Genomic DNA, 115,930 nt, shown 5'->3' with positions numbered 1-115,930 from the left:
GTCATGTCCTGGGCCGAACGCAGATGCTCAACCACTGAGTCACCCAGGGATCCCAGCCACCCAAGGCGTCTCTCAATGAGATTTTTTAAAAGTCTTTGTGAAAATCGTCCGGATTTACAGTGATTTAACAAGTGCACATTTTTAAAATAAATTAATGGAGTATTACAGGTATTTTTACACCAAAATTAGAATAAGTGACTATGGATCTATGAAATCAAACTACATGAAAATTTCTGCCTCCATGCTGACAAAGTTTGCAAACATTTGAATGAAAATCGGAGCAAAATGCAAATTTAAAATGATTAAGAAGACCTTCCAGTCCCTGATGATCTATAGAAATAGCAACAGCCAGAATCCATGAGTCATAGTTTTTTTTTTTTTTTCTAATCCTACAAAACTATTTCAGAGAATTGCAGCATGAAATTTTTCAGAAGTTTGGAGGGAGAAGTCCCTCTGAGGACTGAAAATAAGTCAATTATACTTTCATAACAAGGGCCAGCGCCAGGGTCATCCCACGAGGACTACACCACAAGCAAACACTCCCTCTTATTTCTTCCCTCGTCAATACTCTAAGGACAATTACAAACTTATTTTGCGTAAGACTTTTTGTTAGAAGGTATAATTTTGCTGAGGAACACAGCATTTACTCCAACTTCCTAGATATTCATTTAAATGAACAAACAGGTAAACAAAATGCTTACTATACTTGAAGCAGCCTCAGCCCCTCCCTTTCACATAATAGTCTTTACATTTTATATGTTTAGATCACGCATTCTTTCCTAGAAAGAACAGAGCACTTCTGCACATTATGAAACAGGAATCAAGTCCATTTGCACAACCTCCAAACACTGAGATAATGTCTATGGCTGACACCATCGAGTCTGCATGTAATCGAGAAATGTTATGGACCCGCATTCCTTTAACTGCCTTAAACCCCTATAAAAATGCCTGTGCCAGGCAGACACTTTGGGTTTGGCCTTTTGACAAGAGTCTACCTTCCTCCGAGGTGGCTGGTCTCTGGAATAAAGCTCATGTTCTTTTCCAGTCAATGCTCATCTCTTGAGTATTGGCCTTTCATGTGATGAAAAGAACTTGGATTTCTGTAACATTCTTTTGGGTAAGTGGTAGTGACTAGCAAAAGATCTTAATAGAAATGAGAAGGAGAAAGGTAGGGCAGTAACCCAGGGAATTTTCCAGGATGCCTCCTAATACTACTATGACTGATGGCAAATATTCAAGAACAAGTAGAGCAGTTCAACATGGCAGGACAACGTGAGCTTAGATCCTTCAACAATGAAGGTTTATGTCATCCCACCCGGTGAATAGCTTCTGGACACTGAGGTTGTTGTTGAGACCAAGATACACATGGAATGGAAATATCAACTATTGCCTTTGACCAGTTGCGTATGTGAGGACTTTATGAGCTACCATTATTTTCTTCCTTTTTATCCATTCTTCTTTCCTTACTATTTTACATAAGGTATATTTATGGCAGTTAGCTTAATAATTTAATTTTTTCAGGATGCCTGGGTGGCTCAGCGGTTGAGCATCTGCCTTTGGCTAGGGGCATGACCTCGGAGTCTGGGGATCGAGTCCCACATCGGGTTCCCTGCAGGGAGCCTGCTTCTTCCTCTGCCTGTGTCTCTGCCTCTCACTGTGTCTCTCATTAATAAATAAATAAAATCTTTAAAAAATACTTTAATTTCTTCATGTAAAAATTGAGATTTTTTGAAACAGAACTATTTTTAAATTATCTAAAGTGTGTACAGTGATTGTGACTGTGGGGAAATACATTTTTTAAAGATTTTATTTATCTGGGATCCCTGGGTGGCGCAGCGGTTTGGCGCCTGCCTTTGGCCCAGGGCGCGATCCTGGAGACCCGGGATCGAATCCCACATCGGGCTCCCGGTGCATGGAGCCTGCTTCTCCCTCTGCCTGTCTCTCTTTCTCTCCCTCTCTCTGTGACTATCATAAAAAAAAAAAAAAAAAAAAAAATTGTTAAAAAAAAAAAAGATTTTATTTACCTATTTGAGAAAGCAGGTGCAGAGTGGAGGGAGAGACAAGCACACTGCACGCTGAGCATGGAGCACAGCAAAGGGCTTGTTCCCAAGACCCTGAGATAATGACCTGAGCCAAAATCAAAAGTCAGATGTCCAACTGACTGAGACACTCCGTCATGCCAGAGAAATTGTTTACTTAATGTAGAGCCCCTGAGTAAACAACTTTCAAGCAAGTAAAGTTACTAAGTAAAACTAACTTTAGATCTGGTTGATCATCATTTAACCTTTACTTAAAGAATTAGAGGATATTCGTTGGACTTTACCCCACACCATCGTCATGTTATTGTACTTATTATTATCATTGACAATATACAGTTAAAGAGTAAATGCAGACAGTTCGGGGTGAGAATTAAACTAACTTTATTTCCCCATAAAATATGTTTCATAACATAATATTTCCTTTCATATGTATTTCTGGTTGCCTATCCAAAACTTTGCTGCAAGGATAAATTGAAATACTTCTTTCCTGCTGAAGAAATTAAGATCAGAAAATTTTAGTCTCTCCTAAAGGAGTCACAAAACAAGAAAAGAAAGAAAATGAAAAAACGCATTCAACGCATATTGAATCCTTTGATTTACTCCCTGAGAAACAAAGATGTCAAAGAGGCTCTAAGAAAACTTCTAGAGATGAAAAATACTATTCTTTGATTATTATTTCTCATCCATCAAAGGTGTTGTGGCTATTTCTTTCATATTCCTTATGACCATTAATGAAAGTTATTCTCCTGAACATCCTAAAAATATTAACAGATGCTTTTTCAAGGTGTCACATGTCCCACATATTACTATTTTTCCTCAGTGGCATTGTTAATCCAAAACAGCCTCGATTTAGAGATGCCATGGATATTAAGGAAACATCCTTCAAACTGAACGCTGCCACTGGTCTAAAATAACATTTTATATTATTGAACTGACCTCTATATCTTGATGGCTTGTTGCTAGACATGATTTTTATCTAACTATAGTGTATAAACAGTGCATATTAAACAGTTGTTGAATTTTCACTTTCAATCAAGTATTTTATTTTTCATATATTGAGAAGTATAATAAGAAGAAACAAAGAATAAGCAATCTTAATATACATTAACTTGAAAAGTTGTTTATGATATGAGTGCTCTGATGCTCTCCAGTTGCTAGATCCTAGCTAATATGAGGAGCCAAGTGGGAGATAGAGAACTGCAAACATTTTTGAGCAACCATTCCCTCAATTTCCATCTTCATAATTTTTATCTTTGTTTATTATCCTAAAGAATGTTTTTAAATGTATAGCAGAGAGCTACCTCTCTCATCAAATAGTGTGTGACCCAAAATTTACTCTTTCATGCTTTTGAATATTCATTTATTTGATCAATTTTACTGACTACCTGTGTAATATATTCTGGTCCTGGGATAAGCTAGGGTATAAATAAGGTCATTCTTTAGGGAGCTTACAACTTAGTGTGAGTAACATCCTTGCACAGACAATTATAATCCAGGTATATGTTTGCCAAAAATACACAGAGATGATAAAGTAGGGTACCTGAAGGTGATGGTTGGTAATAAGGGCAAATCTTCAGGGCTGTGTGGAGGATATATTTAAAGAGAAGATTGGAGCCAAGGAAACTGCTGTATCAGTTCATATTATTGATGAGGCTTGAAGTATGACAATGTAAAATTTAAAAGTCTTGATTTCAAAAATTGCACATAAAATACACAGTACTGATTAACTGACTAGTATGAATAGAGTACACCAAAGGAGGTGTGTTTCACACCTTTGAACTCACATGATGTGCCTGGTGATGGTAAAAAGTAAAAGAGCTCATATCAAACTGGAAGGGAATTTCCTAAACTTGAAAATGAACATTTAAAAGTTCTATAGTTAAGAGAGTATATGTAATGGTGCAAAGTAGAACTTTCCTGCTAAAACAGGAACAAGGCAAGGATTTCTCCCCTCACCTCACCTTTCCAACATCCTTTTGAAAGTCTTAGGTAATGCAAAAGACAAAAAAGCAAATAAAAGTGTTACAGGCTGAATTATGTCTTCTCAAATGCTATTTTGAAGCCCTAATTCCTATTGCCAAATATATGACTATATTTGGAGATAGAGCTTTCAAATATATAATTAAAATAAGGCTCTTATGGTGGATTTAATTTAATCGGACTGGTGTCTATAAGAAGAAATTTGGGGAATATAAGAAATAGTGAAAGGGAATAAAGGGAAAGGAAAGAAAATGAGTGGGGAATATCAGACAGCACATGATAGACTCCTAACTCTGGGAAACGAACGAGGGGTGGTGGAAAGGGAGGTGGGCGGGGGGTTGGGGTGACTGGGTATTGGGCACTGAGAGGGGCACTTGATGGGACGAGCACTGGGTGATATGCTATATGTTGGCAAATTTAACTCCAAAGAAAAAGAAAAGAAGAAAGAAAAGAAAAGAAAAAGAAGAAAAGAAAAGAAGAAAAGAAAAGAAAAAAAAGAAGAAAAGAAAAGAAGAAAAGAAGAAAAGAAAAGAAAAGAAAAAAAGAAAAGAAAAGAAAAGAGAATACACAGAGACATCAAGGCACCCATGCACTAGGGGTAGCTATGTGAAGAGAGAGCAAGGGGCAGACCGCTGCCGGCCAAGGAGAGAGATCTCGGAGGAAACCAAATCTTCTGGCATCTTGTTCCTGGATGGTCAGTCTCCATAATTGTAAGAAAATAAATTTGTTGTTTAAGCCATTCAGTCTATGGTATTTTTGCTTTGGGAGCCTTGGAAGACTAGTCCAAAAATGTACACAGAATGGAAAAAAAGGAAAGCAATAGAGGTTTTTTTCACATGATATCTATGCTGAAAATCTGAAATAATTGACAAAAAAATGTCTTGAAACTGAGAGATAATAGAAAGGCTGCTGGATACATGGTTAATATACAAAAGTTAATTGTTTTCCATAACTAGCAATGAGCAATATAAATGATATTATACCTTATATATTATTACCCTCTGAAATACAATACTCACATATAAGTCTCACAAAATACGTACAAGAATAATAGGGGAAAATTATAAACCCCTAATGGGAAAATACTTTAAAAGAACTAAGTGAATGGAGAGACATTCTATATTTCTGGAAAGGAAGACTCAATTTTTTTAAGATGTGGGTTTTCCCCAACTTGTCAACACATTCAATGCAGTCCCAATCAGAATTCCAACAAATAATATGGATATTGACAAACCTTAGAAATTGAATCTAAAGTTTATATAGAGAGCCAAAAGACCAGAATAGCCAACACAGTATTGAAGGAGAATAGAATCAGAAACTGACACTATACAACTTCAACTATACACAACTGTACAACTAAAATAATCAAGACAGTTTGGTATTGGTGAAAGAATAAAAAAGATCAGTGGAAGCAAATGGTGGGCATTCATCATTTCTAATGGTTGAGTAATATTCCATTGTATACATAGACCACAGCTTCTTTATCCATTCATCTTTCCATGGACACCAAGGCTCCTTCCACAGTTGGGCTATTGTGGACATTGCTGCTATAAACATCGGGGTGCAGGTGTCCCAGCATTTCACTGCATCTGGATCTTTGGGGTAAATCCCCAACAGTGCAATTGCTGGGTTGTAGGGCAGGTCTATTTTTAACTCTTTGAGGAACCTCCACACAGTTTTCCAGAGTGGCTGCACCAGGTCACATTCCCACTAACAGTGCAGGAGTCTTCCCCTTTCTCCACATCCTCTCCAACATTTGTTGTTTCCTGCCTTGTTAATTTTCCCCATTCTCACTGGTGTGAGGTGGGATCTCATTGTGGTTTTGATTTGTATTTCCCTGATGGCAAGTGATGTGGAGCATTTCCTCATGTGCATGTTGGCCATGTCTAGGTCTTCCTCTGTGAGATTTCTCTTCATGTCTTTTGCCCTTTTCATGATTGGATTGTTTGTTTCTTTGCTGTTGAGTTTAATAAGTTCTTTATAGATCTTGGGAACTAGCCCTTTATTTGATACATCATTTGCAAATATCTTTTCCCAATCTGTAGGTTGTCTCTTAGTTTTGTTGACTGTTTCTTTCATTGCATGCAGTTTCTGACAAGCTTCTAACATAAGAGAGTTAGAATCTATGTCAAGAGTTGGTGTGGTGGCCAATGGGAATGCACTATACATAACTTCAAGGAACAAGGGTTCCTTGAAGGCAGCTTTCAACTTGCCTCTAAGAAAAAGAAGCCTGGGGATGTCTGGGTGGCTCAGCGGTTGGGTGGCTAATTTCAGCTCAGGTTGTGATCCAGGGATCTGGGATTGAGTCCCACATCCTGTTCTTGTGAAAAACCTGCTTCTCCCTCTGCATACGTCTCTGCCTATCTCTCTCTGTGTCTCTCATGAATATAAAAACAAATCTTTAAAAAATGTATAAAACAAACAAGAAAATAAAAAGAAGCCTGATTCTATCTCGAGAGTAGGAGGTGCAGGAGCACTAGAAGTGAGCTGTACTTAAGTCTGAGAAAGAAGCATTCTCTGAATGCAGCTTTCAATTAGCTTTTCACATAAGGGAATTAGGAAGTATCTTAACAAGGGGCGCAATGGAAAGACCCTGCTTTAGCTCAGAGAATCGGTCGTTCTTGTAGGCGATGTCCCCCTAGACTCATACATATTGCTTAAGACTCCTAACTGTGGGAAACGAACAATGGGTGGTAGAAAGGGAGGTGGGAGGGGGGTGGGGTGACTGGGTGATGGGCATTGAGGAGGGCACTTGATGGGATGAGCACTGGGTGTTATTCTATATGTTGGCAAATTGAACACCAATAAAAAATAAAAAATAAAAATAAAAAAAGATCAGTGGAATAGAATAGAGAGACTAGAAATGGAGTGAAATTAATAGAGTCAACTGTTCTTTGACAAAGGAACAAAAATAATAAGTCGGTAAAAAACAGACTTTTTAACAAAGAGTGCTGGAACACCTGGACATCCATGCAAAAATGTGAATGTAGATATAAACCTAACACTATTCACAAAAATTAACTCAAATGGATGATAGACCTAAATGTAAAATAGAAAACTATAACTTTTCCTAGAAGATAACATAAGGGTGACTTAGATGATGTTGGGTATGGTGATGCCTTTTTAGATACAACACCAAGTCATGATCCATGGCTAAATTGATTAGCTGGACTTCACTAAAATGAAAAAAAAAAATTTCTGCCCTACGAAAGACGTTATCAAAAAAATAACTTTGAAGAAATGAAATAGGTTGGGGGAACATATTTGCAAAAAGACATATCCGATAAAGGATATCCAAAATATGAGAAGCATTCTTAATATTCAACTATAAACAGCAACAATAACAACAATATGATTGGTCCACAGATACCTCACCAAAGAAGATGTACAGATGACAAATAAATATATGAAGAGATGTTCCACAACATATGCCATCAGAGAATACAAATTAGAACAAAATACACAGCAGTCCTATCAAAGTCACCCAAATCCAGAACGCTGACAACATCAAACACTAGTGAGCATGTGGAGTGACAAGAACTCTGTACGTTTCTGGTGGAAAGACAAAATATTACAAGTACTTTGAAAGGCAATTTGGCAATTTCTTACAGAACCAAGATGCTCTAACTGACCTGCAGTGCAGAAATTATGCTGCTTTTTATTTATTCCACAGAGTTGAAAATTTATGTCCACACAAAAACCTATAGCAGTTTTATTCAGAATTGCCAAAATTAGAAAAGAATCAATATTTTCTTCAGTACGTGAATGAATAAATAAAGTATGGTACATCCAGAGAATGGAACATTATTCAATATTAAAAAAGAAATGAGCTAACAGCTGTGAAGAGACAATGAAGAAGTTTTATTGGATACTACTAAGTGCAAGAAGCCCACCTGAAAAGGCCACCTATGCATGATTCCCACTACATGACATTCTGGTGACAGAAGAAAGATTGGCCATTGCCAGGGCTCGTGGTATAAAAGAGAGGATGAAAAGATGGAGCAGAGAGTGTTTAGGGCAGTGAAAATACTCCACATGGTATCAAAATCATAGATACATGTCATCATGTTTTACTTAAACCCATAGAATATATAGTATTAAGAATGTATCCTAAAGCAGACTACGGATTTTTGGATGATTAAATAAATCAATGTAGGTTAATCAATTGTAATAAATATGCCGAGCCGGTGAGAGATGTTGATAATGGGCTATTAAGCTGTGGAAGGACATGAAGGAATCATAAGTGCACATACTCTGGAAAGAAGCCAGTCCAGAAAGGGTATATACTGTGTGGTTGTCACTATCTAACATTTTAAGTTATTGTATTTTTAACAGCAGAATATATGTTTGAAATAATTTCTATATATTTGTTGTTGTTGTTTTTAATAAGTTTATTTTTTATTGGTGTTCAATTTGTCAACATACAGAATAACCCCCAGTGCTCATCCCGTCAAGTGCCACCCTCAGTGCCCGCCACCCAGTCACCCCCACACCCCGCCCTGTTTATTTTTCTTGGCTATTTTATTGGATTCTGTTTGTTCTGAGAAGCCTTTCATGTGACTTCTCAGAGGTACAGCCTTCGGCTTGTGCATACTCATAGATGACAGTGGCTTTATCAGGCTGGCTTTGGCTGCGTCTTCCGCTGATTGTTTTATTGGGTGTGCCTCTGTAGATTTTTCATCCAGTAGGGAGGTTCCATTAATTCTTCTTTTGTTCTATCACTTTGAAGATGTTGTGGGACATATATTTCTCAACAGTCTGATCGACTTTTTTGGTCTCCTCTGCAAGGATAGTGTATTTTTTTTCTAAAGATTTTATTTATTCATGAGAGACACAGAGAGAGAGGCAGAGACACAGGCAAAGGGAGAAGTAAGCTCCCTGCAGGGAGCCCCATGAGGACTCGATCCCGGGACCCATGGATCACAACCTGAGCCAAAGGCAGATACTCAACCACTGAGCCATCCAGGGGCCCAGCAAGAAGACTCTTTCAGGCCAGTCTGAGGTTTGCTCCAACACTTGGAGGCCTTCCTTCACTGTCTCCTTCCTTCCCTGGTTCTCTCTGGTAGACTTCTAGTTGGTCTATAGTTAGCTTTTTATTCTCATGGAGTTTCTGGCCTCTCTAACTGCTTATCACCAAATGTGTGTTAAGCTTGAGAGTCCCTTATGCTTATACTTGAACTTCCCAAACTTCATTCCAAATAAAGTCAGTTCACTTGAGGACAGCTTTGGAGCCCTCTATTATTATGGCCTGCCTTTCACTCTACGTAAAGCCTGTGTTCCACTGTTCTTGAACAGGAGCAGTGGCCCAGTTCTCTGAGTGACACCCTGACTTTATGAGCAGGTTACTGGGTGACGTCAGTAGCCTATAGTCTTCTAAGCTCGTCTCTCTTGGCAAAAAAACTCTATATTTTGGACTGGGGTAACTGAAAGTGGGGATCCATTATTCTTGACCTATCATGTCTAAGCTAGAGCTTCTACCTTATGAACGGTCCTTGGGTAGAGGGCAAGATCTCCAGACATTATAACCACTCTTGCCTTAAATAGAGCTTCTGCAACATGGAGCTCTCATGGAAAGAAGAAATGTTTTCAGCCTGCCACTCTCAAGGGGATATGGTAGCCCATGATTGGGATCTAGAGGAAGAGGATCCCCTAGGTTCTCGTCTGCATTTGCCTATGTGCTTCCCGTCATGCTGAGCTGGGACAAGAGAGGGAGGGAGTAGCCCTGGTTCAAAAACATGCATTTGAATGTTCCCATTGGCTTTATTCACAATATTTAAAAGGGGGAAAACACCTCAATTGCCCATCGGTTTAAGAATGCACAAACAAAATTTGGCCATATGTGTATAATGGAAAATGGAATATGACTGAGCAATAAAAAGAATGAATTACTTAAAGAGATAACAAAATAAATAAATGTCTAATTCAATACAATTCAAATACAATAAAGAAACCTACCAAAAAGAGCACATACTGTATGCAGATTATATAGGGGGATATGCAAAACAAATCAGATCACTGATGATGGGGAAATGGAGTTGGACGGAGGCCTGGACTAACCAGAGGCATGATAAATCTTTCAGAAGTGTTGGAAGTGTTCTGTATCTTATTGTGGTGATGGTTTCATTGATGAAAAGTTTATAAACTTTTGAGACTCACAGAATTGTACACTGTGAATAAACAGAGTTCATTTCACACAATCATCTCTCAATAAAATATGTGAGAAAAAAATAATGGCCAGACTTGTTTTTTGTTTTGTTTTCTGTTTGTTTTTAGGAACCAATGACTTCATTTTACAGTGATGGTGCAGAAATGTCTTTCTTTCTTTCTTTCTTTCTTTCTTTCTTTCTTTCTTTCTTTCTTTCTTTCTTTCTTTTTTTCTTTCTTTCTTCTTTCTTTCTTCTTTCTTTCTTTCTTTATTTCTTTCTTCTTTCTTTTTTCTTTCTTCTTTCATTTTTTTGACAGGAGATTTAATTTGGGCCTAAAACACAGTAATCTATTCAAAGCAATAGAAGATATTAACTATATTACAAAAATCTCAATGCATAAAATCGGCTAAAACCTTTTAACATAATTGTTAGCGTAGCAGTTGAACAATGATTTACCACCATTAACATTATCATTTAAATTAAGAAAACTTTCTAGTTATTGACCCTACAGCTAGCTATAATTATACATTTTTTGAGAAGTCATTAGATGAACTTGAGGAAGTTCCTTATGTGCATAATATTTTAGAGAAAGGGTGTTTTTTAGGTACTAACAATGATGTTCTTCAAAAGCCTAGCAATTCCCAAATCAAAATATTAGCTATACAGTAATAAAATGACTTTTTACATGACTTCCCTTACAACTTTGATTATTTTATGAGCAGCCTTATGATGTATAGATCATATTTAGAGAATTACCTATATATACATTATTGTGTATGTATGCATTTATGCATATATTTTCTGTTAATCTATATTAACAGGCTATTTATTATTTTTCCATCAAATCAAAGTTTTCAGCACTACTGAATAGCACATGAATCTTACTGGAATCTAAAAGTAAAATGAGAAGAAAGAATTCCAAACAGGAGTGAGAACAGAATAACCTGAATGTAACTCTTGTAGCAATGACAAAAATTACTTGACATCAATAAAATAAGGGAAAAAGGTCAACACTGAAAAATTACTGTGCATATCTTCTCATGGTGAGGTCTGTTCGCTTCTACCTTAGCCTGACAATGCTTTTCTGAGTCAGCTGGATGTCACCTGGACATGTATTGCCCTGGGGAGTGAAATAACCAGTGATCATTCTTGATGTTCTTCTCAAAGGTATCCTGGGGTGTGCGTGCATGTGTGTGTTTGTGTGTCTGTGTGTGTGTCGTGAGAGAGAGACAGATACAGAGAGATGGAGACCATGATTATGTTTTTATTTACATGTATATGTGTGTCTGATGGTGGTTGTTGGGAGGTGAGGTACGTGGTACATATACAGACACATTGTTATCCTAACAGTCAACACTATTGTGAGGGTCTTTTTCTTCAGTTTGATAAAGGATTACTAATATTCAGTGGATGATGATTTAAAGGATGAGGGGCTTCTTTCATTGCAGGCTCATTCCATTATAGGACTCAAGAAGGGTTCTGCATTTTACTCATGTGGGAGTGTTTGTAAAATATGCTTCTTTCAACCTAAAACCTTTCTGCTTGATCTGAGGAGAGAGACAAGATACAACCTTAGCATAGTTAGCATTTACATAAAAATTCTCCTGAAGTTTTCCTACTTAGTGAGTCCCCTGTTTCCCCCAGTAATCTATGCTTTAAAAAATGTGGGTGAAAGAGGTATAATTTGTTGAATTATAAGAGAGTATTCTTAGAGAAAGACATGAGTAGAGATGAACTGATACCACATTTGATGATGTGCATTTAATTGGGGGCCCTCTTCTTTTTGTTTTGAATATTTTTTAGTAGTTTTCAGCAAAAAAGAAAAAAAGACTGAAATAGCAAAGTAAGGTAACTCAAGCTCTATGGAAATGAAAACATAGGTACTCTTGGAGGCTTGGGAATGCTTCATAGCTGAGACTGAAGGGAAAGAGTCAGAGAAAGTCACTGTTTTCCTCTTTAAGACTTAAAATGAATAGTATTAAAGGCATGAAGAAATAACAAACTTGGAAGCCAATAAATATATAGATTTAACAACTTTGTATGAAATGTATGTAATTTAATCATTCAAGTAACTCTGAGATTTAGATACTATTATGCACCTTATTTAACAGGAGGACATTACAATGCAGAGATACTATGTAATTTGCCCAAAGCTACATTGGCAAACATAGAATATGAAAGTTCAGTTTGACATCTGGGCTCATTTTTTAAACTCTTAAGTTAACAATGAACTCTTATTACTCATATTTTCTTCCTTGTTTTATGAGGTGGCATTTCTCCAGCAGAGATGCTCAAAACTAAAGTCATTATTCACTTCTATCTTATTCTCATTTTATCAATCATCTGTCAGTATTTAGCTAACTTTACCTGCCATTCTAAAGATAGTCTGTCTTCACTGTTTATAAGAAGACAGTCTTTGATAAAGCCATCATAACCTCTTACTTGGATGATCACACACTTTCTAAGACTACTATTTCCTCCTTGTGAATATTTATCTTTCATAAAGCTGTCGGTATGATTTTTGTGAAACGCCAAGTGGAACAGAATACTGTCTTTCTTAAAAACCCCCAATGAATACCGTACCTCTTGTCTCCAGAATAAAGGTCTTCCTTGGCTTGACATAGAGGTCGGCATGATTCCCATGAATTTCCTTTAAAGGCTGATCACTAATTCCTTGTCTTGTGCATTACAAATAACTTATCAAACGTCATGTACTTCACCATACAGCGCACAGTAACTTGTCTATGTCATCTTGCTAAATTTACCTATCTTTAAAAATGTACAGAATATTTTCCTGATCATCAGGATCATTCATCTCAACACAAAAGTTCAGGACCAGGTGGCTTCTCAGGGGAATTCTATCAAACTTTTAAAGAAGAAATATCCATTCTACTAAAGCTGTTTTGAAGGATAGAAAGGGATGGAATGCTTCCAAACTTGCTTTATGAGGCAGCATCACCTTGATTCCAAAACCAGACAAAGATCCCACTAAAAAGAATTATAGACCAATATCCCTGATGAACACAGATGCAAAAATTCTCAAAAGATACTAACCAATAGGATCCAGCAGTACATTAAGAAGATTATTCACTATGACCAAGTGGGATTCATCCCCGGATGCAAGGCTGGTTCAACCCTCATAAAATAATCAACGTGATAGATCACATTAACAAGAGAAAAAACAAGAACCACAGGATCCTCTCAATAGATGCAGAGAAAGCATGTGACAAAACACAGCATCCATTCCTGATCAAAACCCTTCAGACTGTAGGGAGAAAGGGAACATTCCTCAGCACCTCAAACACCATTTAAGAAAAGCCCACACAAATCTCATTCTCAATGGGGAAACACTGGGACTCTTTCTCCTAAGATCAGGAACGCGAAGGGATGTCCACTCTCACCACTGCTATTCAACATAGGACTAGAAGTCCTAGCCTCAGCAATCAGGCAACAAAAAGAAATAAAAGGCATTCAAACCCAGAAGACTCCACCCCAAGACTGCTAGAACTCATACAGCAATTCGGCAGTGCGGCAGGATATAAAATCAATGTCCAGAAATCAGTGGCATTTCTAGACACTAACAATGAGACTGCAGAAAGAGAAATTAAGGAGTCAATCCCATTGACAATTGTACCCAAAAGCATGAGATACCTAGGAATAAACATAACCAAAGAGGTAAAGGATCTATACCCTAAAAACTACGGAACACTTCTGAAAGAAATTGAGGAAGACACAAAGAGTGGAAAAAATATTCCATGCTCATGGATTGGAAGAATTAATATTGTGAAAATATCAATGGTACCCAGGGCAATTTATACGTTCAATGCAGTCCCTATCAAAATACCATGGACTTTTTTCAGAGAGTTGGAACAAATCATCTTAAGATTTGTGTGGAATCAGAAAAAACCCTGAATAGCCAGGGGAATATTGAAAAAGAAAACCATCGGCAGCTCGGGTGGCTCAGAGGTTTAGGGCCGCCTTCACCCCAGGGCGTGATCTTGGAGATCCAGGATCAAATCCCACGTCGGGCTCCCTGCGAGGAGCCTGCTTCTCGCACTGCCTGTGTCTCTGCCTCTGTGTGTGTCTCTCATGAATAAACAAATAGAATCTCAAAAGAAAGAAAGAAAGAAAGAAAGAAAGAAAGAAAGAAAGAAAGAAAGAAAGAAAGAAAGAAAGAAAGAAAACCAGAGCCGGGGCACCACAATGCCAGATTTCAGGTTGTACTACAAAGTTGTGGTCATCAAGACAGTGTGGTACTGGCACAAAAACAGACACATAGATCAATGGAACAGAATAGAGAACCCAGAAGTAGACCCTCAACTCTATTGTCAACTAATATTCGACAAAGCAGGAAAGACTAGCCACTGGAAGAAAGATAGTCTCTTCAATAAATGGTGCTGGGAAAATTGGACATCCACATGCAGAAGAATGAAACTAGACCATTCTCTTTCACCATACACAAAGATAAACTCAAAATGGATGACAGATATAACTGTGAGATGAGAATCCATCAAAATCCTAGAGGAGAACACAGGCAAAACCCTTTTTGAACTTGGCCACAGTAACTTCTTACAAGATACATCCATGAAGGCAAAAGAAACAAAAGCAAAAATGAACTATTGGGACTTCATCAAGATGAGAACTTTTGCACAGAAAATGAAACAGTCCACAACACTAAAAGACAACCTACAGGATGGGAGAAGATATTTGCAAATGACACATCAGATCAAGGGCCAGTTTCCAAGATCTATAAAGAACTTATTAAACTCAACAGCAAAGAAACAAACCATCCAATCGTGAAATGGGCAAAAGACATGAACAGAAATCTCACAGAGGAAGACATAGACATGGCCAACAAGCACATGAGGAAATGCTCTGCATCACTGGCCATCAGGGAAATACAAATCAAAACCACAATGAGATCCCACCTCACACCAGTGAGAATGGGGAAAATTAACAAGGCAGGAAACCACAAATGTTGGAGAGGATGTGGAGAAAGGGGAAGCCTCCTGCACTGTTAGTGGGAATGTGAACTGGTGCAGCCACTCTGGAAAACTGTGTGGAGGTTCCTCAAAGAGTTAAAAATAGAACTTTCCTATGACCCAGCAACTGCAATGTTGGGGATTTACCCCAAAGATACAGATGCAGTGAAATGGCAGGACACCTGCACCCCTGCCAGGTGTTTATAGCAGCAATGTCCACAATAGCCAAACTGTGGAAGGAACCTCGGTGTCCATCAAAAGATGATGCATAAATAAGCTGTGGTTTATGTATAGAGTGGAATATTCCTCAGCCATTAGAAACCCACCATTTGCTTCAATGTGGATCGAACTGGAGGGTATTATGCTGAGTGAAATAAGTCAATCAGAGAAGGAAAAACATTATATGGTCTCACTCATACAGGGAACATATAAAACAGTGAAAAGGATTTTAAGGGAAAGGAGGGGAACTGAGTGGGAAAAATTAGAGATGGAGACAAACATGAGGGACTCCTAACTCTGGGAAATGAACAAGGAATAGTGGAAGGGGAGGTGGGCAGTGGGTTGGGGTGACTTGGTGCCAGGCACTGAGGTGAGCACTTAATGGGATGAGCACTGGGTATTATACTATATGTTGGCAAATTGAACTTCAATAAAAAACAAATGAAAAGAAAAAAAAGACTATTCACCTCCAAAGACTGCACTCTTTTCATATATTCTATAAATGTCTCTTTTTACTGGGTTTCCCTGTAGCATTTTTAGTTCTCTAGCCAGCTATAGTCTCCATATCTGATTGTGTGAGCTTAACTACAGAAATTAATTATACCTAGGGATCTTCATAAAGCAAAATGTACATCAAAATTCAATAAATATCATTTGATGAATTAATTTTAAGACATAAACCATAGAAATGAATTATCCTTATTTTTGTTTCATTTTCATTATAGTTTTCTTTTCAAAAAGAATTTTCAGGAATTATTTAAGCCATGGAAAACTGTGAAATATGTGTGTCATTCATTGAGTCTCTAGATAATTAAGAGTGACTCGAATGTCACCCTTAGGACTGTGTGCACTGCCAAGTACCTGATTCTCTCACACAGGACTCAATGAGATTTCTTCAGTAAATCTGATATTTTATTCTTTCTTCTTATCGTATCAGACTTTGTTACTTCTACCAATTATATACATATTATATAACACTGGTCACTGGCTCAAGATAAACAATACAAACCAAACATCATCCTCAGAGTACCAGCAACAAACCTGGAATATATTTTCCCTAAACTTGAAATGCACAGAAACCATGATCATTACCCAATGAAGATGAAGTACAGAGAAAGCCATTTCACTTCAAAATCCACAGGCAGGCGAATATCATCCAAATGTATTCTTCAGCTGTAAGGCTATGGGATTCAATAAATAAACTTTTTGAGATTGAATATTTCAAACTCATTGGGTGCATTCTTTGGATTGATGCCTTCCCAAATTGTCATAATATCCAGATCTTTCAGTTATATCACTGTTAAGATAGAATTAAATAAAAATATTTTTTTCCCCAGGATCTTTCTCAGAGCCTCTTTGACATCTTTGTTTCTCAGGGAGTAAATCAAAGGATTCAACATGGGAGTGACTAACGTATAACATAAGGAAGCCACTTTACTCAGCTCAGGGAATCTGTCAGGGATGAAATACATAAAAATGATGGCACCGTACAGGACGCTCACGACCCCTAGGTGAGAGCTGCAAGTGGAGAAGGCTTTCTTACGTCCCTCAGTGGATCTTATCTTTAGAACTGTGGACACAATATACATATAGGACACGAGAATGACAATGATGGTGGGCAAAATAATAATGCTGCATAAGAGAAAGGAAACTATCTTATGAAAGTAGAGATCAGAGCAAGAAATCCTTTGAAGTGGACGGTCATCACAGTAAAAGTGGTCAATGGCCCGGGAAGCACAAAAGGACATACTAAATGTCATACTCGTCTGAAGAACCGAGCTGATGCAGCCACAAAAATAGGAACCAGCCACCAACTGGATGCAGAGGCGTGTTGACATCTGGACGGAGTAGAGGAGTGGGTTGCAGATGGCAATGAAGCGGTCATAAGCCATGGCAGCCAGGAGAAACCCCTCAGCCACAATGAAGAGGGCAAAGAGAAAGAGCTGGGTCACACAGCCTGCAAAGGAGATGGACTTGCTCTCAGACCAGAAGTTGATCATAGCCTTGGGGGCAATTACGGAGGAGTAGAAGAGGTCAATGAAGGAGAGGTTGCCCAGGAGGAAGTACATCGGTGTGTTCAGCCTGGGATCAGTCAGGATAACGGCCACCATCCCAACATTCCCCAGCAGGATCATGGCATACACAAGCAGGAAGAGCAGGAAGAGGAGAATGTAGAGCTCGGGGCGGACCCTGAAGCCTACAAGAATGAAGTCAGTCACTTCTGAGCGATTGCTGGTTCCCCTGTCTCCCATGGCAGAAACCTGAGAGAGGCACAGGGATCAATAAACCAATGCAATCCTGGCTTTTTTTCTTGTGACATAACTATTTTCTTAAATATGGAATAAGTTAATTGCATCTTAATTAAATATTGCATATAAAACAATTTTAATGTCACGAAGTTTCAAGAATTTGCACTAGATACTCCGAGGCTTGTGAAACTATTATTCAGTTAGTAAGCAGTGAAAGAAATTTAAATCATATTTAAATTTAAATTTAAATCATAATTTCGCTGAGAATTAGGCCAATAAGTAGCATATGATATAGTCTAATTTGGATCACATATGAAATTTCTTTCCCTAACATTTTTGTAACTAAATAATTTTCGTTATAAAACAGGAGTGTTGCTAGAATCTAGAATAGAGATATTACATGAATTCTCTAGACATTGTTTGTAGCCTTTGATAGCTGAGTACTTGAATCATTACATGACATTAAAAGTATATTTTAAAATATTATTACCTTATTTACCTCAATTTCTTTAGTTTTCATTACTACTTTATCCATCTTTGAAAGTAGATTAAATATAAGTAGGTTATTTGTATGTTAAATTAATGAAATTTAAAACCCTCTAATTTTAGATTAAATATAATGCTCTACAGGGCTTTCTTAATAAATGGTCATTTCCTCAGATCAAGTCCTCCATGTTCATTGCCTTATTATAAATATTTTACTTCTTCTAGTAGTTGTTTAATTAAAATCTGCCATACTCAGTTAGCTCTTTTCCTGAAGGAGGGAGACACTGATGAACATTCCGGTCCTCACACTGCAATGATGTCTTGCTACTAAAGCTACACGAATTCATGGGATCTTGCTCTTTAAGCAGGGCAAGCGCATTTAAGGAATATATATAAAGGAAAGTTCCTTTCATAAATTCTAGTAGGCTTTAAGCATCTTAAGGCTAATGAGATAACCATGAGTATTAAGGGACCATACAGCTCTGTGTCATCCAGGGTCCATCATCATTTGTTGGAGTATCAACAGCGGTTGCTTATGATGGTCTTACTTATTTTCAGTCTTGCAAAAACTTTCTTCAGGATATTTCAACATTAGGGTTTTGCTCATCTTCTGATGGATTCCCCTGGGAGAGGAGTAATCATGCGGACAATTACGGAGACGTAAGTGTAGGCTCCAGGGCGGTTGTCCATGAGGACTACAGTAACAAACAAATAAGTAATAATAGTCCAAAAACAAGGAACTTTTGCTTTCTGGTTGTACATATCCTTTGGGAAATTTCTTTGGACTTAGTTTTCTTCATTGACAAAGCAAAACTTTCCGGTAATTGTCACAGCTTACCTATTGACAGACACAAGAGAAACAGGTTTAAAAGTTTATACTGTATGAGAAAAGTGTTAGATAAGTGAATATTTTAAATTATGTTGTAAATTACACTCATCATGTTTCAAAAAAGACAAAAATTCACTCCAAATTATATCTTACCTGTATTTCTTAATGTAGACATATTTCATGATATGAAATATACCCTGAAAATCACAAACTTACAGTCAGATAATGTCTTGTGATTTCTATGCTTTCCTATGTTCAAATACTAAGCAATTAGAAAAAAAATAAAATAAATAATAGCATCCAATAATATTATTTTAAAATTCCTTATTGTATGGGCAACCCGGGTGGCTCAGTGGTTTAGCGTGACCTTCAGCCAAGGGCCTGATACTGAAGACCTGGGATCAAGTCCCTGCATCGGGCTCCCTGCATGGAGCCTGCTTGTCCCTCTGCCTGTCTCTGCTTCTATCTCTCTGTGTCTCTCATGAATAAATAAATAAAATATTTTAAAATAAATAAGTTAAATTAAAAATTCCTCAGTGAAACATTTTAAAAGACCTTAATGACTATTTTGTGCCTAAAGGCTACATTAAAACCATAGACATAACACTCTACTTAATGTGCTTAATATTTTGAAGATGCCATTTTTGTCCCAAATATTTCCATAAATTAATTGTAATCCTACATTTTAAACCCCTTTTAACGAAGAATTATTTCTAGAATTTATCTAGAATTTTTCAGAGTACAGAATACAAAATGATATAGGGCAAGAGCTTCCCATTATCATACTGGATTAGCGGAAGTTTGATCAGTGTAGTAAAAATAAACAGGTTAGGTACTTAAAATAGGAAGATATTAAGGTGAATTGAGGCCTACAGATTTGGAAAGGCTGGAGAAACTTCAGGGTGACACTCTTCTTTTTAAAGATTTATTTATTTATTTTAGAGAAAGAGAGCTTGCACATGTGTGCACAGGCATGTGTGAGCAGGGGGCAGGACAAAGGGAGATGGAGAGAACCTCAAGCGGATACCTCCTACCGAATCCTTCACAGGGCTTGATCTCACCACCCTGAGATCATGACCTGAGCCAAAAATCAAGACTCTGACGCTTAATGGACTGAGCCACCCAAGTGCCCCTGAGTGACACACTTATTATGACCCTTGGGGCAATTTAGGATTAACTCACAGAGAGAAGCCACCATTGGAGGTACAATTAAAAAAAAAAAAAGGAATAGATCTTAAAAGTTCTCACCACACACACACACACACACATACAAATTGCAATTGCAACTGTATGTGCTGAAGGATGTTAAGACTCATTGTGATCATCTTACTAATTTTTTACCATTTATTTTTTTATAAATTTATTTTTTATTGGTGTTCAATTTGCCAACATATAGAATAACACCCAGGGCTCGTCCCGTCAAGTGCTCCCCTCAGTGCCCATCACCCAGTCACCCCCACCCCCTGCCCTCCACCCCTTCCCCCACCCTGAGTTCGTACCCCAGAGTTAGGAGTCTCTCACGTTCTGTCTCCCTCTCTGATATTTCCCACTCATTTTTTCTCCTTTCCCCTTTATTCCCTTTCACTACTTTTTATATTCCCCAAATGAATGAGACCATAAAATGTTTGTCTTTCTCCAATTGACTTACTTCACTCAGCATCATACCCTCCAGTTCCATCCATGTCGAAGCAAATGGTGGGTTTTGTCATTTCTAATGGCTGAGGAATATTCCATTGAATACATAGACCACAGCTTCTTTATCCATCATCTGTCAATGAACACCAAGGCTCCTTCCACAGTGTGGCTATTGTGGACATTGCTGCTATGAACATCGGGGTGCAGGTGTCCCGGTGTTTCACTGCATCTGGATCTTTGGGTAAAACCCCAGCAGTGCAATTGCTGGGTCATAGGGCAGGTCTATTTTTACCTCTTTGAGGAACCTCCACACAGTTTTCCAGAGTGGCTGCACCAGTTCACATTCCCACCAACAGTGCAGGAGGGTTCCCTTTTCTCCGCATCCTCTCCAACATTTGTGGTTTCCTGCCTTAACTTTCCCCATTCTCACTGGTGTGAGGTGGGATCTCATTGTGGTTTTGATTGTATTTCCCTGATGGCAAGTGATGCGGAGCATTTCCTCATGTGCGTGTTGGCCATGTCTATGTCTTCCTCTGTGAGATTTCTGTTCATGTCTTTTGTCCATTTCATGATTGGATTGTTTTTTGCTGTTGAGTTTAATAAGTTCTTTATAGATCTTGGATACTAGCCCTTTATCTGATACGTGTTTTGCAAATATCTTCTCCCATCCTGTAGGTTGTCTTTGAGTTTTGTTGACGGTATTTTTTGCTGTGCAAAAGCTTCTTATCTTGATGAAGTCTCAGTAGTTAATTCTTGCTTTTTTTTCTTTTGCCTTCGTGGATGTATCTTGCAAGAAGTTACTGTGGCCAAGTTCAAAAAGGGTGTTGCCTGTGTTCTTCTCTAGGATTTTGATGGAATCTTGTCTCACATTTAGATCTTTCATCCATTTTGAGTTTATCTTTGTGTCTGGTGCAAGAGAGTGGTCTAGTTTCATTCTTCTGCATGTGGATGTCCAATTTTCCCAGCACCATTTATTGAAGAGACTGTCTTTTCTCCAGTGGATAGTCTTTCCTCCTTTGTTGAATATTAGTTGACCATAAAGTTGACAGTCCACTTCTGGATTCTCTATTCTGTTCCATTGATCTATGTGTCTGTTTTTATGCCAGGACCACACTGTCTTGATGACCACAGCTTTGTAGTACAACCTGAAATCTAGCATTGTGATGCCCCCAGCTGTGGTTTTCTTTTCAATATTCCCCTGGCTTTTCTGATTCCACACAAACCTTAAGATAATTTGTTCTAACTCTGAAAAAAGTCCATGATCTTTAATAGGGATTGCATTGAATGTGTAAGATGCCCTGCATAACATTGACAGTTTTACATTATTAATTCTTCCAATCCATGAGCATGGAGTGTTTTTCCATCTCTTTGTGCCTTCCTCAATTTCTTTCAGAAGTGTTCTGTAGTTTTTAGAGTATAGATCCTTTACCTCCTTGGTTAGGTTTATTCCTAGGTATCTTATGCTTTTGGGTGCAATTGTAAATTCGATTGACTCTTTAATTTCTCTTTCTACAGTCTCATTGTTAGTGTCTAGAAATGCCACTGATTTCTGGGCATTGATTTTGTATCCTGCCACACTGCCGAATTGCTGTGTGAGTTCTAGCAATCTTGGGGTGGAGTCTTTTGGGTTTTCTATGTAGAGTATCATGTCATTAGCAAAAAGAAAAGTTTGACTTCTTTACCAATTTGAATGCCTTTTATTTCTTTTTGTTGCCTGATTGCTGAGGCTAGGACTTTTAGTACTATGTTGAATAGCAGTGGTGAGAGTGGACATCCCTGTCTTGTTCCTGATCTTAGGGGAAAGGCTCCCAGTGCTTCCCCATTGAGAATGATTTTGCTGTGGGCTTTTCATAGATGGCTTTGAAGATGCTGAGGAATGTTCCCTCTATCTCTACACTCTGAAGAGTTTTGATCAGGAATGGAGGCTGTATTTTGTCAAATTCTTTCTCTGCATCTATTGAGAGGATCCTATGGTTCTTGTTTTTTCTCTTCCTGATATAATCTATCACGCTGATTGTTTTATGAGTGTTGAACCAGCCTTGCATCCCAGGGATAAATCCCACTTGGTCATGGTGAATAATCTCCTTAATGTCCTGTTGTATCCTATTGACTAGTATCTTGTTAATTTTTACATCTGTGTCCATCAGGGATATTGGTCCATAATTTTTTTTTTTGTGGAGTCTTTGTCTGGTTTTGGAATTAAGGTGATGCTGGCCTCATAAAACAAATTTGGAAGTATTCCATCTCTTTCTATCTTTTGGAACAGCTTCAATTGAATAGGTATTGTTTCTTCTTTAAAAGTTTGATAGAATTCCCCTGGGAAGCCCTCTGGCCCTGGACTTTTGTGTCTTGGGAGGGTTTTGATGACTGTTTCAATTTCCTCCGTGGTTATTGACCTATTTAGGTTTTCTGTTCCAGTTTTTGTATTTTGTGGTTTTCCAGAAATGCATCCATTTCTTCTAGATTGCCTAATTTATTGTCATATAGCTGCTCATAATTCTTTTTAAAAATCATTTGAATTTCCTTGTTATTGGTTGTGATCTCTTCTCTTTAATTTATGGTTTTATTAATTTGAGTCCTTTTTTCTTTTCAATAAGGCTGACTAATGGTTTATCTATCTTATTAATTCTTTCAAAGAACCAACTCCTGGTTTTGTTCATCTGGATGAGATACTACCTCACACCAGTGAGAATGGTGAAAATCAACAAGATAGGAAACAACAAATGTTGGAGAGGATGTGGAGAAGGGGGAACCATCCTGCACTCTTGTTGGGAATGTGAACTGGTACAGCCACTCTGGAAAACTGTGTGGAGGTTCCTCAAAGAGGTAAAAATAGACCTGCCCTACGACCCAGCAATTTCACTGCTGGGGATTTACCCCAGAGATACAGAGGCAGTGAATCAGCAGGACACCTGCACCCCAATGTTCACAGCATCAATGTCCACAACAGCCAAACTGTGGAAGGAGCCTCGGTGTCCATCACAAGATGAAGGATAAGGAAGCTGTGGTCTATGTATTCAATGGAATATTCCTCAGCCATTAGAAATGACAAATACCCACCATTTGCTTCGACATGGATGGAACTGGAGGGTATGATGCTGAGTGAAGTAAGTCAATTGGAGAAAGACAAACATTATATGGTCTCATTCATTTGGGGAATATAAAAAATAGTGAAAGGGAATAAAGGGGAAAGGAGAAAAAATGAGTGGGAAATATCAGAGAGGGAGACAGAACATGAGAGACTCCTAACTCTGGGAAACGAACTAGGGGTGGAAAGGGAGGTGGGTGGGGGGTGGGGGTGATTGGGTGACAGGCACTAGGGGGGCACTTGGCGGGATGAGCACTGGGTGATATGCTATATGTTGGCAAATCAAACTCCAATAAGAAAAAAAACTCCAATAAGAAATATACAAAAATAAATGAAATAGTTAAATAATAAAAAAATTAATAAATTAGGAATTATCTTCTCATTTTAAATTCCCTGGGAAAGTTTGCATAGAATTGTTACTAAGTTTTTACTTAAATGTTTGGTAGAATTCACCAATGAGCTAACCCAGAGTTTTTCTTTGTGGGATCATTTTTAAGTACACTATTAATTTTTTGAAGTGCTCTCAGTGAAATAAACTGGGGTGATCACTGGGCTTACCACATTTCTTTCCCACTTTTCAGGAATCACTGTTCCTCGTTGCCTCCAGTGCCATGAATGTGTATGTACATATTTGTATGTATATGTGTGTCTGTGTGTGTGTGTGTATCTCTGTGGACAGAGAAAGTGAGAGCCAGAGTGAGAGGGAGCGAGAGATGTTCTCTTCTTGTTGACTTAATAAGAGAGTGAATCTGGCTCCTCCAACTTCTTCTTGACCAGAATCAGAGGTCTAGGCATTTCTCTTTTATTTTCCAAGTAGGTTAAACTTCTTTGTCAACCGTCAACATGAGTAGCAGGAATACTGTAGTTTTCGTTAGTATTTTTTTTTTTAATTATCAGTTTAACCAGGGGCTCCCAAAGGTATGGGCAATGTACCCATTGCTTCTCATTGAACATTGAAGAGTCCTGTGGATTAAAATCAAATTTCCTGTGGATAAAACTATTCTACTCTTGATGAAGCTGCCTGCACAGGCTGCATGATGTTCAGGGAAGAAAGTTCTATAATTCTGTTCTTTTTTAAAAAGTATAGTCTCAAAAAAATAAAAAATAAGTAAAATAAATAAAAATAAAAGAATAGTCTCCCTTTCTGAAGGCCACACTCTTTTGGAGATGACACTTTGAATTCTTAAGACCACTTCTCTTAGTTCTCAAAATTTTGTATTCCAAACTCAAGAATTCTCTTTGATTCTATGTCACAAATGATTTGGGTGTCCATCATTCATAGACCAAGAATGATTCCTTGTTTCCTTTCAAGGAACCACTGCAGCAGGAGTCAGTCACGTGCTTTAAAAAAAAAAAAAAAAAACGTAAATCTCCATGTTCGAGTTCATGCATTGCAACTTTTTACCCCATCAGTGCTGTTATCCTGTTTTCTGGACAGTAAAACTACATTTACTATCCCACTCTGCCACTCCTATACTTTAGGAAGACAGACATCTTCAGGCCTCAATAATAGTTTACTTTCTTCAAACCAACAGAGTTTCTTTTAAAATTTGTTTTGCTGCAAAGGATTACAGCTTTCCTCTTTCATGGGCAGGCTCTTTTATGTTCTTTATTTTTTTCTTGCTACTGAATATTCTTAGTGTAATATCATGTTGCTGTTGCTATTGAAATTTTACCTTAATATTTTATAGTATATGTGAGATTTAATAATAATGATACCTTGCATATATATATGGCTGTGTTTTACATATTTTAATTTATTTAATCCACACAGCAACTCTATGAGAAGATACTATTGTTATTTCTAGTTTCCAAATGAGGAACATATGTGATTGGAAAAAATTTTTAAACGTGGAGATTGTGAACAGTATATGCAAATATAAGAAATTTAAATATATTTGATACCTGGCATTGAGGAGAGATTATGAGTACTAGTAGAGTTGACTATACGAGCACTGCAAAATTAATAGATTTAAGTAAAAAGTCAAAATGAGAACAGTTTGAGATAATGAATATATTATGCAAGAATACTCAAGTATAACTACATCAGTATAGTAGGAGTGTTATAGAATTTTAAAATAGTTAGTAGCTATTACAAGGTATTTTATAAAATATGATTTTATATACACAACAAAAGTATAAAAAGGAAAAATAAATTTAATATGACATTTGCCATGTATTGATATTAATTAACTGAATAATGCATATTAAAAGTTAATTTGCAACTATGTAGAGTAAAAAAAGTTACACGTGTTCTTTGCTTTCATTGTCCTATTATTCTTGACCTGTAGGTGTACCACTTGTAACATTTATTTATTTATTTATTTATTTATTTATTTATTTGACTTTATTTATTCATGAGAGACACCAAGAGAGGCAGAGACACAGGCAGAGGAAGAAGCAGGCTCCCTCTGGGGAGCCTGATGTGGGACTCCATCCCAGGAATCCAGGATCAGGACCTGAGCCAAAGGCAGGCACTCAACCACTGAGCCACCCAGGTGCCCCTCACTTGTAACTTTTATTGTTAATAATTTTAGATTTGGAGTTGTTTTTAGAATTTGATATAAATCATTAAACTTATGTCATTTAAATTGTAGAATCTTATTTAAAATTATTGAAGTTTCATAAAATCTCAGAGCTTCTTCAAATATTCCAGACCAAGACATTTTACTATATATAAAATATACTTTCCACTTTATGGCATTATTTAAATGGTCTTTTAGAACCCAAAATAAAAGTAGATGTATATATAGAGTAGAAATGTAAAGAAAGTAAAGGAATACCTTCGAAGTGAACTTGGTTTAAATAAACCTATAGTAATCTACTTTAAATATCCATTGCATCAGAAAAGCAAGAAATGGGTTGTATTTATTACATATTTGTTTTGGTTAAAGATAGAAGTTCTTGGGGGTAGTATTTGTAAAACAATGCAAGGAAGGGTCAAAAGTGTACTTTTAGAAGAAACATTATAATTAATCATAATTTCGATTGACTTTGATGGAGAAAATCACTATTCTTCCAGGAAGTAAGAAGAAGACCAAATTCACTGATTCTCAAACTTCTACATGGGGACTGATTCTTTTTTTTAGTCAGATGGAAATCTTAAAATATAAACAACTGTTTCTCCACACTCATCTCACTACTAGATAATTTTCAATATTCAGCTGAATTAAGAATGAGATGTGGTCCAAGAGTCAGCATTAAAAGCAGAGCAAAACAAAGCCTCCCCAGCTGACTCTGAGGTAGGGGGAAGTTTGGCAAAACCTGACCTAATTGACCTCCTGGGCCTTCTTACTTTTCATAAACATTATGCATTTACATATATGTATTTCTAATCTCCCATCTTGGGTTTAAGAATAAACTATATGGCTGGATGAAACTTATGGCAGAAAACGTTTTTTGTTTTCTGTTTTGTTTTGTTTTTGTATTCAGTCTTTGCAGACCATAAAGAGTAAGATATTTCTTGAGTTTCCAACTGAAGACCCAAACTAAGATTCTCTTTTGGTTCAAATAAGTAAAAATGAGGTACATGAGACTTAGAAATAAAAAAGTCTACTGATTGAGTGTACTCAGTAGAACAAGTCTAACATAGACTATGAAGCGTTTTTATAATTAACTACACTTTCCTCCAAGCTTCCTTTAAAGGAACAATCGGCTTTTTTTTTTTTTTTTTTGGAACAATCAGCTATTAACATTCTTCAGTGATGCTTTGGAATCTGCTGGATCTCAAGTAAGGTACATGGTTTTTGAAAATCAACTTTTTTTGAAGACCATTTTTCTCAATTTAGCAAACATTCTTTTTTCTGTTCAATCTTTCATAGATCCATTGGTTATTGAGCACTTTTTTCTTCTCAGATGTTACATATTTCATTTAATTTATACATGTCATTTAATTTAATCCTTATAACAACAATCCAGTGGGGGTAAATGTCCTAAGACACAGTTTGCTAATGAGAAACCTGAGGATTGTGGAATTTGAGCAATTTACCCAAGATTAGTCAGTCAGTGAGTGGCAGGACATGAATAAAACTCAGATTTATATGAATTGAAATGTCACACTTTTAACTAAAAAAACATTTTGACTTCACATACACAAAAAAGACAGAAGCTGAATCAGTTTCACCTCTGACTCTAATTTTATGAAAATTTCTAAATAAAAATGTGACTTCAATAAGTTCCTTGAAAGGAAAACAAAATTTTGTCAGTTCAGAAATTAAGTAAAGTAATGGAACTACATAATTTTAACATGAAATTTCTTTTATGGATTTAATTTTTCTGATAATAAATATTATTTATACTTAGAATTATTAATATTTTATCCATGTGCTCCTTTGTCTTTTTGTTGTTATTAAGATGGATAGTCATTTAAGAAAGGAAAAAAGCCAAACCTATGTAATATTGATATTTTTTGCTCTATTTGTAACATCTTCTATTTAATTAGCAATATATGTAGGAAGAGAAACCACTTCTTTGTTGTTAGAGAAGTTAATCCTGTACTTCAACCATTATATGTCTCTCTATGCAAACAGAATAATTTCCATAACTAAGATCTTAGTTAGCATTTGACAGGAAAAGAAAAAAAAGACTTGCTGGAGTTTGGCTGCAGCAAGGGCTTGGAGGTACCAGAATCAGAAAGCAGAGATTCAAAGTAGATGAAGTAGGAAGTAGAGTTTGAACAGAGCATGTTCATGTAGGAGTCTGATTGATCATTTCACATGACTTTGATGCTTCATTCTCCTTCATGAAGCAGTGACCTCATGTTTCTTAATGCCTTTTATTATTATTTTTATGTTTTATGTTTTAAATTTATTTTATTTATTCATGAGAGACACACAGAGAGAGGCAGAGACACAGGCAGAGGGAGAAGCAGGCTCCATGCAGGGAGCCTGACGTGGGACTCGATCCCAGGTCCCAGGATCATGACCCAAGCCAAAGGCAAATGCTCAACCACGGAGCCACCCAGGCATCCCTCTTAATGTCTTTTAAATAGTGAAATGTTTTGAGAACCAAATTAACTGCCTTTGTGGTGGGGAAGGAAATGACCTGTGTTTTCACCCAGGTTTCCATTCCGAATGCAAACATAATTTTTAGGTGCCTATTTGCTGATTTATTTATTTGGCTAATATTTATTATGCTTTTAAGGTGTGCTAGTAACTGAAATGTTTCTTTTTCTACTCTCTCATGTTATCCTCACAGTGGTCCTCTAATGTAGGTATTATCAGTATCTTCCCTCTGAGAGATTTCAAGGCATTGGAAGTGCAGGTAGTTATCTTAGATTTATTGGATTGAAAGAAGTAAAGTTTAGACTCAGTGCACCTGACTCCATAGCTTGGAGCAAAGGGCATAGGGTGGCTGATGTCATCACTGTCCCAGACATCCCTGCCTGTCTACATTCCCCACAGCATGAGGACACTAAATATATTAGAAAAATAAGGTTCTTCTGTCAGATACGTTGCCAAGGACACCTCTTAGCACTTTTTCTCTCACTGAAAACTTCAGCAGTCGAAAGTTAACAAGGCATTCCACAGGCTTCATGGTCATCCCCTCATCTTCTCAGATAGATCTCAGCCATGAAGAGCGAGCTGAGCCGGAATTCCTCAGGAGTGACTGAGTTCATTCTGCTGGGCTTCAGAACAGCTCCAGACATACAGATCCTCTTATTCCTATTCTTCTTGCTGGTCTACGTGGTCATCGTGGTGGGAAATAGCAGCATGATAATTGTCATCAGGATGGACTCGAGGCTTCACACACCTATGTATTTCTTCCTTAGAAACTTGTCCTATTTAGATCTCTGCTACTCCACAGTCATTGCTCCCAAAGCTCTGGCTACTTTCTTGTCCAAGGACAAGAAAATTTCCTACAATGGCTGCGCAGCACAGTTCTTTTTCTTTGCTCTCTGTGTTGGGACTGAGGGCTTTCTTCTGGCCGTGATGGCCTATGATCGTTTCTCAGCCATTTGCTCGCCATTCCTCTATCCTGTCCGTATGTCTCAACAGGTTTGTGTTCACTTAGTAATTGGCTCCTACATCTGTGGAGGCCTCAACTCCATGGTCCAGACAGGATTCACCTTCAGCTTGCGTTTCTGTGGAGAAAACCGCCTGGACCACTTCTTCTGTGACGTCCCAGCCCTGATCAAGATCTCATGTGTTGACACGTCTGTGAACGAGATGGTGCTGTTCATCCTCTCCTCCCTCATCATTGTCACCACCACGACTGTCATCCTGGTTTCCTATGCTTACATACTCTCCACTGTCCTGAAGATCCCCTCCACCCACGGCAGGGGTAAGACCTTCTCCACCTGTAGCTCTCACATCACTGTGGTGAGTTTGTTCTATGGGACCGTGTTCTTCATGTACGCCCAGCCCGGGGCCATCTCCTCCCCAGAGAAAAGCAAGATTATAGCTGTGTTCTACACTCTTATCATCCCTATGTTGAATCCACTGATTTATAGTCTAAGGAATAAGGAGGTGAAAAATGCTGTAAAAAGGGTATTGTTGAGAAGATTATCTTTCCATTGATGCCAGCCATGTATAAAACTATGTTCAACTAAAAGCAATATTTTCAATAATTTGTTATAGTTTCAAGTAAAGCCATCTAAAAGTTTTGAAGATCAAAGTTTATTTTATCTTTATAACATCAATAGATTCTTTAGGAATGAATTTAAAAATCAACAGATTTTTCATAATCCTACATAATTATTTCATGGTGTGATATCTAGCTACCATGTAGGTTTGCTGTTTATGTTTTATTTTTCTTAGGTGTATGCAAAGTTGCAACTTACAAATACAGTATACTAAATTAATACACACCTGCAGTTTATTATATCTATAAATTGTTTATATTTACAAATGTATATATGTAAATATTTACATATCCATCTATATGTCTGGGGAGGGAGAAACGTGAGAGAGACATTACTGAATGTTCTATGCTCTTTGTTTTCTCCAAATCATAATCCAATCTGTCACAAATGCGTACTCACAGTGATATGGCAATGTCAATTATTGGCATTGTCTAAATTATACAAATTGATACAAAGTATTACTCCAATAATATCCTTAATAATATCCTTCTATCATCCAAAAACTAATGATTCCTAAATAAAAAACAAATAAATGTGATGTGGTTGCTGTAAAACTATCTTGTCATGGGGGTCTTAGTTATAAATGTTTGGTAATCTTTCCAGTATCACTCATGCTTACTTGCTTGTTGGTCTCATTACTGTCTACTTATATTCTGGGGTCATTTCCCAACCTGTATACTGATTGAAAAATCCTTATTCTTCTCTAGATTTGAAAAATTATTGCTGTAGAGTGACACAAAATCACATCTTACAATAATTTAATTCTTTCAGTGTCTGTGGTTAGCTATGCTTTGTATTATTAATCTTTAGAACTTTATCCTATTTATATTCTTTAATTAAATTTGCCATGTGTTTGACTACATGCCATTAGAATTTTGAATTTCTGGTTGTTATTTTTAAGATAGTTTATAGTGTGGGATCCCTGGGTGGCGCAGCGGTTTAGCGCCTGCCTTTGGCCCAGAGCGCAATCCTGGAGACCTGGGATCAAATCCCACATCGGGCTCCCGGTGCATGGAGCCTGCTTCTCTCTCTGCCTCCCTTTCTCTCTCTCTCTCTCTGTGACTATCATAAATAAAAAAAAAAAAAAAAAAACTTTAAAAAAAAAAAGATAGTTTATAGTGTGATATCTAATTGTTGCATAGGTTTATTTTCCTAGTTTTATTTTGCTTAGATGTATCTAAAATTGCAACTCATAAATTTGATACATACTCATTAATTAGATTCATTAATATAACATCTGTATATACGTTTGCATGTATGCATAATTATTTTAACTCATTTACTTAAGATCTTCTGGTTGTATTACATTTTTGTTTCTGATCTCATATGTTGAATGTTTGATTAAATAATTTTTTGTTTTTACTTTAATGACATATTTAAAACTTTTACACAGTTTTCCATGTGATTTGTGTTTTCATTATTATAAAAATAATTTTTCTGTTTACTTTAATGTTAAGGATTCTTCAGATGATTTTTCTTATTCCAGTATACTTGACTTACTTAGATGATAACTTTTTATTGTTGATTAAATATAAAAACAATATTGTCTCATAGGTAAAAGAATATTTGATAGTTTTTACTCTATTTTATGATTTTAAAAACAGTGAAATCAGAAAACTTCATCAATCTGTCAAATTACAGTTATAAAAACTGAATGAACACACATTCTAAAGTGGAATATGTAGACGTATTTTCTTTAAAATTAGGAAAAATACTAAAATAAAATAAAATAAAATTAGGAAAAAGACAAAATGTCCATTATCCCCAATGCAGTTCACCATTTTATTATACCTAGTAAGAGCAACGTGATAATAAATTTAAAGTTAAGGGATTAAGTGTAGGATTAAACTGTTTATTAAACATGATTATTTCCAAAGAAAAAATGAAAGAAGTGTTTATATAGATGTCTGGACTAACATAAAAAATCAATTTCATATCTCTAGACCAGTCATGAACAACTAAAATATTTAATTAAAAGCCTGCACCATTATATGTGTATCCAAGATTCTCAAGGGTTTAGCTAATTCAGCAAAAGATGTATAAGATCTCAATGTGGAAAATTATAAAATTCTTTGGATTATGCAATAGAAAAGCATCATTCAAAAATTACGAAGAAGAAAGAAAGGAAGAGTGATGTCAGAAGATGATGAAATAAGCCATCCCCTTTCCATATTCCTGAATGATAATTTGGCATCCATCCGTAGACAAAACTGCCTCCCTCATGGGAGGTTGGGATCCAGGTAGGAGACTGTGCAACCCTGGTGCAGCAGCCCAAGACCACAGAGAACTGTTTTGAGATCACAGGCCTATACCCAAGCAGCTTGACTTGACGAAGGGGTCCCAGCTACAGTGCTGGAATCAGATCCATACCCCTGAGGACTCAAATACAGCCCCTTTGACTTGGCCCTGTGACCAGTACCATATGGCAGGGCACTCAGAGGGAATCATGTCCATCCACGGGTTGATTAAGAGGCATGCAGACCGCCACTTGGCTGTGGACCCAAAGGAGCTGCCAAACCAGCTCAAGTCCCTCCCTGCCAGAGTCTGAGAGCCCCTGGAGATGAGCCCACCAAACTGGGTCAGACTGTAGATTCTGAGTAGTTCTGCAATAGGGTTCCAGCCTGCCCCAGGAGCAGTTCATCAATTGTCTTGCTGACACAGGGACTAAGCAGGAAACACTCCGTCTGCACCCTCAAAGATCCTGAAAGGGCCATATACTTGACTTAGCCCCTACAGCCACAGTGGCCAGCAGTCCTGCGGGTCCAGAAGACACTCCCCATTTAATCAGAAAGAAATGAAAACGTTAACCTTTGTCACCTGGCTAAGGTAGTGCTTATCAGGGTTTTCCTCTCTAGAGTGACTTTTTCTCTCTTTTCATACTGTTCTCTTGGAAAGCAAATCACTAAGTGTAGCTTCCTCTTAAGGAATGAGGAGTTAAGCTTTACCTCCTTGTGGGGGTGTGGACATAAATTATTTGGATTCTATATGTGATCCTCTTTGATAAAGTAAAGGCAACTGAAATAAAAATAATTATGAAGACCTTGGGATGGGAGGACACAGCTATGAGAGTTGATGTGATTCTAAGGCCACCTTAGGTTCAAAATAGGGAGACGTGACCTTCAGCTCTTTGTAGGAAGGAGCTGGAAAATATCACAGTGTTATTTGTCATTAACTACAAAGTGGAAGGTGGAGAGCAACGAGTTACAGCAAATCCCCCTGATGCATGTCCAAGTTATACGCAATTCCTGCGTTGTTTATCTCAGGACATGGCTTCTTGAAAGAGAAATTAATTTATAGTTTATTTAAGCCACATTAATTTTGTGATTAATGAGCTAACAACTTCCAAGAATTGCTTGCAAAGATGCAATTTCAGCCTGGAACCTTCTGTAGGGAAGTCAAAGCTTTACTTCCCCCCATCTCTGGTTTTCATCTGGGACTCAAACAAAAAGACAGATTGACCAGAGAAAAAAAAACATTTTATTAATGTGTGCAGTGCGCAACACATGGAAGAAACCTAAAATAAAAGAAACTTGAAAAAGCCGTTTGGAATTCCAGCTTATATAGCATCCTCAGAAACAACAGTAAATTTACAGAGAAATGGGCAGACAGAGGAAAGCAGTTTTGGGCTCCCACATGGCAAACTGAGAGAAGGTAAATATATGTCGTGAAACACTAATGGAGTAAGCTGTATTTGCAGATTTTTCTAGTGCCATCCCTGGGCTAATAAGAATCTATCTCCAGGGGGATCCCTGGGTGGCCCAGCAGTTCAGCGACGCCTTTGGCCCAGGGCATGACCCCGGGGTCCCGGGATCGAGTCCCACGTCGGGCTCCCTGCAGGGAGCCTGCTTCTCCCTCTGCCTGGGTCTCGGCCTCTCTCTGTGTGTCTCTCATGAATAAATAAATAAAATCTTTAAAAAATATCTGTCTCCAGGAAAAGAATTAATTTCTTTAGGCAAAAAGAGAGAGCTTTTGCTGTGTTTGTTATTTCTTAATTGCCTTTACCTCAAAATACTTTTTGTGTGAAGGAGGCATATTTTGGGATGACATTCTGCTTCCCTTCCTTCCCCCACATGGTAATGCTTGACGATTGCTTCTCCCACACCACAGATTTGAAATTTATTTCCCAGGAAGTGTAAAGCAAAGGACTTCTAGATTTGAAGACAGCACAGAAAATGAGTGGGCTTCATACCCAAAGATCAAGCAATTTAAACTATATTCTAAACAAATGTGAGGTGTTTCAGGATTCCTCCCTCACTCGCATACCAGAATACTGGCCATCACACTGCTATCCATCCCTCAGCAATTCATATTTCCCAAAAGAGGGACTCAAATATACTGAAACTGAGAATTCACCAATAAATGATCTAGCCAGATTACAGTAAATTCTCAAAGCGATAAAAGAATCATGTTATCTAAAGAAAGGAAATGTGCATTTTAGACATTTTGCCTTTATCAAAGGTCTTCAATAAGCAATGTGCTGAATAAATGTGGAAAGATAAAGACACAAATGTATCAGATAAAAATATATGGAGGAAATGTACATGTAGCAGGGTCTCTTTTGCAACTTCTTTTTTTAAAGATTTATTTATTTATTCACGAGAGACAGAGACACAGGCAGAGGGAGAAGCAGGCTTCATGCAGGGATCCCGACATGGGACTCAAACCCGGGACCCCAGGGTCACACCCTGGGCCGAAGGCAGACGCTCAACCGCAGAGCCCCCAGGTGTCCCTCTTTTGCAACTTCTGAACTCTGTAACAAGAAAACAACCATAGATAAACGTGAATGAATCAGCTTGGCAGAGTTCCCACAAAACTTTATTGACACTGAAATGTGAGACATATGATTTTCTTATGTCGTAAAATATTCTTCTTTTGATTTTCTCCAATCATTCAAAATTATATATTTAAAAGTGAAAAATGTTGTTAGCTCACAGACATATAAAAACTTGTGGCTGGTCAGATTTGACCCAAGAGCTGTGTAGTCTGCTAAACAGTTATCTTTAGGGAAATTTAAAATGAGAAAATCAGATTTTATCGTACCTTCGCTTAGTACATTTTGAAACTTTTTCCAATTTAAATTCAACTTTCCAAAATGTAGTATAACACCCAGTGCTCATCCCATCCATGCCCTCAATGCCTGTCACCCAGTTACCCATCCTCCTGTTTTGAAACTTTTAATTTCTTTCTGTAGATTCAAGTTTTGGGTCTGTGTTATATTACCTCCATATGAAATACTTCCTTACACATTTTTTTAAAACTGGGAAATGGATTTTTAAGTTTTTATCTTAAACAGTCTTTCCCTTTATATCTGAAGGATGTTCTCATTGGATATAGAATTCTAAGTCTCTAGTTTCTTTTTCTTTTTTTTTTCTCAGCAAATTAAAGATATTATTCTATTATTTCCTTGCTTGCATGGTTTCTTATGAGCACTTTTCTGTTTTCCTATTCTTCTTATCCTTATTTCTTTTATAGGTGCCCTCCCTTCACTTTTCTGGCTGCCTTCAAGCTTTTCTCTTTGTCTTTGGTCTTAAGTACTTTGAATATGGTATGTCCATGTGCAGTATTTTTTGGTATTTGTCCTGGTTGGTGTTCTCAAAACTTAGTGGATCTCTGGTTTGGTGTTTGTCACTTATTTTGGAAAACTTTTTGTGACCCAGGAGCCTTATTTATCAAAGTTACCTGCAAACCTATCTGTAACTCATCTGAGACTTCAATTACACGTGTGTTGTACTGTTTGATATTGTCCCACAGTTCTTGGATGTTCTGCTCTCTCTCTTTAAAAAATGTCTCTTTGCACTTCATTTTCAATAGTTTATATTGATTTATCTTCATGTTCATTCATGCCTGTAGTTTCGGGGAGATGTGTGAAGTATGCTAATGAGAATATCAAAGGCATTCTTCATCTAGGCTACTGTATTGAATTCTAGCATTTCCATTTTTTTTCTTAGAGTTCCCATTTTACCCCTAAAATTAAATTTGTGATCTTCCATGTTGTTTTTTTTTTAATTTCCATTACAGCCATTGACATATTATTCAAAGTTACTTTAAAGTCCCTGCCAAAGAGGGGTGCCTGGGAGCACAGTTGGTTAGGCCTCCAACTCTTAGTTTCAGATCAGGTCCTGATATCAGGGTTGGGAGATGGAGCCTTGTGTCAGGCTCAGAGTGGAGCCTGCTTAAGATGCTCTCTTTCCTTTTGCCTTTCCCCTGCTATGTGCTTTCTCTAAAATAAGTAAAATCTTTTAAATAAATAAACAACAAATAAATGCTCTGCTAGAAAGTTACAGATAAGTTGAAAAAATAGTAAAAAAAAGAGTTTCCTTAAAAATCCCTGCTTTCCATAATGTTAATGTTTTACATAATCATGGAACAATTATCAAGAATAGAAAATTAAATAGTATCTTGACTAACCCCTATGACTAAAAGCAAAAGGTCATAAAAAGTGTTGTAATCCAGTAGGGAAAAGTGTTCTTCACAATTTCGTTTTTAATTCAAAAATATTTGACTCATACTATTTTCATTATTGTGGAGCTCTAAACACGTTTAATAGTTTTTGACCAGTGGTTTACTTGGTAACAGATAAAACATTTTATAAGTACGAAGGAACTGTTGTCCATGGCTTAGAAGCTCAAGGGGACGCTATCCATCACCAACAGTGATGAACAGTAGACTCCTGAGAAGCCAGATTTCATGCTGCACTTAAGCTGTACCTGGTACTTGGTCTCAATGCTCTGCTACAGTGAGACCTTTGCCAAGTTGCTGCAGTCTGAAGACCTGAGTGAGCATAAGCTCAATCAAGGTTGATGGCATTAGTATGTCCTTCTAGAATCTTCTTGCAAAGGTCTGTTTTCATCTCCATTTTTTTGTGGTGGAGTAGATTTCTGCATCTGCATGTACAGCTGCTCCACCCAGGGCCACCGTGCCTGCCTCCTGGTGAAGGGGAGAAGCCCCTATCTGTTGATGGGAATGCAGTGACCAGACATGGCTAAGAAACTTTCTGGAGGAGATGAAAGCAAGGCTGGCCAAGTGCTGAGCCTGGCCTACAACCTCTTGGGGACAGGGCGCATGACCTGGGCCCACCATGGCCCACCATTCAGAAGGCAAAGTGAAACTTTGCATTGGTTTTTCTTTTCATTTTTACTTTTTTTTATAAATTTATTTTTTATTGGTGTTCAATTTGTCAACATATAGAATAACACCCTGTGCTCATCCCATCAAGTGCCCACCTTAAAACTAAAAGACAACCTACAGGATGGGAGAAGATATTTGCAAATGACATATCTGATAAAGGGCTAGTTTCCAAGATCTATAAAGAACTTATTAAACTCAACAGCAAAGAGACAAACACTCCAATCATGAAATGGGCAAAAGACATGAACAGAAATCTCACAGAGGAAGACACAGACATGGCCAACAAGCACAGGAGAAAATGCTCCACATCACTGGCCATCAGGGAAATACAAATCAAAACCACAATGAGAGCCCACCTCACACCAGTGAGAATGAGGAAAATTAACAAGACAGGAAACCACAAATGTTGGGGAGGATGTGGAGAAAGGGGAACTGTCTTGCACTGTTGGTGGGAATGTGACCTGGTGCAGCCACTCCTGGAAAACTGTGTGGAGGTTCCTCAAAGAGTTAAAAATAGATCTGCCCTACGACCCAGAAATTGAACTGCTAGGGATTCACCCCAAAGATACAGATGCAGTGAAATGCCGGGACACTGCACCCAGATGTTCATTTTTTTAAAATTTTTATTTATTTATGATAGTCACAGAGAGAGAGAGAGAGAGAGGCAGAGACATAGGCAGAGGGAGAAGCAGGCTCCATGCATCGGGAGCCCGACGTGGGATTCGATCCCGGGTCTCCAGGATCGCGCCCTGGGCCAAAGGCAGGCGCCAAACCGCTGCACCACCCAGGGATCCCCAGATGTTCATTTTTACTTTGACTCTTTCCACCTGCTTTGGCAAGAAGCCCTGATGCAGCCCCCAACCAGCAGGGGCTCTGGTACTAGGCCGGCTGCCTGAGGAGCAAGCATAACCAGTGTCCAGGCTGAGGGCACTTAGTGGACAGCACAGGGTGGTGTGTCCATCTTCTGTAAGGCCACCCGAGTCCCACAGGTACCCCAGATACCCTGTCTGTGGGGACCTGCTCATCGCAGAGACACTCCCCTTTACTCTCACAGCCGTGGGTCAGGACACCTGATGGCCAAAGGGTAATGCAGGATGCTGTCCATTATGTTCCCTGCATCCCACCTGTGTGTTCATGCGCTGGGTGAAGGCTGCCACCCAGGGTGGGGGTCCAGTCAGGATCCCTAATGGAGCAGGACCTGGGCCTTATTGGTTTACATTTTCTCTCCTATTCAGTGAAATGGGTCTTGATTAGCATTGTTTGGTGAGTGGTGAGACCGTTTGGGATTCCAGGTCCCTCTTATGGCTGATTGCTCCATGGGGTTTGTCCCACGCTGCGCCCACAGCTGCCAGGTAGGCCCAGCCCAGGGGTGACCCTCGACCCTGGAAGGCACCTCACGTGCTGGGCAAGGGGACTCCAGACCATTCCCATAAGATGCTCTTCCTCAGAGATGATGGTCCTCAATAACGCGGTAATTTCTTTTTGATGAACCCTGTCTCTTTAGCATGTAATCTATTAGAGAATCCTGTGCTTGACAGGATGAGCACTGGGTGTTATTCTGTATGTTGGCAAATTGAACACCAATAAAAAATAAATTTATTATTAAAATGAAGAAGAAAGAAGAAAGAGAAAAGAAAGAAAGAAGAAAGAAAGAAAAGAAAGAAAGAAAGAAAGAAAGAAAGAAAGAAAGAAAAGAAAGAAAGAAGAAAGAGAGAAATAAAGAAAGAAAGAAAGAAAGAAAGAAAGAAAGAAAGAAAGAAAGAAGAAAGAAAGAAAGAAATAAAGAAAGAAGAAAGAAAGAGAAAGAAGAAAGAAGAAAGAAAGAAAGAGAAAGAAAGAAGAAAGAAAGAAAGAAAGAAAGAAAGAAAGGAAAGGAAGAAAGGAAGAAAGAAAAGAAAGAAGAAAGAAAGAAAGAAAGAAAGAAAGAAAGAAAGAAAGAAAGAAAGAAAGAAAGAATCCTGTGCAGTGATTCCAGAACCTCAAAAATGTACGATGTTATATAAGGATTGATTTGCTATCGACAATTCTGGATAAAAGAGAGAGAGAGACATGTTACACTGTTCTAATGATTTTATGTCAAGATGCTTGTAATAAGCTTGTAAAACAAACAAATATGAGGGAACTGTCAAGGAGCTTTTCTAGTTTTTGGCTATTTTCAGAGAATGTTATCTGCATGATATGTATTTCTAATTGTGATGAATCTAACTTGATTGCCTAATTTATGTTTGTTTGTTTTGTAATCATTCCTCATGTGCTGAAGAAGAAACTATTCTTTTTGTTTTGGGGATACACACACATTATACATGTGCTATTTATATATGTCTAATTATATATCTTGTTACTTGCACTTTTTACATTTTTTCTCATTTCTTGTCTGCTTTATTTTTTTTAATATTTAGTGAGATATGTGATCATCTATTATGATAGTGAACTTGGCAATTTGTTCCTGTAATATGTTTTCTATATAGAAGCTATTTTATTAATTAATTACAGTTTAAGAATAGTTTCATTTAGTTCTAAATTTCATTTTTATCAAGATAAGAATATTTCTATCTAATAATGTTCTTATTACACTGGCATCTTTATGCATTTTATTTTTTATTTAATTTTTAGATTAAAAAATTAGTTATTTAAGAGAGAGAAAATGCACTGGCAGGAGTGAGGGGAGGGGCAGAGGGAGAAGCAGAATCCCTGCTGAACAGGGAGCCCCATATGGTGCTCAATCCCAGGGCCTCTGAGATCGTGACACCAGCCGAAGGCAGACGCTTCACCAACTGAGCCACCCAGGTGCCCCCTTATCTATGCATTTTAAATAAATCTGAAGTTGACAAAATGTTTTATACAGCCCCCAGAAAGGTCGGAGAATTCCATAGCTCTTCATCTTTGCCAATGCTTATTTATCATCTTGCTATTAGCCAGTCTACTCTGTGGAAAGTGAGATTACAGAATGATTTTAACTTTAATTTCCATACTAATAATGTCAAATTAATGTGTTTCCACGAACTCATTGGCCATTAGTAGTCAAATAAATGTATGTTCTTTCGTTCATTTTTATGGTGATATGTTTGTCTTTTAATTTTTAAGTTATAGTCAGGATAAAAGTCTCGTGTCAAGATGCATGAATCATAGACATTTTCTCTTAACCCATATTTTGCCTTTTCATATCAAACATGATGTCCTTTAAAGGACACATATTTTAGATTTTGATGAAGTCAAATTTATCATTTAAAAAAATAATTAGTGTTTCTTTTGTCCTTTCCCAGGGATCCTTGACTTCTCCATGTTTTCAAAGATATGCTGTATTTTCTTCTATAAGTTTAATAGTTTTGGTTTTATGGTTAGGTCTGTGATCCTCTTGAAGTCAATTAGGGTGCATAGCATATGGTGGGATCCAGGACATTTTATTTGTTTTTTTTTATGGCTAATTGTTCCTGCACCAGTTGTTAAAAAGAATTCTCTTTGTCCAGTGAATTCTTCCTTGTCAAAAATCAATAAATCATACATGTACAGTCTTTCTGAACTCTCTTTTCTGCTGTTCTTATATACTCTTATGCCAATACAACAGTTTTCTGATTGCTATAGTGTTATACTAAGTCTTGAAACCAGTGTAATTCCTCCAACTTTTTCTTTAAAATAATTATTTTGACTATTCTGTATTCTTTGGCTTTTCATGAAAATAATAGAATCAGCTTTTCAACTTTTACAAGATATGACTGGAATTTTAATTCAAATGGTATTAACTTTATAGTTCATTTTGGGGGAACTCAATATCTTAATAATCTTAATTCATTAGCATAGTAAATCTATTTATTATTATTATTATTATAATTTAATAATAATTTAATATTATTATAATTTCAAAAAGGAGATTTCAGTGCATGTTTCGGTAAATTTACTGTAGGCTTTTAAAAAAGATAAATAAATCTTTCAATGCTCTCTACTAGATAGTGTTTTTAGTGCTGTTATTCAGTTGTTCATTGCTTATAGTAAAAATGCATGCTCTAAAAAAATTAAATGAGTGTCTTGCAATCTTGGTAACTTAGAAATTTTCTTTTTTGTATACACCTTGAAATTCTAAAACATTTTGTGTTGAGATAGAATATACATATAATAAAATTCACCAATTTTAAGCATACAATTTAATGGGTTATATATATGTATACATTCATTAAACCATCATTAAATCAATGTGGGGGGCACCTGGGTGGCTCGGTCAGTTGAGCGTCGGACCCTTGGTTTCAGCTGAGGTTATGTCTCAGGATGCTGGGATCAAACCCCATGTTGGGCTCTGCACTCAGTGGGGAGTCTGCTTAAAGGTCTGCCCCTGTCCCTCTGTCCCTACCTCCCTCTCAAACAAATAAATAAATCATTAAATCATGACATAAGAGTGCCTGGGTGGCTCAGTTAAGCATCCACCTTTGACTCGGGTCATAATCTTTGGATCCCTGCTTAGAGGGAGGGGGGGATCTCCTTCTCCCTCTCCCTCTACCCTCCTCCCTGCTCATGCTCCCTCTCCCTCTTTCTCTCTCTCTCCCAAATAAAAATCTTAAAAAAAATAAAAAACCAAATCATGATAGAGAATACTTCCATATTCCAAAAAAATTTTCATACACCTTCACAATCAATCCCCTTATTTCATCCTTCGCCTCTACAAACCACTGACAGCTCTGTCATTATATTTATACATTTTCTAGAACTGCATACAAATGGAATCATGTGATACTTTTTGTAATAACATCTTTCTCTTAGCATAATGCTTTGGAGATTTTTGTATGTTAATAAAATGTTAATATCAGCAGCTTGCTTTTTTCATTGCTAAGTAGTATTTTATTACATAGATGTACTGTGATTTGTTTACCCACTTACTGAATTATTGAATCTGAATTTGATTTACTTTCTTTAGCATTTATGGAAAAAGCTGCTATGAACAATTGTATGCATAACTTTGCGGTGGCATATATTTTCATTTCCCTTAATAAAATATTTGGGATGAGATTACTGATTTAGTATGTTTTTTTAATGATACTCCACACTGGCTATATATTTGCATTACCACCAGCAATATGTGAAAATTCAAGTGGCTCCAAATCCTTAACAACACTTGGTATTCTCAGTGTTTTTAACTTTAGTCATTCTAGTGGATATGTATGGACTTAACTAACATTACCCTGGTGATTCGTGATATTAGGGATCTTTTCATTTGATTGCTTAACATTCATATATCTTGTCTGGCAATGTTTCTGTTAAAGTTTTTGTCTATGGGGTTCTTTGTTTTTTTGGTTTCGGTTTTGGTTTTGATTTTGGTTTTTTGTTTTGTTTTGCTTTGCTTTGTCTTTTTTTTTTTTTTTGCCTTTATTCGTTGAATTGTAAAAGTTCTTTTTAATATGTTGTAGATCACTTTTAATAGATAAATGTTTTTCAAGTATTTTCTCCCAACCCATAGCTAGCCTTCTTCTCCTACCCCCCAGCTTTTGGCCTTTACCAAAAGATACTTTCTATCTCTATGGTTTTAGTTTTTTAGTTTTTTTTTTAAAGATTTTATTTATTTACTCATGATAGATGCAGAGAGAAGTAGAGACACAGGCAGAGGGAGAAGCAGGCTCCATGCAGGGAACCAGATGTGGGACTCGGTCTGAGACTCTGGGATCACGCCCTGGGCCTAAGGCAGATGCTCAACTGCTGAGCCACCCGGGCGTCCCTATATTTATGGTTGTGACAATTTTAACTACTTAATGTGAGTGGAATCATACAGGATTTGTCTTTTTGTCTGGTGACTGCTTATGTCACTTAGCAAAATGCCTTCCAAGTTAATGTATGTTGTAACATGTCAAAATTTCCTTCCTTTGTGGGACTGAATAATATTCCTCTGTATGTATGTATCATATCTTGCTTATCCATTCCTCCAGTGATATGCACTTTGATAGCTTCCATGTTTTAACTATTGTGAATTATGTTGCTAAGAACGTAGATGTACAAATATCACCTTGAGATCCTGCTTTTAATTCTTTTGAGGATATACCTAGAAGTGAAATTGCTGGATCATATGGTAGTTCTATTTTTGATTTTTTTTTAAGAACCCACTATGCAGATCTTCCTCCACTATGTTGGGGTTACATTCTGATAAACCCGTCATAAGTTGAAAATAATAGAAGTTGAAAATGCATTTAATATACTTAATCTACTGAACATCATAGCTTAGCCCAGCCTACCTTAAGTGTGCTCAAAAGACTTAGCCTCTGATTGGTCATAATAATAGAACACAGAGCCTATTTTATAATAAAGTGTTGAATATCTCATGTAATTTATTGAATATTGTACTGAAAGTGAAAAACAGAATGTTTGTCTGGGTGCAGCACTTATTGATGGATTACCTTCAGGATCATGTGGCTGACTGGGGGCAGCAGCTCCCTGCTGTTGCCCAGCGTCAGGAGAGAGGATCATACCACGTCACCCTCACCTGGGAAAAGATGAACATTTAGAGTGCAGTTTTTACTGAATGCATATTGTTGTTGCATGATGGCAAACTCAAAACATAGTAAGTTGAACCATCATAAATTGGGGAACATCTGTGTATACTGTTTTCACAGCTGTACCGCCTTACATTCCCATCAAAAGTGTACAAGGTTCCAATTTCTCCACATCCTCAACCAACACTTCCTTTCTTCTAAAATAATAACCATCATAATGGCTGTGATGGGATATCTCAGTAGGGTTGATATATTTTTCTCTAAAGATTAGTGCTACTAGGGGCAAGATGGCTGAAGAGTAGGGTCCCCAAATCACCTGTCTCCACCAAATTACCTAGAAAACCTTCAAATCATCCTGAAAATCTATGAATTCGGCCTGAGAATTAAAGAGAGAACACCTGGAATGCTACAGTGAGACGAGTTCACGCTTCTATCAAGGTAGGAAGACGGGGAAAAAGAAATAAAGAAACAAAAGGCCTCCAAGGGGGAGGGGCCCCTCGAGGAGCCGGGCTGAGGTCGGAGCTAGTGTCCCCAGGACAGGAGAGCCCCGTCCCGGAGGAGCAGGAGCTGCACCAACCTTCCCAGTGGAAAGAGGCTCACAGGGAGTTGGAGCAGGACCCAGGAGGGCGGGGATGCCCTCGGGCTCCGGGGACACTAACAGACACCTGCGCCCAGGGAGAGTGCGCCGAGCTCCCTAAGGGCTGCAGCGCGCACGGCGGGACCTGGAGCAGCTCGGGTGGGGCTCAGGGGCGGCTCCGCGGAGGGGGCTGCGGGGCGGGAGCAGCTCGGAGGGCTCGGGGGAGGCTCCGCGGAGGGGGCTGCAGGGCGGGAGCGTGAATCCAACAGCGCAGGCCCCGGAGCACAGGGCGCCGGGACACAGCCCAGGATCTGGCCTCCCCCGGGACAGGCAGAGGCCGGGAGGGCCCAGGACAGCAAGGACGCTCCTGCCCCGAGCTGAGCAGATCAGCGGCCCCGCCCCGGAGCCTCCAGGCCCTGCAGACGGAGAGCTCTGGTGCTACTGCTGGAGCTGACTCCAGGGCTGCAGAGCTGGCCACCGCCACTGCGGTTGTTCCTCCTGGGGCCTCACGGGGTAAACAACCCCCACTGAGCCCTGCACCAGTCAGGGGGCAGAGTAGCTCCCCCAAGTGGTAACACCTGAAAATCAGCACAACAAGCCCCTCCCCCAGAGACCAGCTAGACGGACCAGTTCCAGGGGAAGTCAAGGGACTTCAACTATACAGAATCAGAAGATACTCCGCAGTGTTTTTTTTTTCTTCTTCTTTTTTTTTCTCTTTCTTTTTGATTTCTGATGCTTCCCCCACCCTTTTTTCACCTTTCATTCTTTTTCTTTCTCTTTTTCTTCACTTTTTCCCTTTTTTCTTCCTTTTTTCTTTTTTCTTTTTCTCTTTACTTTCCTTCTCTCTCTCTCTTTTTCTCCTTTTCCCAATACAACTTGTTTTTGGCCACTCTGCACTGAGCAAAATGACTAGAAGGAAAACCTCACCTCAAAAGAAAGAATCAGAAACAGTCCACCCTCCCACAGAATTACAAAATCTGGATTACAATTCAATGTCAGAAAGCCAGTTCAGAAGCACTATTATACAGCTACTGGTGGCTCTAGAAAAAAGCATAAAGGACTCAAGAGACTTCATGACTGCAGAATTTAGATCCAATCAGGCAGAAATTAAAAATCAATTGAATGAGATGCAATCCAAACTAGAAGTCCTAACGTCGAGGGTTAACGAGGTGGAAGAATGAGTGAGTGACATAGAAGACAAGTTGATGCCAAAGAGGGAAACTGAGGAAAAAAAGAGACAGAAAATTAAAAGACCATGAAGACAGATTAAGGGAAATAAACGACGGCCTGAGGAAGAAAAACCTACGTTTAATTGGGGTTCCCAAGGGTGCCGAAAGAGACAGAGGGCCAGAATACATATTTGAACAAATCCTAGCTGAAAACTTTCCTAATCTGGGAAGGGAAACAGGCATTCAGATCCAGGAAATAGAGAGATCCCCCCTAAAATCAATAAAAACCCTTCAACACCTCGACATTTAATAGTGAAACTTGCAAATTCCAAAGATAAAGAGAAGATCCTTAAAGCAGCAAGAGACAAGACATCACTAACATTTATGGAGAGAAGTATTAGGGTAACAGCAGACCTCTCCACAGAGACCTGGCAGGCCAGAAAGGGCTGGCAGGATATATTCAGGGTCCTAAATGAGAAGAACATGCAACCAAGAATACTTTATCCAGCAAGGCTCTCATTCAAAATGGAAGGAGAGATAAAGAGCTTCCAAGACAGGCAGGAACTGAAAGAATATGTGACCTCCAAACCAGCTCTGCAAGAAATTTTAAGGGGGACTCTTAAAATTCCCCTTTAAGAAGAAGTTCAGTGGAACAATCCACAAAAACAAGGACTGAATAGATATCATGATGACACTAAACTCATATCTCATAATAGTAACTCTGAACGTGAACGGACTTAATGACCCCATCAAAAGGCGCAGGGTTTCAGACTGGATAAAAAAGCAGGACCCATCTATTTGCTGTCTACAAGAGACGCATTTTAGACAGAAGGACACCTACAGCCTGAAAATAAAAGGTTGTAGAACCATTTACCATTCAAATGGTCCTCAAAAGAAAGCAGGGGTAGCCATCCTTATATCAGATAAACTAAAATTTACCCCGAAAACTGTAGTGAGAGATGAAGAGGGACACTATATCATACTTAAAGGATCTATCCAGCAAGAGGACTTAACAATCCTCAATATATATGCCCCGAATGTGGGAGCTGCCAAATATATAAATCAATTAATAACCAAAGTGAAGAAATACTTAGATAATAATACACTTATACTTGGTGACTTCAATCTAGCTCTTTCTATACTCGATAGGTCTTCTAAGCACAACATCTCCAAAGAAACGAGAGCTTTAAATGATACACTGGACCAGATGGATTTCACAGATATCTACAGAACTTTACATCCAAACTCTACTGTATACACATTCTTCTAAAGTGCACATGGAACTTTCTCCAGAATAGACCACATACTGGGTCACAAATCGGGTCTGAACTGATACCAAAAGATTGGGATCGTCCCCTGCATATTCTCAGACCATAATGCCTTGAAATTAGAACTAAATCACAACAAGAAGCTTGGAAGGACCTCAAACACGTGGAGGTTAAGGACCATCCTGCTAAAAGATGAAAGGGTCAACCAGGAAATTAAGGAAGAATTAAAGAGATTCATGGAAACTAATGAGAATGAAGATACAAACGTTCAAAATCTTTGGCATGCAGCAAAAGCAGTCCTAAGGGGGAAATACATCGCAATACATGCATCCATTCAAAAACTGGAAAGAACTCAAATACAAAAACTAACCTTACACATAAAGGAGCTAGAGAAAAAACAGCAAATAGATCCTACACCCAGGAGAAGAAGAGAGTTAATAAAGATTCGAGCAGAACTCAATGAAATCGAGACCAGAAGAACTGTGGAACAGATCAACAGAACCAGGAGTTGGTTCTTACAAAGAATTAATAAGATAGATAAACCATTAGCCAGCCTTATTAAAAAGAAGAGAGAGAAGACTCAAATTAATAAAATCATGAATGAGAAAGGAGAGCTCACTACCAACAACAAGGAAATACAAACGATTTTAAAAACACGTTATGAACAGCTATACGCCAATAAATTAGGCAATCTAGAAGAAATGGACGCATTCCTGGAAAGCCACAAACTACCAAAACTGGAACTAGAAAATAAATAGAAAAGAAAGAAATAGAAAACCTGAACAGGCCAATAACCAGGGAGGAAATTGAAGCAGTCATCAAAAACCTCCCAAGACACAAGAGTCCAGGGCCAGATGGCTTCCCAGGGGAATTCTATCAAACGTTTAAAGAGGAAACCATACCTATTCTCCTAAAGCTGTTTGGAAAGATAGAAAGAGATGGAGTACTTCCAAATTCGTTCTATGAGGCCAGCATTACCTTAATTCCAAAACCAGACAAAGACCCAACTAAAAAGGAGAATTACAGACCAATATCCCTGATGAACATGGATGCAAAAATTCTCAACAAGATACTGGCCAATAGGATCCAACAATACATTAAGAAAATTATTCACCATGACCAAGTAGGATTTATCCCCGGGACACAAGGCTGGTTCAACACCCATAAAACAATCAATGTGATTCATCATATCAGCAAGAGAAAAACCAAGAACCATATGATCCTCTCATTAGATGCAGAGAAAGCATTTGACAAAATACAGCATCCATTTCTTATCAAAACTCTTCAGAGTGTAGGGATAGAGGGAACATTCCTCGACATCTTAAAAGCCATTTACGAAAAGCCCACAGCAAATATCATTCTCAATGGGGAAGCACTTGGAGCCTTTCCCCTAAGATCAGGAACACGACAGGGATGTCCACTCTCACCACTGCTATTCAACGTAGTACTGGAAGTCCTAGCCTCAGCAATCAGGCAACAAAAAGACATTAAAGGCATTCAAATTGGCAAAGAAGAAGTCAAACTCTCCCTCTTCGCCGATGACATGATACTCTACATAGAAAACCCAAAGTCCCCTCCCCAAGATTGCTAGAACTCATACGGCAATTTGGTAGCATGGCAGGATATAAAATCAATGCCCAGAAATCAGTGGCATTTCTATATACTAACAATGAGACTGAAGAAAGAGAAATTAAGGAGTCAATCCCATTTACAATTGCACCCAAAAGCATAAGATACCTAGGAATAAACCTAACCAAGGAGGTAAAGGATCTATACTCTAAAAACTACAGAACACTTCTGAAAGAAATTGAGGAAGACACAAAGAGATGGAAAAATATTCCATGCTCATGGATTGGCAGAATTAATATTGTGAAAATGTCAATGTTACCCAGGGCAATGTACACGTTTAATGCAATCCCTATCAAAATACCATGGACTTTCTTCAGAGAGTTAGAACAAATTATTTTAAGATTTGTGTGGAATCAGAAAAGACCCTGAATAGCCAGGGGAATTTTAAAAAAGAAAACCATATCTGGGGGCATCACAATGCCAGATTTCAGGATGTACTACAAAGCTGTGGTCATCAAGACAGTGTGGTACTGGCACAAAAACAGACACATAGATCAATGGAACAGAATAGAGAACCCAGAAGTGGACCCTGAACTTTATGGCCAACAAATATTCAATAAAGGAGGAAAGACTATCCACTGGAAGAAAGACAGTCTCTTCAATAAATGGTGCTGGGAAAATTGGGCATCCACATGCAGAAGAATGAAACTAGACCACTCTCTTTCACCATACACAAAGATAAACTCAAAATGGATGAAAGATCTAAATGTGAGACAAGATTCCATCAAAATCCTAGAGAAGAATACAGGCAACACCTTTTTGAACTCAGCCACAGTAACTTCTTGCAAGATACATCCATGAAGGCAAAAGAAACAAAAGCAAAAATGAACTATTGGGACTTCATCAAGATAAGAAGCTTTTGCACAGCAAAGGATACAGTCAACAAAACTAAAAGACAACCTACAGAATGGGAGAAGATATTTGCAAATGATGTATCAAATAAAGGGCTAGTTTCCAAGATCTATAAAGAACTTCTTAAACTCAACACCAAAGAGACAAACACTCCAATCATGAAATGGGCAAAAGACATGAAGAGAAATCTCACAGAGGAAGACATAGACATGGCCAACAAGCACATGAGAAAATGCTCCACATCACTTGCCATCAGGGAAATACAAATCAAAACCACGATGAGATCCCACCTCACACCAGTGAGAATGGGGAAAATTAACAAGGCAGGAAACCACAAATGTTGGAGAGGATGTGGAGAAAGGGGAACCCTCTTAAACTGTCGGTGGGAATGTGAACTGGTGCAGCCACTCTGGAAAACTGTGTGGAGGTTCCTCAAAGAGTTAAAAATAGACCTGCCCTACGACCCAGCAATTGCACTGTTGGGGATTTACCCCAAAGATACAGATGCAGTGAAACGCAAGGACACCTGCATCCTGAAGTTTCTAGCAGCAATGTCCACAATAGCCAAACTGTGGAAGGAGCCTCGGTGTCCATCGAAAGATGATGGATAGAGAAGCTGTGGTCTACGTATACAATGGAATATTCCTCAGCCATTAGAAACGACAAATACCCACCATTTGCTTCAACGTGGATGGAACTGGAGGGTATTATGCTGAGTGAAGTATGTCAATCGGAGAAGGAAACATTATATGTTCTCATTCATTTGGGGAATATAAATAATAGTGAAAGGGAATATAAGGGAAGGGAGAAGAAATGTGTGGGAAATATCAGAAAGGGAGACAGAACATAATGACTCCTAACTCTGGGAAACGAACTAGGGGTGGTAGAAGGGGAGGAGGGCGGGGGGTGGGAGTGAATGGGTGATGGGCACTGGGGGTTATTTTGTATGTTGTTAAATTGAACACCAGTAAAAAATAAATTTTAAAAAAATAGAAAAAAAATGTTAAAAGTGGCAAAAAAAAAAGATTAGCGCTACTGAGCATCTATTCATGTGATTCTCATTTGCATATTATCATTTGTATATGTCTTTGAACTCTTTGCCCATTTTTGAGGCATGTTTTTTGCTTTTGTTGTTGAATTTTAGGAGTTCTCTTTATAATCTGAGTACTAATCACTTATCAGATATGTAATTGGGTTTTTTTAATATTTTATTTATTTCTTCATGAGAGACACACAGAGAGAGACAGAGGCAGAGACATAGGCTGAGGGAGAAGCAGACTCCATGCAGGGAGCCCGATGCGGGACTTGATCCCGGGACCCCAGGATCAGGCCCTGGGCTGAAGGCAGCGCTAAACCACTGAGCCACCGGGCTGCCCTGTAATTTGAAAATTTATTCAGCCACTTGGGGAACTGCCTTTTTATTCTGCTGATAATGTTTTTTGAAGCAAAAGATTTAAAAATTTTTATAAAGGTCATTTTGCCTATATTTACTTTTGCTCTCTATGCTTTTGGTATCATATCAATAAATATCAATAAATCATTGACAAATTCAATATACCTTTAGCTTCATCTCTGTTATCTTGAAGTTTTTTTCCCCAGTATCATTTAGTGTAAAAACATTCAGTTAATTTTTTTCTTTTTTTAAATTCTCACATTGATTCATGGATTTTTAGATGTTATTAACTCCGACTATTTGGAGATTTTCTAGATGTATTATTGTTGTGGATTTCTAACTGAATTACTACTTTCCTATTGTGAATTGAATCAAGAAATAGTGTGAAGAAGTAAACTATGGCAATTATTGAAGATTCACTTAAAATAATATGCCTTAGCATTATGCAGTAATGCTAACTTAGAAAATAGGATTGTGAAATTAAAATGAATAATTTAAAAGAATTAATGAATCTCTTATTTTAGATGTTTGTTTTATTTCCTCTAAAATATGATAGGTATCTGATGTTTTAAGTTGAATATAGTTCATCCTGGTAACAGGAAATGATGTATGCATTGTTTGCCTGAAGTTTTTAAATCAGTCTTTAAAAGAATCTGTGACAAAAAAAATAAATAAAATATAAAATAAAATAAAATAAATAAAATAAATAAAATAAAATAAAATTAGTCTGTGACATAAGGCTGGAATTCTTATGGATTTTAACTAAGAAATATCCACAATGTAAAATGATAAGCCCATGTGCACACTTCTTTTTTGTCCCAATTACTACTAGAATCCAATTCCGTTTATTCCAAATTCTCAATTTTTTCCACAATACTTTACCTACATTTAGATTAGCTATTAGATAAGAGAAAAATAATTCTGGATACTAGATTCCCATCCTCCTGAGGGGGGAATTTCCTCGGGAAATTGGGGAATTGATGGGGAAATTTCCTGTTTGTTTGTTTATTTATTGCCCCATCTTAATTATGAGAGAAGACAAAATCCCTTTAAGGTACCCTTTTCACCTGAAGTGTTGAATGCACCTTCTGGGGTTTATAGTCAAAAGAAATTTACATCTTTGGAGCAGCAAACCCCAGAGACCAATCAGAAACTCACATAGCACTCCTCTATTGTTGCCATTAATCATCTTTGTCCTTGGTGAATATTTACGTAAATATTTTAAATTCAAGATGAAGTCATCCTCAGGATAGCGTGTTTGAAGCCAGCTCTGACGGTTTCTGAACAGCGTGATTCCCACTGGATGTCTAAAATAATACTCCATTTTCACAGTTAAGTGTACCAGTTAGAGGGATACCTATGAGAGGAAGATTGATGCCTTTAAGTTTAATGAGAAGATGGGACCCCACTGGTCTCAAGATACAATCGCGGTGTAGAGTAGATAATTCCTCAAACTTCCTCATACAAACTGATCTTGTTTTGGCATAATTAGCTATAGGTTACACCAGGGCAACCAGATGATTCCCACTGGTGGAATGAAGCTTTTATATCCTGCTATGAATTATTTTAACTAAAGTCCAGGCAAAATAACTCTTGATTTTAATCAGTCTCATTGGGCCCCATTAAAAAGTGCACTTAGTCAAAGAGCTAAATTAGAAAGAACCTTAGGAAATCCCTGAGTAGGTGATTACAGAGTAAGTCAAGCTTGAAATAGTTTTAAGTGATACATTAAATGTCAAAAAAATAGAGCCAGAGACAAGTGTTTCCTTAAATGTTCATACTTGTCACACACACAGACACGACACACACAGGCATCGCAAGAATCTCTTGAGGAGATGCTGATGTTATTAGAGTAGTTCCCAAATAGTCTACATGTTAAAAATGACATATATATGTAAGCACTATTTTCCGACTCTTTCCATGAAAAATTACCTCTGCCCTTGACCACATATCTTTTTTTAAAGAAATCTATTTGAAGATCCAATTTATAGCGTTCGGTTTAAAATTATTTTACATTCTAAAAAAAAATTATTTTACATTCTTTAATCCCTGGAAGTCAGTTTAGAATTTTATATTTATTATCCCTTCAGTGGAAATATTGATCTTACGTTATTCATAATGTTTAATAAACATAACCTAGATAAATGTGAAAAAAAGAAATCTTTTTCTAAAACTGTTTCCTTTATTTATACACAAATTTGAACGTATTTCTCTCACTTCTAGTACACACATGTAAAATGATATTTTACTTAATTTTCCAAGAGTTAAAATATATTTTTCTTCTTTTAAGATCAGTTTGAATGACAAGATACAATTAAACAATTTCTCTTTAGATGCTGCAAAATTTTATGGGAGAGTTCAAAGAAGATATTTCTATTAGTCAAACATGTTACAATCTTTACTTTCCTTAATTAATATACTATTATTATTTGTAATTCCTCTAAGCTTTTATATACATATATCATATATATAACCTTTATATAATGTATAGATTCTTTATCTATATATTTCATATATATGATATATACTATATATATAACACCTCAGGGCTGTTGTTTGATTGATTAGATTGAATAGTTGTTTTGACCTACATTAGAAACTATGTGAGAATGATGCATTATTTTAACCTAACCCCTTTAACCAGAGCAGCCACAAAACAGAATGATGTTGAATTGATTTCCACATTAATGCTCCTAAGACTTGATATTACTTAAATATCAAAACCACATCACAAACAACCTGTAATAACATGTATACACGGAATTTTGAGGAATGGTATCAAAAACATCCTTATTCAAGTCTTCTCAAAGAGGTCTTATTATACTTGGTCATCTTAAAAGAGTTTTCCATTTGCCCCCGACCAGGAGTCGGGGATAACGCTGGGAAGATAATTATATGGAGGAATTCCATGACGGTAGTGACTGAAATTGGTAGATATGAAAGAAGAGAATGAAATGATGAGAATGATGAGTCTGTAATTTACCTAAAACAATGCAAAATGGACTGTCTCCAAAAATACAAAATTATCATTTGTTGAAACCGATCAAGTGTATCCTAACTGGCTATTGATTTAGGAAGTAACAACACACTCTGTTAACTGGTGGTGAAAAACAAAATATTTTATACCTTCTTTTTTAAAAAATTTATTATTTTTTTATTTTATACCTTCTGATTGACGCTAATCCCAGACACTAAATAATTAAGCTATAATTTAAATGTTTCTTTTACATTTCCTAGAATGTTCTATTACATAGAGACAGGAGATTTCTTATTCTACATAAGAGATATAGTTTCTAAAGCCTTAAAAACTTAGAGCTTTTGGGGCAGCTGGGTGGCACAGTCAGTTAGTGTGGGACTCTTGGATTCAGCGTGGCTCATGATCTCAGGGTCCTGAGATCGAGCCCTGCCACCAGCTTGTGGTGGATGCCCAGGCATCCCTTTAAAAAAAAAAAAATTAAAGCTTTTCTCTAAAAGTGGATAGATATTCTTGTTATTGTTTTTAGTTAAATAAGAATTTGATGATAAGTTATCAGATGATTGTAGAACAAGAATTATTCTTAAAGAAACGTTTAATTTTAGGGACACCTGGGTGGCTCAGTGGTTGAGCATCTGCTTTCTGCTCAGGTGGTGACCCCAGGGTCCTTGGATCGAGACCCACATCGGGCTCCCCCGCAGTGAGCCTGCTTCTCCCTCTGCTTGGGTCTCTGGCTCTCTGTGTCTCTCATGAATAAATAAAATCTTTTAAAAAAAAGTAATTTTTAATTTTACTTGTCTATCTTATAGTATTCATGCATATAAATAATTCTTCAAAAGATTAGAAACCATCTTCTACCTAAAGATAGAGGATAGAGGTCAGGAAGGAGGAAGACAATGGAGATTTAAATTTTAGGCACCCTCTTTTAGTATTTAATACTTTTAAATGCAAAATGTGTTATGCTTTGTTATGTCATAGTAGTGCCTTAAATAATTTAAACAGAATTCAAAGCAATTTTTTTCTATGCACTTCCTAAACCAATTACAAATTAAGATACACTTGAATATTTTTGTCGAGAATTTCACATTTTTGAAGGCAATCAATTTCATGTTCAAAAAGCTCTGCTTCTTGGAAAGATTTTCTTTATACTGAGCGGAAAGGTGCTTTCCTACAACTTCTTCCTATTGTTTTAAATTCTATGTTTTCTATCTTTAAGAATAAATCAAACCTCTTGTAAAAGTCCTTTAAATGTGTAGCAATGACTTTGTCTTGTTTAATATTCAGCTTCCCTAACGACTTCCAAAAGACCTTGTCATGGCAAAATGTGACATTTCTGTCCACCCCTAGGAACTTGCTCTATTACTTCATCTGGGTCTTTCAAATGTGAGAACAGTTAGAATTGAATAAAACACTCAATCATTTATTTATTTAAAATATTTATTTAGTGCTTTCCAGGTCCTCCTTGAAGGATGGAGATATAATCTTTGAACTTCTTGGATTGAAAATTATGAAAATAATTGCCATGACAATAGTCATCTCTCCTCTCAAGCAGCTTATAAGTTACTGTGGAGAGAGATGCCAGGGAAACAAATGCTTTTGAGAATAATAAGATTAGGTAACAAAAAAATGAGTCATTTGTGACAGGTTCTTTGGTATATACAAAAAACAGAGTGAAGGAACAAAAGATCAATGATCATATTTCTGTGGGTAAATTTTAAATAATTGTAATCAACCTAATAATTTTAATAAAATTGCATATATCTTGAGCTAAAATGTCACAAAGTATCAGATTTTTTTAAGTGTAAAAATGTTCAGGCAGGACATACATTCAGACACAATCAGTACAAATTATGGCCATCAGATGGCACTACTTGGGAGCTTTTCAAATGGCAGTCACTGTCCAAGTCCTACACCGGAAGGTAAACTGCCTCTGAGTGGATTCCTTTAACTTGTAGAGTGTGATAAAGTTATATGTAATTTCTTTTTGAATAGGAATTTATTCAACCGTTGTACCTTGAATTGATTGTATTGTTTATACTGAAGATGTATAACTTGATGAAAATTTATAAGTATATAAAATCGTATTCTGGGTTATTATTCTTGTTATCAGATTAATCAATGTTGTCAAATCAATCAATAATTATTAACAAATACTTGGCATCTGCTTCTCCCTAGTGGCAACCGTATATAGAAATTGAGAAGACATTTTTTTGTCTTACTCAAGCGTTATTTTTAAAAATTCAAAAATTAAAACATAATCACAATGGTGTGTATTTTTATTTTTGGAAAAAGCCAAAATTCTCTTGAGTCAGTTGATTTGGTCACAAAGATTACGTGTACATTATCTAATTTGTTCAGCCCTTTCCTTTGAGGAAAATTGAAAAACCTCATAAAATTAAAATCCTCAGGATTCCTGCCAAACAAATGGCTAACTCTGAATTATTTATTCCATAATATTTGAATGATATTTATTGAATAAAATTGCACCATTCTGGAATTACTCAAAGGATATGTGAGTGCTAGATTTGTTTGAATAAATAATGGAATTATTAAAGGTATTTTAATTCATGAAATTTGTAGGGAAAACCATTGGACATTTTAACCACATAAAGAAATGCCAACCTAGAATGGATAGCAATAACTAATCTTTTCTAGAAGAATGAAAAGATGGATTTAAAAAAATGGCTGTGTCTTAAGTTTCTAGAACATGAGTTAAAAAGGTTTTTGACTTGTTGAGGATTTTTCAGTTGCTAGTAAGGAAATACCTGATCTCAGAATAATGTAAGAAATGATTTTTTAAAAAGGAGGAGGGCATTATTGTCTCATGCAACAGAAAAGTGCATTATTAAAACTGGCCTTGTAAGTGGTCCTGACTCAAGATTTATGCAGCTCTAGGCAGTGCTTTCCTTTCATTGACATTACAATCAAGTTCTCTTTCCTTGTGCTACAATCCCCAGAAGTCCCAGAGGTTTGTATTTCCAAGCTCAAGTCCAATAGGAAAGATAGCACTTTCTTGTTTGCTTAAGTAAAACCTCAAAAGTCGGTTTGGATGGACCTTCCTGAGACCTCAGACTTGGAGCCACCGTCTTCCGTGAGGCTTGGGTCACAGGCCCACCCGTGTTCTGTGGTGCTGACGTGTAGTTTGAGAGTTGGGAAGACACGTTTCTGCAAAGAGAAACAAGGCAAAGGGACAATGGTTGCTAAGGAGGTGAAAAATTTAAAAAACATCACCTACGCATTAGGATTAATAAAAGATGTAAGAACAAAAGCATAAGGAAATGTATTTAGAATAGATTCCTTTCCTCCCACCACATTTTCGCAGAGTGTGCCCGCCTGTTTTGCCTTTCTACCCATTTTCCATTGCTTTGAAATGGCAGATTCTTCCAACAGAGATGTTTCCTGACCCATGCTCCCAGCATGACAAACACCTCCTTCTAAAAAGTGACGTTCGGGTTTAATATTTCTTTTTTTGGGGGGGGGGTTAATATTTCTTGTATGCATTTGAGACTTTCCTACTAAAAGACTTTCTTACAAAAATTGTAAAAGAGTAGTGAAAGAGGAAGAACTCAAAGTGAATAAGTTCTATGTACCTTTTATTTGATTACTTTGTAGATCAGCATATTAGCTACCAAAGAGATGATCAATTTAATATTCACAAGGCGTTCATTGCTTTTGGTAAGTTCTCCCGCTTGGGAAATGGTGGGAGGATGGATGGTTCCAGTCATTCCACTCCACTTAGGCCGGAGCACCACATGCCTACCATGTGCCACTGACCTTCAGGCCATGAAATAAAACATCCGCAGCAGAAAGCTCGAGTCTCTAGGACACCACTGGCCATACCTTTGCCCAATGGCTCTTTGATCTTGCTGTTTTGACTTCCTCTTTTGTGATCCTGAAGTATCTCTGTCGGTTTCTACAACTTTCAGAGGTTGCCTTTCTTGTTATCAACGTTCAGTTAATTGGAATTCTCAATCTTTCATCTCCTGTCATTCCAAATCCAGCCAAAGCCTAACAGCGTGGAGATCCTGGGTTGACAAGACCCTGGGAGGAGAGAGAAGAAAAGGGCAGACGCCGTCACTGGGTGAGGCCCACTCAGGGATCCGAGGCAGTTGACAAGGTGGTTCTGTTGCTGATGCATACAAGGCAATTATCTTTCCATTTTTTTTTTAGTTCTTCTTTGATTTCTTCCATCAGGGTCTCGTCGTTGTCTTCACACAGACCTTACACACTTTCTGTTAGGTTGGTACCTGAGCTCTTTATTTTTTTTTTCCAACAAACTTCATTCCTGTCAAACCCTGCCTTGAAAGATTCCTATGGTGAACCTGCAAATTACACTATTGATTGGACACGAATGGTTCTCACCTTTATGAGCCCACCATCCCCCAAACTCCAGCAAATATAAACAGAATTTATGCATTTAGTCTGAAATATTTCATCAATTGAGGCTTCACTCGGATGCACAGGTGCCGCATTTCAGCAAGCGTCCAAACAGGGAACTATAGTCCGATTTCACCTTTTAAGAGGCATGCTGTTTTCTACAAATAATTCTCTATGAGGCCCCCAAATATAATTAGGGATACTTGCTGTTCCCCACGTCCCATGTGATATGTAGAGTAGAAGAAAAATCTCATGAACCTGACAGTTTTGCAAGTATAATAGTTCCAACTGCCTCATGTCCTCCTCTGCCTTCCTTACACACAGGGAGGTGGCTGGGGTGACTTTCTACCTTTTTATTAAACCCAATTATTATTGTTTCATTGGTACTTTATTTTTTTTTCTCATTAAACTTTTGTTTTAATGGGTCTCAACATTCTGTGACAGATTTTTGGTCAAGTTGTTTCCATTAAAAAGTGCTGATTTTAAAAACTCATAACTTAAAACTTTAGAATTTAAAGTTCCTCTTGCCTTCAGTTTTGTCTCCATCTGAAATTGCTAAACAGATGGAAAAATCTCCACTCATGTCAATCACATATTGAAAACAATAGTTCCAGTGAATATAATATGAAGTCTCTCACATGGTTTTAAAAATGCTTTAATATCTTAAAGACACAGAATAATAATTGTAGTGTCAGCTTTTATCATTTTGGACATCTCTTTACTACTGACTAAAGATCTTTGGTACTTAAAATCAGTTTGGGCTGCGGAAGCGACATCAGGCTGTCTTTACATGGGGGAGCTGGGTGTTGGGCAAGTCTCAGTGAAGAAGGCATGTGCGGGAAAGCATCGCTTTTATGTCCATAGCTTTTTATTACTTAAATTCAGAATCTATACATTTTACAATACGGTAATTTGTGAGGTTGTTTTTAGAATGTCTCCTCATTTTTCTTTCTTTTTTTTTAAATTTATTTATTCATGAGAGACAGAGAGAGGCAGAGACCCAGGCAGAGGGAGAAGCAGGCTCCCTGCAGGGAGCCCGACGCAGGACTCGATCCCAGGACCCCGGGATCATGCCCTGGACCCAAGGCACATGCTCAACCGCCGAGCCACCCAGGCGCCCCTCATTTTTCTAGACCAACAGTCAGTATTGATTTATCTTTCGTGGTATGCATGAAATACATTCTTTAAACTTTCAACTTGAGGATAAGCTGCTTTGCATTCAAGAAATAGAATGCCGCACAAGTTTACTAAAGAAATTTCTTTCACCTCTTTTTTTTCTGCAAGTTCAGCATCATTCTGAAATTCTAGGAAACTGGAGGTTGGGATATATCACTTCCAGGGAAAACATGGATGGATTTCCTAATAGTTTGGGAATCGGCAGCAAGAGCAATGCCTCTGTAAGTGGCCCTGCAGGGCAGGGAGTATTTGAAAATGAGAGATCAGAGCCGGGGCTGGGGGATGCACCTGTCAGGTACAGGTGAGCGCCTCGGGCACAACTAGGAGGCTGCTGGGAAGGGGGAGGCTCTGCTGCTGCGGGTCCGCTCGGCCTCCAGGCTCACCCCTCTTCTGACCCTTCCCTCCGGCTCACCACGGCATCCCTTGCACAACCACGACCACCCGCCACAGGGCAGAGCACACGTTCACGCTGTTCACACACGGGCCACACGTAGGTCTGGTCAGCTTCTACTTGCAGTCATGTCTCATTTCTGGCTGAAAATACCCCGCCGAATCCTTTCCAGTTGTAATTCGATTGATAAACCTCCAGGCTCTGATCATCATTATTCTAAAACTTAGGACCTGGGTGATAAAGTGACTACGGTGACAAGTCTGAGCAAGAGTGTATTGTGTGTTCAGTACAAAGGAAGACAGGAAAATGGGGGAGAAAGACGTTCACAATTTAAAAAAAAGTAGGAAACAGCTGGCCTGACAGTGCCACATTTTTATCATCCGCCCAACAAACACACACACGCACACACGCATTATATAATCTTTTTTTCCCAAAATAGTGAATGGAAGGTAACTGGGAGGACCAGTGACTGATGATGTAAGTGTCAGTTTTTCTCACATCCTGCAACGTGAAGTGAATTCTTGGTGGCTAAATATAGAGGCTTCGCTTTCTGTCCCCTCAACGTATTTCCTTACTGCTTGGCCTTTCTTGAACTCTTAATGGTAAGAGTAACGGAGAATTGCTCTTAAAAAAGAGTAGGATTGAATAATCAAAATAACTATTAAAACAAGAAAACACCATTGCTCAGTATGTGAAAGCCGAAACTAAGTATTTATGTCCACAGGACCTAACTTACTTCACAATGTTATTTTAATTAATTGATTTACCGGAGCTTGAGAAGCCAGAGCATGTGGAACAGTAAACGACGCCTGGAAGTAGACTCACAAACACAGTAAAATGTCTTGCAGAAAAATCAATTTCCGGGTGCAGAAGAATGTCTTAAAATAATTTACAATACAGTGATTTTCATAAAAGCTTATCAATTATTAATAAAGTTAACAGGAAGTATTAACAAAATGCCATATTATTGTATGGCTACTCAGTGTCGGGACATGAGCTAGGTGATTTTTTTTTTTTTAAGATTTTACCCATTTAACCACCACAAACTATAAACACTACCAAAAAGGAGATAATTTGTTCTTTTGTTATTGCATTATGATAAACATATTAACAGGTGCAGTGTATTCACACGGAGTTCCATAGGCAAAAATCTCAATCCTATTTATGTTTATCATAAGGGGATGTTTTGTCCTGGGAGACACAGGAAGGAGTATTCGCGTCCCTCTAGCCAATGAGCCTGCGACCTAAAACAGTAGTGGAAGGGTCCACGAGGGGCCTGAGAGTATCCTTCAGCCTGCTAAAAAGGTGGATTTTGTTTTTATTTTTAACATAACTGGAGTATTTAAACCTAAATACAAACCAAGTGGTGTCACATTACCTTGTATAAAACATTATAAAATATTAAAAAAAAAAACATTATAAAATATTTATAATGGTGGATGCTCTGATGAACAAACTTAAATAATGGCTTCTTGCCTGTTTTGTTTTCCACTCATAGCACTAAGTGGATGCACATACAGAAAGAAATAGTAAAAATGACTAATTATATTCAGTTTAAGTAACGACCCTTGGAAATGTTTCTTTGGGTGATCGTGTGTTTGGGTCGCCTCACTCCTCCAAAGTTGCTATAAGAAACCAGCATGTGTTTAAAGGTTATTTAATCTCTTAAGGAAGTCTTATTCTTCATTATTTGGGGGCCAAAAATATAACAGTTAATTAGAATAAAGTGCAGTCCCTAAAGAAGTTATATTCAAACCCATACATTCAGACAAGGTTTGCAGGGGGAGAAGCGAGGGTGAATGTCATGTAGGAAAAGCTTTCTCTAAAACGTCATTCATATGAAAAACCAAAAACTAAGTAAATAAGAGCAAAGGAAGAGTGTAGTTTTGGGTAAAGAATCAGGGTTCCACGGGATTTCCAAGTTAGACGCACCTCAGCTCTTAGGTGGTTTCAGCCCTAAGGCTGCCTTAGGTGTGCACCACGCAGCAGTGCGTGTTGACAGTGGGTTCTTCCAGACGCGTGGTTCTGCAGTGTAGACAGCTAAGGCACCAAGGGAGCACCCGCGCTTACATTCCAACAGCCTGTATTTGACACCAAAAAGTGTACTGATTACTTCCCATTCATTTTCAACATTTTCCCACAAGAATCTTTCATGTTCCTCAGAAAAAATGGTGTAAGGGATACCAACCTTCGCCCGAGCGCCCATGAGGAGTGTCCAGGACACAAGAAACGCTTCGGAATTCATTGATTGAACAAAAGACAAATAGTTTAAAGATCGTACTGCACAGTTGCTTTTTGCTTAAACACCTTGAAAAATGTGCATTTGCAAGTGTTTCCCAGCCGGACGCTGTAAATGCTTTAAAGGCAATGAATAGGGGCGCCCCGGGGGGCTCGGTGGTGGAGCACCTGCCCCTGACCCAGGGCGTCACCCCAGGGTCCTGGGTTCCAGTCCTGCTGCGTGGAGCCTGCTTCTCCCTCTGCCTGGGTCTCGGCCTCTCTCTGTGTCTCATGAATAAATAAATAAAATCTTAAAAAAAAAAAAAAGACAATGTGTATCGGAGGAGGGATCATAAAACCTTGGCCAACTTTTCTGTATGAACAGGGGGATCCCCCCGGGGACCCGTCTGTCTGGGAGCTCCGACCCGCTGCCCTCCGACGGGCTCCCCTCACGCCCTCGATCCTCCGGTATAGACAACAGGATTCGGAGCCAGGGCGGTCGCTGTGACCTGGGCGCCCTGCGTGTCCGTGGAGTGCGGTCCGTGTTGGGGTGAGGATCCGGGAGGGGCAGCCGGGGACAGCCGCCGAGGGGCTTCGCACCTGCCAGCTGCTGGGGGGCCCGGGGGTTAGGGTAGGGGCCCAGGTGAGCTATCAGGAGTCCTAGGGCACCTGCCAGCTGCTGGGGGACCCCTGGATGTGGGGGGGTCTCGGCTAGGGGCCCAGGTGAGCTAACGGGAGTCCTAAGGCACCTGCCAGCTGCTGGAGGACCCCTGGGTGTGGGGGGTTCTCGGCTGGGGACACAGGTGAGCTAACGGGAGTCCTAAGGCACCTGCCAACTGCTGGGGGCCCCGGGGGGTTAAGGTAGGGGCCCAGGTGAGCTAACGGGAGTCCTAAGGCGGCGCCCAGAGACGCGAGCATCCCAGTCTCCGCGTGGGAAGGATCAGCCCCGGTGGTTGGGGACCTGCAGCAGCGCCGGGCCCAGGAGAGCAGAGCGCGGGGCGGCCCAGCATCGCAGGCAGAGGCAGCCCGGCAGACAGGTGCGCAGGTGCGCGGCAGGCCCCGAGGCTCCTGACAGGTGTGCAGGTGCGCGGCACGGCCCGGTGGTTACCGACAGGTGGACAGGTGCGCGGCACAGCCCGGTGGTGGACAGGTGCGCAGGTGCGTGGCAGGCCCCGAGGCTCCTGACAGGTGCACAGGTGCGCCGCCCGGCCCGCCGCCTCGAGCCACCCCACCCCCCCGCCCCGCAGGTGCGCCAGCTTCCGAGGCACCGCACAGGTACCAGCGCTTCTCCAGGACGGAGCGGTGAGTCGGGGGTAAGGGGGTGACCAGGTGGGGACGGGATCAGGGAAGCTCCGAAGGCGAGGCTGCTGCGGGCTGGTTTCCACCTCCTGGGGCTCGTCTGCGGAGGCGGCAGGAGGACAGAGAACGCTGAAAGGCAGCCCAGGCCTTCCTGGGGTCCCTGCCCTATATGTGAACCAGACATGTGGGTTCCTTCTGCTAAATCTCTTTCTTTTTGCATATTTTCATTGCAGTTGGACTTGCGCACACAGAGTAGGACGCCCAGCGCTCATCCCACCTCAAGCCCCCCTCCCGCCCCTTTATTCCTCTTGACTTGGGGTGCTGGGTCTTAGGCATATTCAGGGAAATTTAAAGAAAACAACGGCATCAAGTTGCACAGGGATTCTGTTGTCGCCTTGCTGACACTAATGGTGCACACAGGGTGGGCTGTCAGTTCTGCGGGAGGCCCTCCAGTGTAAAGGGGTATGGAAAAAAGGGGGTAAACTCTTGGAAAACGTGAGTGTGTAGAGTGGAACATAAAGGAGCTATATTCAGGTTCTGGGTTTTGCACACTTTTTCTTAAAGCCACACTTAAGGGTTTGAAAGGGACTCTGTGTCCAGACATTCATCTATTTTCCAACCTATTTACTCATTTAGATTTGAAAAGAATAAGCCAAGGATTAGCAGCTAAAATCCATGGAAACCAAAACCAACAGAATATCCTTTCCGCACCTGCAGTGTGATTTTTACAGGAAATTAGGAAGAGGAGAGCATGCACATTCATCAGGTGAATTTTCTTTTCCTTGGGCTTCTAGACCTTCTAGGATTCCAAGCTGGTAATGGAATAGGCAGCATTTTTATTCTGACTGCAGACCAGAGGGCTTGCATTCGCTTACAGCTTAGTTAGATTTTTCTCAAGAGGAATTTCTTCAGAAATAACAACAACAAACATTCAATATAAATTTGCTTTTCGTTTTTTGAACACATTTTCCACAGACGATCTACGGCTGCTAGTTACATCACTTTAAGTTTCAATGCATGAAACAAGAAGCCTCCAGTGGATTTGCATCATGAAACTGAAATAATTATTGGATTTACGAATATTTGCTGGAGTAATCCTCTTTAAGCTCAAACAGACTCTTCAGGTCTTTGTGACAAAGGAGGCTCCATAAACACCACAGAGGGTTTCCACTTCATCTATTATTGATGTTTAAATTAACATAAATAAATAGGCTCAATCAGGAAATTCCAAATTTTTAATGTTTTGTTACTGGCTTATTTCACTTAGCATAATGCCCTCCAGGCCCACCCATGTTTCCTTCTTTTTTATGGCTAAATAATATCTCTTTGACGTTGGTCTTCGTGATGATTCTTTGGATATGACACTGAAAGCACAGGCAAGAAAAGCAAAAATAAACAAGTGGGACTACATCAGGTAAAAAAGTTTCTGCACAGGGACGCCTGGGTGGTTGGGACGCCTGGGTGGCTCAGCGGTTGAGCATCTGCCTTCAGCCCAGGGTGTGATCCTGGAGACCCAGGATCGAGTCCCACATCGGGCTTCCTGCATGGAGCCTGCTTCTCCCTCTGCCTCTGCCTCTCTTTCTGTGTGTCTCTCATGAGTAAATAAATAAATAAAATCTTTAAAAAATAAATAAAAAATAAAAAGTTTCTGCACAACAAAGCAAAGACAGCTAAGAGCATGAACCAGACCGAAGTTGTTTATAAGTAAATAGAAATGAAGAGGTGAGAAAACCCAGTGGGAACAACATGTTCCAGAAGTTTGGCCATGAAACGGAAGAGAAAGATAGGGGGATACCTAGAGAAAAACAAAGAGCAGGTAAGATTGTTTATTATTGCTATTCATTGTATTTTTAAGATGGAAAATCATGAGCCTCTTTGTGATGTAAAGGAACCATCTGAAATAAAGCTCTTCCGCCCTCATTTTGGAAATAAAATGGTATAACTTTTAATTTTTGAATTGAAGTATTAACTTAGAAAACTATGAACATCTCAAGGTAGAATAGTTGCAAACACATTTATCATAGTGAGATCTAAACCTCTAGTGCTTACAATGTTTGATTCGAGATAAAGATTAACGTACCAAAAAAAAAAAAAAAAAAAAAAGATTAACGTACCACTTCCAACAAGATTAAGATGAAGCCGAGTGCAGGGGAATGAAAGTGGACCACTTTCTTATGCCATACAAGTAAATAAATTTAAAAATGCATGAAAGACCTAAATGTGAGACAGGAACCATCAAAATCTTAGAGGAGAACACAGGCAGCCACCTCTGGGGCCTCGGCTGCAGCAATCCTGAGGGAAGGGAAGCCAAAAGGAAAAAAAGCTATTGGGACTTCATCAAAATAAAAAGTTTCTGCACAGCAAAAGCAACAAACAACTAAAAGGCAACCTTTGGAATGGGAGAAGATATTTGCAAATGACGTATCAGATAAAGGGTTTGTGTCCAAGATCTAGAAGGAACTTATCAAACTTGACACCCCGAAAATGAATAACCCAGTTAAGATAATATTATAATAATAATAATCTTTTAATTTTTTCTTTCTTTTAATAATAATAATAATAATAATGACGATGATGATAATTGGCCATAATTGTAGCTAATATTTTGTGTTTACCATTGGTAGATAGGTCTGACGGTTCATATATATTGCCTCACTTAATTTTTATGACCGCTCTCTAAAAGAGTTAGTATTGGAATCCCCATTACAGACTTCTTGGAAACTCAAAAACAGACATATTAAATAATTCCCCGAGGTATTATGGGTACAAAGGTATGGAGTTGGGCTTTGAGGTCAGACTGCCCCACTTAATACCAACATATATAATATTTTCCCTTTCCTTTAATTGCCCTCTGCCCTCTTCTATAAATTGTGCTGAAATAGATGGTAGAAATTGTGCAAATAAACATTGTTTGGTTGGGAGAAAAGGAAATTAAATATCTAGAGATCTTTCTTTAAAGAGTGTCTTCGCTCATTCTGGTTATTCTTTTCATCTTCAAAGAACTATTTGAATGACTAAAATTTAAAAAATACAACAAATCAAATGGTGCTGAGAATGTAAAAAAAAATTGAATTCTTACAAATTTATAACCGTTGCAGAATAATTTGATAGTTTTTGGTAAGTTTAAACATACTTGTGACCCTTTTATACAGAAATTCTACTTTTAGATGTTTACCCAAGAAGAATGAAAATAAACAAAATACACAGCACACAACAAGAAATGTACGTGGATGTGTATAGAAGCTGTGGTCATCACGGTCTAACCTAGAAACGCGCCCGAAGCTCTTTAACATGCAAATAAACAGATTTTGGTTACTCATATGAGACCACTAAAAACAGAAGGAGCGACCGACTCCGCTGTGACAGACACCCAGCTGAGAGCAAGCACACCGACTCCAAGTCCCAGGCACCACCCGACTCCATTTACTGGGACTTTTATTTATTTTATTATTTTTTTATATAAATTTATTTTTTATTGGTGTTCAATTTGCCAACATACAGAATAACACCCAGTGCTGGGACTTTTAGAGCAGGGAGCGAACATCTATGGGGACAGAAATCAGAGAGTGGTCACCTTCGGGGAGGGAAGCAGACTATGAAAGCCATGAAGAAACTGGAAGAATTCAGTGTTTGTGTGTGTGTGTGTGTGTGTGTGAGTAATTTTACATAAGATTGTTAAAAAATCACTGAACTGAAAACCTGAGTTCTGTACCTTATATTCTTTGCTGACCTGTGTGCACCATGAGGCACAGCTACGGCTGCAGGCGACCCGCGGAGACGTGGTGGCCTTGGCTCCAGGCCCCTGCAGGGAGGTGGATGCTGCAACAGAGTGAGGCCCACGAATCTTTGGTGTCCCAGTGCTTACAAAAGTTCTGATTACACTATATTGTAGTCCACGAGGTGTGCAATAACATTATTTCTAAAAACAATGTCCGCCTCTTAATCAAAAAATACTTTGCTGCTAAAATATATTAACCATAATCCGAACTTTCAGCAAGTGGTAATCACTGGTCACAGATCACCATAGCAGTAATGATGAAAAAAATGTAAAATATTTTAAGAATCACTAAAAATGTGGTACAGAGAAATAAAGGAGCAAATGCTGTTGGAAAAATGACGCTGACAGACTTGCTCAAGGCAGGGTTACCACAACCTTCAATTTGTAAACAAAAAACAAAAAGCCCGGAGATGCTCAGGTGGCTCAGAGGTTGAGCGTCTGCCTTGGGCAACCCCAGGGTCCTGGGATCGAGTCCCACATCGGGCTTCCTGCATGGAGCCTGCTTCTCCCTCTGCCTGTGTCTCTGCCTCTCTCTGTGTGTCTCATGAATAAGAAAATAAATAAATAATAAAATGTTTTCTAAAAAATGCAAGGGCACTTGAGTGGCTCAGTCGGTTAAGCATCTGACTCTTGATTTTGGCTCCGATCATGATCTCAGGGTTGTGGGGCTGAGCCCCGCATCAGGCTGCATGCTACGTATGAAGCCTGTTTAACGTTTTCTCTCTCCCTCTCCCTGCTTCCTGCTCACTCGCTCTAAAAAAAAAAATAAAAATAATGCAGTATCTGCAAAGTGCAGTAGAGCAAAGTACAGTGATCAATGGAGAGATAAATAATGAAAAAACAAAGTAGCTAGAATTATACTATTTTCTGCAGATATAGTATCCATTTTTCATTCTTTCTAGCCTTCTTAGCTTTTGGTGTTTTTAAACTTACATTGTTGCATCACACAGAAAAAAATTCCAGAGTTTCCCTTAAAGCCTATGATTGCTTTAGTTTAGTTTTGTTTTTTTTAATGTAGATACACTTTCTTGGATTTAGAAAGATGCCTTTTGTAGTAATCCACCTCCAAAATAGCCCCCAATAATTCTCATCTCATGCTGTTCAGTCATCACGTAGCACCTTCTTTTTTTTTTTTTATTTTTTTTTTCACGTAGCTCCTTCTTACAAGGCAGAAATGGCATGATCTACAAGTTTGCAATAAAAAAAGGGATGGATATGTTAATTAGTTTGAATATGGTAATTATTTCACAATGTATATGCATATCAAATCGTACACCTTAAACATATACAATTCTTTTTTTTTTTTTTTTACATATACAATTCTTAATTGTCAAATATACCTCCATAAAAAAGCTCTTTTTAAAAAATACAAAAATTAAAAAGAAGATATTGGGTCCTGTTCCTTGTTCTTTTTTTTTTTAGATTTTATTTATTTATTCATGAGATACAGAGAGAGGCAGAGACACAGGCTGAGGGAGAAGGGGGCTCCATGCAGGGAGCCCGATGTGGGACTCGACCCTGGGACCCCGGGATCAGGGCCTGAGCCAAAGGCAGATGCTCAACCGCTGAGCCCCCAGGAGCCCTGCACCGTGCTCTTTAGAATCACTGTTCCCACAGCCAACGTGCCCCGAGAACTCCAAGCAGCCCCATGCGGAGATTCACATGGCGAAGCTGCCAACAGTGGGACCAACGGGGCGGCGATGTGTGTCAGCATCAGGAGGCATCAGACTAGGACCAGCCCCAGCCTAGTCTTCAGAGGGCTGCAGTCTTCGCCTGTAACTTTTTTCCAGCTTTCCTGACACATAACGGACATACATCGTACAAATAAAGGGTGTGCAGTGTGATGACTTGATACACGCGTAGCTTGTGAGATGATGACTACAGGGTCAGTGAACACCTCCGTCACACACTCCGTTACCATTTTTGTGTGCATGCGGCGAAAACATTTAAGATCTACTCTCAGCAACTTGTTGAGAATGTTTGCATCCATGTTCCTCAGGGATATTGGTCTGTAATTCTCCTTTTTGGCAGAGTCTTTGTCTGGTTTTGGAATTAAGGTGACGCTGGCCTCATAGAACGAGTTGGCAAGTATTCCATCTCTTTCTCTCTTTCCGAACAGCTTTAGTAGAATATGGTTTCTTCTTTAAACGTTTGATAGAATTCCCCAAGGAAGCCATCTGGCCCTGGACTTTGGTGTCTTGGGAGGTTTTTGATGACTGCTTCCATTTCCTCCCTGGTTATTGGCCTGGTCAGGTTGGCAAATTGAACTCCAATAAATAATAAATAAATAAATAAATAAATAAATAAATAAATAAATAAATATCTACTCTCAGCAACTTTCTACTTATTGTTAGCTATAGTCGCCTTTAGGTCTCCAGAACTTATTCACCTTATACCTGGAAGCTCACACCCTTTGACTAACGCCTTCCCTCCCCACCCAGCTCTGCCTCTGCCCCTGGCAACCACCAGGCTACTCTGTTTCCTTGAGCTCAGTTTCCTGAGATCCCACATACCAGCGAGGTATCTGAGTGCATATCTGAGTGCAACCTAATGAATGGCTCTGAGCCAAAAGCTCTCAGATAAACTGAAATTCAAAAACCATGGGAACTGTGAAGTAATCAATGTTTATTATTGTTGTAAATATTGAGTTAATTTGCGACATGGTAATAGAGAATTATAATCAATAGATTGCTGAGAGTTTTTATAAAGAATGACTGTGAAATAGTCAAACTCTTTGTATTCACCTAACAAAAAGATCACGTGATTTTCTGTTTTTATCTCTTAAAATGGTAAATTATATTGACTGGTTTTCTAATGTCAAATTTGATCACTATATGTCATCATTTTCATGCATTACTGAATTATTTCTCCTGACACCTAATTTGGGGTTTTTACACTGATGTTCAATAATAAAATTGGTAATATCCCTTCCTACTAGAGAATTTATTGCAATTAGGTGTCAATAGTGATTCGATTATACAATAATTTTGGAATATTAACATCTCTTCTGTTATTTACACACAAAAACAGTTTGTGAAAGACTTGATTGTGTGTATGTATTTGTTTTCAATTGTTTGGTAGAATTTTCTGGTGAAGACATCTGGTTCTATAATTTGAAGGGGAAGTCTTTAGACTACTGATTCATTTTTTTTTCTTGAAGATTTATTGTTTGTTTGTTTGTTTGTTTATTTATTTATTTATTTAAAGAGAGACAGAGAGAGAGAGACCGAGCACTGGAAGGGAGGAGCAGAAGGAGAGGGAGAAACACCTCCCTACCGAGCCAGGAGCCCAGCACCGGGCTTGATTCCAGGACCCCGGGGTCATGACTCAAGCCGAAGGCAAATGCTTAACTGACTGAACCACCTGATTCATTCTTTAAAAATTGTTTGTCTGGACCAGTTATCTATTTCTTCTGGAATCAGCCTCAGAAAATTATATTTTTTTCCTTAGGGTTTTAAAATTTTATTCATCTACATTGTTATGTTTATTTGATGTTTATTCTTCTTTTACTGGATTACCTGAAGGGAGATACCACTTATTTATTATTTATTTTTGTAATGTATTATTCATTATTTATTTTTGTAATGTATTATTCATTATGCTTTTTAGAATATTATTCAGTTTATTTTCTGAGTATATCTTGACAGAGTACTACCAAATTTTAATTCTTTTCCAAGAATCGCTGTTGGCTCCACTAATACGCTCCTCTGTACATATATTTTGTTTCATTAATCTCTGATGTTTTCTTTGTAGGTTATTTCCTTCTGTTTTCATTTGATTTAATTTGCTAGTTTTCTTTTTGATTCTAGGGATGAATAGTTAAGTCATTATTTTTTGATGTTATTAAAAATAATTCTCAATGCACTTTAATTAGAAATTTTATGAATTCTGGATTACTTTTTGACAAATCAATATGTCAGGAAGAATAATGGCTCCCCAAAGATGTCCATACTCTAATACTCAAAATCTGTGAATATGTCACCTTATATGGAAAAAAGTCATTTTGTAGGTATAAAAATGCTAGGGACTTTAAGGTGGAGAGATTATTCCGAGCAATCTGAGTTAGCTCAATCTAATCATGCGAATCCTTAGAAATGACTCTTGGAATGCTACTCTTACTACTCGTGACAGGTTCATGAGTTCAAATCCCAGGTTGGGAGGAGTTTACTTAAAAAAATAAAGCTTGTATGTCAACTATACTCAAATTTTAAAAAAAAAAGTAAAAGATATATTCCTCAGTTTAAAGGACACAAATAGTATTTTACACACCTTTAGTGTTTACATAAGTTTCAAATTTACACAGCACTTTTAGATGAGTTTGTGTTTGTCGTCTTCTAAGAGCTTGATATTCTCTGAATTGAGTCATACATTAAAATCTGAAATCAAAATCTTTTTTTAAAGGTTTTATTTATTTATTTATTTATTTATTTATTTATTTATTAGAGACACACAGAGAGAGGCAGAGACACAGGCAGAGGGAGAAGCAGGCTCCATGCAGGGAGCCTGATGTGGGACTCGATCCCGTGTCTCCAGGATCACACCCTGAGCCAAAGGCAGTCAACCGCTGAGCCACCCAAGCGTCCTTGAAATTGAAATCTATGTATCAAATCCTAGACAAAAGTAAGGTCATATTTTAACTTTATTTAAGAGGTACTAGACACTCTTTCTTGTTCACATATCTTCATTCTTCACACTTTCAAAATGAATTTCATCAAATGAGAATTACTATGTAATTTTTTGAAATGGGAATCTCTGTTTAACTTTCAAACTGTTACTTAGCACAGTGCCTGCCGCTACATAGGTGAACAAAAAAATCTATAGGAAAAAAACATTGATTTGTTTTCAGGCAAATTACTGGAAAAATTTTGGTCAAAATAGTATGATGAACTATCCACAAGATGGCAGTAGTATATACTCAGGGAATGCAGTGTACAATGTGACTTTAAAAAATTGGTAAGAAGTTAAACTATTGTAGAGTGGCATTTGGACACATACGATGACCCTACATAGTGTATTTTACCTGAATTTTGTTTGCGTTGAGACAGTGTTACTCATTTAGGAACAGATAATTTAAAAATAATTCCATTGAAATTCACCATATGGTTGGACAAGCTGATTTTCAGTTTTCTTATTGAGATCTTATAAAATATTTATTTATTTATTTATTTATTTATTTATTTATTTATTTTTAAAGAGGGGCTCCTGGGCGGCTCAAGCCCAGGATTCAAACATAGAACTAGGGCATGTTACTCATTCTCTCTGTCTCTGTCTCCCCATCTACTAAGGTAGGCAAATACCTGTTACGTTTGTCTTGATAATTATGTTAATGAGTGTGAAATGCCAAAAACCATGCTTAGCATAGAGTAGGCACTCAGACGTCAGCATTTATTTCATAGTTCTTCCCAGTTACGAAAGCTATGGTAATTTAGTATGGTTTCAACAAATATATCTTGAACATAAAATTGAGAATGGTGATAAATAGAGTATTGGAAGTATGGTAAGTATGTTTGGGAGGAGTGAGAGCAAGTGGAGAGCAATCTACCCAGACTAATAAAGAGTATAATGGCAAAAAAAAAAAAAAAAAAAAAAAAAAAAAAGTGAGTTAAGTGGGTTAGGCATCCAATTCTTGACTTTGGCTCAGGTCATGATCTCAGGGTCATGCTCAGCATGGTGCCCCTCCCTTTTTCTCTCCCTCTCTGTCTCTCAAATAAATAAATAAATCATTAAATATAATAAGATGTGGTCTATTTATACAATGGAATATTATTCACCCATCAGAAAGAATGAATACCTACCATTTACATTGATGCGGATGGAACTGGAGGGTATTATGCTGAGTGAAGTAAGTCAATCATAGAAAGACAACTATCAGATATGGTTTCACTTGTATGTGGAATATAAGAAATAGTGAAAGGGATGATAAAAGAAGGGGAAAACTAAGTGGGAAAAATTAGAGAGGAAGACAAACCATGAGAGACTCCGAACTCTGGGAAACAAAGGGTTGCAGAAGGGGAGGTAGGTGGGAGGATAGGGTAACTGAGTAATGGGCATTAAGGAGGGCATATGATGAGATGAGCACTGGGTGTTATACTATATTTGGCAAATTGAATTTAAATAAAATTAAATTTAAAACTAAATAAATAAATAACATTCAAAAAAAACCAACAAAAGCCTGATGCATAAATTTAGTAATGCACCATTTTCCACTGATTTTCTTAGCCAACTTCTAACTATATCCTTTATATGATGCATGGTTACTTATTTGGTACAGGTATGAATTAAGATAGATCAAATACAAGACAAATATCATATGATTTCAGTCATATGTGGAATTTAAGAAAAAAAAATGAACATAGGGGAAGGGAAAGAAAAATAAAATAAGACAAAATCAGAGAGGGAGAGAGACCATAATAGATTCTTCCCTATAGGAAACAAACTGTAGGTTGTTGGAGGGGAGGTGGATGGAGGACGGGGTGACTGGGTGATGGGCTTTAAGGAGGTACTTGATGTAATGAGCACTGGGTGTTATATGCAACTGATGAATCACTAAATTCTATCCCTGAAACTAAAAAAAAATGTTTAATAAATATTTCATATTGATAATGAAGTCTTAGAAATTCTAAGGATAAAACATTCCTGGTATTGAAAAAAAAGAAGAAGACTTACTTACTTCTTTATGGCATTAACCATGTTAGAGACTACAAGCTACTGCTTCCATGGAACAGTATGTGAATCTTGGTACTGTTTACAATGTTCTTCTATTAAAATAAACCAACAGCCAAACTATGTTTTTAACAGCTAAGCTATTTAGAATTTAAGACAATAAAATACATGCTGATTATTAGCTTAACTTGATGTGTTTAATCATTTGAAAAAGATTATTAGGAAAATTTATGTTTAAAATAAGATTTAAAAATGAAATAAAAATTGAAATTTAAAAAGTATGCAAGTTTTAAGGACATGGTATAAATATCTTTTATCAGTATTGGACCAAAATCTATTCCACAAAAAATACAAAAATCTTATGGGGAAAATTAAAATCCTGTTCCTCACATAGTCTTGGCATATTAATAATTATAATCCTGAGGGATTTGACCAGTGTGCTCAACAGACCCACCACAAATTTTCTATTATTGAGAAATACATATTGAATTGCAGTCATTATAACATAAGGAAAATATAAACAGTTCCATGAAAATTCTGTATTCTCCCCTATGAGATAAAAGGATTGTTTAATTAACAGTAGTTCCTTCTAATGTCCCTGGGATCATTTCCCCAAGGCCAGTCACATTTTAAATATTACCACTAAAATATATCAACCATTTAGTGCCAATGCAAAGTAGGTTAGTCTGCCTAAGGTAATTGCTTAATTTTCTTAAAGATTTTATTTATTTACGAGAGAGAGAGAGAGAGAGAGAGAGAGAGAGAGAGAGAGAGAAGCAGACTCCCTTTTGAACAGATCCCTACATGGGGCTCAATCCCAGGACCCCGAGATCGTGACCTAAGCTGAAGGCAGATACTTAACTGACTGAGCCACCCTGGCACTCTCGTATTTGCTGAATTCTGAAGATTTGAACTAGTCAACAGAATTACTTATCTTTAAAAATATCATTGTTTCTAGTTAAAGAAGAAATATGGGGTTTTATTTGGTAAGATACATCACAATATTCTTTATGGCTTATTTCATTCCCAATTTTTAAGAAAAAAAGCTAGTTTTTCTGGATATCTGTGTGTAATAAAAACATTTTAAGAAAAGTAAATATGGGACTTTATTTTTGGAAAAAGGAGTGAGTTTATGCTTTATTAAAGTAAAGAAAACAAAAAGTAATCGGGCCTTTGTTTTCTCTCGGCTATAGAATGCTAAAGAAAAGAGTTTTTTTTTTTTTACAGTTTTTATTTATTTATTCATGAAAGACAGAGAGAGAGGCAGAGACCCAGGCAGAGGGAGAAGCAGGCTCCATGCAGAGAGCCCGACGTGGGACTTGATCCTGGGACCTGGGGTCACGCCCTGAGCTGAAGGCAGCGCTAAACCACTGAGCCCCCTGGGCTGCCCAAGAAAAGAGTATTAAGGGAAAAATGAGAGTTGTGTACTGAAGGAATGCTGTGGATTAGAACCATATAAAGTATTTCAATACTGATACTGGGTTCATTTGTTCTCCAGTTTACAGATTTATTTTGTGTTGCCCTGTTCCAGTTAGAGAAATTTAATAACGATAAGAGTGTTGGCTTGTATTCCAAATACTGATGATGTAATTGCATTGAATCGTAATTAACTTTTTTTTAAAAAAGAAAACATGTATTTGTGAGAAAGCTGGCCAGAAGGAAAGGTAAAGACTATTTCTTCAGAAACACTTAAGGTTGACCTGCTTAGTAAGTGAAGCAGCTCTTTAGCCTCATTAGACAGAGCCAACTACATTAGTAGACATAAGGAAATGGCATTAAATTATCAAAATGCCATGCAACAAGTAAAATAGTATATTCTCTAGAGCTACATAGTAATAATGGCAACTCAGTCACTGTTTGCAAATTAAAGAAAACAGATATTCATATAAATCGGGGGTAGTGACTGAAATCATTGCTGATGGATCTTTTTTTTTAAGAGGATATATGCAATGTAATGTGCCCAGGCAAGGTGAAAAGTGTACATTAATTATCAAGAAATCAAGAAACTGACAATTTTCTTGGACAGCCTTGTTCATATTTTATATTAGAGACCATGAATGGTACACTGTAGACCCTGACCTCTCAAAGTTTAGCCAATCTAGCCTTGCTCTCTGCCGTATCAGTATTAGAATTCTGAGAGACAGTGATGGTGTGGGCCCTTTAGGCTTACACTAAATATCGTAACATAATAAATATAAATGAATGAATATCATGAAATAGTGATACCTTCATCAACTCATATTCTTTTTTTTTCTCAAGACAAAAAAGTGGAGTATTTTTAGAGCCATAACAAGTTTAGAGTTGTTGCAAAATACTGGTAAGCATGGTAATACAAGTTTTTTTTAGTTTTGCTAAATGTGCCAGCAATAATGTTGTTGCTATTACTGAGGATGAGCATGGTATTGAAGTAGGTTTTGCAATTATGGTGAGAGAGTAATGGGCACAGTCACTGTAACATCTGTTACCTATTGTCCTGGGACTTCTAGAGGAATGGATAGCTGTCGGGTCACCAGAGCTCCTTTCCTTATGCTATTGAGGAATTGGCCCAGAACTTACAGAAAGCAAAAAACGCAGGTGAGATACTATCAAAGGTACATATGTTTGGGGTGGAATTAAAACAGAATTCTTTGATTGAGCTACTTGTTTCAGAATGGACCTATAGGCTCTGAGTTCCCCACACCTTACTCAGGGAGGGGAAACCCATTTTAAAGACAATTTTACTCTAAAATGAAGTAGTTAAACTTTCTTCTACATTAAACTTGAAATATGTATTGTGAACTAATAGGTCCAATATTCACCTAACTCCAATATTTGGAAAAAAAAAGAAACATTGCTCATCTCAGCTTCCATGTAGCATCATGAATAACTGTTTTTTCGGATGACTAATGTTTGATATGCTATTGCCAAGTAAAATTTTTACAGAAAGTATTTTTATAATTCTTCTTTCAGCCAAAATATTTTACTCTAAATAAGATATAACGCTTGAGTTCAAAATAATTGAGTCGGTACTTTGACAACTAGATTTTTAGTGGACATACAATAGTGACTGAGTCTCACTTCTGACCATGCAGTTTTGGAAGTGATTGACCACTGTTGAGAGTTCGGCTAAACCACTTCATAAAGCTGCTGACTTGGCATCCATCTGGGGTCGCCACGATGCCTGAGGGACCTTGAGCCAACATTAACCCTTCCTTCAAGTGTACATCCTGGACAACAGCCCACAGAGTCATAAGTAAATGTAAGTTCTGGCTACAAACACCACCCCCCATGGGCCTTGTGATGAATAATAGGCTCCCTTATCTTCCAGGTCCTTCTTCTACACCCTTAGCTAAAACTACTGGGAAGCATATAGAAATCCTGTTCTTTTTGGCTTAAATTGACCAATCTGGCATCAGCCAGGGAACTCCGAAGTACTCCACCCTTGAGCCCTAATAAAAGTATGTGCCGTCAGCACCTGTTCCAGTCCCTCTGCCTGCCCTGAGTGTTGACTTCCCCATGTGGTCTTGAGCGGGCTGTGTTCTCCTCCACATCCAGCGAGTAATAAACTCTATTTTGCTTTCCCTTGTGGTCTTTTGCTGAACCATGTCCAACATCCTGCACTCCATCATTACTTGGTAAATGATGATTGATCAAAGTCACAGCTCAGTGGGAGGCAGGACTGTTTTGACGGATGAGGACTGAAATGAGTGTTGGAAGGAGGACATCTCTATTGAATACCATATTCAGTCAGAATATGGTGTTTTTTTACTACTCAGTGATTATGACGTTCAATACAGAAGTCTTCCTTCCAACACTCATTTCCATTCCCATCCATCAAAATAATTCTGCTTCCCACAACTCGAATAATATGACTCTACTATGTGCATAATAAGAAATAGGGGCCCAGTGAAGTCAAATTATGATTCAAGAGACAATATAAAAAATCACATACAACTGATGAATCACTCTACCTCTGAAACTAATAATACATTAAATGTTAATTGATTTTAAATAAAATAAAAATATTTTAAATCACATAAATTACCAGTCCCATGAAGATTACAGAAAAGCAGCAAAATCAAAAGTATATGTTATATTTATTTTTTACTTCTGTTTATTTACTGATCTCATATATGTATATGCAGGTGTATATGTATGTACATAGTGAATGATGATGTGGAACACACTCCATTCAGGAGAAACGTGTCATTAATATTATAAAAGATTAGAAAAATAAAACTAGCCCATAATTTATCTTTTTGTACCCTGGACTTACTTTATATTTTTTAAAAAGTGGTAGATGATTCTATCATAATGATGACCTATCTAAGCTACTTCTACTTAATGATAATAGCATGTCTCTGATGAAAAATATGAGCTGCACGCTATGACCACTGACCAGACAAAAACCGCACCTAGGTGATAAGCATTAGTAAGATTCATGCAAAATATTTTTTCCTTAATTGTATCTTATTTTACACATTCTTTCTGTTTCAGAGAAATAGAATGGTGAGACACATGAGCACAGAGACACACTTAATGGACTTTATTGATATTTTTGAAGTTATTTCTATATTTAAATGGTATCTTTTGATGCACATACTTTTATTCTTACAGGGAAACGATTCTAAAATATGATTTGTGAAAATCACACCAGAGTCACTGAATTTGTTCTTCTCGGTTTTACAAATAACCCTGAGATGCAAGTTTCCCTCTTTATTTTGTTCCTCATCATCTATACAGTCACTTTGTTGGGCAATTTCCTTATTATCACAGTTACCAGTGTGGATCCTGCTCTTCAAACACCCATGTACTTCTTTCTCCGAAACCTATCACTTCTTGAAGTCTGTTTTACCTTGGTCATGGTGCCGAAGATGCTGGTGGATCTAGTGTCCCTAAGGAAGATCATCTCTTTTGTGGGCTGTGGTATCCAGATGTACTTTTTCTTTTTCTTCGGCAGCTCCGAATGTTTTCTCCTGTCTATGATGGCATATGATCGCTTTGTGGCCATTGGTAACCCTCTCCGTTATTCAGTCATAATGAATAGGTCCCTATGTTTATGGATGGCTGTCGGCTCTTGGATGTCTGGGGTTCCTGTCTCTATGCTACAAACAGCTTGGTTGATGGCCCTTCCTTTCTGTGGACCAAATACCATAGACCACTTTTTTTGTGATGGTCCCCCAGTGCTGAAACTAGTCACTCAAGATACAACCATGTATGAAATGCAAGCACTTGCTTCCACACTACTGTTTATCATGTTTCCCTTTTCCCTCATTTTGGTCTCCTACACCCGCATTATCATAACCATCCTGAAGATGCCCTCTGCTACCGGTCGTCAGAAGGCATTCTCCACTTGTTCATCACACCTCATTGTGGTATCCCTTTTCTATGGAACAGCCAGCTTGACCTACCTGCGACCCAAATCCAACCAGTCCCCAGAGAGCAAGAAGCTAGTGTCATTGTCCTACACTGTCATCACTCCTATGTTAAACCCCATCATCTACAGCCTAAGGAACAATGAAGTGAAGGGGGCAGTCAAGAGGACAGTTACCCGAAAAGTCTTGAAGTTAGATGCGTTTTGACTTCTATTGCATAGAATGTTTCTAAACAAAGTAGGGACAACAGAACCCACAGACAAAAGCTTAAAAGGAGTGCAAGATTCGCTCTGAGTTTTTTAGTGGCACTTACTGTGAGGGGTGGGTCTCAGGGTATCAGTCAGATTCCCAGCAAAAGACAGATCGTATTCTTAGGATAATTGAGACAATCTTTATGAGGGGGGTATTTATGAATTGGGGAGTTGGGGGGGCAAATATAGTTAATTGTCCCACAGCTCATATGATGGAAATTCCACATGTCTTGATCTGAAGAGGCAAGGGGAAGAAGTAAGACCTGGAACTTGGACGATGCTACAACTATAAGTAAAAGCCACCCAAGAGAGGCTCTGTTCTTTAGTAGAAGAAGGCAGCCACCCCAGCCTTAATTTATTCTGACTCGCTCAAATCTGCTGATGCCTGTCCTTCATCAAACCAAATCTGAGAGAGATGGCAAGAATTGCTGTCAAAGCAGTAGATGAAGGTCAGCTTTGTGGGGCACAGATAAGAATAGAAAAGTTATGAAGCATAAATGAAAATATTCACCCACAAGCCCCTATATATTCTGCAATATGATGCAAATATAATCTTGTAATGTGTATTAACTTTTTATTTATTTTTTATTTTTTTAAAGATTTATTTATTTATTTATTTATTTATTCATGGTAGGCACACACACACACAGAGAGAGAGAGAGAGAGAGAGAGGCAGAGACACAGGCAGAGGGAGAAGCAGGCTCCCTGCAAGGAGCCCGATGTGGGACTCGATCCCGGGACCCCAGGATCGCGCCCTGGGCCAAAGGCAGGCACCAAACCACTGAGCCACCCAGGGATCCCTTAAGTAACTTTTTAAAAGATGTATTTAAAAGTGGAAACTTGTAGTTGCCAAGAATTCATGGTTCAGATTCTTTATATAGGTTGCTGTTTTAAATGAGGTTATATAATAAGATTACCTTCGTATTAACTATTTGATGACATGGTTCTGGACTGCTTTGGTTATTGGCTTAATCATCTATTAATTTTTATTTTATTTTTTTAGGATTATTTGAGAGAGAGAATGGGAGAAGGGTGAGGGAGAGCGAATCTCAAACAGACTCCACGTTGAGCACAGAGCCCAACACAGGGCTCAATCTCATGACCCTGAGATCATGACTTGAGCAAAAACCAAGAGTCCTACACTCAACTGACTGAGCCACTCAGGCTCCTATATTAATTTTTATTAATTAGCTATTACTTCTTAGAATTTAAACAAGAGATACTTGCTTGCCACTATAATGAAAGCAAGAGTAGTGATAATAATAACCAATGTGATCTATCAAGGCACAGTCTTTCATAAATGGCCTTGCAACAACCCAAAAGGTAGATCCTATTATACATTATTTCTCATAGAAGATGAATTAGGACCAGAAAGTTTAAGTATCTTTACAGGGCAAAGAGTTTTGAGAGGTAACCACAAAAATTCAAATTCAGACCTTTCTGCATTTGAAATTCAATATGTTGACTTCTTAAAAATATCAGGATATTTTCATCCTGATAAAACACCACTTATATGTGGTGATTTTGCCTTTAAGGCCATAAATATCTTAAATTAATATCTTAATTCTTAATTCAACTAAGAAGACAAAAGGAAACCGAGTCAAATGTAATTTGGGAAAATTTCATATTTCCACACTCATAAAGATATATTGGCTTTGAATATGCAATTTATGCCTGATACTATCTGTTGCTCTAAGTCTTCATTAGCCAATGCTTTTCTTAATCGTACAGATTTTTCTTTAAGCAGAAACTACCCTCTATCATTCTTGTTCAGTATCCCAGAAAAATTTAAAATCATCACAAATTTGCAACTTGTGATGACTTTTAATTTAATTGTAATTTCCTGAGGTATGTATCCATTGAGTATAATGGGAGTTTGGGATAGGGAATGTCGGTTCCTTTAAATCTTTCTCCTTCAGTGGCCTTTTAATTGTTTAAACCTAACTCACATACTCCAAATTAATGTTGCTAAGTTCAGTGATCATCTGGTAAGACTGTTACAATAGTTTTCTTTTTTAAAAAAATATTCATTTATTTGAGAGCAATATAGTGCAGTGGGAGGGGTAAAGGGAGAGGGAGAGAATCTCAAGAAGACTCCCCACTAAGAGTGGAGCCCAACATCGGCCTTGATCCCACAACACTCAGATCATGACCTGAGCCAAAATCAAGGGTAGACACTTGACTGACTGAGCCACTCAAGTACCCTTGGTTTCCTACTATTTGAATGTGACTCATGAGTAGACTGTGAGATTATAAAATCAGTTTAGTAGTGTATATGTATGTGTTTAATAAGCTAGCATAATAAAATCAAGAATAGATTAACATAACAACTTATGAAAAGAGTTTATGGGAGCATCTGATTCATAGTAAACCCTATCTGAGTGTCTCATAGTATTATTGTTAGAATAAGAGAAAATATAGGGACATCTGGGGGCTCAGCAGTTGAGTGTCTGCCTTTGACTCAGGCTGTGATCTTGGGGTCTGGGATCGAGTCCCATATCAGGCCGCTGCATGGAGCCTGCTTCTCCCTCTGTGTGTGTGTCTCTCTCTCCTTCTGTCTCTCTCTCTCTCTGTCTTTCATGAATAAATAAATAAAACCATTAAAAAGAGAGAGAAAATATAAATTGGATCCCACATATGAAAAAGTATGTTTTAGCTATGCATGTATTATGTTTTGAGTGAAATGTAAAATTAACTTCTTCTTGTAAGATGTAAGCAAAAATTTTTATAAGGCATTCACTTATTGCATATTTTGTGTGATTTATATCCCATGGCTTTTTGCAGGGAATTTAAAATACAATTATGATATTTCATATAGTTTTATTTAAATTAATATAAGCCACAGAGCCACAAAACCCTTGAGGAGACTTTTTAAGCCTGTCATCCTTAATTTACAAATTGATTTTTTTGTTAGAGTTCCAAAAGCTAATTAATGGAGTCATCATTATATCTGGAGAGATGATTAAAAGGACACATTGGATGAGTTGTTCACACACAAAAATGCTAAGATTTTTCATCACTTAACAGCAATTCCAGAATTTTCTATGGACAAATATTTTCATCACTTTTTTAATGATGATATGATTGATTTTTTTCAGTTATCGTGCAAAAAACATTCTGTAAGGAGCTTTTCTTAAGTTTACAATTCCACAAATCACTGCCCCATATGTGCCTCTACTGTTATTTAGAAACATTTCAGGTTGTATGTCCTCCAAATATCTGTAAGTTTAAGTGTCAGAGGATATCCTCAACGGCCAACCCCGGTATCCCTAAGATAAGAATTGGTTAGATCAGTTACTTTACATATTATCCAATCCTGTCACATGTATGAGAGCTGAGGTAAGAAGAGCAGTCAACATGGTTGACATTTCAATGTAGCTTAAAAAGCCTATCTTTGCTCTATTTCAATGGCAGTCAAGTCAAATTAGTGAATCCAATCCAATGTGTAACATTGGTTTATATTTATATTTAACATCAGGAAATAACCCTGCCCCAAGAGACTTTTATTTTGGTTAGGAGACAAAACTTAAGAGCAATTAGTAAAAATACAATTATATAATGAGGTGACAAAGCAAAATTCTCAATTGTTAAAATCAATGCTATAAAATGACCATACATTCACATTTATAAACTCTTATAAAATAATATTGATAGTGAGTGCGTGATATTTAGGTTGTAGAGAGGATAAAATATACTTAAAATGCTAATTCATTATGGAATGAAACTTACATACTTGGTAGTCAGATAATCACAATTTTGAATTCCAGATCCAATAATCAGTAACTATTTATTCCCCATGAACCATCATCTATGCCACAGGCTTGTGGCAAAGTCATGTGAGTTTTCATTGTGCTACTACAATTTAGTATATTTGGAAAGGAGAGAGCAGTGATGATTTACTGACCACTTAGCCTCTGGACTCCTCATTTTGAGTCTTAGGGAAGGCAAAAACCATTTCCCATGGAGAAGTGAAGTCCGGATATATATTTTACCAGACTCCCTTAGAGCTCGTTTGCAAATTTGTAAGCTAAGCTCAACTAATCAGATTTTAAATACTGATTTAAGGATGCAAAGAAATGGGGACAGTGGGGTTCACAGAAGCCAGTGGTTCCCGGTGTCCAAGGGCAGAGGAGACTGCAGTGGCGGTGGCCGTCCCCAGAGTCTAGTACTGGTAGTGCAAAATTAAGCTGTGGCGTCCACGTTTTCACTGTGGTCACACCAATGTGTCTACACAACTAAATCTGGAGTATTAATTTAGATTTTCACTGTGGCCCTGACTGCTGCTTATCTTTGTGTTTCCTTTCCATTTTATACGTGATATACTTCTCAACATCTTTTCAATATTTTTCCTGTGTAAATCATGAAAAATCAATTTCAGTTTTTTTGGTTTTCTGTTTTTGTTTCTTTTTTATTTTATTTTTTAATTTTTTTTTCAATGAACAAGTGTACTGGATAAAAAAATAAATCAGAAAAGAAATAAACAAATGTCATTTGACTGAATTAATTTGTAAGTTCCAGCAAAATGGCTCACACAGACACATTATGAAAGGAACATTCTAAATCTAGAAGAAACAAATTACACATGCATATGTATATATGGGATATATTGATATATAGAGACAGAAATCCCTCTTCATCATAAATTAGTTGGTAATAACCTTATGTGTATTTCAAGGTCATCTGGAGATGGTGCAGAAATAATTTTAAATGGGCCTTTTAGGATACCTTGGTGACTTAGTTGGTTAAACATCTGCCTTCAGCTCAGGTCATGGTCCCAGGGTCTGGGATCAAGCTCTGCACCGGACACCCTGCTCAGTGTGGAGTCTCCCTCTCTCTTTCCCTCTCTCTCCCTCTGTCCCCACCCTTCAGGCTCTCTATCATGCTCTCTCTCTCAAATAAATAAAATCTTTAAAAAACAAAACAAGTCCTTGGATATAGCCTTAAAAGTTATAATATTAATTTTCAGATTTGTTGGATGTATTTTCTCTATCTACAACCATTGATAAATTTGGGTAGAAATATTTGATAGAAAAAATTGATAATTTGTTTAATCAATTTTTAAAATTTTAATTGAACAAAAACCATACATGAGGAAAACAAAAGCAAACATGTGGTAGAAAAAACAGTAATCTTACTTTTTGAAACCTAGATGCATATACATCAAGTAATACTTGAGAAGGGAGAAAAGACGGTCATTTCAATAAATTGTGCTAGGAAAATTGGATATTCACACATAAAAGAATGAAACTAGGCCCTTATCTTATGCCACTCACAAAAATTAACTCAAATTAAACACTTAACTGTTAGACCTGAAACCATAAAACTCTCAGAAGAAAACAGGGAAAATAATTCTTGACATGGGTCTTAGCAATGATTTTGGATGTAATACCTTAAGCAAAAGTAATAAAATAAAAAATAAACAAGTGAGACTGCATCAACCTGAAAAGCTTCTGCACAGCAAAAGAAACAACCAGCAAAATGCAAAACAATCTATGGAATGGGAGACTATATTTGCAAATTATATACCTGACAAGGGATTAATAACCAAAATATATAAAGAACTCATACAACTCAATAGCCTAAACCCCCAAATAATCTAGTTTAAAAATAGGCAGATGATCTGAATAGATTTTTCCAAAAAAGATATTCAAATGCCCAAGAGGTATGAGAAAGGGTGCTCAAAGCCACTAATCATCAGGAAAACGCAAATTAAAGCCACAGTGAAATATCCCCTTGGACTTCTTGAAGTGACTGGCATCAAAAAAGACAAGAGATAACAGTGGAAAAGATGTAGAAAAAAAGGAACTGTTGTGCACTGTTTGTGGAAATGTAAATTGGAAAACCCACTAAGGAACATAGTATGAAGTACTCTTTAAAAAAAATAAAGGGGAAGGAGGGGCAAGATGGCAGAAGAGTAGGGTCCCCAAATCACCTGTCTCCACCAAATTACCTAGATAACCTTCAAATCATCCTGAAAATCTACGAATTCGGCCTGAGATTTAAAGAGAGACCAGCTGGAACACTACAGTGAGAAGAGTTCGCGCTTCTATCAAGTACAACTTGTTTTTGGCCATTCTGCACTGAGCAAAATGACTAGAAGGAAAACCTCACCTCAAAAGAAAGAATCAGAAACAGTCCCCTCTCCCATACAGTTACGAAATCTGGATTACAATTCAATGTCAGAAAGCCAATTCAGAAGCACTATCATACAGCTACTGGTGGCTCTAGAAAAAAGCATAAAGGACTCAAGAGACTTCATGACTGCAGAATTTAGATCCAATCAGGCAGAAATTAAAAATCAATTGAATGAGATGCAATCCAAACTAGAAGTCCTAATGACGAGGGTTAACGAGGTGGAAGAACGAGTGAGTGACATAGAAGACAAGTTGATAGCAAAGAGGGAAATGGAGGAAAAAAGAGACAATTAAAAGACCATGAGGTTAGATTAAGGGAAATTAACGACAGCCTGAGGAAGAAAAACCTACGTTTAATTGGGGTTCCCGAGGGCGCCGAAAGGGACAGAGGGCCAGAATATGTATTTGAACAAATCCTAGCTGAAAACTTTCCTAATCTGGGAAGGGAAACAGGCATTCAGATCCAGGAAATAGAGAGATCCCCCCCTAAAATCAATAAAAACCGTTCAACACCTCGACATTTAATAGTGAAGCTTGCAAATTCCAAAGATAGAAGATCCTTAAAGCAGCAAGAGACAAGAAATCCCTGACTGTTATGGGGAGGAGTATTAGGGTAACAGTAGACCTCTCCACAGAGACCTGGCAGGCCAGAAAGGGCTGGCAGGATATATTCAGGGTCCTAAATGAGAAGAACATGCAACCAAGAATACTTTATCTAGCAAGGCTCTCATTCAAAATGGAAGGAGAGATAAAGAGCTTCCAAGACAGGCAGGAACTGAAAGAATATGTGACCTCCAAACCAGCTCTGCAAGAAATTTTAAGGGGGACTCTTAAAATTCCCCTTTAAGAAGAAGTTCAGTGGAACAATCCACAAAAAGAAGGACTGAATAGATATCATGATGACACTAAACTCATATCTCATAATAGTAACTCTGAACGTGAACGGGCTTAATGACCCCATCAAAAGGCTCAGGGTTTCAGACTGGATAAAAAAGCAGGACCCATCTATTTGCTGTCTACAAGAGACTCATTTTAGACAGAAGGACACCTACAGCCTGAAAATAAAAGGTTGTAGAACCATTTACCATTCAAATGGTCCTCAAAAGAAAGCAGGGGTAGCCATCCTTATATCAGATAAACTAAAATTTACCCTGAGGACTGTAGTGAGAGATGAAGAGGGACACTATCTCATACTTAAAGGATCTATCCAACAAGAGGAATTAACAGTCCTGAATATATATGCCCCGAATATGGGAGCTGCCAAATATTTAAACCAATTAACAACCATAGTGAAGAAATACTTAGATAATAATACACTTATACTTGGTGACTTCAATCTAGCTCTTTCTACCCTCGATAGGTCTTCTAAGCACAACATCTCCAAAGAAATGAGAGCTTTAAATGATACACTGGACCAGTTGGATTTCACAGATATCTACAGATGTTACATCCAAACTCAACTGAATACACATTCTTCTCAAGTGCACATGGAACTTTCTCCAGAATAGATCACATACTGGGTCACAAATCGGGTCTGAACCGATACCAAAAGTTTGGGATCGTCCCCTGCATATTCTCAGACCATAATGCCTTGAAATTAGAACTAAATCACAACAAGAAGCTTGGAAGGACCTCAAACACGTGGAGGTTAAGGACCATCCTGCTAAAAGATGAAAGGGTCAACCAGGAAATTAAGGAAGAATTAAAAAGATTCATGGAAACTAATGAGAATGAAGATACAAACGTTCAAAATCTTTGGGATGCAGCAAAAGCAGTCCTAAGGGGGAAATACATCGCAATACAAGCATCCATTCAAAAACTGGAAAGAACTCAAATACAAAAGCTAACCTTACACATAAAGAAGCTAGAGAAAAAACAGCAGATGGACCCCACGCCCAGCAGAAGAAGAGAGTTAATTAAATTCAAGCAGAACTCAACAAAATCGAGACCAGAAGAACTGTGGAACAGATCAACAGAACCAGGAGTTGGTTCTTTGAAAGAATTAATAAGATAGATAAACCATTAGCCAACCTTATTAAAAAGAAGAGAGAGGAGACTCAAATTAATAAAATCATGAGTGAGAAAGGAGAGATCATTACCAACACCAAGGAAATACAAACGATTTTAAAAACATATTATGAACAGCTATACGCCAATAAATTAGGCAATCTAGAAGAAATGGACGCATTCCTGGAAAGCCACAAACTACCAAAACTGGAACAGGAAGAAATAGAAAACCTGAACAGGCCAATAACCAAGGAGGAAATTGAAGCAGTCACCAAAAACCTCCCAAGACACAAGAGTCCAGGGCCAGATGGCTTCCCAGGGGAATTCTATCAAACGTTTAAAGAGGAAACCATACCTATTCTCCTAAAGCTGTTTGGAAAGATAGAAAGAGATGGAGTACTTCCAAATTCGTTCTATGAGGCCAGCATCACCTTAATTCCAAAACCAGACAAAGACCCCACCAAAAAGGAGAATTACAGACCAATATCCCTGATGAACATGGATGCAAAAATTCTCAACAAGATACTAGCCAATAGGATCCAACAGCACATTAAGAAAATTATTCACCACGACCAAGTAGGATTTATTCCTGGGACACAAGCCTGGTTCAACACCCGTAAAACAATCAATGTGATTCATCATATCAACAAGAGAAAAAACAAGAACCATATGATCCTCTCATTAGATGCAGAGAAAGCATTTGACAAAATACAGCATCCATTTCTTATCAAAACTCTTCAGAGTGTAGGGATAGAGGGAACATCCCTCGACATCTTAAAAGCCATCTACGAAAAGCCAAGAGCAAATATCATTCTCAATGGGGAAGCACTTGGAGCCTTTCCCCTAAGATCAGGAACAAGACAGGGATGTCCACTCTCACCACTGCTATTCAACATAGTACTGGAAGTCCTAGCCTCAGCAATCAGGCAACAAAAAGACATTAAAGGCATTCAAATTGGCAAAGAAGAAGTCAAACTCTCCCTCTTTGCCGATGACATGATACTCTACATAGAAAACCCAAAAGTCTCCACCCCAAGATTGCTAGAACTCATACAGCAATTTGGTAGCGTGGCAGGATATAAAATCAATGCCCAGAAATCAATGGCATTTCTATACACTAACAATGAGACTGAAGAAAGAGAAATTAAGGAGTCAATCCCATTTACAATTGCACCCAAAAGCATAAGATACCTAGGAATAAACCTCACCAAAGAGGTAAAGGATCTATAACCTAAAAACTATAGAACACTTCTGAAAGAAATTGAGGAAGACACAAAGAGATGGAAAAATATTCCATGCTCATGGATTGGCAGAATTAATATTGTGAAAATGTCAATGTTACCCAGGGCAATGTACACGTTTAATGAAATCCCTATCAAAATACCACGGACTTTCTTCAGAGAGTTAGAACAAATTATTTTAAGATTTGTGTGGAATCAGAAAAGACCCTGAATAGCCAGGGGAATTTTAAAAAAGAAAACCATAGCTGTGGGCATCACAATGCCAGATTTCAGGTTGTACTACAAAGCTGTGGTCATCAAGACAGTGTGGTACTGGCACAAAAACAGACACATAGATCAATGGAACAGAATAGAGAACCCAGAAGTGGATCCTGAACTTTATGGCCAACTAATATTTGATAAAGGAGGAAAGACTATCCATTGGAAGAAAGACAGTCTCTTCAATAAATGGTGCTGGGAAAATTGGACATCCACATGCAGAAGAATGAAACTAGACCACTCTCTTTCACCAGACAGAAAGATAAACTCAAAATGGATGAAAGATCTAAATGTGAGACAAGATTCCATCAAAATCCTAGAGGAGAACACAGGCAACAGCCTTTCTGAACTCGGGCACAGTAACCTTGCAAGATACATCCATGAAGGCAAAAGAAACAAAAGCAAAAATTACTATTGGGACTTCATCAAGATAAGAAGCTTTTGCACAGCAAAGGATACAGTCAACAAAACTAAAAGACAACCTACAGAATGGGAGAAGATATTTGCAAATGACGTATCAGATAAAGGGCTAGTTTCCAAGATCTATAAAGAACTTATTAAAATCAACACCAAAGAAACAAACAATCCAATCATGAAATGGGCAAAAGACATGAAGAGAAATCTCACAGAGGAAGACATAGACATGGCCAACACGCACATGAGAAAATGCTCTGCATCACTTGCCATCAGGGAAATACAAATCAAAACCACAATGAGATCCCACCTCACACCAGTGAGAATGGGGAAAATTAACAAGGCAGGAAACCACAAATGTTGGAGAGGATGCGGAGAAAGGGGAAGCCTCCTGCACTGTTGGTGGGAATGTGAACTGGTGCAGCCACTCTGGAAAACTGTGTGGAGGTTCCTCAAAGAGTTAAGAATAGACCTGCCCTACGACCCAGCAATTGCACTGTTGGGGATTTACCCCAAAGATACAGATGCAATGAAACGCCGGGACACCTGCACCCCGATGTTTCTAGCAGCAATGTCCACAACAGCCAAATTGTGGAAGGGGCCTCGGTGTCCATCGAAAGATGATGGATAAAGAAGATGTGGTCTATGTATACAATGGAATATTCCTCAGCCATTAGAAACGACAAATACCCACCATTTGCTTCAACGTGGATGGAACTGGAGGGTATTATGCTGAGTGAAGTAAGTCAATCGGAGAAGAACAAACAATGTATGTTCTCATTCATTTGGGGAATATAAATAATAGTGAAAGGGAATAGAAGGGAAGGGAGAAGAAATGTGTGGGAAATATCAGAAAGGGAGACAGAACATAAAGACTCCTAACTCTGGGAAACGAACTAGGGGTGGTGGAAGGGGAGGAGGGCAGGGGGTGGTAGTGAGTGAGTGACGGGCACTGAGGGGGACACTGATGGGATGAGCACTGGGTGTTATTCTGTATGTTGGTAAATTGAATACCAATAAAAATTATTTTATTAAAAAAATAAAAATAATTTAAAAAAATAAAGGGAGGGGCACCTGGGTGGCTCAGTTGGTTAAGCATCTGCTTTCAGCTTGGGTCGTGATCCCAGGGCCCTGAGATCGAGCCCCACATCAGGCTCCCTGCTCATGGGAAGCCTGCTTCTCTCTATCCTCCTTGCTCAAGCTCTCTCTCTCTCTCTCGGTCTCATTAATTAATTAATTAATTAATTAATTAATTAAAAATAAAGGGAGAACTACTATATGACCTAACAATTCCACTTCTGGGTATATATACACAGGAAATGAAATCACAATGTTTTATATATATATATATATATGTTTATATATATATATACACACACACACTCTCATGTTCACTGCAGCATTATTTACAATTATATTAACAACACATATATATGCAATGGAATACTATTGAGCCCTAAAAAAGAAGCAAATCCTGCCATTTGTGACAACATGGATGGACCTGAGGACATCATGCTAAGTAAAATAAGTTAGGCAGATAAAGCCATGTACTGTATGATCTCACTTATATATGGAATCTAAAAAACATAGAAAAAAAAAAAAGATCAGATTTGTGGTTACCAGAGGCAAGGCATATGGGTAGAGAATACGTGAAGTTGGTTAAAAGGTACAAACTTCCAGTTATAAGATAAATAAGTACTGGGGATGCAATATACATCAGCACGACTCCAGTAAATGCCGCTGTATGGTAAATTTGAGAGTTGCTAAGAGAGTATATCCTAAAAGTTATCACAAGGAAAAAAAATTGTAATTATGTGAGGTTGTGGATGTTAACTGAACTTACTGTTGTGATCATTTTGTAATATACATATGTCAAGACATTATACCCTACGCCTTAAGCTTATATGGTGTTATACGTCAATTTTATCGCAATAAAATGGAAAAAAATAAAAATAGTGAAATCTGAAAATAAAATAAATAAAAACCAAGATGCTATTTCTGGATCTTTCATTAACTATCGTGTTGACCTTGATCAAGATAGAAAGTCTTGAGACTCACTTTGATCATCTATAAATAAGCAAGTTCTAAAATTCTATAAAACAAAAATTTGAAACAATAAATAATGTTTGGATTATAAATGGCAAAGAGGTTGAGAGACGGCGTAGGAATTGTCATGGACAAATTTGCAAAAATAACTTTAAGTTGAAAAAGAAGAATGCCTTGTGTTTGCAAGGGAACACAGGCAGTGAAGGGCAAAAAGAAATGAAGGAAGCTGTTTGCATGTTAATTGGCATTTTCTCTTTTTTAATACACTTGTTTATAGGTTGGGTATTTATTTATTTATTTATTTATTTATTTATTTATTTATTTATTTTACAGGCTTATGTTTTTAATGATAATCAGGATATTTGTATTCCATACAACATCTGTGATCACTGTTGTCAATTGAGTTGTGTCCTCCCAGATAAGCTGAAGTCCAAATAGTGGATATGTGTGAATGTGACTTTATTTAGAAATAGGACATTTACACGTGTAATCAGTGAAGATAAGGATATACTAGATTTGGCCCTAATCAACCCATTGGCCTCCAGATACCAGTACTCTCAGAATAGTCCTAATAAATTACCTTTTATTTTTTATTTTATTTTTTTACCTTTTATTTTTAATTAATTTATTTATTTATTATTTATTTATTTATTTATTTATATTTTTAATTTTTTATTTTTCATAAAATAAAACATGCATTTGCTCACTGGGGTTTATGACAAAAGGATGATTAGAAATAGCTATTTAAAAAAGAGTAGAAAAAATAAAAATAAAAAAAGAATAGCTATAAATAACATTTGCTATTTACTGTATCATCTACAGAAAAGAAGATAATGACATGATGTTGAATATTTGTGGAAAATATGCAAAGGAAACAATATCTGAATATATTTATGCTTATAATGCTTAATTAGAGAAATTAGAGTGGCAGTTGGTAAAAATAGGCTCTTTATTTTTTCATCTTTGGAATAACACCCACGCAGTTGCAAAGTTAATAAAGCCTTTCCCAGCGAATTTGTCTACTGTGTGAGAACATAGAGTGGGTTACAAGGCATGAGAAAATTTTAGGGTTGGATGGGTATATTTATTTTCTTGATTGTGGTGAAGTTTTCATACATTTGTGACATATCTCAAAACTTATCAAACTATATATTTTAAACATGTAAAATTCATTATATATTTATAATGAATTTATACCTCAATAAAACAGAGTATCTGTTTTAGACATCTAATTTGGCTTAAATAAATCCTCAACAAATATTTACTCAGCAAAGGTATAATGCTGTTTTTCCCTCTTGTAGGACAAGAAATTATATATATATATATACATATATACATTTTTGATATATATATATTTGTATATATCTTATACCAAATCTGTACGATTTTCTGGTCTCTGTATAAAATATATATACTTATGTATATATATTTATACACATATATAATACCCTGCTGTATCATAAAGAATCTAGTAGTTGCCCAAAACTTCTACAGGCATACAGAGAAGCTAGTACATGGAGTCCTTCACTTAGTGGAGATGCTAGACAATAAACACACAGCAAATAAAGAACTAATAGAATTCAAGAGAGGTGTGAACAACAAAAAAACATACTCTTCATAAAATATCGAGCCAGTTAAGGTGTTCGACAGGGATTGAGCAGTGGCTGTCTTGGGTAGTATGATCGGGAAGCCTCCCCGGAGGCCTGTCCCATTCTGAGTTCTCAGTGACATGAGAGAGCTAAACATGCGACGCCTGGAGAAAAAAACATCACAGAAAGAGGGAAAAGCCATTGCAAAGGCTTTGAGCTGACAATGGGCTTGGCTGGCAGAGAAATAGCAAGATATCGATTCACATAAACCAGAATGAATAAGAAAACTACTGATAGATCAATCCTACCAGTGGAACGGCCAGGGAGGCTTGGCCGAGGATTTCAATCTGCTTATATGCGCTCTGTTTCTTCTTTTTACCTGTTAACTTGACTTATCTTTGTTGGGACAGAAAGCCAGGTATTCCTGAGCATTTATTTTTTAAAGATTTTATTTATTTATGCATGAGAGACACACACGGGGTGGGGGGTGGGGGCAGAGACCCAGGCAGAGGGAGAAGCAGGCTCCATGCAGGGAGTCCAAAGTGGGACTCGATCCCGGGTCTCCAGGATCAGGCCCTGGGCTGAACCGCTGAGCCACCCGGGCTGCCCTCCTGAGCATTTTGAAGCTGACAAATTCTAATGACTCAGGGACCATTTCCCAGTGGGTCCTAGACCTTTATATTCTCTTTTTTTAGCCATGGAAGGAGCTCATTTGAAACTGAGGCAGAACTGACTCACTTGGAGGTAGGAGAGGATTGTTGGTGGCTGTATTGAATTAGAGGTGTAAAGTCTCTTTACTGTTTTGTCCACTTTTCACGTTTGCTTGTTGACACAACTGTGTACTCATTCTAAATAAAATTTTGATCGATCTAAGCAAATACAGGTAAAAAATTCAAAATACGATAGTTTAGCATATATACATATTTTCAGGCAGAAAATGTTACACCACACTCACAGAATAGAGCTTAAAGTCAAATTACACTTTCTTCTGTTTTACCACGATGCCCATTTCTACTTCTCATGGATTCAATATTCTTCACATTCCTCCTAAATGCTTCTTAAACTAGCAAAGAGGTCTGCCACAGAAGGAGACAAAGGCTAAATATGAAAGTTATATACAATTCATCATAGAGATGATTTTACTTTAGGTGGAGATAACTGAAGCTATCCAGAAAAGATTGGGAAAGCTCTTCCACATTCTTTTTTCTTTTTAAGATTTTATTTATTTATTCATGATAGAGACAGGGAGAGAAGCAGAGACACAGGCAGAGGGAGAAGCAGGGTCCATGCAAGGAGCCTGATGTGGGACTCGATCCCAGGACCCGGGGATCACGCCCTGGGCCAAAGGCAGTTTTTAAACCACTGAGCCACCCAGGGATCCCTCTTCCACATTCTTTTAATTAAAAATAAACTTTCTTCTTTTTTAGAAAAAAAAAAAGCAGTGTTCTAGTAGTAAATCTTTTAAGTAAATATATTTTTGCCAAGTAAATCTTGTTTGGGTCATATGTTTATTATTTGATCATATATACATACATATGACTATGTGTATATCACATATAGCATATATATTATTTTTCTAGGAATATTTATTATAAAGGATTATCATCTTTTATTTTGATGAAAGAAATTTGATTGATATAAGTTTTTCTTCAAATATAAAAATTTTCATTTTGTTCTTTTATTCAGTAGATGGTGATGTCACTTACTAATATATAAATGTTTTTGCTCTCATTCTTGGACACTTATTTACTCAGTAAAGTGTTTCTATGATGTGAGAATCATTTACAAAGTTTTAACTGTGTCAAAAATGATTATTTAAACAATAGAAATTTTGAGATATTAATGTTCTTTAGTGAATGCAATTGCAAGAGTACTTTCTAAGTTAGAATTTTCAGTCTTCATTAATAGTTAAAATCTCAAATGAGAAGATTAACATCAATATATCCAAATTATCTGACACTAGTTATTTTCGTGTAGAGACAGAACGTCATTACCAATTGTTCAAATCCCCAAGATTTATTGCAACTAGCTTTGGCAATATTACAATTTAATGAGCTATTTTGTGAAAGAGGTGAAAGTGAAAGAGGTGTGCCCTAATATTTTTCTGCATATAAAATATTGCTGTAAAGCTCATTGTGCATGATTTTTTAATTTCCTACGTTTATTTATCTGTACTCATTACAAAGTAGTAAAGATAATACATTCAGACATAGGTAAGCCATTATTTCTACTAATATTTAAATTTACATTTTTGATATGTTAATCTAATTATCATTAACAAAACAGAATTTTTAATAACCCTGATAAGCGCATAGCATATTATACTTTTAAAATATGTTGATATAGAGGTATTTAACAAAAGAGACAATTATCTACAAGAGTACAAATTGATTGAAATTATGTTAGGAACTCTGAAATTTTCCAGATATAATTCTTCTAGACAATTGGCCTTTCTAAGTTGGCAAAATTGCTGTTTTGTATTTATTAAATACTTCTGGAGTTTTCACCTTGATAAGAATATATTATGTGTAGCTATTACTAACTTATTACATAGTGTAATATGAAAACATGTCAGTTGTTAAAATGAAAAGAATTTTATAGTTTTTTTGAGTAGAGAAAAGCCAGATAAAGAGATATCCTTAATATCTCTTTGTGTCTGATGTTGAAAAATATTAAAAGAAAATTTTAAGGGGCTTATGCATACCCTTAATTGGAAGTTTTACTTGCATAAAAACCACAGCATTTAATAAAATAGGGGTATGAATCTAAAAAAAGTCAAAAAAATATTTCACATTAAATTTTTACCAAATCTGTACAATTTTCTGGCCTCTGTATAAAATATATAGAGAAATAAGACCTTATTCTAAGGGGTAACTCATTTATGTTAAAGTTGACAGGTAAAATGTACATACTTGATATAACTGGAAAATAATTTGACTTTATTTTTTTTTATTTTTTTTTTAAATTTTATTTATTTATGATAGTCACACAGAGAGAGAGAGAGAGAGGGGCAGAGACACAGGCAGAGGGAGAAGCAGGCTCCATGCACCGGGAGCCTGACATGGGATTCGATCCTGGGTCTCCAGGATCGCGCCCTGGGCCAAAGGCAGGCGCCAAACCGCTGCGCCACCCAGGGATCCTTAATTTGACTTTATTACCAAGTGTTATGCTGTGGTCAAGTTTAATAAAGGAGAGGAGACAAAATTATTGTTGATTGTGATTATTAGATAAAATTTATGAAAAGCTGAGATTGAGCTGACATTTAAGGAACTATAATTTGCTGATGGGACCTGCGTTCAGCCAGAAAGCACCATCAGTGAGATTATTTTGAGTTTTGCCAAGTACTGACCAATCCACCCATGTATCTATATTAAATGGTGATAGTGTTTATGGAGCCTTTGCCATGAGCCAGGAAAGGTAAGTAGTATGATTCCTAACATTTTATTAACAATTTCGGGGCTGAAGGGCGGGGGCTGGGGGGCTGTAGTGAACACCACAGCCCATGCAGTCTCCAGCCCCAAGGCCCGGCCACAGGTGCAGCACTGAGCCCCCAGGTCTGGCCACAGGTGCAGCCCCCAGCTCCCAGGCCCAGGCACAGGTGCAGCCCCCAGCCCAAGGCCCGGCCACAGGTGCAGCCCACAGCCTGAGGCCCGGCCACAGGTGCAGCCCACAGCCCCGAAGCCCAGGCACAGGTGCAGGCCCCAGCCCTGAGGCCTGGCCACAGGTGCAGCCCCCAGCATGAGGCCCAGGCACAGGTGCAGCCCCCAGCCCGAGGCCCAAGCACAGGTGCAGCCTGTAGCCCGCACCACCTCCTCCACGACCATGCTGTATTTCTCAGACTCATCCTCTAGGAGGGTCTGGTATTTGTGCTGTGTGGGCGCCTATGTTCTTGTCACTTGAGATGCCTGTGGCCGTTTCCTTGAGGACGAGCCTGCCTTCCGCACTCCGAGCTCAGCTGTGAGGGGGCTGCTTTCACCCTCGGCCTGGCTCCCGGGAGCTGCCTGCACCTGCACCTGCACCTGCACACCTGCCCCCCCCTCCCCCCGCGGAGGGCTGCAGGGATGGGGGCCGAGGGGCCGGGCCCTTCCAGCCCCAGGGTGGAGAACTCGGTCCAAAGGCTCTCGCCAGAGGAGGAAACGAGCTGCAGTTGAAGTGGGCATCAGACGGTGCCCTCCTCAGCGTCCTTTTAAAAACCATATACTGTAGTCCAATAAGATAGCAACTGTATAGATTTGCTAAAATAGATTTTAGAATCATAAAAAAAAAGAATTAGGGAAAAAATCGATCCAAATGTAGAGCTTTAATAAGTGCACAGAATTATTTTTCAAAATGAGAAAATTGAAATAAAAAATACAAAACAGCAAAAAGAAGAAAATAACCAAGTTCATTTTTTTTATTCGCAAGTTCAGTTTTATTCCTGTAGTTCATACCTTGATTTATTTTTACTCCATTGGCCAGAAACTGAGAATTACGAGGTTGATTTAAGAAATCTATTTAATCAAATAAAACCTAGTCTCTAAAGTTGTTTTAGGTTTGTCTACATACATATGACAGCATCCAATGCCTTTTTTTAAAAAAGATTTTATTTATTCATGAGAGACAGAGAGAGAGGCAGAGACACAGGCAGAGGGAGAAGCAGACTCCACGTGGGGAGCCCAGTGCGGGACTCGGGGTCACGCCCTGGGCCCAAGGCACCCGCTCAACCGCTGAGCCACACAGGCGTCCCAACAACATCCAATAACTTAAAGAAAAATCAAAATACAAAGATTAAGAAGAAAAACATAAATGAACGAAAAAAATGGTGAGAATAATTGAAAATGTTCGTAAGAAGCAAGACCTCTGATAATTATAAAGTAAAATAAGAAAATGAGGATGGAACTAGAGGGTATTATGCTGAACAGAATAAGTCAATCAGAGAAAGACACCACGTGGTATCCCTTATAGGTGGAATATAAGAAATAGCACAGAGGACCATGGAGTAAGGGAGGGAAAACTGAATGGGAAGTCATCAAAGAGGGAGGAAAACCATGAGACTCTTAACTATAGGAAACAAACAGCATTGCTGGAGGGAAGAAGGGTGGGGGGAATAGGGTACCTGGGTGATGGGCATTAAGGAGGACACATGATGGGATGAGCACTGGGTGTCATACACAACTGATGGATTACTGAATATTACATCAGAAACGGAGTATGTACTATGTGTTGGCTAATTTAATTTAGAAAAATAAGAAAATATGTTGATCGCTTCATGTTATTATCATTTTCTGTCTTCTTTGTCTGAAGTTAATGATGGGAAACCAGACATCGGTGATAGAATTCATTCTTCTTGGACTGACGAATGACGCTGAGCTTCAAGCTGTGCTTTTCCCTTTTCTGCTGCTAACTTACGTCTTGAGCATCATGGGAAACTTGACCATCATCATTCTGACCCTGTTGGATTATCGCCTGCAGACTCCTATGTATTTCTTTCTCCGGAATTTTTCTGTTTTGGAAATATCTTTTACTTCTGTCTTTGTTCCCAAAATGCTAGTCAACATTGCAACTGGAGACAAGACTATCTCCTTCGCTGGTTGTTTCACTCAGTATTTTTTTGCCATCCTTCTGGGGGCAACTGAATTTTATCTTTTAGCTGCCATGTCCTACGATCGCTATGTTGCCATTTGTAAACCCCTGCACTATACAACTGTAATGAGCAGGAAACTCTGCATTCAGCTTGTTCTGTGTTCCTGGTTCTCTGGTTTTTTGGTTGTCGTTGTGCCACATGCAATGACTCTCCAGCTGCCTTTCTGTGCCTCCAATGTCATCAACCATTATTGCTGTGACTATACCGTTCTGCTGCATCTGTCCTGTTCAGACACACAGTTCATAGAAGTGATGGAGTTTATCTTTGCAGCAGTTACCCTCATCTTGACCTTGGTGCCGGTGACTCTTTCCTACACGTACATCATCAGGACAATTCTGAGAATCCCCTCTGTTCAACAAAGAAAAAAAGCCTTTTCTGCATGCTCCTCTCACATGATTGTGGTCTCACTTTCTTATGGAAGTTGTATCTTTATGTACATAAATCCTTCTGTTAAGGATGCAGAAACGTTTAATAAGAGAGTGGCTGTTTTAAATACCTCAGTTGCCCCTCTGTTGAACCCTTTCATCTATACCCTAAGGAACAAGCAGGTGAAAATAGCCTTCAAAGACATGGTCAGCAAGATAACGATGTTTTCAGGAAAACGAAAGTGAGGTTCATAATAATAAAAAAATAATAAATAAATGTTTGGAAAACTATAGATGTACATTATTATAACATTGAAGCGTTTGCTATTATTTATCATCAATATTCCTAACTGGACACCAAAACAGTAAAGCTACTTATTTAATGAAGCTTATTTTGCAATCACTTTATTTATTTTCTTTTTTTTTTTTTGCCATCACTTTCTTTCTTTTTTTTGCCATCACTTTATTTCTTTTTTTTTGACACCACTTTATTTATTAAAATTTTACAGACCTGTGTGTATATCTGCGTGTATCTTCAAACATTTTCATGCTATTTTTCCTTATCTTACCTCACTTTTAAGGAAAACATTTGGGAGAAAGGCAGATTGAGAATATGACTTCCAATAGTTTACTTATTTACTACTGAGTTTTGCTTATCTTACTCACTGCCATATGGTGTTCAATTGCTGCAGTTGATAACTAAATAATCAAATTTACACCCAGAAGAAATCTACTTTGGTTTGTTAATAATAGCTCAAATAATATATTAGGGAGTTAATAGAAAGTTGGTTATTTTCGAATTATATTATTCAGATTTAAATTTAGTGTTTCACTTACTGAGAACTTAGTCTATTAAATATTTGAGATAAAGAAAGATAAAGAAAGCTCTGAAGAAGAGAAAATAATAATAAATTTATTTTTTATTGGTGTTCAATTTGCCAACATACAAAATAACACCCAGTGCTCATCCCGTCAAGTGCCCCCCTCAGTGCCCGTCACCCAGTCACCCCCACCCCCTGCCCTCCTCCCTTTCCACCACCCCTAGTTCCTTTCCCAGAGTTAGGAGTCTTTATGTTCTGTCTCTCTTTCTGATATTTCCTACCCATTTCTTCTCCCTTCCCTTCTATTCCTTTTCACTATTATTTATATTCCCCAAATGAATGAGAACATATAATGTTTGTCCTTCTCCCATTGACTCATTTCACACAGCATAATACCCTCCAGTTCCATCCACGTTGAAGCAAATGGTGGGTATTTGTCATTTCTATTGGCTGAGTAATATTCCTTTGTATGCATAAACCACATCTTCTTTATCCATTCATCTTTTGATGGACACCGAGGCTCCTTCCACAGTTTGGCTACTGTGGACATTGCTGCTAGAAACATCGGGGTGCAGGTGTCCCGGCATTTCACTGCATCTGTGTCTTTGGGGTAAATCCCTAGCGGTGCAAATGCTGGGTGGTAGGGCAGGTCTATTTTTAACTCTTTGAGGAACCTCCACACAGTTTTCCAGAGTGGCTGCACCAGTTCACATTCCTACCAACAGTGCAAGAGGGTTCCCCTTTCTCCACATCCTCTCCAACATTTGTGGTTTCCTGTCTTGTTAATTTTTCCCATTCTCACTGGTGTGAGGTGGGATCTCATTGTGGTTTTGATTTGTATTTCCCTGATGGCAAGTGATGCACAGCACTGTCTCATGTGCGTGTTGGCCATGTCTATGTCTTCGTCTGTGAGATTTCTCTTCATGTCTTTTGCCCATTTCATGATTGGATTGTTTGTTTATTTCCTGTTGAGTTTAATAAGTTCTTTATAGATCTTGGAAACTAGCCCTTTATCTGATACGTCATTTGCAAATATCTTCTCCCATTTTGTAGGTTGTCTTTGAGTTTTGTTGACTGTAACCTTTGCTGTGCAAAAGCTTCTTATCTTGATGAAGTCCCAATAGTTCATTTTTGCTTTTGTTTCTTTTGCCTTCGTGGATGTATCTTGCAAGAAGTTACTGTGCCCGAGTTCAGAAAGGGTGTTGCCTGTGTTCTCCTCTAGGATTTTGATGGAATCTTGTCTCACATTTAGATCTTTCATCCACTTTGAGTTTATCTTTCTGTCTGGTGTAAGAGAGTGGTCTAGTTTCATTCTTCTGCATGTGGATGTCCAATTTCCCCAACACCATTTATTGAAGAGACTGTCTTTCTTCCAATAGATAGTCTTTCCTCCTTGTTGAATATTAGTTGACCATAAAGTTCAGGGTCCACTTCTGGGTTCTCTATTCTGTTCCATTGATCTATGTGTCTGTTTTTGTGCCAGTACTACACTGTCTTGATGACCACAGCTTTGTAGTACAACCTGAAATCTGGCATTGTGATGCCCCCAGCTATGGTTTTCTTTTTTAAAATTCCCCTGGCTATTCGGTGTCTTTTCTGATTCCATACAAATCTTAAAATAATTTGCTCTAACTCTCTGAAAAAAGTCCATGGTATTTTGATAGGGATTGCATTAAATGTGAAAATAGCCTTGGGTAACATTGACATTTTTCACAATATTAATTCTGCCAATGCATGAGTATGGAATATTTTTCCACTCTTTCTTTCTCAATTTCTTTCAGAAGTATTCTATAGTTTTTAGGGTATAGATCCTTTACCTGTTTGGTTAGGTTTATTCCTAGGTATCTTATGCTTTTGGGTGCAATTGTAAATGGGATTGACTCCTTAATTTCTCTTTCTTCAGTCTCAATGTTAGTGTATAGAAATGCCACTGACTTCTGGGCATGGATTTTGTATCCTGCCACACTGCCAAAATGCTGTGTGAGTTCTAGCAATCTTGGGGTGGAGTCTTTTTGGGTTTTCTATGTAGAGTATCATGTCATCGGCAAGAGGGAGAGTTTGACTTCTTCTTTGCCAATTCAAATGCCTTTAATGTCTTTTTGTTGTCTGATTGCTGAGGCTAGGACTTCCAGTACTATGTTGAATAGCAGTGGTGAGAGTGGACATCCCTGTCTTGTTCCTGATCTTAGGGGAAAGGCTCCCAGTGCTTCCCCATTGAGAATTATACCTGTTTGTTTTCAAACTGACAGGAAATTGATTAATAATGATTTATACACACATTAAACTCTGAGTGAATCCAGAAAAGAGGTAAAGGGATGATTCAAATTCAGGTTAATTAGCAACATATCATTATGGCAAATTCTTACAATTTAGTGATGTGCCTAATCATTGTTCTGGTTCTCTTTAACAAGCATATGAAAAAAAAAACTATATTAATAGTATCTATGGTGTTAATAATCTTGTAAGCTTAAATCATATTCTTTCTAAATTTCATGCTAAACTTTACATTTTTGTAATCTGATCTCCTCAGGCAGAATGCCCATCAGAAGCTGATCTTTCTGAACATTGCTTGTTCATATTTAAAGAAGCCAAATAATGAATTAAAGAAGCTATAAATGTTTCTACTTTAATCCTTTCAATGTACAGATGAAGAAAATTGAATCCTACATATATTAACAAACTTTTATTAAAGCATATAGTTAAATTTGTACTCTTGAATTCTTTACTCACCCATCATTAGATGCAGATTCTATTAAGTAGCAGAAATACTAAAACAGTGCCCTGCGAAGCCATGGGGAAAGACGATTGAAAATGTAGAACTTGTTAGTTTTTATACACCTGCCATAATTTCATCGATCAGAAAAAAAAACACCTAAGTACCTGACACATGGCTGATGTTAACAGGTGAGTAAGTTACATACTGTGTTAGTTATTTAGATTGACAGGTAACTGACTCATTAGTTCACTTGATTATTTGTTTTCCACATCATCAGTACATCAATCGTAGTTATCCAAAACATTATGTCACATTATGGTGGCTGCTTAATTTCAGAAGACAGATCACATAATGATACGTAGCTGAACACTATTGACATAGGCGACTGCTTTTCAAACAGACAAAATTCTGTTAATCACTGATTAAATTAAAACACAAAAGTAAATCAATCAACCAACCAACCAATCAAAAATCCAGGAACATTATGTTGAAGTAGTTGAAAATCTGCAGAAGATAGGGGGAAAAAATTAGTCAGGATGGAGGAACCCTAGGACCTCCAGGAGAATAATAAGAGGGAATAATAACTGTGTCTCTTAATTCAATTAGAATCTGAGTTAAGTTCAGGCTGGGTTGCAGGTTTTGTTGCTGTTGTTTTATTTTCCCTTGTTTAATTATTTTTACAATTTTATGGAGTTACAATTTGTGCAAAATAAAATGCATCCAATAAAGTTTATAACTTGAGATTTGATACCTATATATACCTGTGAAACCATTGCTGAAATCAAGATAATGAACTTCAAAAGTTTCCTTAGGCACTCTGGCAATATATCTCTGAAGGCGTTGTAATGTTTCAATGTGGCTAGGCTGAACTATTTCTCTAGAATGTCCCTTCCCTGTTTGTTTCCTGTTACGGTGAACCACCAGAGAGATTATTTGGGATATTTGGAGAACAGAATAAAGCAGAAGCCATTTGGTAGCTCACACAGGTTGTGTTTATCTGCTGGTTTACCTTGTTGGTGGGAGATGGTTGGGTTTATTTTGTTGGTAATTGTTCCATTTTCACCTAGATCTTTTTTCATCTTCTCCAACTCCAAATCCGGTTATCAATGTTTAGCTCTGTGGCAAAATGTCCAAGCTTTTATAGGACACCAGTAAACCTGAGCTCAGAAGTGACAACAGCTAACACATTTCAATTCTTCCTCATGCCATGTTAGACACAGGCTTTACATTCATCACTTAAATGAACTCAAAATTGAGAGTGGACCTATATGCACAAGGCAAAACTTTAAAACTCCAAATGTAACATAGAGAAAATCTAGATGACTTTGGGTTTAGTAATGATCTTTTAGATACAACATCAAAGGCACACTCCATGAAAGAAATAACGGATAAGCTGGACTTCATTAAAATTAAAAACCTCTGCTCTCCAAAAGATAATGTCAAGGAAATGAGAAGACAAGGCACATACAGGGAGACAAGATTTGAGAAAACACATCTAAATAGGATTGTCAACTCAAATACACAAAAATTTAGAATTCAACAATCTGAAAAAGAACAATATTAAAAAATGGGCCAAAGATCTTGACAGACACCTCACCCAAGATACTACAGAGATGGCAAATAAGCACGCAAAAAGATGATCCACATCATGTGTAATCAGGAAAATGTAAATCAAAACAATAAGGAGATACCACCACTACACACAATCCTGGAACATGACAACACCCAACGCTGATGAGGATGTGCAGCAAAATGAACTCTCATCTGTTGCTGGTAGAATTCTAGATGGTATAGCAACTTTGGAAGACAGTTTGGCGGTTTCTTGCAAAATTAAACACATTCTTACTATACGATCCAGCAATCACTCATCTTGGTATTTACCCAAATGAGATGAAAACATGTCCACGCAAAAACTTGCACACGGATCTTTATAGCAACTTTATTCATAATTGCCCAAACTTAGAAGCCGCTTAGATACCCGTTAGTAGGTAAATGGATAATCTATGATACTTCTAGAAAATAGAATATTATTCAGTGCTAAAAATAAATGAGCTATCAAGCCATGAAAATACACAGAGGAAACTTGGATGCACGTCACTAAGTGAAAAAAACAATCTGAAATTTTACCATTCCAACTACATGGCATTCTGGAAAAGGAAAAACAATGAAGACAGTAAAATCCATGGTTTTCAGAGGCTGAGGGATAGGGAGTGATGAGAAGGCAGGCCACAGAGGATTTATGTCTACATATCATCAATATCTGTATTATTATCAACCATCTATATCATCTACGTAGCTATATATTTATATGTCTATCAATCATTATACATTTTTTCCAAATCTATAGAATGAACACTCACTGAGAGTGAACCATAATGCAAAATATGGATTTGGGGTAATTATGATGTGTCAATATAGGTTCATCAGTTGTAACAAACATACCACTCTGCTGGAGGAGGTTGTAAATAGGGAAGGCTGTGTGTGTACGAGGTCCATGGGTTTATAGGAAATCTCTGTACCTTCCTTTCAATTTTGTTGTATACCTAAAAGTGCTCAATTTTGTTGTATACCTAACACCTTAAATATTGTCCCTTTCTGAAACAGATTTCTAGGACTATCTGGCCTGATGGTATTTGCATAAACATTAAGTAAAATGTAGTAGACAAAAAAAATAGGGAGTAAAAGTTTTCTTAGTTTTCATTTTCTCTTGCTTTCTACCTGAGGACTAAGCCACCAAGGGCCAACGGGTAGAGAGAACATTTAGTAGATAAGACAATTAGATAGATTCGCCTTGGTTATGAGTATAGAGAGTCCCACCTGAAATTCCAAGGGATGAGCTTTCATATTATTGGTTACGGAGAATCAAATTAAGTTATTGGCATTCATATTCTTTCAGTTTATTTCTTGGCTCTGCTTTTCTTTACCCTAGTTTCATAGTGAAGTAAACATGCTCTATTTAATGAACTCCTGAAAGTTCTGGGTTTATTTTTATAGCTGTAATTATAACAGAAAAGAATATTCTAACATTTACAAATTTTTTTATCACATCGAGTTTTACTGAACTGACTAGTTTCATGCCCAACACTAATTGAGTTCTTATTTGTAGAGAGAATATGATCATTTGTAAAGCACAGGGTAGAAGTGTAGTCTTGATCTAATCAGGGAGTCCAAAGCCTTGATTAGCTAACTATGGTTTATAGATCCGCATATGACTTACAGAAGTCATTCTACCAAAAGAAGATAATGAAAAAAAGAAAAAAAAAGAAAAGAGAAGAAATGGAAGAAGAAAGAAAAATTTATTGAAATAGAGAAAGGTGTGTATGTGTGGATGTGAGAGAGAGGGAGAAAGAGAGAAAAAGAAAAGACAGTGAGAGAGAGGGAGATTATTTGGGGTATACAAAAGCAATTATCTACTTCAAGACAATTTGACTGTATACCAGGCCATATGGTAAAACTGTAGGAAGCATCCTCTAAGTACAGAACTGCTATATTACAGAGTCTTCCAGATTTTTAAGTAGCATATCACATATATAAAATGACAAAGCACTACAATAAACTACATTAGCAGGCAATGGAATCAGCGTGAGAATCTCTTATTGCATCTCTACACCCAACCCCAAAACTGAATCCATCATCATTTCAGAATACATGTAGACGAGTCTTTGCTACAAACTGGGGATTGCTGGTACTGGATAGACATAGCCTCTGGAATCAAGCAGAAATGAATTTGAATTCTGTTTCTCTGACTAGCTATGTGACGAGAGTAACTTATCATACCTCTCTAAAGTGCATTTTTTTTTACAAGATAAAATCAGGATAATTTATTCTACAAGTTTTCATTTTATTTTGTTTTTTTAGTCTGGAGAATACTGATTTTACACTTTCAAAGTAGCCTAAAAATATCTCAAAATTAAAAAAAAACTGGTTATTGCTATATTATAGATGTATAATCTAAGAAACACAGTCAGTTCCAAGAAGAATAAGGAATAGCTGATAAAGCATCAAATGTGATCTCTCTCTCTCCAGGATGCATTTTATTCTTATTCAAAGTTACTTGATTTAGTACACATACATGAGTCAGTATTTATTTACTTATTTACTTATATGGCATAAAATGTAAAATAAAAATTATATACCATATGATATTTTATTACACTAGCATAGTGGGGTTTTTTTCAATTCTCAAGACAAAGGATGATATTGATATTTTAATCTCAACTTCCCACTTTTAAATATCTTTATTTAAAAACTATAGAGAATGTGTATCAGGACACAAAAGCCAAGGAAAGGTAAAATCCCAAGGAAGATATCATATAATTGTTTTGAACTTAACAAGATTTTGTAGAAAATCAAATATAAGAACACAATATACCGCATAGATATAAATATAATTAAGTCTCCATGAACTAATATATAAAGTTGACTAAAATAATCTTTGAAGTGTTTGCTACATTTAAATGGAAGAAGCAGAGAGAAGAAATGAGTCAAATTTGAGGATGTTGGGACACCTGGGTGTCTCAGTGGTTGGGTGTCTGCTTTCAGCTCAGAGGGTGATCCTGGGGTCCTGGGATCCAGTCCCGAATCAGACTCCCGAAGGGGAGCCTGCTTCTCCCTCTGCCTGTGTCTCTGCCCTCTCTCTGTGTCTCTCATGAATAAATAAGAAAAATCTTTTTTAAAAATGTTTTTAAAAAATTGACAATGCTTACAATGGAACAGAAAAATAAAGTTTTAGTATTTTGAAATGGAAGCCATTATTGAGAAACAGGAGCTAATGTAAACATCATGACACTTCAGAAAGAAGTGAAAGGAAAAATATGATTATATTTTGGATGGTGCAATAGTAAAATTGGGACCCAATCTAACCACATCCTTTGCAATTTTCCCTATTAACCTTCCTTATATATCTCATTATGATTCTATTTGAATAAAGACAGAACTCTTTGTAGCAAGTTCTTAAATGCTTGCTTCACCTGCTGGTTCCTTAGAGTATAGATAAAGGGATTCAAAAGTGGAGCAACAGAAGTATTGAGAACTGCCACCCCCTTCATCAAGGATATCCTCTGTTTGACCGAGGGTTTAATGTACATAAAGATGCAGCTGCCGTATGAGAGGGAGATGACAATCATGTGAGAAGAACAGGTGGAGAAAGCCTTTTTTCTCTGGTTGGCAGAAGGAATTTTTAAAATTGTCAGGGCGATATATGTGTACGATAGAATCACTAAGGCCAAAGTGACCAGCAGAGTCACCAAAGCTAAGATGAAACTCATCATTTCCAACACGTGTGTGTCTGTGCAGGAGATCTGCAGGAGGGGAGCCGTGTCACAGTAGAAATGATCAATGACATTGGAATCACAGAAGTCCAGGCTTAAGCCTAAAATGAGTCCTGGAAAGATGATGAGGAAACCAGTGATCCAAGAGCTAAGGACTAGCTGGATACAGATTTTGCTGCTCATAATGGTTGTGTAATGCAGGGGCTTGCAGATGGCGACATAACGATCATAGGACATGACAGCCAGGAGGTAAAATTCAGATGCTCCAAGAAGGAAGGCAAAAAATAACTGAGTTGCACAACAGTTATAGGAAATGGTTTTGTCACCGGTTGCCATGCTTACAAGCAATTTGGGGATGCAGACTGTCGTATAAGAAATTTCTAAGAAAGAAAAATTTCGAAGAAAGAAATACATAGGGGTCTTGAGATGGGAGTCCAGCAAAGTGAGGGTAATAATGACTAAGTTGCCTGAGATGCTTAGCAAATAGGTGAGGAGCAGGAAGACAAATAGCACAATCTTCAGTTTTGGGTCCTCCGTCAATCCTGCTAAGATAAATACTGTCACAGTTGTATGGTTTTCCATCTTGACCTCTTGATACGCTTCTGCTCTGGTAAAAATATTGAGAAAACAATATGCACAGGAACCAATGGTAAATTATGAAGATAATGATGTCAGAATATTAGTAGTTGCTATTGATTATACATACTAATAGGGCACATTTTTGAAATGATTAATGTAAGATAAACTAACAAAAACTAGTACTTATATTTTTTATTATTTTGTTATTACTTTATTTTTGAGGAAAGACAAATATTTTCTACAAATCTGATGAATAAAAAACTACCTTATACATCATCTTTGTAGTCTGGCTTAGATTTATGGTAATGAGGTAAAGAAATGAACAGGCATGTGAAAAAATTATTTTTCTTTCTTTTTTTAATATAAATTTATTTTTTTATTGGTGTTCAGTTTGCCAACATACAGAATAACACCCAGTGCTCATCCCATCAAGTGCCCACCTCAGTGCCCGTCACCCAGTCACCCCCAACCCCCCGCCCACCTCCCCTTCCACCACCCCTTGTTATTTCCCAGAGTTAGGAGTCTCTCATGTTCTGTCTCCCTTTCTGATATTTCCATTCATTTTTCCTCCTTTCCCTTTTATTCCCTTTCACTAGAAAAAATTATTTCTACTTTTCTCAGTATGTAAGCGCTAAGATGTCACAGTACTACTCAGCCTGATGACTGTCATTGCCTCAAGGAACTGACCAGGAGTGTAACAGAGAAACAAGGTGATACTTACGATGGTTGAAAGTAGAAATCAAGCTTAGATTTAAGTTTAATTCCGGAAGTAATTACGGGTAACAACTGTAGCTCTTCCCTGGTTTGGCCTGCGCTGCCTCTACTTAGATAATGAACACTCTTTCTTGGTCCTGATTTTTTTATTCTATAAATCAGTGCAGTGTGTTTTGTCCCTATTCCATCTCTTTATTTCTTCACTTTTACCGCCTCCTATGCCAATATTAAACTTATCTGATCACATAGAAAAACTGACTTGAACAGAATCAAACAAATTCAGTGTTTCTTCTGGTTATAGTTCTGAAAACAGGAAGAGAATAAGAATAATTAAGTGAAATGCAAAATAAAGTGAATAAGGGTTCAAAGAGAAAGGAAATAGAGAAGAAAAAGAAAAACAAAGAGAAGGAAGACAAAAGAAGTAGAAAAGAGGTAAGACAGTAAGGGAAGACCATAAAGAGAAAAACTTACCATTAAGATTGGATTTTTCTTCAGATGTGACAGTGACTGGTATTTAGCTCTGGGCCTTTTACCTGATAGATAGAAATGAGTTCCAGCAAAGCTGTCATTTACCTCCACCAAGGGGAATACAGAGAAGAAACTCTGGCAAATTTTACTCAGATGATCAGTCACTTGGCAAGTGTTTTTCGACACTTGCAAGTAATGCTGACCGCCCCCAAATAATGTGGTAAGTCCACAGCTAAGCCCGTGCAAATGGAGTTGACTGTGTGGTTGAAAATTACATAAGCTCTCATTAAGCTAAATGTCATGAAAACTCCTAGGTATAAACATTGCATCCCTTCAGGGCAAGTTTCTTGTTTGATGACTTCATCATCAGTTATGCTTCTCTAAGGAGTTCATCATCAATATGAAACACTTATTAAACATTTTTTTTAGTTTCAGTGGTAGAATTTAGTGTATTCATGTGTTGCATACAGCACCTGATGCTCATTAACATCAAGTGCCCTCTTGGTACCCATCAGCCAATTACCCCATCCCCCCACCCATCTTCCCTCCAGAAATCCTGTTTGCTCCCTGTATTTAAAAGTTTCTTATGGTTTGCCTCTCTCTAAGTTTTTATCTTATTTTATTTTTCCCTCTACTCCCCTATGTTCATTTGTTTTGTTTCTTAAATTCCACATGAGTGAAATCATATGATAAATGTCTTTCTCTGACGGACTTATTGTGCTTAGCATAATACCCTCTAGTTCCATCCACATCATTGCAAATGGCAAGATTTCATTATATTTGATGGCTAGGTAATATTCCATTGTATATAGATACCAGGTATGTTTTATCCTTTCATCCCTCGATGGACATCTGGGCTCTACAGTTTGGCTATTATGGATATTGCTGCTATAAACATATAAACACTGGGGGGCAAGTGTTTGCATCCTTTGGATAAATACCTAGTAGTGCAATTGCTGGGTCATAGAGTAGTTCTATTCTTAACTTTTGAGACACCTCCATGCTGTTTTCCAAAATGGCTGTACCAGTTTGCATTCCCAGTTGTTTTATAGGTCCAAGGAGACCGCGTTGCTATACACCAAGGAGTCAAGGAAGTATATGTCAATGTCCCTGCCTATTGTGGCTTACCAACGTATTGAGGAGACAAAATCTGTGCATGAATACAGCAATGTACAATGTGCCATAAACTTAATGGTAAATGAGATTCACTCTTACTATGGGGCTTATGGATGGAAGGAGATTAATAAGAATGGATGTTTTTTGTTTTTGTTTTTGTTTTCGTTTTTTAAACAAAAGATGGATCCAAAGCTAAGCATTGAAAATAGCTTAGGAAACAGAGGAAGGCATTTTAGGTAGGATAAACACTATGAAAAAGGTGTTTAAGAATGAAAACTCATAAATTAACAAAAATTTATCAGAGAGAATATAATAACAGTTTTCTCCAGGGAATACTGAAGGTTCTAGAGATCCTGGCTATTAGTGCCAAAGTATAATAGCATCTTCCTAGTAGTAATACACATTCTCCCAAACCTAAGGAACAATTCCTGAGGCAACTAATTGTATTACAATGGCTACAGTCATTTGAGTCAAAAACAGATCCATCACCCCCACAAGTAAGAATTTTATCGAACCAGACCTATTTTTACACGTGCTCCCCAATTCCCTAGATATACTGGGACAGTGTGCTATAATGTTTAGCAAGTCTATTACTTTTATTTATGTTTACATTAAAAACTGCAAGAAAATTTTCCCTGACTTCAAAATCATGAACACTTTTAGTCAAAAATGGTGTCATTTAACAAATCAATTTCAGATCCTCTACAATTAAAATGAATCAGAATAACAAATTTATTAATATAAATTAAGTACTCAGAGTTTGATTTGTTTTCAGTATGTGAACTATAAATCAGTCTACAAAACACTAAAACTTACAAACTGTTATTCTTAAAGCCATAGAAACAGAATTATTCAGGCAAAGGATTTTGCTTGTTGATGTTCACACTTTTTATATTCCCATTGCAGGATAAGGCACTTAGGTTTACTTTTTTTCCTTCTTCCCAGACATCACACTGAAATGTGTAATTCTTAAAATAAGTTTTAACACTTATAGACATCTCATGATTACCTATTAAGTTAATACAATACGGTACTAAAATTAAACAGTTATTTATCCTATCAAAGGATTATGGTTTATTCCCAGGGAATGCTGTAAACTGTGTGCATATTTCTCCAAGGAATTCAGATTCAGAAGCAATATTTCCCTGAGGATCTTTGGCTTGTTTACTATACAAGAGATGCCAAAAAATACAGACTCCTTCCTATGTCCTTCAACTGTGTTCTCAGGAGATGCTGTACAAAATATACTATAGTAAAGCACCATGTACCCCCTTTACCTTCATTAATTTATTAATTCATCTCTTCCTTCCTAAAATACCTATTTATTTTGTGTTTGAAATGTAACAAGCACTTCTGTGTATCTAGGGCATATGTCCTGAGAGCTCCCCTACCCCTTCTGCCCTGTGAGAACCTGGCCACAAGTCTATGAAATCTATGAAGGGAGCTTTTACAGATACCTCATCTTTCAGCATGATAAAATGCCCATACACATAATCATCAAACTGCTAAACACCAAAGAAATGAGAAACTCTTAAGTGTGGCTGGAGAAAGAGGCTACATTACATACCATGAATATTAGAGAACAATGGCTCAAACAATTTCTAACTTCTTTTCAGAAGTTATGGAGGCCAGAAAACAGGGGAATCTTTAGAATGCTGGGAAAAAAAAAAAAAAGCTAAGTTAGAATTCTATACAGTGAAACTATCCTTCAAACATGAAAGGGAAATAAAGACATTTTCAGATAAAAATCAAACTAAGAGCATTTTTCAGTAACACATTTGTACTACAGGAAATGCTGCAGGAAGTTCTTTAGCTGAGGAAAACAGAATCCAGCTGGAAAACTGGAATTTCAGGGAGCAATTAAAAATATCAAACATTGTAAATATGGAGGTAAATATCAGAGACTAAGTTTTTTCAATGAAAAAAAAATTTTTTCAATGAAAATTGAAATAAATAAGAATTCTTCACAAAAATTTAAATATATGTACATTAAATAATTTTTTAAATACTATAACAAAAATGCTATGTAGAGTAAAAGAAAAGTGGATGGGCTGAACAGCAGAAAGGTGATTATGAAACAAAAGAGTCAGTGAACCTAATGATTAATAGAGACCACTCATTTTGAAAAACAAAAAAAGTAAATTATATATATTTAATGAACAGAGTCTTTGTGACCTAGGAACAATATCAAAGGCTCTAACAGGGATCCCTGGGTGGCGCAGCGGTTTGGCGCCTGCCTTTGGCCCAGGGCGCGATCCTGGAGACCCGGGATCGAATCCCACGTCGGGCCCCCGGTGCATGGAGCCTGCTTCTCCCTCTGCCTGTGTCTCTGCCTCTCTCTCTCTCTCTGTGACTATCATAAGTAAATAAAAAAAAAAATTAAAAAAAAAAGGCTCTAACATATATATTAGACCTTTAACACGCATATAGATACATAATGTGAATTTTAAAAAGCAGAGGATATTATAAATCAGCATTGTCCAATAGAAATATAATGCAAAATACAAACGTAAGATGCTTTTGTAACTTCAAATTTTCTAGTAGCCTTATTTTTTAAAAGTGAAAGAAAACATATGAAATTAATTTTAATAAGATATTTTAACTCAATTATTCTCCAAATTATTCTCATCCAAATTATTCTCATTTCAACATCTAATACATATTTAAAAATTGATGAGATCTATTATTATTTTGTACTAAGTCTTTGAGATATGATGTATGTTTATATTTACAGCACATCTCAGTTTCAACTAGCCACATTTCAATTTTTAGTGGCTACCAAATTGAATAATGTAAACATAGTGGTTTATTTCTTCATTTTGCCTTCTCAGTGGCTTTGGACCAAATTCATTGTTGTATGAAAAACTTGTGGTAATAAACAACTAATGGGTCAAAGAATAAATCACAAAGAAAATTAGAAAACACTGGGGACAAATGAAAACAGACACATAAGATACCAAAACCTATGAAATACAGTGAAAGCAGTGTTCAAAAGGAAATTTACAGCTTTAAATATCTGCTTTAACAAAAGAGATAGATCTCATATGAATAATATAACTTCAGACTTACAGATACAGAGAAAAAGAGCAAAAGAAACCCAAAGCCAGCAGAAAGAAAGTAAGTAATAAATACTAGTAAAGATACATGAAATAGAGGAGAAGGGAAAAAATAGAGAAAATCAATAAAACCCAAAGTTGGTTCTTTTGAAAGGTCAACAAAAGTTGACAAACCCTTAGCTAGATTAACCAAGAAAAAAAAGAGAGAAGGCTCAAATTGCAAAATTCGGGAATCAAAATTGGTTCATGACTATTGACCTTGTAGAAGTAGAAGTGGATACCAAAATAAATTATGAGTAATTGTGTATCAACAAATTAGATGACCACAAATTACCACTTACTCAGGTGAAATAGAATATCTAATAGACCTATGGTTTTTAAAGAAATTGAATCAGTAATCCAAAATCTATGAATAAGACTATCTAAGGCCAGATGAATTTTCCCAAAGCTTTAAAGAGTTAAGACCAATCTCTTTCAAACTCTTTGAAACACGGAAATTATGATACCCTTCCTATTTGATTTATGAGGACAGCATTACTCTGATATTAAAACTAGATAAACACATCACAAAAAAAATAATACAGATCTATATCCCTTATAAATATAGATTCAAAAATCCTCAAAAAATACTAGGAAAGCAAATTTAGCTGCATTTAAAAGTAAGATTCCATGATCAAGTGGGATAGAATGTAAGGTGATTCAACATAAAAAAAAAGTCAATTTATATAATACATTCAATGATGGAAGATGAAATATAAGGGGGAAAAACTTGAATATTGCAATTGATGCAGGAAAAGTCAACCTTTGACAAAATTCAAAACCCTTTCATGATAAAAATACAGTAAACTCAGAGTAGAAAGGAACTTCCTAACTGCTAATAAATGTTCATGAGAACCCCACAGCTAATGTCACTCTCCCCTAAACATCAGGAACATGACAAGGATGTCCAGTTTCCCAACTGCTATTCTTCATTGTTCTTGAAGTTCTAGCCAGAAAGGTTAGACAAAAATAAATAAATAAATAAAAGACACTTGAATTGAAAAGAACTCTCAGTTCTTTATGGGAAAAAAAATGCATGGAATTGTTAAGTCTAGAATAATCCCATACATACTATAGAGAAAATATGGAAAAAATATTTTCAAATCACATATCTGATAAGATTCTAGTATCCAGACTATATAAAGACTGTTAAAAATCAGCCACAACAAAAACATGAAAACAATCACAAATAACCCAATTTTAAAATGTGCAAAAGATTTGAACAGTCATTTCTCCAAATGGCCAACTAGGACATGCAATGATGTTCCACATCATTAGTTATCATAAAAATGCATATTAAAACCATAGTGAATTACACTTCAATTATGGCAGATGTGGCTATAGAGAAATTGGAAACCCAGTACATTGTTAGGGGGAATGTAAAATGACCTAGCCACAGTGGAAAGTTCCAGAGATCCATTAAAAAAAAGTTAAACAAAACAAAACAAAACAAAAAAAAAAAAAACAAAAAACAAACAAACAAAAAGTTAAACATAAAATTGCCATGATTCAATAACACCATTTCTAGGTATTGACCTAAATAACTGAAAGGAGGTTTGCAAATGCTTGTATACTATTGTTTATAGCAGCATTATTTGCAATAGCCAAAAAATAAAGTGGGACACCTCAAATGTCCATTGACGGATGGATACAGAAAATGTGGTATATATGCATAATGGAATATTATCCAACCAATGAAGTATTAATACATGCTTCAATGTGGATGAACCCTGATATCACCATCCTAAGGAAAGAAGCCAGACATAAGAGGTCACACATGGTATGATTTCACTTACATGAAATTTCCAAAATTGGTAAATCCACAGGGATAGAAAACAGATTAGTATTTGTCAGAGTCTCAGGAAAGAAGAGATGGGAAATGACTGCTAAATGGGTAGAGTTTTCTTTTGAGTGAGCAATGTTTGGAACTTAATATGAGTGGTGGTTGTAAAACAGTGTGGATGGACTAAACACCACTAAACTGTACACTTTAAAATGATCTACTAAAAAAAACCTATGGAAACATCATCAAAAATACAATTAAAAATTTTAAGGAAAGAGAGTATTAGAGAATTATATCACATAGTTAATGCAAATTTTATTTTCTGGACTTTATGATTTTAATAGCTTAATTAAATGTGTGACTGGTTATCATTGTCTTCATCCTAAATAAATCTCATGTTTGTTCCTAATTCTATGTTTATACATGTGCATTCATAATTTGGGGATTGTTTTCTTTAAAAAAAGAGCACTGCAATGTGAAGAAACTTAAATA

The 115,930-nt window shown here is 37.5% G+C and overlaps 5 protein-coding genes and 1 long non-coding RNA gene across 12 annotated transcripts; 4 read left to right on the top strand and 2 right to left on the bottom strand.

Moving 5' to 3' along the window:
- Positions 1 to 1,123: 1,123 nt before the first annotated feature.
- On the top strand, positions 1,124 to 11,309 carry LOC140616756 (uncharacterized). Of its 4 annotated transcripts, none has more exons than XR_012017126.1 (3): positions 1,124 to 1,399; positions 2,559 to 2,731; positions 11,017 to 11,309. It is a non-coding gene; the product is annotated as an uncharacterized lncRNA (long non-coding RNA). The 4 variants fall into 4 exon arrangements; XR_012017127.1 differs by having other exon boundaries at positions 2,505 to 2,731; XR_012017125.1 differs by having other exon boundaries at positions 1,124 to 1,404.
- Positions 11,310 to 16,655: 5,346 nt separating this feature from the next.
- On the bottom strand, positions 16,656 to 17,633 carry LOC140616925 (olfactory receptor 9K2-like). The gene has a single exon (XM_072797582.1). The coding sequence runs from the start codon at positions 17,616 to 17,618 to the stop codon at positions 16,656 to 16,658; it is 963 nt and encodes a 320-aa protein (XP_072653683.1). The 5' UTR covers positions 17,619 to 17,633.
- An 11,128-nt stretch (positions 17,634 to 28,761) lies between these two features.
- LOC140616946 (olfactory receptor 9S13-like) lies at positions 28,762 to 30,927 on the top strand. The gene has a single exon (XM_072797601.1). It carries the CDS (start codon positions 29,224 to 29,226, stop codon positions 30,169 to 30,171), a length of 948 nt encoding a protein of 315 aa, XP_072653702.1. The 5' UTR covers positions 28,762 to 29,223; the 3' UTR covers positions 30,172 to 30,927.
- LOC140616945 (olfactory receptor 6C4-like) lies at positions 29,802 to 99,136 on the top strand. Of its 4 annotated transcripts, none has more exons than XM_072797597.1 (4): positions 29,843 to 29,973; positions 75,854 to 75,911; positions 76,666 to 76,832; positions 98,172 to 99,136. In XM_072797597.1, the coding sequence occupies exon 4, from the start codon at positions 98,175 to 98,177 to the stop codon at positions 99,120 to 99,122; it is 948 nt and encodes a 315-aa protein (XP_072653698.1). In that variant the 5' UTR covers positions 29,843 to 29,973; positions 75,854 to 75,911; positions 76,666 to 76,832; positions 98,172 to 98,174; the 3' UTR covers positions 99,123 to 99,136. The 4 variants fall into 4 exon arrangements, with proteins under 4 accessions (XP_072653700.1, XP_072653698.1, XP_072653701.1 ...); XM_072797600.1 differs by having other exon boundaries at positions 29,847 to 29,935; XM_072797599.1 differs by lacking the exon at positions 75,854 to 75,911 and having other exon boundaries at positions 29,802 to 29,935.
- On the top strand, positions 78,208 to 79,155 carry LOC140616755 (olfactory receptor 10A7). Its single transcript, XM_072797519.1, has one exon. The coding sequence runs from the start codon at positions 78,208 to 78,210 to the stop codon at positions 79,153 to 79,155; it is 948 nt and encodes a 315-aa protein (XP_072653620.1).
- Positions 99,137 to 104,510: 5,374 nt separating the features above from the next.
- On the bottom strand, positions 104,511 to 108,265 carry LOC140616754 (olfactory receptor 6C74-like). The gene is made up of 2 exons (XM_072797518.1): positions 107,351 to 108,265; positions 104,511 to 104,528 (listed from the first exon to the last, which is right to left on the bottom strand). The coding sequence occupies exons 1-2, from the start codon at positions 108,263 to 108,265 to the stop codon at positions 104,511 to 104,513; spliced, it is 933 nt and encodes a 310-aa protein (XP_072653619.1).
- Between the last annotated feature and the right edge of the window lie 7,665 nt (positions 108,266 to 115,930).

Source organism: Canis lupus, chromosome 25, assembly GCF_048164855.1.
Source record: "Canis lupus baileyi chromosome 25, mCanLup2.hap1, whole genome shotgun sequence".
In the NCBI taxonomy this organism is placed as follows: domain Eukaryota; kingdom Metazoa; phylum Chordata; class Mammalia; order Carnivora; family Canidae; genus Canis; species Canis lupus.
Note: the sequence above shows the minus strand (reverse complement) of the source record. Positions and strands in the feature narration are given on the sequence as shown.

Excerpts from the sequence above, each read along its gene's own strand:
- LOC140616925 (XM_072797582.1), bottom strand. The coding sequence starts at position 17,618 with ATGGGAGACAGGGGAACCAGCAATCGCTCAGAAGTGACTGACTTCATT.
- LOC140616946 (XM_072797601.1), top strand. The coding sequence starts at position 29,224 with ATGAAGAGCGAGCTGAGCCGGAATTCCTCAGGAGTGACTGAGTTCATT.
- LOC140616945 (XM_072797599.1), top strand. The coding sequence starts at position 98,175 with ATGATGGGAAACCAGACATCGGTGATAGAATTCATTCTTCTTGGACTG.
- LOC140616755 (XM_072797519.1), top strand. The coding sequence starts at position 78,208 with ATGATTTGTGAAAATCACACCAGAGTCACTGAATTTGTTCTTCTCGGT.
- LOC140616754 (XM_072797518.1), bottom strand. The coding sequence starts at position 108,265 with ATGGAAAACCATACAACTGTGACAGTATTTATCTTAGCAGGATTGACG.